The sequence below is a fragment of the Molothrus ater genome, chromosome 7, assembly GCF_012460135.2.
Source record: "Molothrus ater isolate BHLD 08-10-18 breed brown headed cowbird chromosome 7, BPBGC_Mater_1.1, whole genome shotgun sequence".
NCBI classification, from domain to species: domain Eukaryota; kingdom Metazoa; phylum Chordata; class Aves; order Passeriformes; family Icteridae; genus Molothrus; species Molothrus ater.
Genome location: NC_050484.2, coordinates 19,273,987 through 19,375,795, shown reverse-complemented (window position 1 = coordinate 19,375,795; position 101,809 = coordinate 19,273,987). Strand labels below are relative to the sequence as shown.

The 101,809-nt window shown below is 38.1% G+C and overlaps 1 protein-coding gene across 3 annotated transcripts; it reads right to left on the bottom strand.

The window, feature by feature from the left end:
* Nucleotides 1-203: 203 nt before the first annotated feature.
* On the bottom strand, nucleotides 204-75,845 carry STK39 (serine/threonine kinase 39). Of its 3 annotated transcripts, XM_036386877.2 has the most exons (18): nucleotides 75,673-75,845; nucleotides 59,711-59,823; nucleotides 58,789-58,909; nucleotides 54,700-54,808; nucleotides 53,231-53,372; nucleotides 52,798-52,853; nucleotides 51,021-51,130; nucleotides 50,821-50,922; nucleotides 50,495-50,628; nucleotides 47,223-47,271; nucleotides 47,051-47,116; nucleotides 34,348-34,470; nucleotides 34,187-34,219; nucleotides 32,172-32,239; nucleotides 19,990-20,042; nucleotides 18,089-18,157; nucleotides 5,712-5,776; nucleotides 204-1,695 (listed from the first exon to the last, which is right to left on the bottom strand). In XM_036386877.2, the coding sequence occupies exons 4-18, from the start codon at nucleotides 54,791-54,793 to the stop codon at nucleotides 1,621-1,623; spliced, it is 1,239 nt and encodes a 412-aa protein (XP_036242770.1). In that variant the 5' UTR covers nucleotides 54,794-54,808; nucleotides 58,789-58,909; nucleotides 59,711-59,823; nucleotides 75,673-75,845; the 3' UTR covers nucleotides 204-1,620. The 3 variants fall into 3 exon arrangements, with proteins under 3 accessions (XP_036242770.1, XP_036242769.1, XP_036242768.1); XM_036386876.2 differs by lacking the exon at nucleotides 58,789-58,909; XM_036386875.2 differs by lacking the exons at nucleotides 58,789-58,909; nucleotides 75,673-75,845 and adding an exon at nucleotides 75,171-75,456.
* Nucleotides 75,846-101,809: the final 25,964 nt, after the last annotated feature.

Genomic DNA, 101,809 nt, shown 5'->3' with positions numbered 1-101,809 from the left:
ACCAGCAGCACAGGTTGTGCCCCGAGAAAGACATTTATTTCTTGAAGTAACCCCTTGGGAGACTTAGAAATGGCTTCAGCAAAATCTTAGCAACCCTCTCCTCCACCGCCTCCTCCCCAGCTGCTGCTCCCAAACTAAGGGCAGCAGCCTTTTGTAATAACAACTCCGTAATCCACTCAGAGCATGGAAACTCAAAATACAAATCAGTTTGTGCAATACATCTTTATTTTAATTTTATTTTTTTAATCTTTGCAGTCATCTTGGAGTAATCATCATGTAAACAGTAGGATGGGATGGGATTACATTGACTTGTATGCAAATAGTTCTAGAACACCTCAACGATTATGACAAGGCATTATAAATAACTTCTCTTAACAATATATATTTGCCATTTTCAGTACATTAAAGAGCTGCCACTTATCTAGGATTAACTAGGAAGTAGTTTAAAGTGTAACCTCTGAGAAACATGTCTCCAAATGTGGAAGTCTTTCTAAGGTTCCCTAGCTCCATAACATCCATGTCACAGGTTAAAGCAGAGGGCTACTTGGGTCGAAGTGTTTTCTTTGTAACAGAGTTTTACTTGATCATTGCACAAAGCCCTATTATTTTCACTCCACCTAGGTATTTAGCAGAACTTCAAATAAAGCTTTAGTTCCATTCTTCAAGTTTTTATTCATTTGTATGAAACTGGTCTTTATCATTAAGGGTAAGTCAGATCAGAGATGGACACAGTAAGCATTCTACCTTAACAACAGTTTACAGTAGCTCTAGCTCATCGACTCCCCAATAAAGCATAGTCAAAATACTCTAACACCTTTGCTACTGTATATCCCCTCCTCGCTCAAATAACTATATATATTTATTGTACCATATGTATGGTACTTCTAGAAAATGGAGATTATTTATATAAGCAGCCTCAGGCACATTCTTAAAACATTAATATCTGCAAGGCACCTCCCACTCCCTTGAGGATCAGTTTGTGGACTTTTTTTTTGATACACAACCAACAAAAGCTTGCTAATGCCAGATCAAATGATTTCAAAAAACCCCTAGAAGTTACTAAATACTTCAAAGACATACCTGAAACTTTTTTAAATAGTGGGAGATTAACTGCAAATAGCACATAATCAAGTCAAATAATTTTCTTATTACTAGTATGTGTAATGCATAAATATATGAAAAATAAAATTCACAGTCATTTTTTTAAACTAGAATTCAAGTTTGGCTAATATTTCTAAACTTTTATATGTATGTTAATTTCTAAATGTAACAGAACAGAGGCAGTATTATCAACCACAAGTACAGGTAAAATAGTATCACCCAAAGTCCATGAAAGAAGTAAGCTTGATAGAAAGTTCCTTTTGTAACCAATAAATACAGCCACCTGAGAGCATTTCCACAGGCTTTTCACTCTGGGGGAATCCAAATCAACTTCTAAGAGGCATTTAGGAGCATTCTGAACGTTAACAGCAGCGGTGTAGCTGTAGGCTTTGCTTGTTCTGACTTTGTGAATTGCTAGATAATGAAGCAGAACTCAGTGTGTGGTGCATTAATTTTCCTTTGCATCTAAGCTGGCTTTTTCGCAATCTCACAATTCGGCTTGGGGTCAAGGGACAGACATCAGCTGACACTTAACTGAGCAAAACCAATCAGTTTCACTTCATCAGGAATCTCAGTGCCATCACAGCCAGAGGCCTGCAAGTACAAACAGAAATGTTTAGTATATCATGCTGCAAAGGAGCATTTGACAGCCAGGATATAAAGTTTCCCCATATCGCCCAGTCAGCAAACACTTGATTGAAGGAAAGCTTTCAGACTGCTTCATGTGGCCTCAGTAAGCATGCAACCAATTGCATCCTTAATTTTAGCAAACACTTGTCATCAATATTAAAAATTATAGAAAAAAATACTGGAAAATGGACACCAAAATACCCAAAATCTTTAAACCAAACTTTCCAGACTAGAGCCAAATTTGCTTTTTCATGGGAGTAAACAGTTTTCACTCATGAAAAGCATCTAATATACATGTATAGAATCTGCTTTTTACCACTGTGCTGTACACAGCAAATGTCTCATGAGTCCAGTCACCAAGTTAGTTCACCAAACAGCTGAATTTTTAAACAAGAAACTGAGTTAACTGCAGTCTTCAGTAAAATAGTAAATACTAATATTTGCAAAAGGACAGCTCCCTCCTGACAGTACAATCTAGTACTTAAAACTGTACAGTTTAGATTATTCAGTAAAGCCTGTCACAAAACAAATTGGCACAAGTAATCAGTTCATTTTTCATATATAACAGTAAGAATATAAAATCACTTTGCTCAGAACTAAACAATTACTTTAGGTCTGTTTTAGAAAAAAATATGCTGGAGGCAGAGTATTTCTGTCTTGATTTTTAAACACCAAAGTTGCTTCTGTAGGACAAAAGTAACATTTTAAACAAAGGGGTTTATACATTTTTATCTATATGGTACATACGTCAAAATATTAATAGAATTGGATTAAAAGTGTGCAATGCTAACTTACTTATGACAGATGCCTTCAGAGTCATTTGCATATCACAAAATTTTTCCAACAGAACAATTGGTCCACCCTATAAAAAAGCTTTTGATTCTTTTTTGCATTAGTAGCAGTTGAACCCTCTAACAGAACTGGTTTGTGAACATGTGCTGTAAAGTTAAGAGCTCTCAGATTGTGCATAGAAGGTGCACTGACAAAATCCATTCAATTTTTATGGCCAGAAATACAACCATGTTGACTCTTGTGGAAGTATTACATCAGGCTACTCTTTCAAATTTACTTTGAGCAGACACAGAGAACAGAAGTTCTCTCTTCAGATAGTATTTCACATCTCTTATTCCACAGAAGCAGCAAATTAAAGGTCTGAGATCATCAATCCTGGTTACTATTCAGATATCTGAATGGTGCTTGGATTGGGAATTTACCAAATAAGTGGAGTTTGACTTTTGCACTTAAAATTTAATGCTAAAAAGTGCTACTATTACTAACATTGTTCTACTCTCTAGCTAGCTATCAATCTCCTCCAAGTCATTTTAAGTAACATATCTAGATGCATATAGATATTTAAATGCCTTTCTTATCAATAAGTATTAATTTATGTATATTTAATGCACCTGGAATCTATTGACTTATATTTTGTGCTTAGCATAAATAGAAATACTATACACAAACTGCAAAATAAAAGTGCTTGGTAGAGAATGAACACACTCTTTCATTCTTGGGTTTCTTTCCACCCTTTTTCATAACCAAAGTCCTTACACAAAATGCAAATTATGCTGTGCAATGATTTTGTGTTTCCTTGAGTGTTTCCAAGATTATTTGTGTCTTAAAGCAGCCTCCTTCCCAAAGTGTGGACAGCTGGATCATAGAGGGAAGTTTTCATTCTGTGTTAGCCAAGACAACTAGGGGATATTTAATACTATTTATGTTCTTCAGAATTATGTCATTGCAAGAGCAAAGATACATTGTTTATAAAATATGCAAGAGAGGGAATCCAACCCCTGCCATCCAGGCACCTCAGCTTAAAAATTTTCTTTATTTTTGATAATAATTAAATACCAAAAAATAGTTAAGACATAAACTGTTCCTTTTTCACCCCAAAGACGGACAGTTTGCTGTTTGAATAGAAATATTATTTACCAGCAAACTACCAGTAACAGCAACCTGTAAGCAGAGAGATACTAACCAGACTCCTTGTCCAGAAATATTAGCAACTAATCCTAGACTAAGAAGTATTTTTCAATTGAATTTTCTGAATGGATATAGGATTAGCTACATTTAGACCTTTAATCCCCATTAAATATTTACCAACAAAATTTGTTTTAATCAAGTTGCATACAAGTGCTCAAATTCAGTGAGATCTTGCTATGAGGTAACAAAGACCCAGTAATGCATACAAAGATATGAGAGAGATCTCATAGGCAACAATTCACTTAGCAACTTCACTATACAATACAGAAATAAGCAGAAAAAGAACATATATTGAATTAATCCAAGGAGAAAAATAAATTAGGATACTTCTTGTTATGGTCTTTTCTCATGAAAATAGGAACTAGTGCAGGAAACTTAGGTCAAAAGTATGAGGAAAAAACTAAGGTTAAAAATTAACCTCCAGAATTCCTACCCATCCAGTGGAATTTACCTACAGCAGGGACAAAGACATTGATTTTGGATTGTCTGCTAATACTGAGTATGGTAAGGAGCAGGATGATATCAGCATTCAGTCACTGGAATCTGAAATTCTATGTGACATTGACTAAACCTCAGCAATAAATCCAACTGAATCACCAAAAAAATAGAAAAAAAAATCCCAACCTAAATTTTCAAGTGAATTTGTTTTCAAAATCATACATAACCTGGATACTATGGGATATTACATTTTGGAGTCACAAGCCTCTATTTTAAGTGTGGCAATGAGAAACCCAGGCTTCTCAGAGCCTCTGGAGTATCTGTTACCTAAATGCTCTTGGTGAGATGTCATTTACTACACAATAGAGCCAAGTCAGATGTTTAGACAGCGGGAGCACAGATCAGCTGCAAAAAGAAAAGCAGTAGCTTTTAAGCTGTATTTATAGCAAAGGCCAAAGAAATGAATTTGAGTTGTCTTTATTCCCCTACCCCAAACCCTTCTCACAAGCAATGTGGAAGTTCAGGGGATTTCACTGGATTGAAGAGGAAAAATGAGTTCAAATGAATCAGCTAAAATTCCTCAGATCTGTATAAAGAATGACATGGGAAGAAGAGTCTTGAATTAATACATCATCATCAATTAGGTCTAAAAATGGCTATCTACAGCAGCTGCTTTTATAAACAAAGCTGTGATTCTGGAGACCTGCTTATCTAACAGACATCCAGTCTAGTCTCTCATGTGACTGGGTCACTCCAGCAAATGGTGCTGAAAGCTAATTGGTATTTACAAAACTAATAATTCAGTAGCTTTAGGTATATACATTTTTCAACTTAATTTTAACAATAAATAAAAGCAAACACAGCACATCAATTCTGGCTCAAGGTTTTGTGATTTAAATTTATTAATATTAAATTAAATCTATTATGCTATGATCAATATTGACCACAGCACAGAAAGGAGTCCCAGGCCCCAACCCAGGGTCTGATGACATAGATACAGAAGATAGAAAGAGGTAGAGAAGCACAAACAACAATAAAATACACTGGGAGAAAGACCAACATGCAGGGGTGGATGGTCAACTGAAAGAAGATTAAAAAGGACTAAGGGGAGAAGTAAGCAGTTGAGAAGGTGATCTGTATGCAAGAAAAATGGGGGCAGGTGTTTGAAAAAATGGGATTGGAACAATATGTCCATCAGCAGAGGACATTTCAGCCAGGGTAGAGCTAAGGGGGTTGGGGTGAAGGACTGTAAACCTAGCTATTGCAGTTTTCTCTGCTTTACTTCAATTCTTCAATTCTTCCTGCGAGTTTTCTTACTGCAGCTTCTCACCTAAACCTCAGGCTGCCTCAGAACTCATGTGACTGAACTGCCTTCCCTATGCAGTTATGGCACTGTCCTATCAAAACAGGGTTTCAGCTTTTTATCTAATACATGGAAATTTCAGTCACTTTATATGTCAACACATTTATTCAACAAAGTATCCATAACTGAGATAGAATCCAGATTCTTATGTGAATATTTTGATAATTTGTTTGTTTCTTCCATTGATGCTTTTACTTACCAACTTAAAAGTCAATGTTTTCAAGGCCTTTGGATCATCTACTATCTTCTGTAAGTTAGCAGCAACTGTAAAAAAGTCAAAAAAACGTGATTTGCAGAAAATTGCATTCAACTTGACATCAAGGCTTTTGTTGAATCTTCTACTTAATTCTACACATATATGTGTCTGTAAATTACCACTTGAATCATTTAATCCCTCTCCAGCTGTTGTTTCAGAGGGCAATGGGGCTGCCATAAATCCTACTTCCTTTCTTTCAGGGTCACTGATACCTTGTGACTATGTGAACTGATTCAGTTGCACGTTTCATATTGCATGTCTTTAGGAAGTGCAGCCTTTCATTTAATGTCAGCCTGCTGTGGAACAGCTGAGGGAAGTCAGCGTGCTGCTGGGCTATTCTCCCAGGAGCAAACCTTCCAGCTGCCCTCAGGCAGTTACTGGCAAAGGTATTATTAGTGCTTCTGCAAACAGCAGCCCATGATCAGCAAGTGTTTTAATGAACTGGCATACAGTTGGCTAAGGTGCATCAGGGATGTATTGAGTCTTTAAAAACCCTAACCCCACTCCTGATTGATTCTTTACCAGGGAAGAGATTAAAAATTTCCAAGTAAAAATAGAAAAATTGGATTTTTAATACATGTAAATAGTTAATGTTACTTTGTTGTTGTTGCTACTTAAACACTGTATCAGAATTGAGTGGTATTTTGGATGGTTATCATTCCTCAAGAAAGCCAAGAACAGTACTCAGTAAAAGGCTATGGGACACAGCTTTATTTATTTACTTATTTTTACTTTTAATATGAACTCAAGTCAGAGACTTTTACATATTAAATATGCTTTATTTTTATTTTTCTGATGGACCATAGCTAGACTGGGAAATGTGTAATCAAATAGAAGATTAGGAGGATTTAAGGGAAAATGTCACATATTTTCAGGCTATGCTTGAAAACGAGAAAGCAGACTTATAAAGAGTCCATAATATTAGAGTACAAGTTTACATTAAGAATAGTCAAACCTGCAGTTTCCTCCAGAGAGATCTTTTCAATTTTAATCATACATATTCAGCATTTTCAAGTACAACTAGCATTTCACCTCTGATACTGTGTTTTACATTTTCTGGACTTTACAGAAAGGCAATAGAAATCATTTAGCCAAAATAATGTCATTAATCACAGTCAATCAAGTAACCATGAATGCAAATCCTCCCAAAAGCCTACTCTTCTGCAATATCTGAAAGCATATGTAATTATCATCAACTAAGAGCCAAGTATTTGCACACACTTATCTAGCAAAACCATACCATCCTGCTGGTATCTTTTTCATTTTTCTAACTCCTTGCTTTTGTTTTGCTAGGTCTTGCCCTTATTTAGACCACAAGGGCAAAAATTAGAGGCAACTGAATTTGGATACTTAAAGTCAGTATTTCAGAAAACTTTAAAATATGGTTCGTTACCTTTAGGGATGAGACCATCATTACTCTTTTCACCTTAGTGCAAGCCAAACCTTCTAGGACCTCAGTAAGTACATAGCTTTGGATGTGTCATTCTGCACCTAAACTATTTAAAATCTGGGTTCAAGTGGTAACCTAAGTGGTCACCTAAAAAAAACATAACCCATAGACTGCAGGTGTCCATGGCATCCCTAGTTTGGTAAATTCCACTGGAAACAGAGCCTGCAGCACAGGCAGTAGAAGCCATCCAAGCAGGTGAAAGTCCTTCCTGAATGCCTGCAGTCCCTTCCAGTCATTTCTCCAGAAGGTCTGGGGATCCCATACAGTGAAGACATCCTCAGAATTATAAATACAACAACATACAGTTGGAGTACTCATCTAACTTTAAATGCAATTAAAGGTGTAATTTGCAGTAAATATAACTGACTTACCATTCCTGTAAATATATTTCTGAAAATTTAGGACTATTAATAAACCTACACAGTTTGGACCACTAAGTATGCAAATTTTCCCCGAAGACACCAAAAAAATTCATGCCAGGCATACACTTGTGACAGTAAAGAATGCTTTCACTTACAAGCAGTTGCTGTTCCTGTTCAGGCCTATACAGAATTAATTGTCACTTCAGGCAAGTAAAAAACCCAATTATTTTTAAGTGGAACTATTAGGCTTTATAGATTAAAATCTCTTCCAGCTACCGGATTTAGGCTCTTCTCATTCAGGAAAATTATTTACTAGGCCAAGACTCACTAACCCTCCTAGTACAGTTCACGTGCAAAGCTCTAATTTGGCTTAAATACAACAAATGAGACTAAAGTCTCTAAATGCTCAGTTTCTAGATGAACTCAATCACATCTGCAAACATAGTGAGAAAAATAACCATCCCATTCTCACTGCCTTCCCCCAGCCCACGGTCCCAACAATTCTTGTGTTGCAAGTTGGTTAAAAAAATCAATTTAATACAGTAACACTCTCCCTAAAGTAAAAAGGAGTTTCATACTAGGACTTTGTAGAGAGGCAGGAATTGTTTTCTCCACTGGTACTTAGATTACTTGGAAAAGTGAAGAGCATTGTAAAATACACGTCTCTTTACACCTTATCTCTAAGTTAAATATACTGCAGTTCCTATTGACAAAGCCATTTTTCTTTGAAATAATCTGAAGTCATGCCTTGGATGCTGTACTTGTGAAATTCATAGATTAGCCCCTGCAAGCAGCACTAATTGATAATTAAACTCCTGTTGGGAATTCATTGTTTCTACAAGACCTGGATATCCTATACTCTTTTATTTTGCAGAGTGTTTTCTCAGTATGTTATGGCCATGCACAGAAGAAGAAACATGAACAAGAAAAAATTAAGTGGTGATGGAAAAATCTTTGCCAGCAGTAACCTCAGGTAAATAGAGTATACTTCAAATCATGCCTTGGAGTAAAAGCTCTCTTTAGACATTAGCAGCAGTTAGGACAAGAGGCTTTTTGTTGTTTACAACAATAAATGAGGTCCTGTTCACTTTCTTCAGAAGGCTTCTGAAGGACATGTAATCAACCTACACACCACAAGTCATTCCAGGTTCTTTTGCAGGTTTTGCTCAGTGACAAATTGTTGTGCCACTCTGACAAAATAAGAGTCTGCACTTGCAGAACATGCAATAGCAGAAAAGGACAAACCCAGCATATAAATATACAGAACACAGGGTGTTAATTGCAGACGGAATAAATTAAAAGACCCCATATAACTAGAGGCTTTTGCATGTATATAATACAAATTACTTACTCTTTGCTATATTACAATTTTGGCCAACAACATAAATTACAGTTTTTAAATGAGTGATTTATATGAGGTAACAGAACAAAAAAAGGCCCCCTTCAAGATCTTACAAATACAAGATAATAACCAAACTGGGCAGTCTCAAACAGCTGTTTTTCTCCTGTGATGTGACAAAGTGCTCTCTCTCTGGTTACTTAAAATTCTTAACACGGCATGAAACTTAACCCTAATGGCTTCTGAAGAGGGAAAACTTCTGGAAAAGTTAAAATTAATGAGACAGTAAATAAAGCTATATGAAGTACAGTTAAACTATTTCCAGTACAATGCCCACCCAGCCAAATAAGCCAGAGCCATCTGGCATAAACACAGACACAAGCAGAATCTAAAGCTTGAGATGATATTTCCGGGGTGCTCTCAAAAGAATAATCATTCATCTGCTTTTCCATTTTGCAAAGAATGGATGGGTAACCTCGGAAATAGCTCATGAACTCATGCTTAGGTTCAACAGTTTGCAAAGCTAGTGCATATTGTAATACTGAAATTCAGATATGAGGAAAGGGAAGTATTATTCAGGCACAAAATTACTGTCACTAAAAAAAGAGAAAAATTATAACCTTGGAGAAAATGAAAAATATTTTTAATAAGTTAGAAGTGAAATACTTTTTATGTAGTCTAAAACTCAGTCTATAAAAAATAGCTACCTTCAACTGCTCCCTACTTCATCAACAGTACAGCTGTTAGAGAAGACAAGCTCAAACCTCCACAGATTTATTGGCTTTCCTGCTGATTGTTTCAAATATTACCTCTTCCCCAACAGCAGGCAGTTATTTTACCATTTTCATCTGATACATGGAGCTCACCATAATTAACTGCCTTGGGAGTCTGCTGGTTTGAGGATTAATGCTGTGTTCTCCTGTATAGGTCTTAGGACACAGGGTGCTTGAGTAGCAGAGAATACTTTTAAGTGGAATTATCACTCCTAAAAATTCAGCTACTGGTACGGTTTTCCTCCAAAGGGCTGAATTTATTATGCATGCTCTTGAAGCCATTTCACATATTGCAAGATGTTCATTGCAATCTATGCACTCATTTATATTTCATATTACACAGTGGTTTTCATGCATTTGCAAGTTCAGAATGAAGTCAAAACTAAGTTTTAAAACCTAGATAGTACTGTATTATAGTATATTCTACAAAAAATGAAAACAATCAGTGTTTAGACCTTTTGGTAACAATTCCTCCAGATCTCTGTCTTGTTATTATCTAACAGCTCACCAATTGTCTGCCTTGAAAGATTAAAAGGCTCTTCAAAGAGATCAAAAAGTTCACTTAAGTGTAATGCGATTCCATTAGTTCAACCATTTAGGATGCTGTGAAAAAATCCCTTCAGTTGCTCTACTGAGCAAGGGAAATGTTAAAACACTTGAAGATCTGTGGCAGCTAACCAGCAAGTGTTTATTGTAAAGGACTGCAAGGACCTGGACGTGATTCTTGTAAGTAAGAAATAAAAGAAAACAGAAAGATCAACAGCAAACCTGGCTTCTCCTCTGCGAAAGCTATTGGACACTGATATGGCAGAAGCATTAAAAACATTTAGAAGTGTATTATTTATGAAGAGTGTGTCATTAGGAATTTATCAAAGAGAGATTAAGGCTCACAAATTTGTCTGAATTCTCAAAGTGTGTTGCTGAATCAATAGATATAGATAAAAGACAGTGGAAATGATCTCCATTTCAACTTTTGATACTACGATAATTTCTTACAGCTCGATTTGCAGCTTCACCATCAGAAAACACAGCTTAAAGAGGGCAGGTACGGGACAACAGAAGGCCAAAGCACTTCTGCTTTGAAAGGAACACCAAGACTGGAAATGGTCTCCTACAGCATCCCAGTGAACAGGGATCCTAGTGAACAACTTCTACCTGCACTTTTCACAATTTAAAACAATTATTAACACCACTTGAGATCTGTGGTTCATATGAGTTCTCAGCCCCAATACTGTATTAATTTCTTATTCCAAACAGACATCCTAGGTTTAGGCTGGCTCATGTAACTTTAGACATTAAGGATATTAAACAGCATTTGGCACCAGGCCATCTTGTTCCAAAAGAAAAAAAGAAAAAAAAGAGAGGCTTGGCTGGGACCAAAGCTTTAACAACGAACCAATTACCCTAGGTAATTCAAATGAATGGCAGAGACATCAGGGGGGATATTCCTGATTGACTTCTACCCACAAATAAAGACTTGCAATGTTTACCCTTGCTCAAACTGAAAAAAAAACCAACTCAATACATGTACAAAATAATAGCAGACCTTGAATGTCTTCATATTAAGTGAATTAAGATCAATTAACATGGAGTATTGATATCCAGGGGTCACAGGCAAAAACTGGAAAACTAAGGCTTGGTAAAGTAATATACAAGTTGTAATTTTTCTTTACGTAACTGATGGAAAAATTCACACCAACAGAAGCAGCACATTTTATAAAACAGGAGTACTGTATCCAAATAGAAAGTGGCATAAGTTAGTGCTAGATATCTACCTATATCAGTTCCAATAACACATTATTAAGCTCCAGAATTCTCAATTACTTAGAATGGCTATCTGATTCCAAAGAAACATTTTATATTCTACAGTGTGTGAGAAGAGAAAAAAAAAAAAAGAAAATACCATAACTGTGACAATTGGTTTTATTGATAATTTAAAATATTAATTGTAGAACTGGAAAATTGTAGCTTTTCCCAGAAACTTATAAAAAAATGAGAGTTGATATTTCAAATTGATTCTTCTTCCCCTAGAGGATATGAAAAAAGCTTAGGATAACCACTGCAAATTTAAAACACACTAAAAGGATAACGTAAACAAAGTAAAAGGATATTCTACTTTCTAAAAGGATAAATGGAATATATTTGGGTAATTAAATACTTATGTACATTTCAGACCTTGCTTCTTCATGTGCCTAATGGAGTAGATTATTTAGGAAGGTGAGGAATGAGTATATACATATTTTATCACTTCCCCTTCATTTTGAGGATCCTGAGCATTCTAGACCTCAGTCTATTTCTCAAATGAACATTTATAATAAAAATTTAGACCTGCTGCCCCAGCACTGCTATCAGGGCTATTTAACAAGCCTGAAATATTACAGTAAATTGTTCTCTTAAATTCTCTATACAAAAGAATGAGAGTACTAGGTTGAAAAAATAATTTCCCTATGACTGAATGTAGATATCAAATGCTAGTTTTCAGACACAGGTTTTGGCAACAGTTTGGTAATCATCAAGATAGTGAAGACAGCCCTAACAAGTATCTTCATCACACTGGATTAGATCTGAAATATAGGTCTATGCAGAAATAAGGCAGATCATATTCTGCTATGCATATTATTACTTTGCAATCTCCTTTCCTTATCAGGTCTTCACAAGTCCTCCTGTCCCAAGTTCAGCTATGAATTATAGATAATGTTCTGACAAAACTATTAAGAAGATGAAATAGCAGCCAGGCTACTTCAATACCTTGTATCTGAAACTTGAAACAAGAAGAATATATTTAGAAAAGACTCCCTGATGTGCTGGAGTTAGGTTCTGAAATAGAACACATCTAGTTTGAAGAACCTCAATAAATCTTTATTTTGACATACTAGCCCCTGGCAGAGAAGTGAATGCCAAGGAAATAAAGAACAGCAAGTAAATTACTATTGAAAACAGGAACATTACATACATTGCTGCTTTTGCAATTTCTGATTCAAATTCACAATTGTTTTTGCTTTGTTTTCTTCTTAACTAGAAGAAGTCATTTAAACTTTGATTCAAATCTATAAGGAGCAGAGAGTTTATCACTTACTGTATCAGGCAAAACTCAAACTAATCCCACTAATAACCACATGGATTAATTCCTCATTCGCACACTTAAGTAGGAACCAGCAGACTGCAGAATGAAAAAAGGAACTTTCTTTGAAGGCAGTTGTCAATTCTACCTTTTATTTTTCTTTAAAGTAACTTATAATTAGTTACTTTATCATGGCTGTAAGACAGGCACATTTACTATGACACATGAACACACACTTATGTGTGTGAAGAATAATTTGCACACTTGGAGAATTTCTTATAGCACATATTTATAGTTCTGCTATAAACCACAGCAACAGTGATTATTCACCTAACACAAGGTTTTTTGCACCTTGAACCTTTACATTTTCACCACACTGAAAATTCATCACAGTGGAACTTCCGTGAAACCTGCCAGCTTCACACAATGCACTTACTCCAGTGCACCTCTTACATCCAACATAGGAGGTCTAAAATAATTTAGGTGCAATTAGACACAAAAATTCATTAGCTGCAGGTGCACCTCAAGCTTCCAGAACTCCTGGCAGTCTCATCATTATGAGTCACCCTTCAGTGCATTAGCTCTAAATGAGCCAGATGTGTTGAAATATTTAAGTCCTTGTTAAAGCCTCCAGGGATTTTAGAGATATTCTTCCATTTGTAATGTATTTGCATATCTTGCTAAAGAGATACTGAGTTATGTACACATGTTGAAGGCACAAAGGTTTCTACAAAATGCCTGAAAATACAGTCAGGCTTTCATTAAATCTATATGTTTTCTTTCTGGATAATATAGTAAAAGTAAACACAAAGTATTTAGTCTATCTAATTTAGTTGAAATTAATTTGTAAGAACCTATAAAGGCATTTTCTCATTAGAAAGTTTATGAGTAAATTGAGCTTTGGAATAAATAAAACCGTGATACATTTAATAAAAATTCAGTTATTTAACTCAGTTTGAACCACAAGTAAAACAAACAAAACCTCTAAAAAATTTCCTAAATATTACAAAAATTTTGAGTGCACCTCAAAATATCACTGATATTAAATGACAAACCTAAGGTGCCTTCAAATGGCAGTGCAGTTCCAGTTAGCCACCCATACTGCTCTTTGAACACAAAAATGTATGCAGTATGTCTTCCACTCGTGCAGCTCTATTCCATTTCCTAACTGCAGTAAGATGAGTTGGAATTAGTTAAACAAAAGTCATCACTTCATTCCATTTCAAAGATGACTACTCTAAAAAGACAAAGTAAAATGAGGTATAAGCAAATGCAGAGCAAAACCTAGGAAAGCAAAAGGATATTTACTGTGTAAGTCCATTTCTAGGAATGTGGATTATCAGTGCCACCATAAACTAACTGTACTAACAAGCTGGGCTGGTGCTTTTTCATCATTCTATTTTAGTTTATGACAGTACCTTCAGCAGCAGCAGACATCATACTGTAAGACAGTCAGCTGTTTCAATTTCAAATGCTTTACTACTGTAATTGGTAACTATATACTATTGCTACACTATGTTATATATATTACTTACTGTTTAGCAGTCCTTGAAATAATGTTATTCTGGATTTGGTCAGATACATGTTCTCTAAACTCATGGTTATTACCCTATCCACAGCCATACTGGACTTTCTTTATAAATCTAGATGCCAATTTAAGTTCTGTTTACTTACAAAGTCATTGTATCAAACTATTATGGCATCTATTGTATTCACACGTACAAGAAAATATTCAAGATATTGATGAAAAAGCTTGCTACATTAAAAATATAACCTCATTACAAAATACAATCTGTTGGTTTTCAGCTGGTTCTTCTAAACACATTAGGCCTTTCAGCAGGAAGCTTTATTTTTAACTGACTAAAAGCTTTTCCTCTGGTTACTAAGTGGATATCTCCAACATCTCCAACCAAGACTTTCAGCAGTAGTTTACGTCACATGTATTTAAAAGTGAATGTGTATCTTCTATGATGCTTAAAGTATTCAGAGATACTTTTTTGACAAAAACATCTTTTAAAAGGTACATTAATATAGTAGAGGGCAACTGCACATTTCTTGATGGCATGGACATCAAGGCTTTTATTTATTCAGTATTCAGGAAGGGAAGGGTGTGGTGGTTATGTATATACTGCAATTTAGTAATTGTAAATACACCTTCAGGTTGTGAAATTTAAGCAAGGACTCCAGGAAATTAACTGTAGTCTAAGGCTTCATTGTAGTTATATGCACACTGTATACACCAGTGGAGTAGGACTGCAACTACGTGATTTTCAACAGAATCAACTGCTGATATGATTTGAGTTTTCCTTATGGTATCAAAAATATAATGAAGCATTACCTGATGAACATTTACCAGCTAATATACATGCATTGCATACAGAGACACATTATCTCAAAAGGAACTTTGAAAATATTCCCTATCTGATTCAACATAGATATTTCTGCATAAAAATACCTCATCAGCAAGATACCACTGGCTCCAAGGCTCATTCCCCTCTGCAAACACAAATTCTAGTCTGCTTTTAAACAAATCTCTGTGCTGATTCCCATGATCTAGGGACCTTGTGTGAAACAATGCTAAAAGAAACCAGCCAATCAGAGCCAAACCCGAACGTCAAGCCGGGATTTCTCCTTTTCTGCAGAACAGAGAGCTGAACTTCATGTACATCAGAAAGGAAATCTTCCTGGGAAGCCTGTGTTAAGTGAAGCAAATCCAGCAAGATTCAAGTGAAGCTTGCTGATGCTTAGAAGCAAATTCTATAGAACTTAAGGTGTCAGCTTTTAAATTCTATACACTAACAACTTCAGCTCACACATGCCATGGCCATTCTTCCACAACAGCATTTGCTGAGTCCTATTTAAATGTCCTTTCAGAAGATCAGCCATCATGCCAACAAACTGTTGAGTTCAACATAAAAACATGGATTTTCACCTTCCTCTCTTGTCCATGTCTCTACATGTTTTAACATCCATGAAAAGAATCTACAGGAACAGCTTCCATGAGACTATCTCAGAATCTTGTTTTCATTCAGGTTACAGTGGCTGAATTTCTCCCTGTGTCAGCTAAAAAATGAAAGGCAATTTATCACCTGCTTTCAATCTGGAAACTAATGGAATCAGTTCTTCTGGTGAAGAAGGTTAACGAAGCTCTTCCATACTATTCCCTTATTCCTATATAGGAAGATTTTAAACCTTTTGAGTGAACAAGGTGCTAACATAATTTTACACAGAAAATTATTTTTGTAAGCAGATTTGCATTTTAAACACCATCTGCTCTCTTATATGACCTCTGGCTTTAAACTGAAACATTTCTTAAGATTGCACTGTTACAGTGAAATATTCTAACAAAGTGCAAATTTTAATTTTTAACTTAATTAAAAGCAAAATTGCATTTTGCAGAAATATTCCTTCAGTAAAATATGAAATCTGAAGTAATTTTCTAGGAAGGTAACAATGTCCAAACATATTTGAAAACTTCACAGGTGAAGCAGACATAAGATTATAACACGAATTCACTCAAGAATTTGTGCCTGTGGAGCTTGAAGTAAGTTACATCATAAAAAACCCACCATACAAACTAAATAAAGATTAATATAAACTAAAGAGGAATTACTGAAATTAAATACAATTTGATTCATTTCATTACATAGAAGAAATTTTATTTCCTTTGATTTTTTTAGTACCACAGTAAAAGATAAAACATGAAAGTACAGAAGGAACCATCATAATCCTAAAAAACAAAGTCTGATGCAATTCAAAACAGGGACTAAGCAAGGAAGTAAACTTTTATCACTAGATTGTGTCTCTAACCAAGCCTGATAGGGAAAATCTTGTTTAAATATTTGTGCTTCTTCAAGGACCAAAATGCTATCACTGTGGGATGGGAATTTATCACATGAGGGACATCTATTTTCATTTGCCTTTCCCCCATCATGCCCCTTGCAAGATGATAACAAATCCCATTCATGCTGCCATTTTCACAGAAGTACTGGCACTTTGCATTGAAATGGAATTTTGCAGCAAAGGGAAAATGAAGAAGGGAAAAGAATTTCTCACTGGGTCCCAGCAGGACTTGCACTGCAGCATCACCAGCTATGACTCAAAGTGCCACCTGACTGCCCAGGCAGTCCAATAACAATTATTTTGTTATCCAGAAAAAAAATGTCTTTTTTTTCTAAATGAAAATTCTGCCAGAAATATTATCAGCAGTCTGGTAATGAAATTTTTCATACTGGATGTTTAAATGACAACAAACCAAGGCCAAGCAACTCCTCCTCCTGAACCCTTAAAATAACCATGCAGTAGAAGTGACTTTAAGAGTGCCTACAGCTTGTGTCATCTGCAAGCCTCTTTGTTCTTCAGAAATAAAGGTAAAAGAACTGATAAGAATTTTAGTTCTTAGATCAGCTAGAATTAATCTGTATTCTGATCATCAAAAAGCAAAAAGTACTTTTTTTGCTTCTCTCAGAAGGAGTTTAACTACAAATGCAGTTAAAATGTATTTTAGATAATCTTCCAGGAGAGTAATGAATTTCTGGAGCAGTGAAACACTCTCCATACCACTGAGGAGTTTGGTAAGGAAATCTTAACCTACTGATAAGAATTTGGTTTTGACCACAACACAAAAATTGACTAGGTTTTATTCCTTAATTCAGTTCTCCCTCATCTAGCATATATTATCCCCCGCTCTGATTTTGTTGATTATACATCTGCTGGTCTTGAGCATCCAGAAAAAAGGAAGAAGATGCCGAGAAATAAGCACTTCCAAATTAATCACCTTTATGAAGCACTGAATTTCAAATAAAAGAAAAAAAATGAAAACGTTACTAAGCCTGGAATAGAAAAATAGAGAAGCATCTTTCAGTCATCAGAAAACATTTCTGAGTACCTTTTTTTTTTTAATACAGAAATAATACCACTAGATGCAATTTCATAGGTCCTGAACACTGTCTTGCTCCTCCTTCTATGAACCCAAACAGAAGACTAACTTCAGAGTTGCCAAAGCACACTCTGCAGTATCCTACTGACAAATCATTTTATTGTTACACAAAAAAAAATGAAGTTATCACAAAAATGCTCAATCATAGACTTGTCAATAATCCTTCAGGAGAAATATGTTATATCACCCCTCTCAAACCACTGAAGAGATCTGACTTCTAAAAGCAATTCTTGGACTGGTATCAAAATTGCCTTGTTGATTGAACTATGCATACATGAAAGCAAAATTAGGACAAAAAAGATTTTCTGAAAACCAGCATCAGAGAAAACATTTTTTCACATCCATTTAACACAAACTTGTCACAAGAGTATAATTGCAAACAAAAATGTAATTTACCTATAACTACATCATGGCCATCAACCAGGCCTGCAGAGAACAGCTCCTGAGAAACGCCATCTGCTGTGTCTGTCCAAAAGGTGAAAGGAATAAGTGTGAGAGTCCAGAAAAACAACAAAACGTATCAGTCATCCAATGCACTTCAACAAAAATATATATTTTAGTTCCAAAACACCCAGGGAGGCAGGATTGAATTCAAAATTATCTTTAATTAGGAGGAAAAAAAGATAATTATCTTATCAGCCTCTGCACAGCAAATCACATAAGGTAATGATTCATTGCAAACCCCCACAGACCTCTCCTGGCCACCAGCACTTCTCTCTTATCTAACTACATCCTCATACACATTTTGCAAGTTCAGTATCTTCACAACCAAGAAAATAAACTATGCTTTAGCGTGGTTTTCTTTATGCCCTCCTTTGTTGTGCATATCTAAGCAGAAACATGGTTGACTAGGCTTTCTTGTTTGTTGCAAGTGGCATAAAGGACTTACATGAACAGTCATTATTTTGAGATCTAGGTTTTAAATAGCTTTTAAGTATTGTGAATCAGGAAATTCAAAGCTTTGGGTGGATTTCCTATTAACTGTTGTACCTGAGTGGGTGAATTCCTAAGTGCCTGTGACTAGTACTTGCCCTGCATAAAGACCTTAGAAGGCTTATATGTAAGTAGGCAGGAACAGCAGGAACAAGCCGAAATTCTAGCTAAATCTCAACTGTAATCTGTCCCCAGCACCAAACACCCTAATGGAGCTCATGCTTTGAGACAGTTAAATGAAGTTTTATCATTTCCTCAAGAAACACACACAGGGAAAAGCAAGGTAGCTGAGCCAGCTGCAGCTTCTGGAGATGAGAAGCAGAGCTGCCTTCTGGCTGTCTCAGTGAGTGACTATAGGAACAGTCTATCCTCTTATTTCTGACCAAGTAGGAATTCTCAGATGGCTTAAGTAACTGCTTCCCAAGTAATTATTTTGGCAAACTGAGATGTTCTGTGCCAAATTAAGTAACAGGCCTTTTTTGTTTTTACTCATTGCCAAAATCAATGAGAAAAGCAGGTAGACAACACAGAATAAATCCATGCACACAACTACTGCACATGAAAGATACTATGATTTACTGTGAAAGAGACACCTCTTCCAACCTGGATTTAATTTTAGGTGAAAGCTCTTTGAAGGCTTCTCTAAATAAAGTGAATACTGACTTCTAAGGAATATAAAATAGGTTCATAGTTCAAAGGGTTGCAGATTAACAAGGATGATACCTTCTTACTCAAAATATTAGCCTTCTATGCATTTCATCCCAGTAACACTTGATTTTTTCAAACAAAGGCCGCTGTACAAGTTCTTACAGTTCTTAGCACCGGAAAGCCTACAGTTCTATAAGTATGCAGCAGAGTTTAAAGTTTCAATACCAGAATTTCTTTCTGGTGATAATACCAAAGCTAGAGATACAGCTAAACTTTCAGCTGAAGACAGCATTTGAAAAATGGTGTGCACTGTCGTTAATAGACCATCTTTTACTATAAAAGGGAAAGAAGCTCAAATATTACTACCATCACCACGTACACTTTTATGGCTACTATATTCTATTTCCTACAATGTTTTCCAAATGTGAAAATGGAAATACTGCTAGGCAAGATCTTATATACCATATAGATAATTTCAATAAGACATGAAATTGATAAAAGTATACTGTGAATAAAGTTTTCTAATATATATATTATGCAACCTTGCCACTAGAATTTACATACATTTGCAATTCCTACTCCACTGAGGTTCCATATAAAGCTCTGCACAGTAGGAAACATTCCAGAGAGGCAGTCTGCATGAAGCATAAGCAGTAATCCATTTCTGAAATGCATTTTTAAGCAGTAAGAGAATAATTCAGTTGCAGGAGCCTTACCTCTGCCTGGAGTAAACTCAAACCGTATGTCATTAAGTTCTTTCCTGGAGTTCCTGAAAAACAGTCAGTGCGTACATTAAAATGTAATGAAGGACAGAACTACTATTCAGTTCCTACACCCAAAGAATACCTCTGGCATTGACAACCACATTTTGTGTGTTTTCATGAAAATACTGCTCTCCCAAAGTACACAGACTGGAAAGACTCCATTGTATTTTCATGGCAGCATTTTGGGAAAACTAGCAGAAAAATATGCTTGAGTTGAGAATGCATTCAGTACCATAAAGGATAAAATAAAGTCCTCTGATAAATATTTTCCTTTTCATATTCAAAAGGCATTGTGCCATATTGACTCTAATAGTTCAACACAGTTTGAGTCAGATACCTTATCCTCCAAGGACAACAGTAGATTCACTTGGACTTAAAGCTCCTTATTTGGGGTCACATTTATACAAAGATGTTTAAGAGACAAAGTATCCAGCAAATGTTAAATGCTGAAAAGTAGTGGTAATGCACAGTGTTTATAAAAGGGTAAATTCTTTACTCCAAATGAGTAAATTCTTTCACTGACCATCCTTGTCTCAGCAGTGAGGTTCCACCTACACATAAAACGAGCAGTAAAATGTTAAATCCCAAGGTTTTTTGTCTTCCTGCTTGCCTCAAAGAGTGTTTTAACAAGTTCAGTGTGTGATACAGTCTTAAGGGAATTAATGGCAATGTTATAGAATTCCTTTACAGCCTTATACTGTGCCCCATTCCATGCATGTTTACAGCTTCAGGTTTAGTTAATAATTTCTTCCATCAACAAAACATTTGCCTCTGCAAAACAGACGTCCATCTCGTTTTTGGAAATGACAAGTCAGCTGAGCACAGGGAGGAACCTAATTGCTGTAGCCCCTCTTTTTCCAATGAATAGCTCAATCTACTTGAAATGCTAATGGCAACAGAATGTGCTTTGCAGTTCATTATTCTTCTCCTCAGTAAGGAAACTGTATGCAAGCTCCTATTTCAGCATACCAGGCCATGAAGTCTTGCTGTGGGAAAGCTAAATCCAATAGGTAGGCATTTTCAGCTCTGACTTACATCTATTACTGCTTGCTAAATACTTCTAGGAATATTACAGAGCCAAAACCAGCATCATACAGAAACACAAAAGCCAGAATGACTGGCAGCACACACAACAGTAAGAGAGCAAACCCTGAAAAATGAGTATGCCACATGCAGTGCTTAAAATGAAAAGTACTCATTTACTGAATCTACTAAATGCTTCAAAGCTAAAGGAGTTTCGGGTTCCCAAAATTCTACTCTAAATAAAGAACTATAGAAGTTAAGATCACTAACACAAAGCTGCAGATAATGAAGCTAGCCAGCTTCATTATCAGCTTCTTTCTCTCTCTCCTAGAAAAATATGAATGGCTTTCTGTTAAAACAAACAACAACAAAAAACATAAAAAACATCAACTTAAAGACCTATCTCCAGGTTCCCTTTTGACAAAAACTGTTTTCCAAAAAAAAGGAAAATGCACAAAAACTTAGCATTATTCTTAAATAAGAAATGTTCTGACTGAATGTCTACGTTACTCAAATACTCATTTCCTGCACACACTTCAGAAGAAACAAATCAAGTGAATAAAGACTTTCACACCTTTTTAGAGGTAAACCAGGAGGTAGGAACTAGATGACCTTTAAGGTCTCTTCTAAGCCAAACCATTTTGATTCTGTGACCAAGAAACCTAATCCATTAGGTCCTCTAATTATATCTTTCCACAGACCTCCCATAAGCAGAATATCTACTATATAAAAAGGCACCAAGTAATTATGAACTCTTATGAAAATCACCAGCTTCTCACAGCTGTTTGAAAGACGAGCTGCTCCTGTTATGCTCCTTCCTCATGCAGGATGCACATGGGCTGTATGTTAGTCTCCAAATTCCAAAATATCCCAATTAAAAAGTTAAGGAGTCACATCAGTTTATTTTAGTCAAGGTGAAAATTCATTAAAGGTTGATATATATTCAGCAATCCAACTTTGCTATTGAGAATTGTTACACTCTGAACTATTTTGAACTTAGGACACTGCTGCTTTCTTTATAATGGTATTCAGCTATTGAGGAAAGAAAAACAATGAAAGTTTGGCAAGATTAATTTGCTAGAAGCCTGTAAGTGCTTTTGCTTATTGTTCCATTACCTGCCAGACATTTATTGATTTCCATAAATTATGTATTCCAATATATAATCCACCAAATAGCAGATGCACTTGAGTTCTCCCCTAAAAGCACCTCATGCTCTTTTCTAGCCTTTAGACACTTCTCTGGTTCTAGTTAATGTCACTGTAACTGCAAATTAGTTTGCTAGCTCCCTTGGTGAAAACTGTTTGGATTTGTTGATTAATTTGCAGGCAGAGTTTGCAAGCAGCGTTTCATTTGTTCCTTTTTTTTATCTTACATCCATTACACTCTTATCATGCAGCAGCATACAGACTTGATTTCTGCTATATAGAAATAGGATTAGAAAAAAGGCACTTAGTAACTTTTCAATTAATAATTTTATCTTCTTCATAATTTCTTAATGGTTCCTATTTTCTCAAATACATTTGTGAAAAAGTTATTTCTGTTTTAAAATGCCGACTCAGACCTTTACACCATCTCTTATAATACCTCTTTTGTGCTTCTAGCTCTGTGGCATTACAGACTAATATACCTTGATTATCATGGATAAAACAAGGCCATCCCTCATCTCTTTTTATAAAGTAGTAAATTTTAAGTGCTTTGTGCATTTTTATTCACTTCAAGTTTATTTTCATTATGCGCTCACCTCCAACAGGAAGAATTCCAAATGTTTTGAATAAGGGTGGCACCAAAGCATGCCATGCTAAGACATTTTGGCAGCCATCTTACAGGCAAAGTAATTTCAGAATCTAAAATTTCCCACTTTGTGAAAGCATGTTCTGCAACTCCTCATTGTTTTTTTGTTTTCATCAGAAGCACCTGACGTGCACACCAAGATTGCTAAATCTGATTTCAAGGGAATAATGCTTCCTCAAGGAAGTTGAAAAAGCACAAAGGCCACCCACTTAGCCCCTCACCTACAAACTTTGGCAATCCTGTCATTAGGATATAAAAGATATTCTGTTTTGAAGGAAGTTATTTGCAAAACAATGCTAATATTGACCAAAATCAGGATTAGAGAATAAACAAATTATGCAACTATTCAGACTGACATGGTTCTACTGACAAAATCATAAGACATGAGAGAGATTTCAGGCATTTGCATTTAAAGAAGCCTTCAAATAATTACCTAATGATAGCACAATTCCTGCTACAGTCAATTATCTCTGTTCCACATGATTGACAAAAGATGTGCGTTGTTGAATTAAAATAGAAAATTGTTTGTGTAATGATACAACTGTAAATTAGAGACATTAAATGTCATTATTTCTTTTGTCCTTAAAAGTAGAATGTATGTCATGTAAGTGCAATTCAGGAAAATGAGATGTCTTGGAATTAAACTTTAGGACTAAAACATGCTGGAATACTTTGATTATGTATCAAGCAGTCGATTTTCTTTCAATTTTGCCATCTTTCTTACCCTCACAAATTTATCCTTCATTTCTTATGCAGACTTATCAAAAACATCAGCTTCTATTTCACACAAGCTTCAGCATCTTCCATACAGCCCTCAGGGAGAGTCTGTATTCCTGGATGAGATGCATCCTACCATAGCTAAATAACTGTATATTCTTCCTTCCCAATGTAAGAAAAAAAATTTCTCAGACAAGGTTAACCAAAACCAGTGTGTGTGTGCAGGTGTGTAAGAACATCCACATTCTGTCTCTGCATTGCTTGCCTAATTTTCAGACTTTAGTTACTCAATCATCACATGTGGTTTCCAAAACCTGATGTAGGGAGCTAAGCATCCAAGAATGCAGGTGCTGACAGAATGGTAACCACCACAGCTGACTCATGACTGCAAGAGACAACAGCAGAATGCAGAATATTAATTCTTTTCTAGAAACAGAAATAAGCTCATCTTTAACCAAAACTGTAGAAATTTTATTATGAAAGCACCATAAAATGGTGCCACATGGCACCCTTCACCAGTCAGTTTTTCCCCTCTTCATATTCCTAACAAGCCCTACTCCCACCAGGACAGAAGCTCCCTCACCATGAGGGACTGATGACACTGGCCAAGTCAGTGCGCTTTAACAAAAAACACGTGCTAAAAAAAAATTATCTCACTTGTACAAAACTTCAGACCCACAGATGTTCCTACCACCTAAAATTTGAACTGCATTGAAACTACCATGGAAGCAAAGTTAGAATGAAAAAACAAGACAGCATAGCCTAAGAAGCAAGGGTAAGCAGCTTGGCATTTGCACTACCTCACTGCAGTTGTTGCTGTAATTAAAATCACAGAAGAATTCAAATGACTTGCTCATTTAGACTGCAGAGAAAGCAGAAGTTCACATCAAAATGAAGTGGACTAATCAGAGTGATAGGTGGGTTATACATCCTAGAGCTGTACTCATCCAGTTTTCATTCTACATCTCTAGGGCAAGATCTTAGTGCATACAATACAAGAAATACAATTGAGGGGGGAGAAGGACAGAAGAGTGGGGTTTGCAGGTTTATTTAAAAGAAATTTTACATGCATTTTTCTTCTTGCTGGAAAAAATGCTGGAGAGACAAATGTTTGGCCTCACCAAATGTCACTCAAATTTCAAAAGGTCATCTGCCTTTTCTCAATAAAGTGTCACCCATTTTTGTCTTTCACCTGCTTAAGGCAGAAAGCCCAGGATAAACACAGTTCCCCATGAAGTCTATGTAGCCTTGTTTTCACACTGGTAGCTTATTTCACAGGTGTTGCATTTTTTTATTAAAAGCAGAATTTTAAGTATTAAATACCTGCACTGATGATCCATAGTACCTGTTTATTATATCAGTTTTGATTAATTAAAACTTTATTTCAACTTTATTTCGAGAACATAGTTAATAAACAGACAACAGTGAAATACAAACTGGCACTTTACTTTCAATATTATAAAGAGGATGAGGGAATAAAATATTGGAATAAACAAGTCAACAAATTAATTCATCCCATATTTAAGGTTTAGCCAATCTCAATCCTCTATACATTTATGTTCTCTGCCTTACAAATTTCTTATGCTTCAGCTGTGGAATTTAGCTATTAATCTAAGGCACAGCAAGTGAGAATCCTCTCCTACCTCAACAGAAATCAAAGTTCACTTTTTTCCTGCTCCTACCCCACTTTCTTGATTTCTGAAGTCATGATACTATGTACACAGATGAACCAAAGCAGGAATAAGAGGAATTTATATTTATTAATGTAATTTTGTGAATCAGAACACGAAGGCTCCTGTGGGATTATATAAACACAAGAGAACAGAGCATTTGTAAAGAAGCATTAGCCTCCAGAGGATTCACCACATGCTTGTGTAAACGCCTTTATTTCTAACACTTTGATGCTCAGCTGTCATTTAATAATCAATACCCAGGCTCCTCCATTACAAATTACCATATTATCAAGAGCAGATCATGCCTGTTCAGCACTGTAGAGATGGCTCTGCTCTACTTACTTTTAATTACTTCAGGTCAATTGTAAATTAAATGAAAAGGCATCACTGCTAGCTTTTGGTAAGAGCAAAAGAGATCTTTGAATTCTCTTCTGCTTCCAGATGAAGAAGAATGGGACTAAAATCTCTCTGTATTAATAAAATGTGGTCCCAAATAATTATTTTAAGTTCATCAAAACCTTACCATTTACCTCAATGGTTCTGGGAAAACTCTCTGAGTTTAGAACTTAGCTCCCTCTATAGATATTACTGGAAGAAGGAAATACATTTAATATATGATGTTTCACTATCAAGTTATAGGACTCAACAGTTTAATTTAACACAAAAAAATGCCACTACTATTTAATCATCACATGATCTTGGGTAAAGAGCAGATCCCTCAGATGATACAAACACTTCTTAATCAGTACACATCAAGAGGTAGCAGCAACACTAACAGCAAAGCACAGCCAAATGATGCTTTCAAGATTGGAAAACATAATGCCAAAATGAAACATTGTCATTTGGCTGATAAGCTGTTGGAATGACACAGCAGCAGTTACCTGTTAAAGATTTACTGTCTCTATGCCACTTACTATACAGAAAAGGCAAGTGCACATTAAAAAAAAAAAAATCAACCACAAGGGAATTGTTATGGTCACAATCAGATCAGCTAGGAACATTGTCCAAGGCTCCAGGGCAGCTGATAGCTCCTCCCTCAGGAAGGGTCTTGACAACATATTTCTATCCATAGCTGATAGGTCCAAGTTGCTTAAGACTCAAAAGAAACTAGAGTCCTTTCCATCTAGTGGAAATGGATGGGATATGATAGTGAAACCTTGAAATGTCTGACAGAAAAAACACAAGAAAACCGATACCTTTTAGAAGTGACATATAAACGTTAAATCCTTTCTCTCAATCCACTGGTTTACAGCCCCAAGTCTACATATTATGACAAAGAAGTGTTAGAACTAGAGACATTTTAAATTTATCTATATCCAAATATGCTGCTTCTCTATTTCTGCAGTTGCTGATGCCAGAAGCTAAATCAGAAGAACATTAAAAGCCCTTCAATTTTTTTTACTTGCTATGTTCATTTCCAGCTAAGTCAAGCAGCAAATTCTGAAACAATATTTTTTGCCTCAGTTATCAGTGACTCATTTCAGTGCACAGGCAGTGAAAAGCAGTATTCACTTGCATCATCTTTTTTGAAATTCACACTTCCTACCTGCTCTCATACATCAGCAGTGGGAATAACTTCAGCAAAAAGCTATCAAGTTTTTTTGCAGCAGAGATGGCAGTATTGATCATGAGGTTTTTTCCTCTGAAAGTACTCTCAAGTAGCACAAAAGTTTTTTTAAGAGCAGTGGTAAAGATTTAACTTCTGAAAAGCATTAGTTTATGACAAGTACTTGAAATACAAGGAAGGGCACACACAATTATGTTTAGAATTTATTAATGTGGTAAAATCTTAATGCTTGGTAGAAACCTAGAAGGAACTGGAATTAAGTGCAGAGAACATCAGTAATGTTAAAAAAGTCACCTGGAAGTATTCAGAGAGGATTTCAATAACAGAGAGGACAACATGCACATAATTTGATCACTTTGTTAAACATTACAGTGCATTGTGGTTATAGTTGCCTTTCTGGATTTGCCTGTAATTTAACTTATCCACTCTGAGTGTATCACTGTATGTTTTGATACCAAATATTATTGAGCAGTGCACACTTTAAGGAAGTCAAACCTGCATTAAAGTGTTTTTTTATTAAAAGCAGACTGCATGCTTGCATGACTGAAGTGATACACCATCTGCCTGACTGATAAGAAATACCACAGCAACTTAGAGATTAAACAAACAAAGCCTTGCTTTGTATGCCTCTGTATGCGTGGTGCACAAGAAGAGGGATTATAACCTGTTATTCCAGTAACAAATTCTTCAAGTTCAGCATTGAAAAATAGCCAGCAATGCTTGAAGCAAAATGCCACTTCCTTAAATCAGAAAGTGTGAAAGGCCAATCATTGCCAGGAGGCTGGGGGTGTTTCAGAATAGAGCTCTAGAAAAGTGATTTTATTTATGAAATCAAGACAAAAGACTTACAAGAACTTCTACAGGTATATGGAGTTTTTTTAATAGAACCTTGTAATTCCCCAGTGCACAAAACAGGCTTTGAGAGGAAGGCACAGAGAAACTTTTGACTTGATCCAAATCAAAGAAAGTTTTAATCATGTTGAATCAAAAACTGCCTGGAAGCCTGAATCCTTTTAATCCCACTGCCTCAGAGTTTTACAGTGCTGATCACCTGTCAGTATATTACTGTCAAACAAAAGGAGACTTCTAGGTAAACCAGAAAGACACCTGGCCACCACAAAAATTACAATCTGTATATCATCCATCTAAAAGTCATGGATCCTGACTAGCTTATCAAAAAGAGTGGGAAGCATGGAAAAAAGTCTAAGCTTTGTTTTAAACTCTTCAAAGGTTTCATCTATTTATCCTGCCAAACTTTCTCTTTACAGTAAATCAGCTTCACCAGCAAAGTCTGCTCCTACGTTAAATTCTTGTCACACCTGTGTCCCAGTCCACCTCTTGGGGCCATTTACTGGCCCCACTAGAGCAATAACAATTGTGAGGCAAAACAAAATAAATAAAATCGAGTTTATTTAAAATTTTGCCTTCCCCTCAAAAATATCAGAAGTCACAAACCAACCAACTGAAAGCTGGCTGCTGCTTTACAGGGACCCAACACAGTCCCAGAACATCCCCACCAGTGGAAAGATGGAGGACCACACAACTAAGTGGGAACAGAAAAAAAATTACTTCAAATGGTTTCAGCCCTGCCCAACACCATCACATTCACAGGCCAGTAAAATTCATTTGCCAGTAAAATATTTCCATTTGCCCCTTTTATTCTTCCACTGGCTTAATTCATTTAGTGTGCAGGAACTGTATTAAATTAGGTCCTGGGACATTCTAAATTACTGTCAATAAATTATCTTCCTGTCATAGGAGCTAATTTAACCATCTTAGATTGCTTCAGATAATTTGCAATTCTTAACTATTAACCATTAACAAGTCTCCTAATTTAACACAAAATATCTGTTATTAATCCAAGTAATCAAACCCTCTACCAGTGACCTTCCTAAATCTGTAACTGCAACAGCTTGGTTAGATTGGAAATTTCAAATCCAGGGTGGTAATTCCTCCCCACTTCCCTTCCCTGGTGCTGTGAACAGTCCTGTTGGAAGACTCAATCACAGACAATTGCCTTGGCCTCTCCCTGCAGAGTTCCTGCCAGGTTCTGATGCTGAGACACGCGGTGTTCACAGCCTTACTGGAAACAAATTTGGATTACAGATTTCATTCCTCCCTACTCTCAAATACCACTTCCTCTTGAGGGTGAGGATATAGAAGCATTGGCATTTCAAAGTGGCAATTGCTCAGGCTGGGTCAGAGTTACACACTGTGGTAACAGATCCAGCCAGTGAGAACCAGTATTTTCAGCTCACTGCAAAATTCAAGCACAGTCTCTTAACTACATCAGAGCTTTAAAACACTAATGGCCCATATTAAGCATTTAATACTAGATCCTTTCAAGAGCTTTTCAGGGAATTACCTAAAACAGCCTGCTGATAATTTCCCTTTTGGGGCAATGTACTCCAGGACACAATACTGCAAAAGATAGAAAAAAAATTGGAAATTGCTGTCTCCAGCCCATGATATAACCCTGACAGTAGAGAATTTTTTGACAACTTAGCTCACACTGAGAAAACTATGAAAACAGAAAGGCATTAAATATCTGTAAGGACAGATAAATCCGTTAGTCTGGGTGGTTTTCCCTTTTCTTGAGTAAGGTAGTTAAATACCACCATTTGTATAAAGAGTACCATGGGATTCTTCAAAAATTATTTCAGACTGTGAGCTGTGTTTCTGATCCACAACAAGGCATTTGCAGTAAACAGAGGATGATGTTAATTTAGCACACCCTACTGAATCACTGAATGAGTCCAACCCTGCTGTGACCAGGAAAAATATAATAGAACCTGACCATCCAGGTAAAGAATTACTTAAATGCATTAATTCTTCTGCCAGAATTCCTCCTTCATGAAAGCAATTTTTAATTTTTATGGGTACTATTAACCTTGTTCTGGAACATACTGCTAGAAAAAAAAAAATGCAAGCTAACACCTAAAATGCAATGGGGGGGTGTCATGGTGTAGCCTCACTGTAGAAGAGGAAAAAAAAAAAAGCAGGAGCACTTTCTTCCTGCCCACCTCTTGTCACTTTTAAAGGTTGCCATCTCTTTACCCTTTGCCCTCTCCCAAATCCCCAGGCACTATTCTTTAAACCTTATGGTCCACACTCCCAAGCCTCATACTAAGTTGTTTCTGCTCAAAAAGCTCTGTTTGCATCAACTTGCATGACAAAGTCTCAACAGGGAAGAGGGTCAACAGTGAACAGGAAGCACAACTCAAGTGCTACCAAAGGTACCTTGCTTAAGACGTTATCTATAGTCAGCCAGTGGCTGCCTGAGCTTTGGTGAGTGTTCCATAAGCAAAATAACTCCTGCCTTTAAATTAGCAATTATACAGAAATTCTAAATACTGTCTCTGCTGCTGGGTAGAGATATAGGCAGCTTGTAGCCCTCACAGTCAAATCAGCCCTTCACAAAGTGCCAAACAAAAGAAAAGTGTGTTACTTAGTGCAGCCCACACCCCTACACTGCCCCCAAACACACACACACACTGCTCATGTGCTAGCTCTGACCCCACTCACATGCTCAGGCTGCCAGCAGAAGCAAGTCTGTGCCAAGATCTATAACTCTGCCCCCCTCCTACCACTGAGACCAGACACAGCTAGAGCTCACATAGGACAGAGGTTTGCACTACACAGCATTCTTCCCTCAAAAGCAGGAAAGTTAAAAAAACAAAATCCTGCAAAATTACACACCAGATTTTTGGTTTTCTCAACACTGCCAACAGAGTTCCCAGGCCCAAGAGCGTACCTGCTTTTCAAGACTGTTTTTTTCTGTTTAATGGAAACTGATTCCTAAAACAGAAATTCTTGTTTCTTCCCTCTCTACCAATAATCACCTGTAAGTTCATAAAAATAAGAAATTAACCTCATTACTACAGACTTGCTTTTAGGGAAGGTAGGGAGAGGGAAATTTTTTCCAGCCATGAATTAAAGAGGATCCTTAAAAAGAACAAAAGTTCATTGTGCAAGTAAGAGCTTGGAAACTCAAGTCTCCCAGGATCAGTCCTCATTCACTTGTGGCTTAAAAGCTGCAGAAAACTGAAAGCATAATTCCTGATGTTTCACTGTACTTGCAGGTCTAAAATGTTTGCCCTCTGAATACGCCAACACTGCAAATAACTGGGTAAGAAGCTAATCACTCTCTGGGTTTTATGATCATTTATAGATAACCAAAGCACCTCACTGGTACATCCACACAGCAGTACAAATTGGTCTGTTTGTAAATGGTTTCATCTACCTGCCAGCAGAGAGATGAAAAAGAATATTGATAGCATAACTGGGCAGTTATGTAAATTGGACAACTAAAATTACTCCAAATAATCACTAAGTCTTTCCTATCCCCACAATAAAATTCATTAATCCTCTTTTTTACACAACCTTTGGCAGCAATGCAAATTTTTTTGCAGCTGCCACTAGAAAAGTAGTCAAAGGGAAGAAAATAGATTTTGAAACTTGGCACTCATTCTGTGTAATTGGTTTTTTTCTGATTACAAACGGTGGAACCAGAACACTAAAAATTTTTGATGCTACTGTTTTAAAGGTATTTGTTATGCATAGATATGATATTTGTTTCTAACACACTGGTTGTAATTTTCTAATTATTTCTGGCTTCTTGTGTTTTTGTTAGCATAAAAAATAGTAACACTGAACTTTTCTCCATAGCGATAATTAGGAATTTACAACCTCACATAGATATCCTGTCAACACAAACTGGATGTAAGCAAGTTTTAAAGTGAGTGGTAATAAGCTTTTTAAGAAAAAACATTAAAAAAGCTATCATACACATAAAAAGCTATCAAAGTTTCATATGTAGAAATAGTTTTATCCAAGAACTAGACTGCATAATTAAGCAATTCAAACCTTAGTTATAAACTAATTTTAATTAAAGGTAATCTGACTAATTTCAACTAAGTAAAAATTTAAGTCAGACAACATATTTGTATCCATTTTCTAAAATACCCATCTCTTCTCCACAGTGGCTGATCAAACTTGCCAGTGAAAAACATTTTGAGTAGGCAACTTGTAATACAGCTATGGTTTATTTCTGTCAGAGGCTGACTGCTGAAGTGTGAAAGAAACTCATTAAAAGCTTCTCACTGTGATTCTGCATTATAAGGAAAAAAAGAAAGAAAATACTTAATGAAGGGTACACTTAGCCTGAAGACACATTCATATTCTGCTTTTAATTTTACATTATTTCAGTAAGCAATTAAAAGATAGCAATTAGTCACAGAAACACTATTCATACTGGTCATACTGGGAGATTATACACTTCAGCACTGATTTTATGTTAATATTATGAGAGTAATGAGGGAGATCAAGATAATACAGCTAAATAAATAGAAGAATCTTTTACCTTAATCTTAAGACAAGATTCACCGCACATGGAACTTCACTGTATTCCTCACTAACAGCAGGCTGAGACTATTAGAGAAAAAAGCAAAAAGTCTTATAAAGGATGCCAAAGGGAAAAAAAAAACACAAAAAACTTTCCACGCTAACAGTTTGAAGTTAGCACAGAATATTTAACACATTCTCTAACTTTAAACACTTGCAGTACACAGCCTATAATATAGCTGATACCAGTAAAATTCCCATATTTCAATTACAGAGAAACAAGTAATAAATAAGGCCTGCATTAAACCACTGAGTGTAGGAGCTTATAATCCACCTTGCACCAAAGCAACAATTACCTATTGAATAATATGCACACAGTAAGAATTCCAAACTGCTACTCACATTATTTTTGTGTAACAGTTTTGGTTGTTAAGGAAGTCTTACATCTACCCATATGCAAGGAACTAGCAGCACATCAAAGCAGATATCAAGCTCAGAGGATGTCTTCAGCAGAGAAAAATCAGTAACACTGATATCTTTCACCTTATCACTCCTCCCTCACACTGTGATATCCTCCCAGCTCTCAACTAAAATCTCAATGAAGTCTCAAGCAAAAGTGTATCCTACATACAGAATGCACCAGGCTCCTCTACCCTACTATGATTTCATACTCACCTTGGCATATTTTCACCAGTCACAGAACAGCCTGTTCAGAAGTTACAAAGGGTTCAGAAGCCCTCCCAAAATAAAGATTTGCATCACAAATTTCATTTGACTTTTTTTAAACAGTTTTCCATATCAAAGCCACTTTAAAAAAAATTACACTAGATCTGTATTTTATTATCTGTGTATTTTCAGCAAACATAATTGAATTTTTGGAAAATTCTTTTTCACAACCACTAAAATGAGAGCAGGGTTTTTTCTGCTTCAGTAAAATTCCTTCCATTCATATAAGCTACTATTATTTCTGTGTCTTCAACAGACATGTTATGCCAATATAGAGGAATTTGGATCCCAAAGACCCCAGAGGCACACACCAACAGTGAGAACATGCACTAGTCTTAGTTCCAAGTCATCTTGTAGAGCATTTCAGGAAACAAAAATCAACAGAAGACTTCAAGCAGAGGGTTTTTTTCTCTTTCATAAACTAAGCAACTTTTTAAAATTATGAGTTACCTGAATAAACCAGGTCACAAGTAGTAGAACTCTCAACATTTAAGACAGTAAGACTGTGTGGTGAAAATCCTATTTTTGTACCCTGCTTACATAAAGTATCTGAAATGCTGAAGAGCTGTGTAAATTAGGTCTGCAATGGAGACACTGGGGTCATCACAGGAGCTAACAGGACTAAATCTGACAGGAAGTTGCTAGGCTTTCGAAGATTTCTCTGACACCAGTGAAAATCAGAGAATCTAAAATTGCAGGTGAAGTGGCAAGGGTCACCCACCCAAGGAACAGCTATGTTTAAAGACAATTAAGTCTGTAAGCCATAATTCTATTAAATAACTGATTATAGCAGTGATGCTTCCCACACTTAGCACAGGGCCATGAAATTCTATATGGTATTTTATTCTTCTGAGTTAATCTAATATGCTTCAGTACTCAACTATTTTATTGTCTATGGAAGGAAATATTTTAATTATAAGCTACATGTCATGATATAGATACTAAGAGGAAAAAATATTTGGAGATGTTCTAGCTACTCCAATGCAGCCTTCATTACCCGTACAGACAGCAATTAGTGTGATCTAGTTACAAAGATTCATTAAAAAAAGCCAAATTACCTATCTTCATGAAGTCTCCTGGGCACAAACATAATATGACTTTTAAATTCCTATCCATCTTATCCACTGTGTGCTGAAGTTCATTGTTACAGGCACAATGGCATAACAGCTCTATCCTCACAAGCACTTGCCATACAAGGCAGCAGAACAATATTCCCATCTCAATTCACATTTTTAACAGCAGACATGAAAAAGAAATCTCTTTACTCAAATGCTTGGAAGAAAAATAAATTGATCAAGACATTTTTACCTCTGCATTCTCCTCCTCCTTCAGTCTTCGTGACTGGAAAACAAATGCAGTGAGACATGAGCTATGCAGCTTTATGCAACAAAGATCCAGAAATACTAACAATTAACATAAAGACAGAATGTCTTTTAGAGTATAAGTGTCTTGGCACAAACACAAGATACCTTTTCCTGAGAAATAGCAGCTTTGCCTTCCTCACTCTTCTCATCCATTTCATCATCACTCCATTCCCAGTCCCCATCTTCTGTTTTATGGAGGTGACCACTGGAACCTGGCACTCGTCTGACCTACCAAAATATTGTTTACTATTACACAAACATCTGTCTTGGTGTTCTGGTTAATCAACAATTATTTGCAATTTTTATTCTGTGTGCTCTCATTAATTTGCTGCAGGAGCTGCTAACATATTCTAATAATATCTGACCTCCTTAAGCCAGTGGTGTTTCAATGCCTTGCATCAAATGAGCAGTGATCAACTTGCTTCTACATTCTGTTGGTTGGTGGCAGTGATGGAAAACACAAAAGAGGGGAAAAAAACTAAATATAAAAATCTGACTAGAAAAATTATGGTGCTTTTCAGCATAATGAAACTTAAAAGACTAAACTGGTATTAACCCTGCTCTAAACCCCTATGGTTTGCTGCAAACCATAATGTGCAGAGAGATGCAGCATGGGACAAATTCCAGCTGCTTCTAAATCCCATCAGGAACCATAAACAGCAAGATGCATAATATGAAAATAGTTTAGACCACTTCAAGTCTGAGACCATGAGCCTCCAAGGAAACTGTGATTCAGGCATTAATACAATTTTTCCAAAGCAGATTTTCATAGAGAGCTGGGCACTTATGCTATTCCTGTACTGGGTTTAGGCCAAGCACAATTTGGAGCTGGCTGGCCAGGCACCACAAGAGCATGAGTGATCAGAGTCTTCTTCCAAAACATTGTTCATACACAAACAGGTATCTTGATGTCTGTCTGGACTCTTCCCCTCTTCACTTCCCAAACACCCACCTGCTTTCCCTTCCCTTTTGCATACATAAGACTAAACCAGAGAAGAGAGTGAAGACCTCACCTCACTTCTGCATTTCCTTCAGTCCTTATGATATTCCTCCTTACATTTATTCCCTGTACAACTGAATTAGAGTGCCCTACTCAGTTTCTCCATATTTTTTTCTCATTTGTAACTAAGAAGAAGGGAAGCCTATGGAGGACACTGAGGGAATACCCTATGCCATCTATTGATGGACAAACTCTGCACAATTTCCCCTGTTTCCCATACCAAGTTCCTATTGGACCAATTTTAACCTAGTCACCTCCAAGCTTGGTAGAAGCAGCTCCTTTGTGTTTGGGAGGGAGGAGCAGGCAGACACCAAAGCAAGCAGTAGCACAGCAATTCTTTCCCCAGCTGCAATCAGCCCAGGCACAATCAGTGGGCTCTTACTGTCTACAGCATCAGGGATCAGCACAGACACAAGGTAATCTAGCAGGCAATTTGCCTGCTGCTTGTGGATGTAATTTATTATCCTTCAAGGAGACTGAGCTAGGCTTTTGTTTAACAGCCCAGGCATCTTCCAAATGGCTCTACACAAACCTAGCAGAGGACATCATCCACAACTAAAACCATGCTTTTCCAGCACAGTAGGATATATTGGTTTACAGACACATTCAAACACTGCATCGTGCGCTAATCAGTATCTTCTCCTGCTACTTCCATTTTCAGCTGTTTTGAAGACTTATTCTAAACAGAATTATTTTAATGGGGCTTAACGATGCTTGCATCATTTGCAGAGAGGAGCTCATTTCAAGTTTTTAAATAGACTGCCTTTTAATAAAAAATAAACAAATGGCCCAAGTACAAAGCAAAATACCATGTTAAATTAAATTATTTTCTTGAGAGGTTTCTGAAAGCAGGAAAACAAGTTTAGTGGTACTCTGTTTCAATCAGACTGATTCCCACCAACACACATGTTCACAAGAAAGAAATTATAATTTCAGCAAAGTACCCAACCTTTTCAACTTTCAGAAATGTGAAATTGTTATCTAGAACATTTTTTTAACTGGTGCGTGTGCTTAACACTTGCAACACTTGGTGAACTAATTTGCACAATTTTTAGACTAACAAGCCTGGCTTTGATCACTCAGTTCTAGTTAAAGCCACAAAGAATCAGTCACATATGGAGGGCATGTACCCTACCTAGGTGAAGGAAAGAGCACAAGTGGCAGACTATGCCTGCAAATAAATTGTCTCTTTGTTCATCGTAAACATCTCACTCTAGTATCAGATGTTGGATGGAAATATACATAATTTATATAACATATTAAATTTCTGTTCTGGCTATCATTTGAGATACTAGTAGCAGACTGATACCACAGGCAGCATGCTTGCATTTCACTCCAAAAATAACAGCATTAATGCAGTTGAGAATATTCTATATATTTCTCCTGATACCCTGCTACAGGTCTTCCATTTTACAGAGAGAAATAAAGAAGCAAACAAAGGAAGCTATTTATATACAAGGACACAAAGCAAATCCAGGACAGAACATGGAACCTAAACAAACTTCCTGTGTATCTACAAAAATAAGTAGTCAGTTGGTTACATTGCATGCAATAGCCATACAAATGTAATTTCCCCATCAGCTTCAGTCAAAATATACAAAATCAATAATTCCTTATGCTAGAATTGTATATCTTTCAGGAAGTATTTCAGAGAGAAAGGAAAACAAATTAAAACATGCTCAATCCTAATTTGGATTTTACTGATTAAAAATCTAAACGATCCTTTCAATTAGGAACTAAACTGAACCATAACTTTTGCTAATAAAGAAAACAATGAAAGTTCAGTTTTACGAGACAAATTAACGCATATTAGAAAACATATTTCGCATAAGTCGGAAGACAGAATAAAAAATTACTTTGAATGACTGGCAGTTAAACTACAGCCAATACAAAAGCAGTTCAGAACATTGTAATGTACAACCAAAAGCTGTTTCTAGGAGGAAAAGCTTTATAAGTGACTGCCAACATTACCACAGCTGTGGAAGAAAAACATTATGAACATCAGTTAAAGCAGAGAATGTTGAACAAATCAGCGAGTGAAAAAACCATGACCACCACAGAATATTAAGCCTTATATTAGTAGTAGTATTGTTGTATATGTTGTTCTTGGTTAAAGCTTATTGCAGAATTCAACACAGTCACAAAGTTTAAATTCAACTGCTGACATAACTCTTTGTCCCCATCTTTTTAAAGTAGGATACAGATAATTTAACATTCCCTGCCAATTACACCATGCACTAGCTTTCCAGGAGAACATGTGTTAACAGATGAACAGGGCAACTGTAAATCCCACCCAGGGAAGGTCAGGCCTAATCAGCCTGACAGAGAGAGAACTTCATCAGCAGAATGCAAAAGCTGCCACATTTCCCAAGACTTGATGAATAGAAGGCAACAATGTAGAGAAGCAAAACATAAATTGTTTTTTTCAAGGCACGATGTGCTCACTATATGTAGATGTTAGAGACTAGGGAAAGAAGAATCTATTATTCATTACTGATTCTTTAGCTGCTGCAATCTCTTTGCAAGTTTATTTTTGCAAAGTGACAGCAAAGGGAATGAACACTTTTTGAACACTAAGAATTTGCTATATCCTTATTCACAACTGCTCAAAACAGAAAATAATTGGGCCCACTTACAGATTATTTTATTTCAGTGTCTATAAGTTAATAAAGAAAGATATAAAAAGCATACACTGTGGGATACCAGTGCATACACAAAGCATTACTGCATTTCATACATGGTAGAACACATGATCTTAGACTACATTACAAATCCAGTCTGTCAGTAAGAGCAAACAGATTTTATAACTTTTACCTTTCACCATCTTGCAAACCTTTCCTGAATACTTCCAAAGACAAAAAAATCAAATTTTCATCTCCACCCCATGCATGTATTTTTTATTTCAATGCAACAAAGAAAATCAGCCTATCATTGTGTATTCGATTATGGTGCAAGTGTTTTGCTTAAAACAGTTACAGCTTTAATCACAGCTTAGCTCCTGAGGTTAATGGCAAGAAGTCACTTTCTACAGTATATATTAAAGTCAAAGAACACTGTTCTCTTTGCATGAGAACACCTACAGTGTAATCACATTTTTGCAAAAAAAACCAAAAACACAAACTACAAAAACCCTAAGGTCCAAGACAGCACATGAATTCCCACATGTTCACATCATCCTTTGTTGAAGAGCTGAAGCAGTACCTCAGGAGAAGCGAGTCCCCATCCAACCCAGTCTCACAGATCATGTGAGCATCCTAACCCCTTCACTGCTGGCCATTCTTAAACTCCTCTGAATTCATTCTATTGTGAAGTCTTATTTTTATTCTGATGGAAACCACAAAACTTCTGCAAGCCTGAATGTGCTTTACGCAATTCAAACCCTTTGTTTTTCTCACAACAATTCATGCAGGCTATCGTTATTAATGGGATGTACCACTACCTTTGTAAAAAACAACTCTGGCCATCTGCTTCATAGAACTCAAAAAGTGCTACGATATCACAGTAATTTGGTGTTAATGTCCTCTCCTCTTAAACCGTCTGAATGCTGCAAATATCATAATGGAAAAAAAACCTTAGTCTTATGTTTTCCTCCTACTAGGGAAAAAAGTTAGAATTTGCAGTGTTTCATAGTCATACACAGAAACTATTGGAATACTCCCTCCCAGAGAAATCAATTACACTGGCAGCTTAAAGTCAAGAAATACAAGGATCATTATATCTTTCTTCATGAAAGAATACTAAATACAGGAGACTGATAATTCTGCATCGAACGGGATTTCTTCAGCTTTCTACTGGATCTGGAAGAGCATCCTTTTTAAGGGATAACACAGCAAAAGTCAACAAAAACCAGATCTCTGTTAAAAAAAAAAAAAAAGACCACTTACTTGAAATATTTATGGAACTGGTTTGTTTTTATAAGCCAAACAGTATCATGGTTACATGATGACAAGTGTGACACCCAAGGGCATGGCCATCAGTTGAGAAGACTGCCATGAAATCTTACCTAGGCTCCCAATTTAGAAATGGAATGCAGTGCAGCTGTCAGTGAGAGGAAAACAAAGCCATTACTAGCTGAAGAGAGACAGGATGAGGGAGCACATTCCTGAACCTCTAGAGGAAATGATGAGAAAAGTACCAGTGAATCAGTGTACAAGTCCTCCCCCGCTCTGGGGCATTCTTTGCCCAACACCCTCCTCTTTTCCACTCTTCACCAATTCTTCTATTGCTGGGATAATGCTGCTTAGAGACAGCAAAATGTAGTGGCTCAAAGTAAGACACTATTTTGTTATCAAAATATCTTGTTTACAAGTGCAGGTATTCCCTGAACTCTTAATTCTGCTTTCCTCAAACATGAGGTTTTACCTAAATACTGCAACATACTTATCTCTGCTTTCAGCCTGAATCCAAAATTGGAATCTGATTTTGCTTTGAGAAATTGCAGTTTTGCTGAAATTCCAGTCACATGGGAAATGTGAAATTTAGTAACTCAGTATGATTTTTGCTTTTCAGACATTATTTCTCCATTTATTAGTTCAATTACGTAAAGTTCATTCCTGAATGTTATTAGCTGCAAATAATTCTTTCACTCACATTTTAACAATAGTCCTTTCAGGCACGAACTGTACCTGTGCTCAGGAGGATGTTTTCAATTAATTGTGCAGAGGAGATACATTGTTCCACAAAAGGGTCACTCTGCCTCCAACACAAGGAATCCCAAATGGCTGACAGGCATGACCGGATGGCTAATTCAAACATGCAGAGTGAAGCTCTTTTCTATCCTCTTTCTTTTCCCTGCCTGCTTCCCCTCCACCCTTCCAATCTAATTAAGGTGCCAAGGCCAAGGGTACCTGGCAAGAATCAAAGAAAGCAAATCAAAGATACAGCAAATTGGTGAAGTAGCTTAGTACTCTGAAAGATGATGAAGACAGATCCAGATCTTTAGAGTTTTCTTTTCTGGCTGCTCAGATGAATGCACATCATGATGGTGAATCACTGCTAGAAGACATTCCACTAGAGGGATCACTAGAGCCACCTTGATAATCATAATTTTCCAATTCCACCATGCTTTTATTATCATCCAAGCAGCGTACTTTCTTAAAATAACCAGAGGTGAAAAGAAAGAAAACTACAGCCTTATGTAGAGCTTTCATTATTCAGTAAAAAACTCATTATAAGGTAGGTTTCACTGACAGCATTAGAGTCACAGTAAAGAATGTTTAGGAAAACAGTATATTACTGTAGAATTCAAATAAGAAATTACTATGACTTTCAATTACTTTCAAACTCAGAGGCTTGAAAGTACCATTTCAAGGTGAAACTTTAATTTTTACCTTTTTCTATTTTCTCCAAGGTTTCCAATTTCTTATGTACATAAGAGAAATTACTGTAATACACATTCTGCATCTCACACAGATTTTAAAGAGACCTGAATTTATTCAAGGTCTCTCTCAAATATTAAGGTGATCAAACTTAAACTTGAGTGTAGTTCTTAAAAGAAAGTCATAAATTAACATGAAAATAATTAACATAGTTCTGCAATTTTTATAAAATCCAATTTTCTAAAACCCCAGTGTTTCTGTTTCAGTCAGATCTCAGGAAGCAGCATGCATTCTACCAGCCTACCGCATTTAAAATCGCAGAGCTGGAGGGAGACTCGCAGCCTGTGAGTGCAGACTCAGCTCAGGCAGGATGGGTCCCGCCGGCTGCACGGCACTGGATGTGGCTGCCCTCTGCTGCCAGTAAATCCCACACTGCCGGCATGCGCATCCCTGACTCTCCCTTTCTCTTCCCATACTGACTTTACCTTTAGCTGCAGCTGCGCTGTTTGAATAACCTTCTGGAGGAGCTGTTTTTCAGAGCTAAACAGAACTATTACTGTTCCAGACCTTCTTTCTGCTCTGCTGGCCTTAATCTACTTGTTCTGGTTAAAACCTTGAAGTTGTCAGCTCCAGACATAATTTTAACTCCTTGAGACAAGAGCACTTTTCAGCTAAATTAAGTCCCCTATAGTATTACTGGGTAACACCATCTCAAGGATGTCCTTGTCACCTGTACTTCCCTTGCAGCTCACCCCAGAAACTTCCAAAAATATCACCACTATCAAGCACAAGTGCAGGGGGGAAAGGAGTGTCAAAACAAATGACACACACAATTATTTTTGCTACTATACTTGTAAAAGCTTTACAGGGTCTAACCAGGAAAACATATTTACACTTTCTTCAGATGCTTGAGCCTGGGCTCTTTTTCTTTTTAATTTCCCTCTTTTTTTTTTTTTTTTTCTTTTTAAACTACGAGGGCTAAATATTTAATTTCTCCATATAAAAGCAAAAATTCTCACATACCTACTCATCAGTCTTTAAGCAAATGGTAACAGGTGGGAATGCTGCTTCTGAGCCACCTGGCTTTTAGAGAATCCTCTTTGTACCTGCATGACTTCCCTAACAAACTTCCCAAAAATATACAAAATCACAAGTATTACACACTTCCACATCCTGCCAAAACTCCTTGCTACCTTTATGAACAAAGACAGCCAGAAAGGCTATGTCTTCCAGAAAGGAAATCCCATTACAGTAAGGTGACCCCAGCCAGCCAGCTGATGCTGCCTGCATTGACACAATATTGATTTGGCCTATAAACTGGGAAATTTATTAAATAAAAACTAAGTCCATTGAGACACTTTTACTTAGGGAGCCATTCCAAATCCAAGAGAAGCAATCTGGTATTGGATGTCATGCAAGTGAAATGTTTGAGGTTTAATTTCTCAGAGGGTAAACAGGTAAAACCAGCACCTTGCTGCACATTTTCAGTGACAGAAAACCAAATCCTTACAAAACAGGGTAATAAAATAGGATTATCTTCTGCTTATTTACAAGGCTTAATCCCTGATCAAAGACTACCACCAGCATCATACACACCCAGACTTCCTTTATCCTGTCTTGATTCTTTAATCATGACTCCTTCAACAGCACTTACAAGAAAATCCTCCTCCAGTTCTGCAAGTTTCAACAGCTTCAATAAATGCCAAATACTTAGAGCTACTGCTCTAAGCAGAAGAGCTTTCAATACACACCAACCCCCAGTCAGTCCATGTTCAAGATGTTTTTGAACAAGTCAACAGGTCATGAACACAACATGAGCTGAGGAGCAGATCAATTCAGTCACACAAGAGACAGGGACTCGCTGCAAAAATGAATTCTGAAGTGGAACCATGATGGCCCATGGACTGGAACACACCTTCCAGTAGGGAACGGGGCTACTTTTCAACAACTAAGATGAATCATGTACAAGCTTTTAAACTCTGCCATAAAAAGTAATCCAAGTTATTTTAGATATGCATATGGCTATTTGAAGTACAAAGGCACTCAACTAAGCCATACTTTGTTTCAAAGCTCACTTCTTTAGGTAACAATTAGATCTATTTGAAAAGGCACAAAATCCATCCTCACAAACAACCACACAGATAGTATAAGCACCCTATGAAATAAAAGATGGACAAACTCATATAGTGCATGAAGTTCCTTGCATCTAATGGCACAAGCACAGCATGGCAAAAACACTAAGTTGTCTTCTTCCTTACACGAAATGTTAAAACAAAGCTGATGCAACTACATGTGTCTGCCCCTTCCAATTCTACTACCCACTAATGCAGGCACTGCCTTCTCATTATTTGAATTGCTGTCAAATTTACATTTGGACACTAGGAAGAAGTGTTTTTATTAAATTTCCCTTCCAACAACTACTTGAAAATAAAAAAATTACTAGACATAGTGTGAGTGGCAATTTCTCCTTTTTTTTTAAGTGATATTCAACCATATAAATACAGTTCCACTATTTTTTTTTAAATTTGTAGCAGTGTTCGGGATAACCTGGACAATTAATCCTCTGCAATGGAAGGCCCTCCCTCACACAAAGCCTTGCCAAACACATATTTATAGTTCAGCGACTGCCTTTCAGAAAAAGTGTTCCAGTATAACCCATGTCCCTTCCTTTTATATGTCAATATTATTTAAATGAGCTTTTCTTATACTGTAAAGAAAAGTTAATATACCATTATATTAACAATCTGATTTCAGGTTCATGTTGCTCTCTGCTTTGCAATTCAGCTGGAGTCCAGCTGTACTAACAAACATCACAGGTGAGATGTATCTATCAGATTAAATCCATTCCTGAAGCAAGGAAAGACTGCACATGTATGTCTTGCTGAGGTGCAATCATGATGTTATAGCTGTCCAAGAAATCTGGGATATAATATTTTTCTCATTAAATGCAGGGGATTGATGATATCTTATGTAATGAAATATGACCATTACCTTAAAATAGCTGTACTGAGAGGCTAGAATTAAAACCCATCCATAAGAGCATTTCTAGTGAAGTATAATAAAAACTGGTATCACTCACACTAATCATCTCTACATGCTGTCAACAGGTTTTTCCCACTAACACAAAACTCTCAGCTCTAAAAAAACTTTCTATTTCAAGCAACTATTATAAGTTTTCTGTTACAAGTTTCTATTACAAGCACAATGCAATACCATCATTCCAAAAATAGAATTCAAGCCCAATTATTGCTCAGATTTTTTTTTATTAGCAGCACTTCAGACAGCAATAAAATGAAATGCAGATACATGTTTTTCCCTGTTCGCTTTGGAGAAGTGGCAGTCATGCAGGAGATTTGAAAATAAAAAAATAGGATTATAAAACCAAAAAATTGACCCAGGGCCTTTAGGCATACAGAGTACTTAGAGTTATAATTAATTTTTTAGTGTGATAAGATTTGAAAACTGACTGTGGAACTCTAAAAGCTGTTTCAAATTGCTCTCTTCCAATACAGCAATCCTAATCACAAATGAAACAACTTAGTGTTCAGTTCAAAATTAAAACTACTTCAGCACATGCTAATAAGTAGTATATGCAAACTCTTATATGGTGGGCTGTTTTATGGCAGCAGTGCACATGGCCCTCATCCAAGCAGGACAGGGCAGGCTGCTCTACCATCACACCATCTAACCAGGTAGAGGCACGGAGTGCCAGGGCTCCTACATTGATATCAATAACAAAAGTGTGGCTTCAGAGCATGTCCCTGCTTACCCAACCATACTGAGCTCAGACCATTCCTCATAGCCTTTCCTTCAGCTCTTGTTGATAGCAGCAAGTAGCAGCGATGCTCTCACAGGTGAGCAGGCCCATTAGTGAAACCCAGAATTGCCAGTAAGAAGTTGCAGGGTGTAACACTCATTCCTGTGGATCAGTACCAATATGTATCGAACCAGGTCCTGCACAGGAAGAGGCAGGACACGCTCCTCCTGGGTAAGTGGCTCAGCATCGTCCTTAATTACTAGGCTAGGGCAAGGAAGGACATCATTTAAAATTCAGCAGAATTAAAAGCAAATAAAACAATGGAACAGGGGAAATGTGCATAAATACATAGCTTACAATTCTAATGTTACACAGTATTTTAAACACACAGTGAAGATGTTGCTCAATTATTAAATTGGGGTTTAAAGCGGGACACATCTTTATAGCACCAAATGTTTTCCTCACCCATGCAAGACCTGCGTATTTGCTTTCAGGATTTCACAAAGAGACCCGAACTCATATTTAGAAAATAACAGATGCCAAGAATAAGCTATAAAGGCAGAAGCAAACACTATGTGGGAACACTATGTCAAGAGAGAAGAATTTCAAGTTAAAACTAAACTGAGACTGGAGTGCTGGGCAACAAGGCAAAGCAATTATACATGTGGTAAATGGAAGAAAAATTAGATTACCACAGGGCAGATCTGACATCTGTACTAGAAGTGGTGCTACAGATCATTAGTCATAGGCATTTCACAGCAAGTGCCACAGAAGATAATTTAAGCAGTGATGACACCAGCTCCTTCCTATCTATTGCTCTAGTAATATTAGTTTTTCAATTACAGGTGTTACTTCTTCCAAGAGAAACCTCTTAGACATTTTACATGTAAATGTTTAAACAACCAAACTCAACTTACACAAGCTTTTTAAACAAAACCCCAGAGTTTTATTATTAAAGTACATTTATATTTTATGGTGTCTTAAAACAGCAGCTACATGCACAGTTCTAACAAGTGAATTAAACTTTAAATCCCCAATGAATTTTAATATTGTGTCCTTTTAAAATATAAATAATTTAGCATTTTCAGTAACTAAAATCAAAATATTTTCCCCATTTATGATGTAATTAAAGACATATTAATTTGTATCCACCACTGTATAGCTTTGATTTCAGAAGATTCACACCTCCTTCAAATTAGAAATAATTGTCAAAGAAGCAATTCAGAAAATTATTTCTGGTGGTGTAGGGCAGGCTATCCTGCATTCCCCTCGCAGTTCCAAGTGCTATGTTATCTAAAGGAGTATAAAGTACTACGTGCGTGCATGCATGCGCTAACCGGCAGCGTCTAAAGCTGGCCCGGGATCCAGCGTGGAGGGGGCCCAGCTCTGTCAGGAGCCTGGCTGCTACCAGCACGTGTCTGGATCCCTCCTGCGCTCCCGGGGTGCAAACCCAGAAACACAGGGCGGGTTTTCTCCGGCTGGATCTTGGTTTGTGTGGGCATTGCTGCCACCGCACGGCCAAACCCTGAACACTCCTCCTCCCCCCTCGCAGGCTCCTAACTGCTCAGCACGACACTCCTGCCACAAACCCTCTCAGCAGCCCCTCCTACTCAAGCCTCCCAGAGCCCACCACCGAGTTCCCAAAATTACTTCCATATGAAGAAGATTCGTAGGAACTTGAAGCACTCAGATCTTGCAGACAGTCTCTTTCAAATGTCAGCCACCAGCTGTGAGAACATGTCAGTGTTGTAGAACTACACTAAACCAATAGTCCCAAAGACAAGAGAAAATCGTGCAGGTGCTGGTCAGGGTAGCTGCAGCCCAACTGACATGCCAACAAAGGCTGAAACAACTCCTTTTCTAAAATAGCTTTCTCCAAATATCCCCCCAGCAAAGCCTGCTTTTAGAAGGCTGGACTCAGCACACCACTGTGTCTGTCAGCTGCAGAGGCTCAGCAGTCTCTGAGCAGGCACATCATACTGAAGAGACATGGTGAGTTAAGTCACAACAGAAAGGGAAAAGGGAGTTCAATAATTTTTCACACACAAACAGGAGTCTACATTCATTCCTGTTTCTTAGCTCTTATGAACAGCAGCTTGCTTCATATTGAAAGATTTTACAGTACTTACCTGTTAGGAGTCACAATTTTTTTTTTATTCTGCTGCACATGACTTGCTAAGCTCATTTATACAAGTGCCAAAGGCACCACAGAAATACAAGCACAGCTGTGGGTTTAACCTGTGGAATAATGCTCCACTGGTCTGAAAAACTCAGCAGCACTCTTGCAGAGTTTTGACCTGACTTTTTGGGAATAACATTTGAAATAATCCAAAGAACCAGGCTGTTTTCAATAAATACCATTTAAAGTATCTTCACCCTTTCCTTAGGTGATCAATGAAGATATGAACTGTGCAGTTTATGAACCTATATGTTTGCAGGTCACCTTTTTTCCTCACAACTACTTGACCTGTAGCTTTCTAAGAGGAAGTGAGAAAAAAAATCCTATCAAGTATGACAAACATCATCTATCACTTTGACTAGGTCAGAAAGGAAGTAAAAATGCCTCAGGGCTTCCTAGAGAAAACAAAGCTGCAGAAAACATTCATTCAACACTTACTATCTTTGATGGACTGAATTAAAAGTATGGCTCAGTTAGTCAACTAAAAATATAAGGCAGCTGAGGAGTCTCAGCTTTATCTTCCACACTAGATGGAAAAATGTGAATGCACTCACCTTTTTTGCTCTTTGTGCTATATTAGGTGTTCTAGTGAGCAGCTTTTCAATCAGGTATTCTCTATTCTGCAAAACCAACATTTGTTAAGTTAAAAATCAATAAAAGGAAAGAAGACATTTCACATAGATTTTAAGGCAGAGCAAAATTTACTCATAGGGTTAAACGTTTTACCTTGGCTTTCTGGAAAAATTTGCATTTTAAAAGTTCTGCTGCTGTGGGCCTGAAAGATCAATAATAAATTAGAACAGAAAACAAAGACCCCTCCCAGTGAATACAGTACAGACGTTAGTTAAATGGTACGTCTCTAATACTTTGAATTAGTACTGTATGAATGGGGAATGAATGATCATAGCTACTGAATTAATTCACACAAACTCACTTACCACACATGAAAAAAATTAAGCCTCTCTATGGCAAAAATACCAAAAAAGAGAGAAAAAAAATCAGTCTCTTAAGCTGCCATTTCCCACCCTTTTTTGTTCAACACAAATGCATTTAACCTTTTAAAAAAACAAATAAGACAAAAAAAAAAAAAAAAACCACAAAAAAGTCAGGTATTGCTTTCTTCCCCAAATGACTATGAATACAACTAAAACTTTGCTCCACAGCAATAAAAGCATAGTTACATTTTCCATACAGCAGCATCGGTACCTCCTATTGGCATCCTTTTACCTCATTGATGTCAACAGATATTCTCAAGAGCTATACTGACACTATTTACATGGTGCATAAACCAAAGAGTCATCAGGATAATCTTCCAATCAAACAGACAAATACAAACCAAAACAACAGCTGTAAGGTAAAAACTGACACTTCCTTTTTACTTGCAGCTCTGTTTAAGTCTGTTTCAGCATTTCCAAGAGATAACCACAATCTCACAGCTATCAAAGTGATTACAACAGCAGGTTTTGTCTCCCTAGATTCAGGAATCTAAAAAGACACTTAATCTAGCCAAAGCCAGACTCTGGTACTGAAGCAGACTCTGAAGAGAAAGTGAAGCATCTCTTGGGATGAGATAAAATCGTTTCCATTAGGAGCCCATACAGGACTAATTTTGATACAGCTAAATTTAGGGAAGTCAAAATCTTCAAGACCCATAATTTCTAAATAAACAGAAGAAACATCTGCTCTAGTTTTCCATTTGAATTCCAGCAAGAGATTGAATATTGAACAAACTAGGTAAAACACTTAGAAAGCTTCCATTTGGAAAATCTCAATCTCAAAAAACCCCCCAAAATCTGACCTAATTTATTTCTTTGAGGACAGATCAGTAAAGTTAGTGAGCAAAAGAGTAGTAGTAAATAGTCTGTATGTATATATCAGTTCATACTTGCAAGGAATAATGAAACAACTTGACATTAACAAAACATTCAATTTAGACAGACAACAGGTTCTATAGAGCACAGTTTTCTTCACCTCCAAAACACCAAGTTCTACAATAAAGGAGTTTCAATCACTGGTCCTGTGGAGACCACCAGACTTGGTAGTAATTCATAAATGTATCTTGGATGAGCAAAAAGGAACGGAAAACTATTTAAAAGAAAAAATAGCTTCTGTGCCAAAATTTTAGAGTTCTCAAAGTACAGTGCTATCACATCTTACAACAGGGTTATGCACACTTAAAAGCTACATTTTAGTAAAGTTTCATCCAAACTAGTGTTCTCCATTCCTCTACCATTAATTATGCCAGAAGCTTCTGAACTGGCCTGGACATGTTTTCTGGCCCTGTTTTCCACACAAGCTGCAGCAATGAATTGCAGCTGTGGACTGTGAGCAGCATCCTTGGCACTGTGGAGAGAGAAACACCCAGAGAGATCCCCAAAAGAAAAACATCATAGTCTGAGACAGCAGCAGTGCAATGCCTGTCCTAGAATTTGCCACAAAGAGAGAGGACTTCTCCCACAACTGACATCATGGCTGCTGGAGGGATCTCCATGCAAAATTATATCCGGGATTCCAAGAAATATGATGACCCCCCCAGTATAAAAAAAATTGCTCTATACCCGTTTCTATCTGAACATCTATTTGCTGGTCTAATTGTTCCATTCAAGGCAATCCTCAGGATGAAGTTATTGCATGTGGTTTAATAAATCTATAAATTTAAATAAGTACCTTAAACACCAAAGCCTTTACTACATGTCAGGTAACTCAACATTATGTATTCAAGGAGACAAGGAAAACTCATTTTATTTACTTCTCATTCATTTATACCACTTTAATCTTGCCTGAAAATTGCTAGATACAGGAAACTAAAAGAAGCTTGATAATCAAGAGCTTGATTATCCATTATTATTATTATTATACCTATCTGTAAGCAGCCAAACTGCAGCACTAAGCTTAAAGCATCAGGACTTGCTACTAAGACCAACAAGGGTAAGGGGTTTGAGAAGCTGAAAGCAGTACACAAATGAACATTGAGTGAAAAATATTTTCAAGTATTTCAAGAATAAAGATGTGGCCACAATCTTTGTTGTTAATTGTACTTGTTCTCTAGTATTCCTGCTGTCACCTTTTCAATGTGACTCCCTACAACCATATCCTGCACTAGGGCTAACATTACATTAGGAAGTACACGCCACAAATGACACACACGATCAGGATTGCTTTCTCAGAAAAATCTTTCCACAAAAAATAGTATCTCTGAACTCTAGAAAACAGTGATATACTAAACACTTTAGGAAATAAAGCTAATTACAATGTGCTTCCTACAATTCTTCAACAGAAAAAAGCCTGCAAAAATGAGTGTGCATAAAAATGAATAAATAAATTAATCATTCAGGGAACTTGGGATACCAACAATGGTTTTGAAATAAATATTTAATACTTTCATCACCTTGATTTAAAAAACACAGCAAGAAAGAGCAAATAAAGACACTATGACATGCAGTTCCCTACATAAACATGAGGAAAATTCAACAAACTTGGAGCCCCTAACTTTACAGTAAAAAAGAAAACAAAAACATTTTAGCAAGTCATTTTCTCTGGAAATATCCCAGTTAAAAACAGCAAGTTTATGCCACAAAATGAGAAAAATCAACATAAAATTATTCATTTTTAATTTCTTTTAAAGGCCAAGAGAATGATATATTTGGTTACCAACTGTTCTGCTGCTCTATCTGAACAGTCTTCTTAGACTTGTGCACAGTATCAAGATTTATATCTTCCTTCAGATGAGAAATTAAGATGTAGAGCAAGAACTTTTATTTGAGCCACGTTTAATTCAATACTATGTTTAAGTATAAATACATTAGGTTAACAATCAGAAAAGTAGTAAACTTAGGGAACAGTAAAAAGGCAATTTCTTCTCCCCAGATGGACTGAAGGCTGACTGAAGGCTGCTATTTCCAAAAGTCAAACTGTACACTTAAAGATTCTATCACTGGAACTTAAAGTAGTCTATATTTTCAAAAATAACTCTATTTTACATGGCAATGGTGACCTACCTTTTGGAAGGATCTTTTTGAAGGCATAATGAGATTAGTTTCCTAAAGGATTTGCCATACTTTTTCATCATCTCCTTGTCCTCTACACCTGTCTCTAAAGTGGGAGGGTCATTTTGAAGCGTTAGCATTAACACCTAAAATAAACCCAAAAATGAGGTGTCATAAGCAAAACCAATTGGAAATGTAGAAATTAAAAGAAAAAAAATACTCCACAGAATACATTTATTTAGATACCCTGAGTTGCTATTGAAAATGAAGTAGTACTAACTATCTAGCAGCATTAGTAATACAGCTAACAGCATTAACAATTACAAAGTGATTGTTACTTTCATAGGAGGGTATTTGTGATAAGGTGCTGCTCCTGTTGCTAACTCAATGGCTGTTATCCCAAAACTCCACATATCGGCCTTGAAGTCATAACCTCGCACCTGAAACAGAACCAGAACAGAAAACGAAGGTGGTGATGTCTCAAGTTCCAAAATAAAAAGATAAAATGTTTTAAATTTTTGATTAGCATTAGAAATACCTGCTCCATTACTTCAGGGGCCATCCAGCAGGGAGTACCAACAAATGTTTTCCTTACTTTGTTACGAGTAACATCACCTCCAGTTGCTAAAAATGCACTAACACCAAAATCTGGGAAAGAGGAGAAAAGTTGAAATCTGTTAAACTGCCAACAACAAAGCAAAAGTTTCACATTTTAGAAATAACGTCAGTTCCTGCAGGAAGGCTTATAAAAAACTCTCCATTGCAAAGCTGACCTTTGCTCCATGATACACTGTTCATGAAATGCTATATAATAGAAGGTACAGTTTTATCAGGGAAATCCACACTAAAACATCCTCAGGTTTAACCTCACAGTATGTGTCTTCCTGGATAAAGTTGCAAAGGATTCCAATACATCTGTCACCTAGAGTTTTCAAATATTCACTTTGTGCCAAGGTTTGCATCTGATATTGTTCAAAGACAAGGCGCTTCTTCTGCATAGCAAATAAACATGAATCTGATTTGAACAAGAGACAATACTTGATGTAATTTCAATTCTTATGAGAATTGGACAAACCAAAGGCAATCAGAAAAGTCATCACTAATATTCAATTAATAGTAGACCAGGACATGAATAACTTTTTCCAAATTCTGAAATAGAATAAGAAAAAAACCCAAAAGGCTCAGTGTTCTGTTAATCTGTTACTACATCAAGGACAGCTGTATGATGTAGTAACATCATAGAGGGAGAAGTAGGCATGTAAGTGGAAGAAAGAGCAGGTTCCCAATGTATGTAGAAATACTGTCAATTTTGAATGGAGCTGTATGAAGAGTATTTTCAACTATACTAGTTACAATGCAGTTATACTGAAATAGAGTATTTCACTATAGACTTCAATTTATTCCCTAATGCTTTTCTGTTGTTACCTGATTTTAAGGTTGAAAAGAAAACGCCTCCAGTAATTACAGAAAAATGTAGTTTTATCATTATTAGACACTGGCATATTAAAGCCCTTAAAACACATGTTTACGTGGTACTTTGAAAGCATCATTTATATAAAAATGACAACTTCTGTCTATAGCCATTTTTATTACTGAGGGCTCTCAGTGCTCAGTCACCCTCTTTAGACTGTGGGAGCCTGGCAGTGTGCTGGGGGAAGGGGCCGGTATCACCACCTGCTCCCACTGTTTTCCAGATAATCTGATACCAGTTTGAGAGATGGGATATGAGCCTTGCTCTTACGAGACCAAATAATTCAATTCTTACAGATTACAGCTCAAGAAGCACATCAATGCACTCAGAGGACATTTAAGATGCTAAACTGTATCCAACAGATACCACTGCCAGACAAATGGCAGATATGCCAAAAATAACTCTCAGTGAGATATATCTCTTACATCTCAGTAACTAGTAAACTTATAGTCCAAGTCCTTATGATGGACAGTACACACAGATTGTTGGATCTCCAAGAACTATTACAATTACTTGCAGAAAAAAATGAAATTAACAGAAATATCAGCTTCTACAATTTGCAAGCTGTTTAAGGTGCATGGGTGAATAAAATGGAAACATTAAAAGGACATTAGAAAATTTGCCTTAAATATTTGATGTGACACAGAGAAATATTGAATAATTTGAGTCAAGTATCATTAATCAAGAATCCTGAAATCTGAAACTGGATAACTTGTGGCTACAAAACCCCAAAAGGAAGCGTTAAAAGCCAATAGAAAAACTTTCCCCCTTGATACCAGTTGCCCCGATCCAGCTGCAGTTACCTTTTGCTTTTATTTATTCTTTTCTCTACCACCACCATTACCTGCTATTTGTACAGAGCCATCCTCACCGAGTAGAATGTTGCCAGCCTTCAAATCTCTAGAATGTACAAACAGAGGTTAGCATGAAAGCACATACTGTGCATTTTATGCAAACAATAAATATTGCACACTGAAGAGTTTCACAATAGAGCATTTTCAAATTTAAAACCGAGAAAGGAAGCTGATGTGTAAAATGTAACTGAATAACATTAAAACAGAGCGCAGAACTCCAACTCTAACAAATTTTCACATATAAAAAGACCAGAATTCAGCTCAAGCATAAAGGAGCAAAATTCAGGAATAGATTTTAAGAAGGTAGATATTTAGGTTCAAAGTCTGGTTTACCATCTTTTATAAATACAGTCTCACAAACTAAAGCTCTCAACAAGCTACAGTCAATTTTGAAAATGCTTTTCATTATGTATTTGCTCCTACCTGTGAATTTGCCCATTCCTGTGTAGATAGTCTAAGCCCTCCAAAACTTCTTTAAGAATTGTTGCTATTATGGGTTCTTCAAGCACACCATTTTTGTGCTCTCCTCTGTTGACAATATACTTTATTATATCAAGCATTGAACCTGCATTACAGATCCAGGAGAGGAAAAAAGCATATACAAAGCATTATCATATCAGATTCCTTAGAAAGCTGAATTTCTTCATTCTTTCTATGCTACTGCAATTTAAATTTTTGCATGTATGTGTAAATGCTCCATGTAACTAGCTCTTAGAATAAAGCACACCACTAACCCATTCAAACAAGATATAGAGCACTGCTTTTTGTCAAAAATACTATAACACTTAATGATCCATTAGAAAGATCTGCTAACACTTGCAAAGCAACCACTAATTAAAAATTCAGGAGTACCCCATATTTAAGCAGACATGTACTGCAAAGATCTTGGATTATTATCCAGTTTAGATCATGCTTCATGTATTCACAATGTAAACACACAGCTGCAAGATTGGAAGGAGACAAATACAAACAAATGATAACATTCCCAGTGACACACAGTTTGACATAGAACCTCAGTTATTATACACTTCAAGGCTTTTAATGGAAACTTTTTTTTTTATCCAAGTACTATTCAACAGCTCACAGTAAACTCCTGTCATGAATTACTTGTTTCTTTCATGGTCTATGCCTGCTTCTGCTTGAACTGACCAATTCAACCAAATGTGACACAACAAGTGCTATGAGCACTTTCCCTCCTTGTTTTCCAGCATCATGGTGAAGCAGCCTGCTGCCATCAAGACTAATCTTGAACAACATCAGGTAACAACCGGGACCAGAACAACCATTTTCTTCTGGGGCCTCTCTTTTCTGAACTACAAGCACATTAAGTTCAGCCTCCTTTTTCCTCTTCCAGAGCTAAATAAGAATTTTATACCAGTAGCTATTATCATAAAAAAATGCAATGAGTGTTTGGTTAGCTTAAGCAATAAAAAAGGATGCAATATGCGTAATACTTGGCCTAGGATGGATCTTGCTTGAATAAGGAATGAGTAATACTCATTATGAAATCAGATATATATGCATTTTTATAAAAATACAGAGGATTCTAGAGAAACTCCATAAAACATCACACTGAGAGAATTGAATTCATTCCAATCAGTTTTCCCTACACAGCCTTAATAGAGAAGTTTCATAAATTGGTTCAGAATGAAAATTAAATTCTGTTTATATAACTACTGTATTTCAGTAATTCTGAGCCTATCCTATGAATACAGATATACAAACTTCGTAAGCTTGCACATTGCTCCTTAACATGCCTACATCTTGAGGTTCATCCTATGCAGTGTCTACCTCTTTCTCATTAGTTTAGCTCAATGAACTCACAGGTGGTACATTAGGGAAAAAAATCCTACAACTGCCTTGCAGCTAAACAAGTAAAACCAGTAACTTACCCCCACTTAATAGCTTCATAACCAGCCACAGTTCATCCTTCACCACAAAAGATGTGTAATAGGTCACCACATTAGGGTGATTGCACTGACTCATTGCTTGAATTTCTTTCTGTAAGAAATACAAAGCCCAAAACAACAGAGCCAGCTATCAGTTTTGCTAGTATAAAGTTAAATTTCCAAAGTGAAATACTATAACAGAACTAAAGTATGTACAGAGTATGCATCAAGGCATTAAAACATTTCAATTTACCTAAAGATCTGCATGCAAGAAAAAACATTATTGCTAAGAACATGAGGGAAGTTTGGCCATAACATACAGGCATAGCTACATCACTTTTCTCCTGAGAACAGCAAAGAAATTACTGTTAAAATCTCAAATTCACAGTAAGCAATGAAGAATGAGTAGTCTCCAAGAGCTGAAGGTGTGGGTAGAGGCTGGACAACAAAATGCAAGGAAAGGTCAAAATCTACTGCATTTTCTGTTCAAAAGTGATATGAAGAGAAGAATGGGAACAGGTAGGAAAGGAGGAAGGAAGCCGTCGAACAAAGGACAAGCACCACTGGCTCAGCTGCTGTGGGACAGACAGGTAGACACCAGAGCCACACAAGTAAACAGAAATAGAGAAAAAGCAATATTACAGGCTAAAAGTCATAGGAAACAATTGACTAGAGGAACACAGAGTCACTAACAGATGCACAACGTGGCACTACCAAGTAACAGCATCTATGACACGCCACAGCTGTACACATTAAGAATGACTGTCTTGTATCTGTTAATTCAAGCAGAGTTCTTTTTATATTCACTCTTTCACATAATTGTTCTGTAACACCTTTCTGGCCACTCTCATTCTTCTGCCAATCTTTACACAGGAGCATGAGGCCTCTTCTGTACCACAGGGTTTGAACTCACACCAATTTAAGATGTCCCAACCCTACTTGTCCCTCTTTACTTCCAGCTACAGAGCCCAAATCCACACCCGGTGCTAGAGGACATGCCCCTGGAGGGTGAGCTAGTCTGGAAGCCAATCCAGCTAAAAAGGTCTTCCTCCTCTCCTCTATCCCTGAAAAGCAACTGTTTGAGGGGAACCGTTTCTCTTTGACTCAACAGCACTTGTGCAAGTTGCACACTAAGCAGGTCCCACTTAGGTTGATTCAAGCTGCCCGAAATGCCATTTTCAACTTTAAACTTCATTTTAGCAATTGTTTGAAAGAGGTTCTTTGTTATTTGCAATGTATTCAAAATCACAGCTGGTTTCTAACAAAAAGTTAATTATATGTATTAAAGACTGGGATTTAATCTCATGGTGCTTGTAGGAAACTATTAAAGTCAGGCTGTAGTTCGACACACATTTCAGCTTGTTCTGCTGTCCATAGTCCTCCTCCTTAGACAATTTGTGAACCCTGAACACAGGGTGAAGGAAGAATGCCTGGATAATGAATCAATGAGCCTGAATAATAAGAGCAATTTGCAAGATAGCTCCCTGTCATCCCCCAGAAGACAGTAGGTGAAAGACAGAAGACAGACATGTAGAGTACATTTCCCTCTCCCAGAAGACATGTCATCTTAAACACAAGTCAAATTACTGCCTCATGTTCTTAATTCAGCTACCCATTCCAAACCATAACTGTAACTCCCCCAGTCCTGGTTACTATTTCATTTCTTACACTGTTATATTGTTTTCCTATGGTAATACAACAGTGACTCAAAAAGTCCAGCTGACACCACTGAGCAAAAATGCATCTCATCTATTTTTCTTAGACATTAATAATGCAGAAATGTGACTAATTGACTGAGATAAGCTTCACTATCTTTAACTGAAAAGTGTTTTGAATATTTTACCTCCCTGCATCAACTCATGGGCAACAATTGAGCTACCACAGTAACCACTGCCAAAGGCACCTTGCATCTCAGCTTTCATGACTTTTTTTTCGAAGAGTCTTTGCAAAACAAAAATAAACAAACAGCCCCTCATGCGAGATAAGGGATGAAATTTATTCAAGAAAGAATTAAATCACTTCAGACTTGTGGTTCTAGAAAACTCCTATCGCAAACAAAATAGTAAGCCTCCACAGACTTCATCTCTTTGGCTATAGCCCACGATATGCACAGGTGAAAGAAAAGAATTCATTTAAAATACACTGCCAGGGAAACAGCTTGCAGCAGAACATTCAGGAGAAAACACTGGAGCTTTCTCCACATTTATGCCACCTCAGACATTCAACAGCAGCAAAGAAGTAACAGCAATTTAAGTCTCTCCCTCATCCCTCTCTTCCCCCTGCCTTGCACTAGTATAGGCATTTGTGTGCTTCACCAGCAATATGCCCAGGTTAAACGCTAACCTCTTTCAGCCAGGTTACTCCTGATCCAGTTTCACGGAGCAGCTGCATAAAAATGTCTTTCAGCCTAAGGGCAGGTGGGTGACACAGTTAATAAGCAACTGCGAGACAGCTCCTTTCCGTGCTGGGCTGCAGCAGCAGCGGGCCGGGCGCTGAGCAGGCCGGGGCCCTGAGCGGGCCCGGCTCCCGCGGCCTCCTCACACAGCCGGGGGCTCCTGTACACCTCCTGCCCCCGGGGTAAACACCGCAGAACAGCCAACAGCCTGGAAAATCCCTTCAAGCAAATTCTACACAACGTTCTGGCGTTTGTGGACTTGAGGGTTTGATTGTTTTAAAAACCTGGAGGTAAAAGAACAGGGAGGACACCCAGTCAGGACAGTGCTAAGGACAGGACTTTTCCCTTGGCTTAGGGGGTAAAGGTACACTTAGGTTGCAATAGTGAGAACACGGGACATTGCAGGAAACAGAGTATCGAATTTCAGGAGTTTGGCAGTTTGTGTAACCTCAGTAATATTTAAACTCCCTCCCACACTGCCTTTCTATTTTAATTGACACTGGCCCAAATCCTGTCTGCTTCTATGGGTTGATGCATTTCCACTTCTCTCAAGGCCACACAGCTGAGAATTTGTGAAGGGTGCCTTTGCACAGTATTCATAAGCACTCTGCACCATCATTTTAAAAAACAGCGTGTTCAGAGAACAGACGGTTTTAGAACATCCCTGTGCCAACAAAAACTGTTTCATCAGAAAAATGATTAAAAACTGATTAAGCTCAAAATTTTTAGACTCAAATTCTGCCAAAAACACAAGAACACTTTAAGTACTATCAACTGAAATGAAAATGTTACTACAGTTGTAACAAGAGTTTTGAAGGTCAATTATGCCTTTTTCCAGAAAAGTCTCTATTTTTCAAATAAAATTTTAAAGTTTCTCTAATAGAACTGAGTCATAGGTATACTGAAGAAAAAAGTTAATTATGTATGTGTACGCATGCACATATGTGTACACACTTCTATAGCTCTCCTAACCAGGATCCAGGAAAATTCCAATTCATGTTCAGACCAAAACAGCTCAACAAATTAAAGAAACAAAAAATCTGAGCACAGAAAAGCAGAAATTGACTTATGCTATAAAATAAAACAGATGGTATGGACGGTTGTCTTTGTACCAAAAGAAAGCAATATAGTACCAAAAATTCAAGACCTACTGCCTCATTTGACAGACAGCGGAGACATGTCAACAGTAAAGACACTCAAGCATTTGGCAAGGTAACTTTTTACAAGCTTGTAACTAACTGCAATCGTTTCTCCAGACCACAACAATTTCCCTTGCAGATTTCTGGCAGTTTTGTCTGGTTTTGCTTGTTTGCTTGTGACATTTTAATTCTTAATTCCCAGTATTAGTTCAAATTCTAACCAAAAATTTCCAATTCTGACCAATTTATCTTACAGTTATTAGTATTTATTTTTTAATAGAAATGTTCTTTGGGGACTTAGCTGTTAATACATCATGCACAGCATCTCACCTTGGGCTTAAAGACAGTTCAGAATTTATCTTTTGAGTTTTCAGTTGACAGAATTCTCACTGCCTCAGAAGCAACTTCCACTACCACAATCCCCATAAAAAGCACAACAAAGTCGCATACAAGCGGTCACAAACTCAAGGCAAATGCCATCAATCACCAGGGGAAGAGCATTTTGGGTCCTCCACTGTAAAAAAGCCATTTTATCTGAAGAAACTGGACGGACCATACCCTCTGTATCAAATTCAAGATATCTTTTGCACTGGCAATTCCCTGCTGAGGAGATCATTTCCTTCAGAGGCAGGAATTTCTGCATTAGAAAAAGCCCACAGTCTCTAGGCTGTAGTATAACCTGTGGAACAGAAGAGAGTGTTCTCACTTTTAGAATGGTTCTGTGTCCTTCAAATCTTCTTATGCTGCCTATACATAAACACACAAGTCTTACAAGCACCTATCTAGGAGCATTAGAAAGCAATAGGTTTTGTGTTTCAATAGTTCTTCGCGAATTTTCTGGATTGCCATAACCAGTGCAGAGGAAAAACTCTCGCAGTTCCTTTATAAATGTCTTCTTACAGGTCCCTTTCTTCTCTGACCAGTGGCCCAAACAAATAATATTCTTCAAACATTCTTGTTACGCCTATCTGATAAATGTGTGTTACTAGCTTTAACAAGAGTTTCCTTGTTAGATGGCCGTGCAGCCATTCCTCCTTTTCTCCTTAAAAGTTATCATTATGAAATGATCCAACATGTTTTAGTGCTTCAGACATTTTAAGGAGACTTACTAAATTTTTTCTGCATATTTTTAATCAGTGTTTAACCAAAGGAAAATGTATCTTTCCTCAGTATTAAAAAACAGACATCTAGACAGTAATAGCTTAAAAACTGAGCTTCCAGAAAACAAGAGCTTAGGGTCTAGCCACAGTAATCCCAGGTTGATTATCTCAATATTAAAGTTTGCATATGTCGTTTTTGTGACATGAAAAAATATGCATTAAAAAATTCTCTTTAGGGAATGGTGTAAGTCTTTAAGATTATTTTCAAATCCTTCTCTCATATCCTGCATAAAATTCTACCTCACTCTTGGACCAAGCAAAAAAAAAGTCAAAACAGAAGGTAAGTCTCCATGTAACATGCTGCCCCTTTATTTACTTACAAGTAATTCATCCATACTGGTTTGGCATTTTTCTAAGTTGATCCTCTTTATTGCTACACGTTCTTGCCTGGGTTTGCAGAGTGCTGCCTGGACAACTGCTGTAGCACCGCTACCTGAAAAAGGGCAGGAAAGGAACAGTCAGAGATCAACAGAGATTCACAGATGAGGTAAACCAGTGACCAGCATGAGAAGCCCATACTGACAAAGAACTTCAAAGCTGCTGTTTATCCTTTTTCAGTGCTTTCTCACATGCATACCTTTCCACTAGCAAGACACCTTTCACACATCTCAGATGGAAAAGAAAAACCTGAAAGTTTCTTTTCCATATACCACAAAAAATTACAAAGCCAATGATTTCAAATGACATACTCATTTATCAAGACATCACCACCTCAATGCATTTTGTAGTTCATTACACTTCTGTCTTTGGATACAACTGTTTTAATCAAGAACATGACCTGCACAGTTGATACATGGAGGGGTGGGTACTATGCTTTATCAACTGTTCTTTTTTTTTCTGTACTTTTAAGCCAGTCCCTATTTAACCAGGTTTTTTTGCTCCCCTATCCAATGAACAGAAAAAAAACCCAGTAAACTGTACATGCCAAATCTTCTACAGTTCCACCAGTGTTCATGCTCATTCATCACGACTGGAGTAACATCCTACAAGGAGCATGCTGATCCCTGTGAAGAGCACAGGAGGCACAAGTACCACACCAACAGTGACAAGATGCACGTTACTGAATGGCCCAGCAGAGAAAGTCACTCATGTTTACTTGGCATGCAAATCACATATGGCCACACAACTATGCTGATAACAAAGCCCAGGGGAATTGAACAAACATGGGGGAAGAAATAGAATGATTTTCTCTAGAATGCTTTATTAGTGAACCACAGGAGTAAAAGGCATTGTTGCTTCTTTTATCAGGCACCCGCTGGCATTGACCCAGTCAGTATTGTCTCACTAAATTAATGAAATGATTGCCAGTAATATTCAGAAGGAGTTTTGCTCAAGTTGCACATCTTGTCGCCACATCAAATATAACAATGTGTTCTTCCTCAAATAATTACATTGTGCTCATGCATGCAGAAATCTAAAAGCTCCCAACAAGTTTCTACCCGTAATTCTAAATATTTCAATATAAATTATGGATTTCTGGTAAGTCATTTGAGCAACATGTTATATTGGCCTGCTTATAAACTATATTCTATTTATTTGGCATGTCCTAGATGAATACAAATGGTGAACAAAAAGCCTTTTGTTGTCAAGCTCTACAAACATGGATTCAGTTACCAGCCGACTTAAGAACAATTGAGAGCTTTTCCCTCTGCACATCTGAAAACAGCACCAACAATACCTCATGACTGAAAGTTATTGTACATGTTTTAATTGCTATTTGCTTAGTTATTTTCATGTATTGTTGGTTCACATGATATTTTCACTAAAATCACAAAACTTTTTAACTGCATTTGAATTTTGTGTCAAAATTCTGAGCTCATCTTTAAAAAAAAGTCTCTTTAAAAAATCTCTCAACAGGACTAACTAGTCATGTTTCTGCAGGATGTGGTCACAGACAAATATTGACATGTCCTGTTCTGTCTGCTTACAGAATAAAGCCTTTAAAAATTCCAATAATGTAGGTAATAAAAGAATTAAGAGATTTTAAAAATTAAATAAGACATCCCAAGGAAGAAACCACCAAGTCAGCACAATTCAGCTAAGGTAAGACTCATATACATCACTTTAATAAATTTGTCTTGCAGTAGACATCAAGACACAAATCCTCTCATTACTCTGACAACACAAATATACATTGAAACAGGAGAAAGTATTTTTAGCTATTAAGAACACAGGAAAAAAAAACCCCAAGATTTTCCTTATGTATCTTTTTCATCTATGCCTTTAGTTTTATCTACTTGTAGAAAACAACCAAGATCTTTGCTTTTAACATAGATTTGTATACAAAAGCCTCTAAAAAGACAAACAGAATAAGCATACAGAGAATTCATTCACCCAATGCCATGATAAAAGCTTGACTTTTCGTCAAGTTAAATGACAGCAAGTAACACTTCAAAACACTTTGGAAAAATAAACTACCAAAAAAAGTATACTTTTCTGTGTTTTCTTCTCAGACAAAGGTGACTTACAATGGGATGTTCTTCACCACATGACTAAGATGTGCTGGCAATGCAAAAAGCTTTTTAGGTTTAGAGTAAAGCCAATATACCAAGTTTCTTCTTTCTCCAGCTTTTCTAATTCTCTACACAATACACTAGTTTGAGAGTAAAGTCAAGTTATGCAGTCTTCTCGGTTTGACTTATGTACATATCACACCTGCTTGAAAAAGCAGTTTCACACACTGAAGCAGGAGCCAGACACTGAGTAGCTATATGCCTCCCTCCTCCTAAAGATGTTCTCTCTTTCTCTGGCTCACAAAGTGAACAATCAGGGATAGAGATAAGGAAAACCTGCAGCTTTCACATCTGGTCAAAAGAGTCCTTTTGTCTCCCCTACTAAACAAGGAGAAGTGTGAAGTGTTCCATAGGAGCAGCTATTAGAGACCAGACTACCTAAATAAGCATTTCAGTTGAAAGGTAACAATGCAGAACTAATGAACCTATCATCATACAGTGAAACTAAATTGTCACAAGCAACCATTTAGCATAACAAATTAGGATCACAGAAAATGATTGCATAGAATAGATTACAGTCAACTATTCCTTGTCAGAAGGTAGGGCTTCTTCAGATATTGAGCCTTGCAAGTCTTCCAAAACCCTCAAAGCAGAGAATACTAACTACAACATAGCCAAAACAGACTGGTTTAACACCCAGTCTCTGTTTAGCAAACTGACATAGTATAATGAAATCTCAGGTTGCATAAAACCATGAAGCCTTTACAGCCAGTTGTCTCCTACAGAACAAAACAATTACCCATGGTAATACTAAAAAAAAAAAACCAGCTTTGTAAGAACAATGGGTTTTTCCACTGCTGGAAAAGTCATTCTGCTACAGACATGTTCTCTTTGCCAATTTCAAAAGTTAGCAGTGAAACAATGCAATTTCAGACCACATCAAGATGCCTACTACTCCCATTTCACAACAGACAACAGGTCAGAGTTTCATCTTGCCCTGGTGTTTTTGCTGCCATCCTCTCTAGTGTGAGCATGCCCTCACAGCCAACCTGTCCCTTCATGCTACAGGCCACGCACTCCCTACCAGTCCCATCCTCACTGCAACAGGGCCATTAGAATTGCTTTTAACCATCTGGGTTCACACAATAGAAACCTTCACAAGAGCTACTTCATATGGCCACACTGCACCTCTTCTGAAAGGATGTAACCTAAAAGCAGTTTTCTGCATTCCACTTTGCACATACTTCACAGAGAGCATATAAAAACTCCACAAATAGTCATCTGGGATTGAAGCTTACCTGAACAAGTTCCTTCCAGTTGTTCTAAATTTGACAGAAAGGTTTTTTTTCCCTCTCTCCTTGTTTTTAAAACATGAATTTAACCCTTGCAGATCCTGACTTGACAAAGAGAAGGATACTTGACATTAACCTTTTAGTTTTAACTGCTCTCCACTAGTCAAGTCTCAAAAATACAGTGGGGTGAGATGGTTGGACCATATCACTGGCATATTGTACATGCCCACATCCTTCATACAAGGATGTGACACTTCATTTATTCCATTATTGCTAAAGGTCTGATACTTTCCACTTATCATGGCACAGTAACTGTATTCAAATAGACCACAAACATTTCTTTTCAATTTTGTTCTTCTCCTTAAAAACAAAAGCCCATTAGCCCATAATGATTCATCCAGTTTCTCTTTTAGTGGCTCAGTGTTAGTCTCTATAGTATTTCAGCACAAACCTCTTTTAAAGATCTCTGCAGTTTAGGTCACTAACAAAAGAGACCTTCCCCAATACTACACTGGTTCTAATTTCAGAAGAGGAGGATGAAACTTGTTGAGAATGGTAAGTTTTCTTGTTAACTAGGTATCTGAAGGGCTAGAGAACAGTTGCAATTGGAGAAGACTAAATATCTTATCTCAGAATCTATACAGTACCAACCTATGCCACCTGCATTTTTGTACACTTCTGCTCCCCCAACCTACAGAAACCTCCTAATAATACTTAATCTCCCATGACATCCTAGTTTTGAAGAAGAACCCCCCTAGGTAATACTTAAATGTAACTCCTATACTGGGTAACTGCAGGATTCCTTTTGCATGGAGCAGAATGCATTTGTGCACAAATCTAGATTAGGTTTCTACTTGTGAATACATGTGGAGTTTTTAATGTAATGTACAAAGTACCTGTACTTATATATAAGCTTGGAAAGGTATGTTGTATGTGCTGTATGTTGCACACAATATTGTGCAGCATATTTCCAGCATTGCTAAATGTCTTATGAACCAATCAGCCCTTCAAAATATTCCATAGCAGCCCTGGGCTGAACCTCGCTGGTCTCTTCAATTTGGAAAGAATTAATTCTGTTGGTGGCAAAGCAATACTTTTGGTTAATAAACAGAGAACAAAGAATATTTAACTCCTTTCGGTTGCTACATTTTACCCCACAATACTCTAGACAACTTTCAGTATTACTCACTTTCTTTCATATTACTTCCACTGATTAAAATAAGTTATAAATCAGCCAGGTAAAGCTCATTTACACCTCCATACTGAACTCTAAATCTTTTGTAAACTTAGCTTCTTCACAGAAAACGAGCCATTATTTCCCTTTACATCTTCACATGACAAATACTTGAGTTTTTAAGAAGCTCACAATAATCATTCGCCCTAACAATTCCTGCCCACTTTGTGTTCTGAATTCATGCTAGGATCAAATCTCTCTCCTTATACCTCACTTGGATACTACTTTGCTTATCTTAGTAGTTATGATATAATTCAGTTAAATACACTAAGTGTTACATGAAATCAATGCCCACACCTAGAACTGCTACTTCTGCATTTTTGACATTCAAAGATTGATCTCTTTAATTCCTCAATGAATTTGTTTTGCAGTTGGACATTTAAAAACATTGCTATTATGGCTAAAGAACCACTGGGTTACTCAATTGTTGTACTTACCTTTTTGTGGGAAATTAGCTTACACAAAATCAGAGATCTAGCTGAGGTCCCATGCTACTTTTTAAAAGCCCATTGTGTAAACAATCCAGAAAAACCTTTCCAAATATGCTATACAGATATTTCAGTGATTGTAGAGAAGTCATAAATAGCCTAAATGTTGATGTCAAAATGATTATGCATCATAGAAAAGTTCTATGCAAGTGTTAAGACAACCTGTGCTAAAGCTAAGATAAAGCAAGCTTCAGCATTAACCAGATATCATATTCTCCATTCAGAAGGAAAAAGGCAGGGGGATTCACAAACAGCAATAAACCCCCACATGCATGAAAAACAGCCACAGGAGGAAATGACCTAGCTTTCTGAGATATTCTCTTTATTATCCCACTAAAATAGTAAAATAACTGGTTATAATAGATGTTTTGCCTAGATAAATTACAGGAAATATTTTAAGGTTTACTGTGCATAGCTCCATGTCAAATCTTTAGAACAGAATAAAATTTTCTGCCAAAAGCACGTGAAATAGAACTATTTTCTTGAACACACAGGGTACTAGCATCAGAGTACAGCAAATACATGTCAATCACAAACTAATTATTCAGGAAATATGACAAATTGGAACTGTACAAGAAAGTTGAGAAGCTCTACCAATGATCTGGAAAATACAAATCTTACTTCCCTCCATTAGAGAGCTCAGACACACTATATTGCAGGATTTCTTCTGAAACATCTTTCTTATCTGAAGAATAATCAGCTATCAACACCAGCCATGGGTAAAAGAATTTTAAGTGTTCTACTGTCACTGACAAAGGTATTTAAGAAATCTGTAGCTAGAAAGTGAAACCAGATATATTTAGATCTGACATAAGTTTTTTTAATAGTGACTGTGTTCAGCTTTAAAATGTAGTATCAGCCTAAGTGATGGCTTTTTGCTTTCAGACACTTTCTTGTTAAGGACACTTCTGCCTAGAGCCATACAGAGCTCAGCACTTGTCAGCTTGATACAACACACTAAGATTGCCATCAACACACTAAGATTAGACTGAAAAGTCCAAGGATGACCATTAACTATGTTTGGGGCATTCAAGTAAACCTTTCATGGAAATGTCAGCATAACAGCTGGTAAGGAAAACCTAAACAAAAGCAGTTCACTTTCAGTAGGTGTTATTTTCTCCCTGACTCGTCCTTTAAAATAGGTGAGTCATCTAAAAAGTTGAAAGGAAACTGTCTAGGGAAACCCCCTATTATAAACATTACTCAAGATGAAATTCCTTTTGCTCTGCTCCACATCTCAATTATCTTCTTAAGAAGTTTTATTTATAGGTGAGAAATGTCTACATTAAAAAATCCACAATCTCACTGTTTGAGACGTCAGAGTTATCAGAACTGGAATTTGCCTTGTGGAAATGTCAGGATAAAACTGGTGTGACCCACAGGCCCTGCTCCTGACCCCTTGTAAAGCAAGTGGCATAACTAACACTACTTGATAAGGCAAGCAGGAATTCCCTGTGACTGAATGAGTGATGTATTCATTCCTTTCCCCCTTATTCTCAGGCACTGAAGGTCCTGTCAACCAAGGAGACAAATCAAATAGATTTCTCCTTCCCCTCCTGCAGTCTCATCCCACTACACCCTCCCTCCCAGCTTCAAGATTGCTGGGAATCATGGTGATCACTCCCTCTTGTACAGCACTGAACATCCCAGATCCCAGTGCTGGCGATGAACCCATCACTGGGAAGTACAACAGCGTAGGGAATACTACAACTGCCTGTAACATCAAGCACTTACAAGTCCTGAGTAAGGAACTTGGTCTCAAGCTGCTGGTGGACACTGAGACACTTGTGGCCAGAGATGCTTTCATCATCATCTGCTACCTCTGAGGACTGACTCATATCTTCCATATCATCTTCCAGTCCAGATTATGATTGTTATATTGACACTTCAGACAATGCATTGGGTTTTGACCTGATCTGCAGAGGGTTCCAGTCATTGGAAACAGTAAGCTAAGTTGTATTAAAAATTCTATGATACTATGCTGGGGCTGCCATGGGATAAGGACAAATGTGGATGTACAGTACTCCACATTAATGTATCCAACAAATCCATATTCATTCTGCATTTTTCCAACAAAAAGCATGAAAAAGAGTGAAGGATACAACTTGATTAAGAATTTATGGATTTTATCTGCCATGTTATTATCCATTCATCCTCACTTGAAAAGAGCATGGATTCTGATCATTTCATTCTCCCTGTTGTTTCATCATCAATATAGAAACCATTATTCAATATGCATACAACTCTAAAAATCTGGGAGGCAAAACCCATGCTGAAAATGTCTCTGTATAACTATGTGAGAACTTGGTATCTGGTATTCACTGTGGAACCAAAAGTTACCTTACCAGGGTACCATCAGAACTCCACAGAATCCCCTTATAAAAATAGAACAAATTGAAGATTTGCTATGCTGAGTCAGATCTCCTGCCTAGAAAGAAGCTGTTAAAAAAGAACTACTATTCATTTCTGAAGTAGCACTATAAACAAATTGTGGTGTTGATTTAGTCAGCATATTTTATTGTTTCTCATTTGGTTTGAAAGTAAACACTTGGAACAATTCTAATATGATGAATGCAGTATTTTCCAAGTATTCCGGATGTCACCACATAGTGCATCATTCTCTTCCGAGAATGAAAAACAGCAATCCACCAAAACAAAGGCATTATTGCTACTGTAGTGTCATAAAGATCTCGAATTAATCCAGCAGTGTTGAGCTACAAATCTTCAGCTAGTTCACCCCAACAAAATGTGCCTCCTAGAATTTGAGTCTACTGTGACCACACATTACAAGCAGAAAACTTACCTATTTCCCATATATTGCTTCTCATGAAACAATGGCAGAGTTGGAGCAATATGAATACTATCATATCATTAAGTTTTCATTAGGCAATTCTAATCAGGTTCCTATTATTAGTCTGAAGTGGCTTAGAGTCTGGAAGCACAAGACACTAAGAGGAATAAATTATAAGCTTAAATTCAGTGCCTGTAATAAAACGTCTTCAAATCAAGAAAGTGAGAAGGAAAAAGCAACTTTATAATTACATGGCCATGCTTCTGAGTCCAAAATGTTACTTCTCAGAAGTCTAAAGCAATAGCTTAAGTGTATGCTCTTGTTCATATTACTCCTAAAAGACAGAAACCACAATTAACAAACACAGTATTTTCCTGGTCAGTTAAATTAACTATTTTTGTACCACTACCCTGAACCAAGTATACTTGGCACATAGACATTCAATATGGATTTGACTTTCAAGACCTTTAAGCAGACAATTCTTCTGAAAGGATGATTAGGAACACAAAAAAGCTCCAAATTTTCAGTCTGCTTCCAATTCTAATTTTTCTAAGTGCAGAAGCATAGCTCAAAAGCTATGTAATGATTATGTTACATCAGCCTATAGGACACTCTCAAGTTTCATCTATATTTAACTTACAATCAAAATACCTCAGAGGCATTTAGACATTCACAGGAATAATTAGGCTAATAAAATAATTCAGAAATTGTTATTTGTAAAGATAAAGGATTAATGGAGACAGCTAATTTATCATACTGAAGTTTCACTTATAAGGAAAAAGTAACATTTTAGAGAGAATTCTTCCTCAAGACTTTCATACCATACCAGTCTCACCTCATTCTGCCTGATAATGTTCTTACATTTCTGCTGCATGATAATGTTCTTAAACTCACAAGCTTCAACCACACAACACTTGTGCACATCCTAAGACCTTCAAACTTAGCAAGAAACAGTCAAATCTAGTGGAGCTGTAAGGATTTTATCCCACTGGAAGGGCTGTGCTGTAGAAGGCAGAAATGCAGAAAAATCCACTCACTCAACACAGCTCATTCTTTATTTACACAAGGTAAGAAATATCAACATATACTAAGTATGATTTTTTTGGGGATGAGGGGAAATTCACTTTTAATTTTGGGCACCAGAAAATGTCCTAGTGACATATTTGTTTTCTAAGTGCTACAAGTACTACAAGGTACTCCTCTGCTCAGCAGTATCCCAGTGACTCCAGCAAACCCAAGGAGTTAACAAGAGTAGCTAACGTAATTTGATTTTTAGGGTCTACCAAAGCAGTGCACACAAGAATTAAATATGACCTAGACAAGTAGCCACTATACGAGCCACCCAGATCTCCTTTGCATGGAGAGCTCACTGTGTTTTCCCTTCAAGCCAATCAGAACAGATGTGGTTTTGTTTCCAGTTAACAAAGAGAAGCTCCATTTGACAAACAGATTCTGGGAAAAAAAAAAAACAAAACAACTGGTCTAGGACCTAAGAGAAAGTGATTCTTGACTAAAAGAAAAAAAAAAAAAGTAAAGCAGTTCTTAAGTTGTTTCAGAACAACATCTGACCCAATCTAAAATAGCTTTGCCAAGTCTGAACTTGGCCCCTGCCATCAAAGCACAGTGCTGGTTACAAGAAGTAGCTCTACTCTGAAGATGCAAAGCCTTGCTGTTCTAACACTTAGCAAGGGGCAAAATCACGTAATCCCTCCAAATTTCTACATGCTCAGCAGTAGAGTGCTCCTCTTCTAACACTCAAGCAAATCCTGCAGAGCCAGGACTTGGCAGGTATTGGGCCTTAACTGTAAGTAGAACTTGGATGGAAGGGAAAGAAAAAGCATAGGGAGAAGAGAGCAACCAATAGGGAAGTAGGCAGATCAGAAGAGCAGGAAAGCATATTTTCTCTAAATTATCATTACACAGCACCAGCCAACTGCCTGATGTGTTGATATATATATTACAGTAAACAAGGTAACTTTAAAACAAGCTTAATATCCTCATTACTTACAAACAGAAGAAACCCAAAGGAAGCTCTTTTTTTTCTTTTTTACAATTTACATTAATTTAGTTTTAAAATTCACTAGATTATAAAAAAAAGTTTGAACATTGAATCAATTAAAGTTTTACTTCGATCGAACCAATAAAAACTACAGCTATGTACAACCATGTCTCCAATCAGGGTATTTCTAACACACTTCCATTAAAAAAAAAGCATCAAGACAAGTCCCTTCCCCAACACTACCATGTGGAGACAAAGCAAATAATTAACAACTTCAAGCTCTGCAAGCCTCATTAGCAGCACAGTACTGTGAATGTTCCACAAGGTGTTTTTCAATTGTACCATGACCACCTTTATGCTGGCAAATGAATTAAAAGCCACTCCTTATTAAAATACTAAATGGGGATTTAATATTTCCACAGTTTCTACAGATGGTTATTAGCAGACAGAAAATCTCAACCAATTATTTCCCAAAACGTAAAATTTAATTTACAAAATTAAACTCTTCCTGCCAAGCTGAAATTGTATTAAGTTAAAATTAATATTACAAAGGCTGCATTTAATATGTGCATGTAAAATATGCTTAAGCTGCTGTAGTAACTTTTAAGATTTATTGTTAAGGAATAGAATTTACTTTGGAGCAGAATTAAGGCAGACACTTTTCTTTTTACCAAAACCTTTTGTAAAAAGACATTAGGTAGCATTAAGTGTTGCTTATTAAATTATGCAGACTCTCATGCAAGAATTATGGAGGTTTTGCAAGAGCAAATACAAAATTTTACCATAGCTTTAGTTGTTAGTGTGGTATTTCATTCAGTACAGTGTGATTTACTTTACAGCACATACATAAAAACTACTGCAAAAGAAATACCTTCAAATGTTAAAAAAAATCCTGATTCAGCACAGGGATAAGAAATTTTGGAAAATGTGAATGAGACATGAGCATCTGATTAACAGAAAAAGAACTGTAATTTCACCTTTAACTGTAGAGGCTTTTTAAAACAGTGTACAGCACTGCCAACATGAACATGGGTTCCTGAGGCTCATAAACATTGATAGTCAAAGATCTCTGATTGCAACAAATATAGGAAAGTCTGTTCTCTTACAAAGAGCCATTAGCAACACATGCAGCAGGGGAGGAAAAAAAAGTCAACCACATACCCTGGAAGCACCACTAAAGACCTCAGAGCTATTAACCAAGAGTGATTCTCAGGCTGCTTATAAGAACCATAAAATCAGAACAGGCTCACATACTACCTTGTTCTACTCAAAATCCCAACACACTTGACTTAGCAACACTGCACCCTATGAGGCAAGAAACCACAAGATATTTTAAGCTGAAAGTTAGAAAAAAAAATAGACAAACACAGCAGTTCAGCTAAGGTAACTTTTTAATGATTTGCAGCCAATACAGATAATCCGTTTCATAAAAGTAACCTTTTATTTCAATATAATTCTGGTCGTTTCCCAGCCGGAATAATTTTCCAAGTCAGTTGAAGCAGGAGAGAAAAACATAATTTTATAATGGAAACTAGTACCCAAGCTAATCACAAGATAATCCACTGCTTCTCCATAACAGAAGCCACCTTCCATCAGTCCAGGATGACAATAAGTTACATCTGGTAGAGAAGCATCAACTCCAAAGTAGTTTTCCAAAATAAAGTCAAAGCTACTTGATCATACCTAGACAAAAAAATAAAATAAAAAAACCACCACCCAAAATAAAACAAAAAAAAAACCAACCAATATTTTATGCTGCTCTGTCTCATCCACATGATGTAGGGCTCATTACAATTTGAAAGGTTGAAAGACTATTTTAAAAAAACTGAAAACTGAATAAAGTGTTAATGTTGATTACCATTTAAGTGCTTTGTCTTTGAATATTGATATTGCTTCTGAGGGAAAAAACCTCATATGTACATGACAAAATCAAAGAAATTCTAATTTCAGTTATTTTATTCTGAACACTTGGTTATAAACCCAAACTGCTTAAGAACACATCTCACAGTACTGCTTTTATTAGCTGCCATTTTTTAATCCAAGACATATTCATCTTAAAAAAAAAAAAGACAAAAAACAACAAAATCCCCTCTACACATACTAAAATCCACTGAGCATTTTAATGCATTTAAATCTTAGAGATCTCCCAGGTCTTCACTAATTTAAATCTGGCTCTACCTTAATAGCAATTACAGTTCTTATCTGTGTAACTACTGCCAGAAGGTTGGATCCTCCTTTCCTAACAATTAGGAATCCCCTTCTAACATGCTTTTATATATGGACAGCCTATATTAATCTGAATTAATGTAAAAGTTTCCTCTTTACGCTATACGTTCACAGAGAGCCATCAGTGTTTTTCTCCCACTCCAGAAAATACAAGCACCTAGGCATTAATTGGAAGAGCCTCTTCCTTGCACCAAACCTGTCAATCACAAAGCCATGCAGCAAGTCAAACAGGGAATCTGATCCAGCAGGAAACTGACCCGGCAGAAGAACTAGTTTGCTGTCAGATCAATGTGATCCTTTCAGCAGCTGCCTGTTAGAGCAGATTAAATGTATCATGAAACTGCACACAAAGAGTTTACAGAGAACTGGCCAGCCTCCTGAAAAATAAAGCAGACTTGGAATAACATCTCATAAGAAGCACTCCTTAAAGCTAGTATTTTCTCCTCAGCAGACACTTGAATCTCCCAGCCATCCTGAAGGATACAACAGACAGGAAATGAAAAAAAAAATAGCTTTATCATTGGAAATCCCTATCATGGGGCCTTGGTTTTCAACATAGCATGTGGCTAGACACAGATGAGCAATAAGAAGGGTTTATGCTCTCACAGAGAAGAATAGAACTTCTCCAACTGCTAAATCCAAGGGATGGAGATGACCCACAAGATTAACAATTATTTTCATTTCATAATCCCCACCAAAACTTTTTAAAATTCCTAAAACAGCTATTCCTGCATTTCTGCTTTAATTACCAAAGAATATGAAGTCTATTCTGTCAGAAAGCATGGTGATAAACCATTATGGTGTATCTTTCCTCCTGCAAAGCCCAAAATGGTGCTTCACTGCATTGTTATTTTTTCTCACTTAACTGGGAAAGGGCTGTTGTAACTGAACTCAGCTGGCACTACACAGCTCCTCAGAGAGAACTATGTGGTGCTTTCCAGAGGTGATCAGCTGTTTCAGCAAGAGGTAACTACTCCTGTTCACAACGTAATTAACCCTGGCATAGCACATGCAAAGTGTTGCTGCTGAGCTAAGTTCAGACTGTGTCATTCTCTCCTCGCTCAGATATAAAAAAATATTCTTTAAGAGTCCCTTACCGTGTTCATTAAAACCAACAATATTCATCCTACAGCTCCAAAATTATGTTAGCATGTGGTCAAACACATGGAATTTACAGGGGCCTTGGTTTGGCAAGGCTTTTTTTTTTTTAGAAAGTGGGGTGGGGTGTGTTCAGTTAGGTTTTTTTACTATTTTAATAATATCCAGACTAAATTTAATCTCATAGTGAGTCTCCTGTAAATTAAGAAGGTGTTAATGAAAAGACATGTTTGTCTAAGCACAAGATTTTTTTAGTCAAGTAGTACAAAATAAATCTCAGCAACTTTCTTTCAAAGTCATGGAATACACCTAAGCTTCGTGAAATTACAGCAGGCAAGTTCAGTGTGTCCAAGAATCTGATTCAATATACCCTGACCTTAATTTACTCCCTAGGTATTCAGTTAAATAACATCAATATTTAGGAGCACTCATAGGTAACTAGCAAAGAAGTTTTTCTACAGATCAGTGTCTGCAAGTCCAACAAACATCCACTCATTCAATGGATGTATACAAATATATATTAGCTGTTAGGATTACAGTTTAAAAGCTTGTATCTTTTGATATGTAAACAAAAAGAATAAAGTGGAAAGGAGGTTTTAAAGGAAATTCTCACACAGGCATTCTACAGGTACTGTAACAAAAAACAACTACTATTTAAGTAACTCATATGACCCATATTACACCCTAGACAAGGATTAATCCAACACCTTTGAGGCCTTTTTCACCTTAGAAGAGAGATCTCCTCAGCAGAGATACACCTGTATGCTAGGAGAATCACTTCCACTGGGCTAACTTTGACCTATTCCCCCGATTGAGGAAGACAATCCTCTGTCCAGTAAACCCATACTTTTGGGGGGGCCTCCATAGGTAACATCTGCTCAATACTGAACATAGTCAGCCACCTCCAGGGACCTGAACCCTCATCAGTCCCTATTCACAGCCTGGAAGTACAAACAGAAACACAAAGGGACCACCTGGGTCAACAAAAAGCCATCCATTTTAAGGAAGAAGTACTTTTCTCAACTATTTTGTTTCTGCCTGTGGAAAATAAAAAAGCTTAATGACAAAGCTGAATATACACAACTTCCAGATTGATAACATGAAGTTCTGGTGCTCATCAGCCCGACAACAATTAGCAATTAGTGTAATACTGAAGAGAATCAACAGCATCAGCAAGCAAGTCACCTGGACATTTCTCACTTAAGTGGCCTTATTTGTAAGAAACAGCAATCAGAGCTAGTCTTTGTCATCTGCAGTGTTTGCTAGAAGTTTAAAATGTCACATACAAATAAAAGCTATTTTTCCCAAAGTAGATCTTTAGCAACAAGCAGTATCTAGGGCAGGAGATGAAAAACTTTCCATCACACATACTTTCAACAACAGTTAACATTTCACAAAGTAAAATTCAAAATAACCTTATCCAAATAAAGGGAATGGAGACTGAACACATCTGATCTGCATTAGCTGCATACGTGAACAAAGTGCTGAACCAAGAAAGCCCCCTTCCCTGGGAGGGGGCCAGCAGACGGGTTAAACTTCACATGGCAAACGGGGTCAAAAGCAGGTTGACTAGGGTGAAAGCGAAGCTGTAATCCCCCGCTGGCCTTATGTGCACTGGCAGACATAGGGCCGAGGGGCATAAGGAGATGCGAACAAGATGAAACGGTGAGGGAGAAGAGGAAATATTTTAAATAGGTATATACGTGTATATATATATATATACACTGATTAAGAGAGAGTTGTCACGTGAGCAGCAGATCTACGGGTGAGATTTACCTCCCCCATGAAAGCACCGGAAAAATGCAGAGTAATCTAAGCGGATGCACGCACATGTGCGCATCCACGGACACACACAGCGTAGACACACCAAGCACACAGAGCGCATCTGCGGAGTTGCCGGGGTCCCAGCGCAGACCGGCAGGTCAAGGCTGGAGTGACGATGCACCGCAGGACAGCGGCGCCTCCGCCGAGCCGCACCGGGCGGGGCACGGCGGGTTCTGGCAGGAGCCGCCGCCCCCCGGGGCCGCCCGCTGCCGGGCGGATAAAGTTTGCAGCAGCCGCCGCTGCAGTGCCGGGTGCGTCCGCCGCAGTGAGCGAGCCCTGCCTGCGGGAGAGCGAGCGCCGGTAGGCCCGGAGCCGGCCGCGGCATCCCTGCCTTCCTTCCCCACCTCCGCCCCGCCGCGCCCCCGCTCCACTGACCGATCACCTCCTGCAGCTCGTAGGCGTCCCTGCAGATGGGCCAGCCGGCGGCCGGGGCGGCGGGCGCGGGCGCCGGCTGGGGCTGCTGGACGTGGACCGGCGACTCGCCCGGCTCCGCCATGATGCTGCCGGAGCGCCCAGGCACCCGGCGACCTTCTCCAAACTTCCCCTCCAGCAACACCTTTCAGCCGCGCTCTGCCTCCCGCCCGCCCTGCCCGAGCAGCCGGCCGCCCGCCCGGCGGAGGGAGGAGGCAGGGCACCGAGGGGGAGGAGGCAGAGGCGGGCGTCGCCGCCGGCCCCGGCCGCTCGCCCAGCGCCGCTGCGGAGAGACGGAGCCGAGCGCGGAGCCGGGGCCCCGGGCGGTGTCGGTGCGGAGTGAGGCGGTGCCCCCTGGCGCGCCCCCGCCCCAGGGACAAGCGCGGGCGCTCTCCCAGGTGCGGCCCGCGGGAGCGGCCCCGCGCACCCCGGGGCTCGCCGCCTGCCGCGGCACCTCGTAACCCACCTGCCTGCCTGCCGCTCCGGCCATCGCCCGCTCATCCCGCGGCTCGCTGGGATGCTCTGTGCGTCGGGAAGCACCGCGAGGTCCTGCCCAGGCCGGCGGGCAGTGTGTGTGCAGGCCATGGCCTGCCGGCGGAGTGCCGGACCCCGCCAGGGCCGGGCAGCACCGGAGGGAGGCAGGGAGGGAAGCCACGGCGCGGGGCGGATGCTGAAGCACCTGTTAGGCCGATAGCATGAGCACACAGGCTGCTCTGGAGCACAGCTCACTAAAAGTGTCACTGCTGAGTGCGCTGCTGCTGCTGCTCAAGATGACTTGTATTCGAATTTGAGGAACGTGAAGAAAGCATTTTCTTTCATCGGTGATCGTGCTGCAGTCCTGCAAAGTGTTCAAATACCATATGACGAGTGGCCCTCTCCAGGCTGAGTAGGACAGCTGCACTGTGTCACTTCAGTGCAGACACTGCCTCAGTTCATGACACCGAGAAGGACTGAGGACAGTTGAAAATACTCCCCTCGGCTAACCAGTACCAAGTGATTTAAACAAATAAGAATCGTGTTTAAACATCTCTAGCGCTTCCCATTATAAAGTGCAAGGTTAAAAAAAAAACAACCAGGGGTTAAACAAAACTCTACTCTTAATAATAGTATGGATTTTTTCTTTTACACTCTTAGTAGTGTCAAGTGTTCAATATCATCAGGATTTTACTTAACTATGAAGTAATTTAGAAAATAGTTATTTGTGTAGTCTACAGTCTCCTACTTTGAATGCTTTGCATTTTAAGACTTAGGGAGCTCTGAGAAGAGTGGTAACATAAGATTTCCATATAGTTAAAAATCTTACTTCCTGCTACAGAATGAGCTTAAGGTAATTAGAACTAATACCGGATGCAAGCAGGAAGGCTATAGCACTATCAAAAAGAACAGAACCTCACAAATTGCTAGGAAGTATGATGAAGTGTGACTTAGAGTTAAGAAAAGATACATGTAACAACTAACACCTGTTAGCTACTTTGTTCTTTTGGGATAATGCCCTTTGACTAACTAATTTTGTGTGTGTGTGGTTAATTCAGTGAGGACTCAGTTAATTGAAGGTTATTTCAAAAAGGAAAGCAAGTTACTTCTAGTTTGTTGTTGCTGAGAAAGCTGAAGGAAGTCCTAGCCACTGCTTAATTTCTCAGGTGTATCAGCAACTCGCAAATATTTCTGCACTGCATTTCCATTTTCTCCTAAGCAAAAGTTTAGCTTAGTATAGAGACTTCTAGCAGTAGAATAAAAATATCACACTTTTTTTGCTAAACTAATGATTCCTCTCAATCTCATTTTTAAAAGCTACGTGACTGGAGTATTTTCCTATATACAAATTAGAAATTTGTATATAGGAAAAATTATTTGCCACAAAACTGAAGGTCAGCAAGACATGGAAGAGGAAGTATTAAATTGTCATTCGGCATTAAATTTAATGCCAAGACCTTTCTGCCAGGAATAGCATAAAAAAATAGTAAAAGAGCAACAGCACAGGCCAAATCAATCAGCAGAGAAAATGGGTTACTCACTATTGATGGAAAACAGCCAACTTCTCCATCTGTACTCAGTAGTTGTTGGGGGGGGGGGAGGAGGTTGGAGGTGGCTCATTTCTGAGCCACGAATTTCTGTGATGCTACTGCCATATCTCTTTAAGTTGCTGGTTAACATCTGGCATTATGGTTATTTTTGTCCTGGTTATTGCCCAATTTGCCCAACTAACCCCCCTACAATTTTGGGGATTTCTAGAGTGCACCCGCACTCTGTAATTCGTTGAAATTACCATCTTCCCCAGGAGGACCCTTCCCGGATAGCAGTTTTATAAGCAGTGGGAAGTGTTCCGTACGCTCAAGGACCAGGTCTGGCCGCAGCTCGGGGCCGCTCGCCCCCTGCGGCAGGCGGCGGGGAAGGGCCCCGCAGCCCCGGGCTCGGCCGCGCCCTTCTCCGCACGGCTTTCCGCACACCGGAAAGAACAGCAACCTGCCGGTTTAGAAGGTTCCAGAGAAACTGATAGGGCTCATGTACAAATCACTGCTCTCCAAATTGATGACCGTTCAGAATGGTCCCATCTGAATGTGATTTGGTCTGAGTGCCTGAACACATAGGATTCCAAGAGATTGTCTGGGTCACTGAGTTCAGTCACCAAATGATTGATTCCAAAGTTAATAAAGGCTTTATATAGCCAGGTTACAATCAAAACCAGTGAAATATAAAACCACATAGGCCACTATGGCAGGAGAGTTAAAGCCACGCTCAGACCTTTTGAAAGTTCCTCACAGTACCCTCTGCAGATAGGACAAAAACATGTTCAGAGCAAAATAAATCAGACTCCTTTTCTAGGCTTGCAGAATTTGGCAAGATAACATTAGTACTTACAACGACATTGCAGACCAACTAATTAATTTCAAACATAAGCATACCTATATAAAAATGACAAACAAGCATAAGGACTGGGGTCCATAAGCAATGCCTACGTATGCTAGTAGCATAGACAAGGGACAGCATCCACCCAAACTATTTTTTTTAATAGAAAGGCAGCAGATGCAACCAAAACAGCAATATAACCTACCACAGACTAACCCAGAGCAAGAAGGAACTCTTCTCTCTACTGTCACTTACTCTACCTCAGAGAAATGAGTGAAGTAAAGCCACCCTCTCTTCCATAAATGGCCTAAAATGCAGTTATGACTATAACATACAGCAGCACAGCTCGCTCCAATTAGGTAGGTAAGGTCTGAAAACCTCTAATTTGGTAGCACTGAGTGGTGGCTATGCTTTAAACAATGAGATATGAAGGCTGACCTGACAGCAGCTGGTGCTGATGGGAGCAGACTAAATGATTTCAGCCTCCCTTTCTCCTCTAGTGAATGCACAGTTAAATAGGCACCATGCCCATTATTGTTACTAGGATGCTTCCTTTCATCAAAGCTTACAGCTTAGCTTGGTTTCTGCTCACAGAGAGCACATGAGTATCTTCTTGGCAATTCACATTACAAAACACATTGTACTTAATACAGAATCATTTGGGTTAGAGGTTAGAAGAGATCTCTTGAGATCATCCAGTCCAACCGTGCCCCAGCCAAGGCAGGGTCACCTTGAGCAAATTACACAGGAATGTGTCCAGGTGGGTTTCAAATGTCTTCAGAGACAACTTCACCACCTCCCTGGGCAGTGTGTTCCAGTGCTCTATAATACTTAATGTGAAGAAGTTCTTCCTCATGTTGAGATGGAAACACTGGAGCATTTACACTGAAAACCCTTCACTGGAACTGGACACAAAGTTCCGCTGAAGTTAATGTGCATCAAAGTACAGTGATGCTTTACAAAATAAGCCATTTCTATTTTTTCCCTAGGTTGAAGGCCTCTATGCCTTCATTTCTTTTCTTCTCCCTCCCCCCCCTTGTAAACCTTTGCAAGCTGTTCCACTCAGCAGATTAGTCCTTTTAAGATCCTAGGTAAAGCTGTGTTCGGGATATTAATGATTATTAATTATGAGCCAATTAAGATCAAGCTAAATTTTGCTGCTATATAGTGAAATGGGTATTTGAATTATTTACTTATGCATCACACCCCAAGCTGTTACTCATCCTGGCAAAAAAAAAAAAAAAATTAAGTATTTTTTGTTAACCAAAACCTGTGGTTTTCAGGTCACAGGTAGTGGAAATGCTCACATCTTTGTCTCAAGCCCTTTGAAAGTGAGAAGCCCTGACAGGAATATTGAAGACATAGAAAGAATAACAGAGCCTGGGTGAGCTTCTCTGCAGAGCAGATGCAGCCCGTGTGTTATCAGAGCTGGTTCCTCAGTGTCACAGCTGGGAGCCCCTGTTACAGCAGCTAAGCCCCCACATCTGCCCATCCAGCTTTTCAAACCAGGCCATGGGAACACATTGGGCAGGTAACTTGCTCTTGCTGCCAAACCCCCCAAAATTTTAAAATCACCAGCTAAATTAATTACCATGAGCCCCAGTGGATAATTAACTAAATCATGATGGCACATCAATCACTATACATTTCAAACATTCAAAATTCAGAATTTTGCATGCATTTAGAATATTTATATGCTAGCCATTCATGTATTGGGAACTATAGCCTTTTTGGAACCTGCAGGAATCACAATCTGAGCTATGATTATTTGAATCAATTTAGGATACAGTCACCATGAAAATGACAGTGAACTAAATGTTATTGTTGCTTCTGAACTACAGTTTAATATAATTAAGATGATGTGGAGGTGTCCAACTTATTGAAGCTTTTAGCAGGAATAAACTCTCCATAGCTGTGAATGAATAAAATTCAAAATTATAAAAGATTTGATCTAGGAACTCCTATGGCTTTCATCACTGTAGGATATGAACATCTCGTACATATTAATAAATTAATCTTCACATACAAAAAGACTGGGGAATATAATTACCTCAGTTCACAAGTGGAAAGAGAAAAAGCTTAAGGGATTTGCTAAAGGTCATGAAAGAACTCTGTAGCAAAACTGGGAGCATAATACATATTTTCTGAGGATGAGATTTCACACACCCTCATAGGATCAGGGATTGAACCTGGTTGACAGTTAGTTCCTGGTTTGGGTCATCTAAAAACATTGGCTAGTTACTGGTTAGCCAAACAAGCCACACACAGGATAAACAAGGCACACTTGAAAAAAATGCAGCCAATACTGGGGAATACAAAATGCCCCCACTTAAGCAGAAGCACAGCTTTAGCTTTGTTAGATGATCGTGGAATGACTAAAGCAATACATTAATTCAAAAAGGCCACTCATCATTTGAGTAAATGACCCTAGCCCTCGTTCATTTTCTTTTTGTAGTATCAGGGAAGAAACATGCTGCCATCCTATTGCAGGGGTTCCATACTGTTGTCTCCTTATTGTAAAAGTTTCATACCTTCTTGATATTTCTCATGGGTAGCTCCACCAAGCACTGCCTCATTCTTTCCCACAAAGCAGCCACCTGACTCCAGTTCCCTTTTCAACCACCCACCCCACTCTTATAGCACTCTTCTTCTCATTGGTTACAGCTGTGGCCTGGTAAAGTTAGGCCTGTTCCTAATCTTTGATAATTGCCCAGCTGCAGCTCCTTAGGGGTAAGATTACTTTCTACACTATCTTGATTTTCTTATATTCTATTCCCCTACAGAAACAGTCCATATTTTACTGGAAAGCTACAAGCATCAATGCAGCAATGTTTATAATGTGCTTCAGCTCTTGGGGTTTAAAAATTTCTAAAAGTTTTCCTTTTAGTTTTGGGGATGTAAGCTGAAATAATTTTGTAATCTAAATGCTGTAAGTGTGCCTGTATATGAAACTCAACAATTGAACAAAAAACTGTGATTACATTTAGATGTTCTTTTTTTTCCTTCTGATTGTTTTTTTTTTTGTTTTTTGGTTGTTTTTTTTGTTGGTGGTGGTGGTGGTGGTGGTGGTTTTTTGGGTTTTTTTTGGTTGGTTGGTTTGGTTTGGGGGTTTTTCTTTTGATTTTTTGGGTGGTTTTTTTTTTTTTTTTGTTTGTTTGGGTTTTTTTTGGTTGGTTGGTTGGGTTTTTTTGTTTGGTTGGGGTTTTTTTGTTTTGGGTTATTTTGGTGTGTTTTGGGGTTTTTTTTGTCCTGCAATATTTGGGGTCTGATGAGCAATGCTTCCTGGGAAATCAAAACAGCACTTAAATCAAAATAAGCCTCACATTTTATAATTTCTCTCTAACATTATGATTTACAAATGAGAAATTAAATTGTCCAATGCTGCTGAATAAATTTCCCTTCAAGTAAGTCAACAAGATTCCCAGTCAAACTTGAGCATTATGACAACCTCAGGCTCCCATCTCTCAGAGCAGCTTGCTTGGCTTTTATGGGACTGGCAGAGCTCCTCAGTCCAGGCCACCCTTGAGGAAGAAAGGATGAAAAGCTTCTGCCTGAGTAAGTCATGTCAGCAGCAGCAAGGGCTGGGCTGCCTGGGAGGGCAGGTGAGCCAGGAGCCACACGTACCAGCGAGGCAGCAGGGCCAGTGGCCACACCAAGCAGGGGACATCCTGCCAGGAGCCCAGACAGAGCCAGGGGCAGCAGCCAGAGCCAGCTGACAGTGCAGTGACTGCCAGGTGACTCCAGGGACAGGCAGGTCCAAGCTGCAGCCAGAGAGCTCCGTCAGCAGGCAAGGTCAGGATCATGGGTGCACAGGACTGGGCTCCGCTGCTGTGTAAGGCAAGGACCAAGCACAGGCACAGCATCGCTCAGGCAAGAACCACAGGCAAAGGTCTGAGCCTGAGCACAGCAGAGGACCCAGACAAGACTTCTCATACCTCTTTCTTGCAACTTGGCTGTTTTCACAGCACCTTGATCTGAGGTTACAGAGCAGCACCATGTCTGAGCTGGCCTTGAGTACAGACAGTAAAACCCTAGGTGTAGGGAAAGAGGTAGCAAAACTAGTCGGTGTGCTCAGAGCCCTGCAACACGTGCTTAGCATCAAGATCTCGAGTGTTTCTCTTGTTAGGAGTGTTTGCCATACCCACCATTAATTTCCAGGGTCACATGACAGATCAAAAGTACTGTCAGTGTAGGTTCAGATTTTAATTCAGAAAATTGCCTATTGCTCTAATTCTCTCTACTAATAAAGTGCTGAAACACTGCAGGAAACTACCCAAAGGGGAGAGTATAGAAGTTACCATCCTTTCCTGTGTATCAGCTAAATCTCATAAAGCTTCCTGGATTAAGACAAGCTATGGAATAATGTCTGAAACAAAACCCCAGCAACACGAGTAAATCCAGCAAATGAGTAGCCTCTACTCTAGGAAGATTAAAATACCAGTTAAGGCATTAAAAATAGAACTCAAACTAAAGGAAAATTTTCCTCAAAACAGTGAGGTGCTTTAAAATTCCTAAACACTTCTTTCTCTCCTCTCTGTATCTCCTAGGTTGTTCACAGTATTGAAAAAACCCAAACATTTGTTGACTCAAAAATTTAGGTGTTAGTTTTCTTCTAAAGACCTCTACCAATTGCTTTGGATCTTGCATAATTTGTGTAATACAGAAAAGGAATTTAAATGTAGACTTAAAAATAACTTTTTTTTTCTGACACATATTGTTATTATGATTTCTTTAAAAATCTAATTTATCCAAGAATAACAGTAACCTAAGCCAATCAACATTGTGTTTTTAATAATTGAGAAACAGAAACTAGGCAGGTTAGGCACATTTTTCAAGTTGTACTGGCATATCATCAAAATATACAAAGTACGCTCAACAGACATCATTATTCACAGATGATGTACTCATAAAAGCCTTACTTTTAGTAATACTACGTACAACATGCCAAGACAGAGCTCTTAATTTTGTTTCCTGCTTTACCAATAGTAGAATCAACTGTGCAAAAATATCACTACTCTAGTTTAAGCAGGCTTTGCTGTTACATCCTGTAATGCATCCCCTGCAGATACAGCAAAGTCCTCACTCTGACCTGGCATTCTGGCCAGTACAATTGCACCTACAAAACTAGGTACAGCTGCAGAAGCCACACGTCGACTAGTTCTGTTTGTTGTGCTAATGTAAGGGTGCTTATTGTACTGATATAAAAGCCTGATTTTGCCAATGTCATACTAGGAAATGGTGCCAGTAAAATGCAAATTATCTCTGTTGGTAAACAAGTCCTAGCATAGGCATGGCTTTTCTTTTTTACCAGTGATTACACCACCAACACGTGGCTTAGTGCTGGTATGAAAGTTCTCACTGATCTAGGTCACACCACCGAGCCAGAGCATCACTGGAGAGGAGAGGTGTAGTTCTGGGATGTGATCTTTGAGTGGCACCAGAGAGAGCTGTATGGGAAGAGGATGCTGCAAGCCAGGGCAGCAGGCACAGCTTGCTCTGCGAGGTGTAAGGTCCAGAGAAAATATTGAGGGGTAACAACCCAAAGGCAAGAATGGTATTTCATGGGAAGAATGGACTATCTGGAAGCTCTGGTACAATTGAATATCTAGATAATGACCTTCAGAGGTCCCTTCCAACCCTAACAATTCTGTGGTTCTCTGATTCTGTGATCCAGCAGTACAAATGACAAGAGGAAGATATTTAAACAGAACTTTCATCTGAATCTGTACTATTAGTGTGAAAAAAAAAAACCACAACAAACTAAAAAACTCTTGGGGTGTCAGCTCATTTCCTACAGTAGCACCTCAGACATGATTTACTTAGAATAAGTTTACTATGAATTTTTATTACAAAGATGAGCAGTGTATTACACATATATCTGAAATGTACATGTGTGATATCTTTTAACCAAAGGAAAGAAAAACTTCAAGGAAATATGCAACCTGTCTAAGCTGTGTGCCTTTATCTACTTATCCTATTTTTTTACAGTTGACTGGGTTGTCGCTGGAAATATGAACAGAAACATCATTCCCAGTCTTTCAATAGTCCAGAGTCTTGGTTAGCCTGCTGACATGCTGAGACAACTCAGGTTATCCACTCTAGGAAGAAATCTGCAGAGGGTGGAAAAAATGGGACTGAGAACTAGCACAGCCTCGAGGGAGGAAAGGTGGCAGAGCTTTAAATCCAGGTGGCAGAGTTCTAAATCCAGGAAGACTACTAACAGTACTACTGACAGTAGCACTAAACATCATGAAAGTCCTGAAAGCCTTTGCCTCCATGAGTGAAAAAAAGTAAAAGGCAGGCAGATAAATAATGATTAAATAAAAAAAAAAAAAAAGAAAACAAAAGAAAAAAGAAAAAAAAAAACCAGAAGAAAAACCACTAAAACCAACCAACCAACCAAAAAAAAAAAAAAACCAAAAAAAAAACCAAACCAGACTTGAACAAAATGTGGGCTGTGATTGTCAAAAATAATATTCTTAAGGGCACACCTTACAAACCTAAAGCCATTAGCACAAATGGGGACAGGAGGTGTCCAGCGCCACTTAACAATTCTGGAGCAAGACCTTACTGATATGCTAATTTTAATTTTTGTATAAGACAGCCGAAGTCTGATCTTTAAGATCAAAATGTAGGTTATGTGTGGATTTCAAAAGCAAGCAAGATATGCCACAACACAAGTTCAGTGGAGAAAAAATAGTACTTCCTGAAGACAAAAAAAGGGAAAAAAGACATGGGTAAAGTCTTTCATAGACCTGTGTATGTTAATGGCAAAAAGTACACAATTTAATATTCTCAATATTCTGGAATATATATGCTAAAGGAGTATCTCAGCTAAGCAGCTGATTGGCGAAGTCAATCTTTTTTAGCTACATAAATATTCTAAGCTGAAGTTTGTGTGGCACAAGTTTGGGCAGATCACAGTAAAGTTGATTGTCTTTATCCCTTAATTTAGTAGATTGCTGAAAGTTCCTTGCCAGTAACACGATCCCCATTGAAAAGGATTACAGAGAAACAGTGTCAGATTCAGTTTCATTGATGCCATATCCTGTTACTTAATAGCACAAAGTATAATTTGACAGGCCTAGCAATGGATCATTGGTGGTAACCTGCAGATATTTTTGATAGAAAATTCCCAACTAGAATACTTATAATGGAGGAAGCTTGATGCAGAAGAGGAGATGAGAACAGGTATCAGAGATGACAAGTAAGTCTGATCTCCTACCAGAGACAGGCAAAGGAAAAAGGAACACATGGCACTTTACCCAGCTCCCAGAAAGGTGTGAGACCAAACACATACAAAATGAGATGTAGGAATAATGGCTCGCTGCAGAATTGAGGCAAGACCACCAAATCTCCTGATATAAAACAAGCAGAACAAATGGATTTTCTACATCAATAGTGGCAGTGGTATTTCAGCTGAGAATCACGGTCATTTCAAAGTTGTTAGACATCTAAGTAGACTCCATTTTTAACATGAAAATTTTAAAATATTCATATATTTTTAAAATCTGCCCACAAAGAAATTTGAAGCATTAAAAACAGCAAAGGACTTCCCTATGGTCATTTACAGCACCCCAACTGAAGGCCAGAAACTCCTTTCTCTGCCACAAGCTTTTTAGCAAGCAGATGTTTGAATGTATTCCAAGAATGTATTAATACCGTGGTTAAGGAAGCTCAGTGGGGTTTGTATTTGCTTTAAATAGGATAGTTTTTCTCTAAGAGGAAGAAATGTGGTAGCCTTTAATAATGGCAAAAGAAATTAATATTTCCTTTGCTGCCTTGTCAAGCAAAGAATAAAATATGAGTTTGGTTTTATTAATGCTTCCAAGTCTCCCAGCAAGTGACAATACATAAAGGGCTTTTTGTTGTCTCCCACTTAAAGGGACAAGTTTATGTTGTCTCTTTGATGCACTTTTGAAGTTATATATTAGTATATTTCACTGCTTGAAACAGTACAATATGTAAACTCAAAATATGCAGGAGTTATTTGCAAGAATTCTCTATTCTGCTCCAGTAAAATGGTACTATTTTTAATAAAATAAACAAAGAGCACAAAAGCTTTCTTTTAATATAAATTGTGTGCATATTTATTGATATTCCCTGGCAGATTATGCAGTACAAATGCTATATTGAACAATTAGAAGAAGAGCATGTTGAGAAAATATGTTTAATTTTAGATTCAGGTCTTGTCCTCCAAATGTCTTAAACCAAATAATAAAGATTTACACTTTTAATTAGTGCCTTAGATTATGGGCTGTAAAGTAAAAAATATAATAAAAAAATTTACTGCTCTGGGCTTATGCAAGACTTTCCTGCAATATGCATAAAATAGTTTTGTTATGTTTGCTTGAATTAACATTTGAACTGTACAAAATACTAGTCCTCTTCAAAGCTGCCTAGAGACTCTGGTAAAGTCTTTATCCAACTATGTAACTTCTGTGAAGCATTGATGTATGAGTCAAAAATCAGGAGGAAAGTCTTAAATCAGTTTAACTATTTTTTATCCCAAACCTACCAATAATACAGATTGAAAAAAAAAAAAAGAAATGGAAAAAGAATTTGCCAGCTATATTTGCAGGGAATGTAAAGGTGACTCATGAGAGATGCAGGACTCAGTCCTGCTGTCTAAGGCACACTGGGCACAGTACAAGTGATGAATGAATGATGAACCCTTCAGGAAACCCTCCCTGCTGACCATGATGACCCCGAGCTGGAAATGGTGCTGCTCATTCACCATCATCACTAGGACTTTTCTTAGGGCACACATCCAAACACATTTAAAAACCTGTGTACTTCAATGACAATATGAAATCTCTCAACAAGCCTCAAAACTCACTGTTACTTTTAAATGAAAATCTTATATTCTGCAGAGCTGGGCATGGATTCAAGTACTAGACAAATATATTAGGCAGGCTGCCTTCAGCCATGGGAATTGCAACCTGGCACACATTATGAATCAGGAAAGTAACTTGTATTGATTTGTATTAGTGCTGATCTTATATTTCTCAGCAAGTTTCAGGTGACATTTCCTCTGTCTTGATGAATTATAAGTTAATATTGCTTGTAGAGACAAGTCAGACAAACACAAAGAACTATCACTTTCAAATGAGAGGTTTCAAAACAGAAAGAGCTAATATTTTCTCAGGTTTTGAAGCATTTTAACCTTGTGGCCCAAAAGCTGCCAAGCTGGCTAGCCTGGATGCTAGAACCACTTACTTAATGGAGGAGGAGTAATACTGCAAGGCAGGCAGACAGGCTTCCTATGGTTGCAGAATCAACACAGTTCCAGGCTCCACCAGCCCATCAATCTTCAAGGTCTCTGCAGAGACTGCCACACAGCATCATTTAGTAGTGCCCCCAAACTGCAAGGAGAGAACAAACTGATTTCTCTCAGCCAGGTGACAGGGCCAGGGACATTCTGTAATCAGAGGCAAATAGACCTACCTCACTTGCAGACTTCAGTTTCTAGGTTTGAAGGCTGATCAATTCTCTATAAAAGATGTAATCTCTCGTATTTGTCCCACCATAGCTTTACAATACCATTCCTTACTCTTCCATAAACCTTGATTATTTTTACCCATGGGCTTATTCCTGGAACTTATCACAGACCATGGGGTGAGCACACACCATTTAGGTGCATACAAGGGAGAATATATTTTCTGGTTTTGTTTAGCATTGGCTGAATTCCCAGACTTGAAGCTTTCTGGAAGGTGACTGTGTACATCTGCATCAGTCAGAGTGCAGCAAGGACAAGGCAGTCTGGGAGCTCTGGGTGCCAGCAGGGCCGGTGGCAGGGGCAGTCTGGCATCACCCCAGCCAGGGAGGAGGGCAGGTCTCACAGCTGTCACAGCAGGCTGGTCCGGGTCACCAAGCCATGCTGTGGCACAGTGGGCCTCCAGCACAGGCAGAGCAACCCCTGAAAGCTAACACTGCATGGTGAGGGACTCAAGGCCTGAACAGTCATGGCTTTGTTTTAGCTCAGGTCTGTCCATTGGGAGTTGAGGTTTGCAAAGGACAGGGCCTGCTGGTGGGACCTATAGTCAAAGAAGAAGCAATGCTCCTTGACTTGGGTCCATCAGCTCTAACAGAGCTATAAAGTTTAGGATCTCACAAGTGCAGTAATGTTGAAGAGAAGCTGATGCAGGTTAACATTCTGTACTTGTTATATTGTGCTTAATGGTAATCAAAGCAAAAAATTCAGTGGCCATCTGTGTAACTACAGTAAAATTTTCAGAATTTTATTAATGCATGGGGATCCAGAAAGTTCACAGCTGTGCCTGGCTCTTTCTAGCACTCCCTAACACTGGTCAGAAAATGTGTCAACGTGTTTCTCCCAATGTATATCAGTTCACTGCTGTTTCATTTATTTAATAATACTCTTTATCTTTATTCTCATCATGTCACCTGATTTCTAAGCCATCTTTCCTTGTCTCTTCCCTATCTTTTCCTTGTCTTTAGGAAAAAAAAAGTTATAAATTAACAGCAGAATTTGAATGCTGAGAACTACCATCTAAAATATTTTCCTTTAATCAGAAAGGACATCTACATTGACATGCCTGAAACAAGTCTTATAAAAGTCCATATTGGAATAATAGAGGGAGAAAGAATTGCTGCTTTACTTGTTCAAGAAAGTTTTCAGTGTATTTTCATCAGCTTTATTCCCTGGTGTATATGTGCATGCATAAGGAACATGCAACATAATTTTATTGGTATCCAGTGCAGTTAACAAAGCTCTTTGTAAAAGAGCTACAAAAACAGATGGATGTGAGGGTACTCAGAGAAGTTGTAAGCTACTAGAATTACCCTACCACCTTCTGTTCCTAACATTCTCCTTGGAGGGTTAAATGGTTGTTTTGCAAAGCTCTTTGGAAGTGTGTAAAAATTCATCCCACCATCATGCCAGCATATCAAAAAGATAAATCCTTACACAGTTTACCATATTTCAAATACAGTATTTGGCATTAAATGCTTTTTTAAACCTACTTCTAATGCTTTGATTTTTTTCCTTCAAAAAAAACCCAGTCTAGAGCTTACCATTGGACTTCAAACACTCCCCAGAGTCCAGAGGGGTGGGAGAACAGAGACACCAGGTTCTCCCAGAAAAGCCCAGTCCTTCTGCCTCTGTGGGGAAGGGGTAAGATTAGACACAGGCAAATGAGACAAATCTAAAACAGATTCACAAAAAGCAAAGCCCTTCCATTACCACCGTCCTGTGGTATGCTTGCTGAGATGTGCCAGTGGCTGTGGGAGTTGCTGCTCAGGGCAAGAGGGAGCTGCATTTTGCTTCCCAGAGGATCTTGTTCCATCTCCTTGGGTCAGAGCATCTGCCCTGCATCAGGCACAGCTGAGAACTGAGAGGACTTCCAGCCTGGCACTGTGGAACAGAGCAGGGCTGTGTTTTTCTCTGATTGTACTAAATTAAATTGGAATTATGGAGCTGAAATTTATATCTATTTCATTCTTGATTTAATAAAATCTTCTATCAGAAAGCAGAAATCATTGCCCATGCAACACTTAAACTGATTAATTACTTAAATAGCAGCTGAGAAGGAAGAAGCAACTTGTAGTTAATTACCAACTCTGAAAATTCTGTCCCCAGTTTTTTGTTGTGTATGTTTTAAGCCATTTACGTCTTCTATGGTAAGAACTGCCTAGACAGAATTCTCATGTGCCACAAATCTTAGAATCAACCAGGCAATCTCTCTTTAGTGTCATTATGGCAACTTAAGTGACTGTTACAAAATTTAAAAGTAAAAACACTTTCCTTTATGTTCCAATCATCATTATTATGACTCAAGTGTTGAAGAGAGTGAGGGAAAGAAGAGAAAATGGAAATCACTTTCCAAAATCATAGTTAATGATTCATAGTTAATCATAGTTGGACTCCATGATCTTAAAGGCCCTTTTCACCCTTAACAATTGTATGATTCTAAGGCATGTATTTATTTTAATCAGCATTACTGTAATTTGGGCCAAGGTTTTTTAAAACCTGTCTCTTGCCATTTGTCTGCATTTTGGTTTTGGAATACAGTCTTTTGGGGTGGCACAGACTGACCAGAGTAAATGCTTCTGGAGGCACATGGGGCTTTATTTGAACAGATTTCACTTGGTGCAATGGTGCTGCCAACAAGTATCCTGGGGGGGCTCAGCTCTCCATGATCAAGGGATCTGGTGTGACTGAGGGTTAGAACTGGGTAACAAATTACCATGGGCAGTTACTATTTCAGGAGGCAGAGTCTATCAAGCAGTGTGCCAGTCAGTGAAACACTTCCAAGGGCCATACAGGCAGGTCCCAGGGATAGTTTAAGAACACTGAAGAGCTGAGCCAGATCCCGCCTCCACTGAAAATGCAAGAGATCAAGCTAGAAATGGTGCCTGAATTCTGCACAGACCAAGAAGATTTGGATGCACAACAGATCCAAATTTCAGGATGAATTACCAAGAGTCCTAGTGGACTTTAGGACTCTGCCAGTAATATCATACACTACCACACTACCTATTTACTGTGGAAATTACATTTTTTCCTGTTCTGCAGACTAAAATTATCCCTGTTTGACAGCTGGAGAGGAAGCAGAACTACAGTGATATGAAGCAATTTGTCTAAGGTCATGTTGTGTTCCTTTCACAGACATAAAAACATGAATTCATATTCCTTGGCTCGCAAGCTAGTTCTGGTTCCTATTCTTATTCTTATATCTTAATCAAGTGATCATTTTTCTAATGGTTTTTACAGATTTCTCCTCCTGACACAATGATAAATTTTTGCAAGCATTTAAGTAGCTTGCTAACCTGTTTTAAGACAGCAGTGGAATGTACTTGAAATAAAGGCCAGAATCAATTTTTGAAAGCTGAAATTAAGATATAAAAGGAGCTCACTCACCGGATAGAAGTACTTCTGTGGCCAGTCGTTAGGCAGCTCTGCTAAACTGGTTTCACAAAAGTATTTCATAGTGTACTCATGATGAGAAGTGCTGCTGAACAGTTCATTTTGTGTAGAGCAAAGCACTTAATTCTCAGCTTCAAGGAAATCTTTGATCAGATTGTTCACACAAGTGTCATTGAAGGCTTGTCATGGCTGATATGGCCAGAAAGTATCAAACAAGGAGGGTAAGCACACATGCTGTGGTATCACTGAAGCTATCAGAATTTTCCCAGGAATATAATAATAAAACAGCATCATTATGCTAAATTTAGGTAACTAATAAGAAGTTATTTGCGATTTTTTTTTAAAGGCTAAAAAAAAAAAAGCATGTTTCATTAATTGAATACACTTGACTTAGTGGGGTTCCTAAACACATTTTTAAGTAAGGTTTAAAAAATCTTACAGCAAACAGGTTTGTTTCATAATTGCCAAAAATTATCAGTATTAGTATTAAAATAGCTTTAAAAACTTACCCTACAATTCCCCCAAACTCATAATTTCCTTGCGCGTCTTATATTGTGAAATTGTAATATAAAGGTAAATATAGAGGTATTTTTAAAAATTATGTTTTATTTTTGTCACCCCAGTTTACTTTCACAACAGAAAAGAAGATGAAATTATCTAGGAGGTCATCACGTAGGAAATTATCTAGGAGAAAGCATAGCTCATGAAAAGAGAGTGGAATATTTTAAAACAGTCTTTCTGAAGTTTGTCAGATGAGACAGAAAAGATTTTTCAGTGCTGAAACATGCAATCTACTGTAGATTGGAAGTGAAAAATTAAACTAATCGTATGTTTCATAGGAGTCCAAACTAATTTACAACTTAAAATGAAGCAGCACTGCAGGTTTCTCAATGCGCATTTGTGGCCAGAAGAGCAAACAAGTCAGTAAAAGGCAAGAAAAGAATAGCAAATACACTGAGATGGAAAAAAATCTGTCATTGTTTGTATTAACACTGCAGCATCAGCTGCATAGTCTTCATAACTACATTTCAAATGGATATCACAGAGGGAGTTAGAGTGGTTTCAGAAAAAAAGGTAAATCAAAAAAAGATGGGAACTGAATCAAGGGAATGGAAAAACTCTCACATGGAGTCCAGTTAAAAATACAAGATATGTTTGCTTTAATGTGAAGATAAATAAGAATATGGTAGGTAAAAATTATATTATGAACTTACTTGAAGCTTTCTGTCTGCAGTACTTTTACAGGAAAGAACAAGACAGCATTCAATTACACTGAAGAATGGGCATACAAAATGAGGCTCTACACTGGGCAGCTAATATAATCTTTGTATTCCTCCAGCATGAGGAAAATGATGAAGACTGACAAGTGATAGTCAGAGTTTCTCTAAATAACAAATAGCCAGAGTTTTAACTATGGTCAGAGCTCTCTGAAAGGTTTTTTTAGGTATTTAAAAAATCTCCATTAGATCAGGAAGAAACCAAAAGCATGTGCAGGGTGAGAATAGAAGACACAATGTTTCCCTCATACACTGGCTGCGTATATTCTTCTGAAACACCTTGTACTGACTGCTGGCAGACAAAAAGAATCCTTGGTCTGATTCAGCTGCCAAGTTCTTGATTTGTTCTGGGACACATCAAAATATTAAGTTTTTGACCTTACCTTTCAGAAATATATTAATTGCTTTAACTGCACTGACAATCAATCATGATGATACTAAATACTAGCATGTGCCTGATGATGAATTTCAGATACTAATTTAGAAGGCTGGAATGCCCCTTTAAGTCTGTTTGCAATGGCCTGCACAATGTGTCAGAAGAGCTGCAGAGCCCTGTCCCAGACCACCTGCAAAGGCTGTATCTGCCCTGAACCCTCTGGGCTGCATTCTCACCACGTGGCTCTCTCTGACATGATGTGTTTTTCTTCAGCCTCCTGCAGTCATAAGCTCCAGAGCCTCTGCTCTGTCCTCCTGCAGGCCTCCTAGTAGAGCAGGCCAAAGGATTATGAGAGGTTCTCCCAGCATAGCAAGGTTTCTTGTGCAGTAGGTATCTTAAAGCCTCAAACAGGAGAGGTCTCTGTAAAACTGTGCCAAAAGGAAGTGTCCTCTGGCTGTAGCTGCTTGAATTTTTGAGGTATCTTTGCTCTTTTTCTGCAGGGATATTGCTTTGTATTTGGGACAAGGGCAGGGTGCTGGGACAGTATTCCTTTAAGGGAGGAGCAGGCTAGGTGTGGGTAGAAGGAAGTAATTTGAAACTATTTGTGTTTCAGAGGTCTCCAATTAAAACACATCAGAATACAAATTGCTCAGCTTATATTAATATTTCCAAACAAAGCAATTATTGAAAAAGGAATACACTTCATCCAGATATTATTATTCCTAACATAGTATTTAAATGGTGAGCAATCACCCAGTAACTACTTTTGTTCTGGTACAATGAGAATCTGTGGTTTATACACTGTTAGCTTTTCAGGCTAAACCCTAGACCTTATGCTAGGGTTCATTTTAACCAGCTCATGACTGCAAACTTTTCACAGCTTGGTTTACACTAGGATTTGAAAAGGTGTTAATAAACAGTGCATGTTAAACTGAAGCATTCTCCAGCAGAGAGGCAGTAGGGTAAGCATAGCCACAGGGTACATAAGGATAACAGCTGCCAAGTGAACTGAAGGATTTTTCACGATGGGGTATTCCTTTCTCCCCATTCCCAGCCTGGCAAGATGGATATGATCTTGCTGCCAGCAAATGCCACTGCCCGAAACTCTTGCATGCCAGAAAGCTGACTATTTGCAACACTCGGTTTCCACACAGCATGTGCACAAGGAGGCCAGATTTCCAAACAGCAGAGTTTGCCTTAGAGGTGAGGCCACATCACTCAGACTTCCAGGGAGTTACACAATATCCATACCAGCCTCCTACTTTCCTGCCAGAACATGGTCTCCAGACTCCCTAAGGTTGATGGCTTGGCTTTTTTTAATCATGCCCTCAATTTTGCATAATGCTCTCCTGGACATCTAGCCCTTGGGTTAGCTTTAAGGTATGGTAGATGTAGCACATTCTTCAGTAATTTGACTGTAGTGTGAAGTCAGGAGGAATGCCCCAGGAGAAGACTGTGTGTTTGCTATGCGAATATATGCAAAGCAATTGGAGTAAAATGACTTCTCCCCTGGGGAAATCTGTCTCAGAAAAGAACTTTGATATGTAATGATACCTACAAGGGTCCACCAAAGTGAATGGATGTGGGACAGTCCCACTGTGCCTTCTAGAACCCCGGGCATGTGGGCAGCATGTGGGCTGCAGCTGTTGCTCATCCCTGTGGCATGTTTCCCTCCTGGCATGTTCACACAGGTGGCATTGCAGTGCGGAGTTTTCTTTGAAAGCATGTGACTCTACTTGTTTATGTTTAATTAGTGTATTCCTCATTCATCATCAGTTGCAAAAGGGAGTGGACCCCCTGCACCTTGCCCTGCTGGCCCATTAGCATGGGGGGGCAGGAAGGCAGCACCTATGGGAGCCCAGGGTTAGCTGGGAGGACAGGGCAGCGTGGGCTGTGCTGCACCAAAGCCAGGTGCTCCACCAAGGCCACCCCTGTGGTGGGGCACCAGGCACCCTAGCAGCAGTGATAGAAGTCAATCAAGGAGTCAATCATTTCTGTCCCCCCCAGCTGCCTGATGAGCCACAGCCTGCTCTCCCCCAGGTTATGGCATCTGAAGACAAAGAATTCAAAAGGTCCATTAAACAGATTTTTCTCTGAGTAAATCCCAGTCTAGAAGCCTGAAGCATAATGGAGTAGCAAGTCAATTATTTTTTCTTCCAAGTGCTAATCTTCCTTAGCTTCTGGCTGTCTTTTTGCTGATTCTCAGAAAGGGTGATTTGTAGGTGTTTATTGCTGGAATTTGAAGTGATTTAAAATTAATGATTAAACGTAGCATGACTTTCAGAACTAAGTTATTAATATATTACTAATTTTCTAAGCAGTTAATACTTTTTAAGGACTCTTAAAATTTACTAGCACACTTCATATATTATAGTTTATGCAGAAATGCCAATTAACCCACACAATGTGCAGTCAAGATAGATGAGGATTAAGTCCCTACAGCCATTGTAATAGAAGAGATGCAATGACCTGAAAATTGTGTCCTTAGTTCCTTTGCCTGTAATTAATATAAATTCACCAGTGAAGTGCCTTTCCTCTTTTTATTAATCCCTTCTCTACAGTCCTGGATCTCTGTTGTTCAAGCAATTAGGACAGATGTCATATGTTTTCTTGATTCTTCAGATCTGACTTCAGACTTGCAAGGGCTGCACAGCCAGGCTTGCTAAGCTGGGGGCTTGGGAACAGGATACAGCCATCCTGGATATGTAAAATAAATTTCCAGTTATGCAGAAAATGCCAAGGTATGTAACCAACCAGCTCTCCAGCTCCTATTTTTTGTGCCTTTGTCTTCCTTGCACATCTGTGAATAAGCATTATGTCTCCTCTTCTTTACTCAGTGTCAGCCCTTCCACATCAAATTTTGTTCGTTGCTGTCTGCTAGCCCACAAGTAAAACAATCAGTGCAGAACTATGGAGGATGGTCTTTTGGGCCTGGAGCAGAAGCTGAGAATGAAGGACTCATGACCTTGTCTGCAGTCACAGAGGCATGGATCAGGATAGGATGACCAAAATATTTTAATAGGGGGCAGAAGTTACTGCTTCCATGCTGTCCCCCATGTTTCCAGAGGCACATGGTGAAAGTAAAATCCTACTGTTCTGACTCCAGTTGCTGTGGATTGCACACATTTTCACACATTGTTTCTGGTTTGCAGTTCAGAGCTACACAGCTGTCACTGGAACCAGGGAAATGAGTAGAGCTGTAGATACATGTGGTTAGCTGAGAGAATATTTGAATATTTGAATATTCAAATAGAATAGAATATTTGAATAGAATATTTGAAACTGCTCAAATCCTGATGTGGCTATCAGGATATCAGAAAAAAAGGCATAACTAACAGAGGCTCTGAGAGACCAGCTGTGGTGAATGCTGTGAGGTAATTCAGATTTCAGGTTGGCAAAGAAGTCATTACAGTATTCCTTTTCCCTCTGTGAAATTAGTCAAGATTTAGTCTCAAAAAAAAGAGAGAGAAATGCAGTCTCTTGTTTGTCCATGAAGACAAAACATGCTGTATACTGTTTCTGCTATTTTACAAATGCATAAATTAAGCTTAAGGGAGGAAATAGGACTTCACTGAGACAATAGAATTTCAAAAGTAATAGGATGCTTATGCTGTTTAGCGTTGCAGGAAGACTAACCAGTGTTTTGGTTTAGAAAGCTTGTCCCATCAGCTCAGTTATTTATAACATTATATTCCCTTATGTCCTTATATATACCCCATTTTTTTCAGAAGGAGGGGGTCTTAAAATTGATAAAATATTCCTTTAAGATCTGAAATCAAGGAGAACTAGAAATCTACAGCAAAATGAAATTATGGAGAAGGCATGAGTCAATGTGTTGGGAAACAAGCCAAGAGTCATGGTGACAAAAGGATCTCTTAGTCACCACCTCACAATCCTATAGTAGGACCGTGGAAGGAAATGCATCTAGTGACTTAATAGGCAATATTGATATGATTAGACCAGTGCTGAGAAGCAGCTGTAGAGTCATATATATAATATGGAATTACATTAAAATTAGAAGGTCAGAGGATTTAAGGATTTGGAATATTAAGCTTAGAAAAATGGTAAACTCAGAAGTCAAAGCTGCTAGACAATTGGTCTTTGGCACAGTATCAGTTACTGCACCAGGGGAAGAATAGTGGCATTTAATTGGCATAGCTATGTAGTTTGAGCCATGCAAAGAGAGGCATTTGTCCTCCTTGTAAAACCATCAAAGTATCTTCAAGTTATGCATACACTTTTTTAAGGCCTTTAATGCTAGCTGGGAAGGCAAAGATTGTTAAGAGTCTTTTTTTCAGTATCCATCCTGATATGTGTCAACAGTGCAGACAAGATGAGAAGAAACTTGCTATTAATTGCTGGAAAATACCATGGTACTCATGGTGATTTCTGTGATGATAGTGGAACAGTTCACTGTTAACAAAAGGTAGATCTGCTTTCCATTTACAGTACTTCTACACAGGTAACATAGACATCCTGTCAGCTGACACCCAGTATTATGACATGGCCAACCCAAAGAGGGGCACTCAGTGGCTGCTCTGCTAGCAAATCTCATTCATGGGTCAGGGCTCCATAAGGTATTTTTGTAGTGCTTTTAGCTACTAGATTGGGAAATAGCATATGAAGTGTCCCTTAAGGTAAGTGCTGGGTTGTGGACAAGCCACTGGTCTCTACTCCTGCCAGGCAGACAGGAGCCTTCTCACCCTTAAATAATTTATTGTCAGGTGCAGTTCCTTTCATATCTTCTTCACTTGATCCTTGAGTCAATCTGAGTTACCATCAGAGCTCAGGCTTCTGCTACTGCTGCTTCCTACTCCTCTGAAATCAGTGGCAGCAAAATCCTGCTGCTGGGAGTGTTTCTCATGCACCTTTCAGTCACTCTTTTTCTCTGTTACCTCAGCTTTTTGCAGAATTAACAGCAAATGCTGAGGTAGACAAAGAATGAAAGATGAGGTTTTAAAAAACACAGATCCATTTATCTCCTTGGCAATATGCATTCCTTACAGCTGGTACCTTTTTCCATACTAAAATTGAAAATCTGGTCATGTTGTTTCACATCCAATTGGTATTAGATGCATCCTTACTTGTATTTGCCTTGCTGGCTTAGGGGACGACTAAACATGCTGAAAATGTTTTGGTAAACATGACAACTATTGTCAATATTTCTGGGTGAGTGATTTTAAAAGCATATTTTAGCACCCTCTTAATTCCTATTTAAATCAGCCTCTACCTCTATACTCGGTTCCTAGGATAATCTAGTAATCAAATCAGCATGAAGTAAAACAGAACATCATAATTCTCTGAGTGCACTAATAAACACAGTAAATGTCTCAAATAATACTTCAGTAAAAAGATACATATTTTCATGGCTTAACTTTACTGAACATTGTATTTGAATAATAACTGAGTGGGAAAATGGCCACATACACAGGAAAGAACAGAAGAGAGGCAGGCAAGTGAGAAAGAAAAAATGGCATAGAAGCTAATAAAAAGTCTGCAGAAAGAAAGCATTAAGAAATTGTTGATGCAGAAAGTCAAGGAAATAAATAGCAATTACAGATTTAAATACATAATTAATGTTATCTTGTTACAAAAGAACACCTGCAAAGCACTGGCAGCTGGTCTTTTTACAGTTACCGATTGGTGGAGTAAAAATAAAAGGAGAAAATTGTCACTGCCAAGTGTTGTTAAAAGGAGTTGACAAATTGACATTAAGTCCTCCCTCACATGGTGACTATCCACACTGTTATTAGCTCAGCCCATCCTTGCAGATGCTTGCACTTTGTTTAGTGCTCAGTGTTATGATCCCTTAATTCCTCCTCAGTTTGTTCTATATCATATATAGATTTGGTGAAACACAATTCAACACAATAAACTAAATTTACCAAAGGAAAAGCAGGAATGGTTTTCCTATTTTACTATATTTTCTTGATGAATGACTTCTAATTTTAAAAGTAATTAAAACTTAAGTATATGGATACTGACAAAATACTTGTATTTATGAAGTGGGATTTTTCTACATTTTATAATACTACAGAGCCTGAGTCAATATACTGTAGTGTGTAACTCTCATAAGATTTGTTTTGAGGTTTTAATCCCAAGACTTTGTTTGGACCCTCCACTTTCAGAGTGACTTATGGAATATTATTGTAGCGAAATAAAGACATCAAACATGCTGTTATGGTACATGGAAAATCCTGCACACATACTGGAACAAGCAGAGGATTATAGCAGTTGTATTGTGACTGTACCTGCTGACTAACTTCAAACAGGATGTAAACACTCATGTAGCAGGAAGGCACAGCATATGACCCAAAATAACATGCCAGAGAGTTTTCATTTTGCTTTTCAGTGAAAAATCAAGGTAGAAACGATATTTTCATTAAAATGGTAGTAAACTGTGCCCATCCTGTCCCCATCATGCAATAGCCTGCCCTCCAAGGCATCCTCTAGAGGACGTGAAAAACATAACACAACATTAGTGTGTTTTAAGGAAGTAGCATTTATTTAAAGACAGGCAAATTGGTGAGGGGGGTGGGGTGGACTGGTTGGTGTATTTTGGAATTCAATGCAGCTCTGTGTGTCTGCCTCTGCTTAACCACAGCTCATGTGAAGGGGGTTTGTGTTTGAAATTATATAGCTACAGGATTTTAATGAATTATATAGCATGTCTTGCTCTATCATTTCCAGGAAAAGTTTGCTATGGTGCAGGCATATCATATTCCAAAAGTGAGGCAGCAGCTCTATTCCCCATTTGTAAGGGCCACAGCACATCATGAGCAGCATAAATTGAGCTCTGAAAAGGAAGACTGAAGAACCTGAACTGGTTGTGGCAAGACTGGAGAGAGCTGACCTCATTGAAGAGATGTGGGTTCAGCTGTAATAATGTCAGAGTGCTTCTCTTCTCGAGGGCAGAACAAAAGTAACTTGTACTTGGTGATCAAATCCACTGGAAGGTGCAACAGGATAAAGAAAGATAGTATTTAGCTTACTTAAACTATGTCTCTGTAACTCCCTTTCCTACTCCCACTGTCAACACCAAGTCAGCTGCATCTTCATTCTCTGCTGATATCCTAAGTGCACAGTTAGAAATGAGTGCATTGTGGTTTGCATTATTTCATTTGTTTCTGTCATGAGTTCTTATTTCTAGAAGCAGCATTTTCTTCCTGAGGTTTAATCACTTAGGGTTTTAGTAAATTAAAGTCTCTTTTATTGATAAACAATACCAAATAATGACAGTGATGAGAATGCTAGTTAAAAGATTATGATTAAAATGAAATTATACCATTTTCTCCCTATGGAATATCTTTTCCAAGAAAAAGTCATTGTATTGACAGAAACTGCAGGGATTTTTTTTTAAAGAAAGTCTGCCAATGTTAATTGATATTATTCAGCTACCTTCATTTGCTTGGTTCAGAGTACTCCTATTTAATTTATCTGTCTTGATATGGACCTCATCCACCAGGGAAACTCCCTTACTTTTGCAGCTGTATTTATTCTTATCTTTTATGAAGTGGGTTAGCTAACAAAAAGTAGTTTTCAATGTACAGTTTATGTTTGCAAAGTACCCAAATTCCAGCCAGGCCCCCTTCATTGTGCAGAAGGAAAGGCTTCCTCATCACTGCAGCAAAAGCCAAAGTGTAAGGAGGCCACATTAGCATGAGCAGGGTTTTGCAGCAGTGCTGATCAGCATGTACTGTGATGCCTGAATTTGGTTAGTCTGGAATGAGCACCACCCACATCAACAATATCTTTAAAAATCCTCAACAATAACTTTAACTGGGAAATGAATGAAACAGTACAACTGTGCTGCATGTGGCAAAAGGGTGCCCTTCACCAAAATTCTACTTCCAGAAAGTTATTCATTGGTGTACCTGGTTTGTTCAGGTCAGTTTTACAGAAATTCATTAGATGGTACATCTAATCAGTTAAAATAGCCTTCTCCTATTTTTTTGTTTCTGATTTATACAAAGTTTAAATGTACACTAGTTACAGCAAAATAACAAGAGCCTCATGACAGAGAAAATAATAAGCTCAGCCCCTGCCTTTTCTATTAGTCTGGTAATATTCCTTAGAAACTAGAGACAAAACTGCCACTGACTTCAGAAATGGATTGCAAGGGATTTGGCAGCAATGTCAAAAGCCTTCAGCAAGGCTTTCAACACTGCATCTCACAATATTCTCCAGGAAAGGTGGAATGGATGAGTGGACAGTGAGGTGGATTGAAAACTGACTGAATGGCACATCCCAAAGGGTTATAATCAGTGCCATGGGGTCTAGTTGGGGGCTTGTCACTAGTGGTGTTCCCCAAAGGCTCAATAGTGTTTAACTTATTTGTCAGTGATTTGGATGGAGGGGGAGATGCCTACTCAGCAAGTTCACTGAGGACACAAAGCTGGGAGGAGCAGCTGATACCTCAGAGGGCTGCACAGCCCTTCAGGGCCTTTATTGGTTGGAGAGATGGGCAGAAAAGAACTGAAATGCAAAAAAGGCAAATGCAGGATCTCTTAATCCTGCATCTGTGAGATAATAACCCCATACACCAGTACAGACTGGGGACCTGGGGGTCCTGTTGGACAACATGCTGTCCATAAGCCAGCAGTATGTCCTTGTGGCCAAGGAGGCAAAGGTATCCTGACTACGTTGGGAAATGTGCAGAAACTGATGCACAGGAAGTTCCACCTGAATATAAGGAAGAACTTTTTACTGTTTGGGTAACCACACACCAGAACAGATTGCCAAGAAAAGTTGTGGAGTCTCCTTCACTGCAGATATTCAAGAACCCTCTAGATGCAATCTTGTGCTCCAGGATGAACCTGCTTGAGCAGGGAGGTTGGACCACATGACCTGCTGTGGTCCCTTCCAACATGACCCATTCTGTGATTGTACACAAATGATATAAAACCACAAAACCACTAATACCTAGGGGTTTTTTTCTTAACGCTAGACGCTTTTAAGAACTCTGGCTTCTAGGTCAAAGAGACAAAGACATTAGAGCTTTAGAATCTTTTCTAAAAAAAATCACCTCAACTCTATATACATATATCATGCTAAAAATAAGTTTCTAATAACCACTTTTAGTCCTGTTTGATAAAATTTTTAAGTATGCAGATTATAAACTTAGAGTTGCATGTCTTTCCAAGTACTTCTTGTTAAGTTCCCTAAGCTGAATGAGAAATTTTGCAGCCTTCCATACCATTCCATGAGGCTGTCT

Coding starts and splice junctions, on each gene's coding strand:
- STK39 (XM_036386875.2), bottom strand. CDS start 75,291: ATGGCGGAGCCGGGCGAGTCGCCGGTCCACGTCCAGCAGCCCCAGCCG. Junction 54,809..59,710: donor CCAGTATGGATGAATTACTT/GTAAGTAAATAA, acceptor TATTTCTTACAG/AAAGAAATTCAAGCAATGAG. Junction 50,629..50,820: donor ACAAATACCCTCCTATGAAA/GTAACAATCACT, acceptor GGTTTATTTTAG/GTGTTAATGCTAACGCTTCA.